The sequence below is a fragment of the Chelonia mydas genome, chromosome 10, assembly GCF_015237465.2.
Source record: "Chelonia mydas isolate rCheMyd1 chromosome 10, rCheMyd1.pri.v2, whole genome shotgun sequence".
NCBI classification, from domain to species: domain Eukaryota; kingdom Metazoa; phylum Chordata; order Testudines; family Cheloniidae; genus Chelonia; species Chelonia mydas.
The window spans coordinates 39,192,060-39,334,711 of record NC_051250.2 but is presented as its reverse complement, the minus strand read 5'-3'; the positions used below and the strand labels follow the sequence as shown (position 1 = coordinate 39,334,711).

The following is a 142,652-nucleotide window of genomic DNA, read 5'->3' as shown; positions in this document are numbered from 1 at the left end:
GTTTCGAAGCCTAAACATTTCACAGAAGTGTATTGATTGCAATAATTTTCAGGTAGATTGAGGTTGAGAGAGAGAATTCTGATTACTTCTTAACAGAGACACCCCAAATAAAATGGTACCTTTTCAGTCTGCATGTGAACAATTCACTTTCACTTTCACAGGAGTGTTTGTAAGGGGCTCTCTCATTTCAATGAGAAATAAAAATCGTGTCTAAACCATCCTCTGTCTAGGATGGTTCCTTCACCACCCACATGCAGACCATTATTCATTCTAGTTCCCCCTCTGAAGTTTCTTACGGGGCACAGGCCAACACATCTCACTTCCTTCCTGTTGTATGCTGGTGATGCAGTATATTCCCCATCAAACTGACAGAAAATCCAGAGGCTAGACATCTAGAGGTGAGCGGAGACAAACACACCCTGTCTGTGCCCAAGCAGTGGTGCTGTTCTCAAGACGGATAAGATTTCATCAGAACACTGGATAACACAGCACTGGAGCCCCTGGCAGTCCAGAATCTATCTGCCTAAAGGATGGCCTTTAGTGCCCTCACCATATATCCACATCCTTACAGAAAGAGGACAGCTACTCTAGCTTACTGGAGGTAAGTAGCCCTATAATACACCAAAACAAGTGAGAGACTCATAAAAAGAAAGTGAGCATGTGTTAGTGAACAGTTCCCTATAGGAAACAATCCAGCAATAGCAGGGGACTGGACTAGATGACCTAATAGAAAAGACCTCTCTCTAATTTAGACACAGTAAGTCTGATTTACTTAAAGGGAATAATTAGCATAACCATTTACAGCTGCCACCTCTCACTAGTTATAGGATTAATGGTTTTACTTTTTACATTCTGGGCAGACTGGGATGATCTAGACACCATTCCATTACAACCCAGAGAATTACTGATTTCTCCTGACTCTTGCAGCTTTTTTGAATTCTACTAAATTGCACGATACATCATGAGAGAGCAACATTCCTAAGACTGAATACCTGAGCATTTTGCCATTTATTATGCTCTAAGCCTAGTTATTTCCTTAAGCATCATGTGATCAAAGGTTGACTACAAAGCCTTCTTGTAAGGCTAAAATCCAAACAAACCTTGAATCCAACACAACTATCAAGCAATTAGATGGATTGTGGTATTCAACATTCTGAAAGGCACACTATAAACTGATCAGTTTATCTGTCTTCCTAACTTAACGAGAGCAAGGGGAAACTCACAGTAGTAGTAAGTTAAAAGGAAATTAAAGAAAAACATTCTAACAGTGTAGAAACAGCCCATAAAATTGACTCCCCTTCAAGAAGCCATCAACACAAATAATGTAGACTTTTTTTAAGGGCTGGAAAGTTTTATTACTGTGATAGCATTCATAGCAAGGCAAGCTAAGATTATAATGAAATATACTTCAGCATGCATTTTATTGCCTGAGGGTCAGGAAAGAATGTTCTCTGCTCCATATACAGAGCACGCTGTTGGAGAGATTTAATCTGATTTTAATTTGTTTGTTTGTTTTCTGTACACCCTTGTCTTGCTTTGAAGATTAGGACTGGTCCAAAAAGATTGCAAAGTTTTTTCTTATGTTTGCCACAAAAGATTGTTGCTGGTTTTTGGACCAGTTTTTTATAGAATGGCCAAACTTTGTCAAGTTCCAGATTTTTGAAAGTGTTGTGCAGTTTTAACTCAGTTATGTTGAAGAGCCAGAAGTTGGCCAGTGCTAGAAGCAGAATATAAACAAGAAGTGGCCAACAAGTCCCATGAGCCAGTCTTTTGAGGTTAAAAAAATATATAAGATCAAAATATTGCTTTCAATTACATATGTGCAACTCCACTTTCTATACTAGGGCCCCTATCTGCAAACTCTTACACACTTTGCTCTAGCACCATGAGTAGTTACACTGAAATCAATATAAAGTTAAGCATGTGTGTAAATGCTTGTAGGATAATGGCCGAGATAGTACTCATGTAAAGGATAGCAGAATACCCCTTTGAACACAAAGGGATATTTGTGCAACACAAAGGGAATAAGAGGCCTGTTGCGGTGAAGTGAACACATATTTTTGGTACATTACCACCATGAAACTAGACACTTTTTAAAAAAGTATTGAAAGTCACTTTTTTTTAAAAAGTATTTGTATAATGAAAATTAAAAACTTTTCTTTATTTAAATTGTGACTATTTTTAGCTGTTTGATCTTAACCTTTCATTGAATGTATCATATAAATAATAAAAGGGTTTTGTTTTGTTTTTTTTTTCCTCCCCCGCTCCTGCTGGTAATAGCTCACCTTACCTGATCAGTCTCGTTACAGTGTGTTTGGTAAAACCCATTGTTTCATGTTCTCTGTGTATATAAAATCTCCCTACTGTATTTTCCACTGCATGCATCCAATGAAGTGAGCTGTAGCTCATGAAAGCTTATGCTCAAATAAATCTGTTAGTCTCTAAGGTGCCACAAGTACTCCTCTTCTTTTTGTGGATACAGACTAACACGGCTGCTACTCTGAAACCTGTCATATAAATAATGTGACGTGTTAAATGATGATATTTTAGAATTGCTCTCCAAAAAGCGAGAGGAACATTCATAAGAATAAAATGGCCTTTTCTTCTTCTTCTTCTTCTTCATCTGAACAGTCTCATTGACACTAATTAAAGCCACAAAAATTCCTGGTTTAAGAACTGTTCACCGTTGGAATTCTACTGTTGCCCAACAATTAGCTGCAGTAAGGTAAGATTACAAACAGCTCTTCTCCCTCAAACTCCAGCTGATTAATGGAGGCAACATAAAAGCTAATGTAAATGCTAATCAAACACAATGCGGGGAGGGGGCAGTATTGGGGTCAGATAGGACATGGCCCCTCATCTGATCCACTGTGGTCTTATAGTTTGTATGAAACAGCCTTACCTGCAAGGTGCTGCCACATTCATGGAGCCCAGCTGCAAAGGTCACCATGTTCTCTGCAGCATTAAGGGACGCGACCAGGCTAAGACTCAGGTTAGCAGCTTTGATCAGTTGCTCCGTCGCAAACAGACCCCAGTGCACAGTGATCACCATCTGAGCCTTCTCACACTGCACCGTGACAGGCTGCAACCAAGACACAGCCCTGAGCTAGGAAGCATCAACCTGAGCCCAGGGGTAGGGCTGGGCAAGAGAGGACACATGGGCTTCTCTGCGAGGGGGCTCAGGCCTGGGGGTGGGTCTCCAGATGGCTGAGTCATTCTTAGAGAAATCCCAGGGATTGTAACAGGCCACCCCACCGACTGCCAAGCACAGCAGAGCAAAGCCTAGGCTGTGTCCCATCCTGCCGGCCTATCGCAAACCCAGCCTGGAGGGAAACTGCTGCTTTGGGGCCCTTTATCCCCTGACCTAAAACCAGCTCCCCATTGCCCAGGTAATTAACACCCTTCCCGAGACTGCAGGCAGCTGGCGCCCAGTCACAGCCACTGCCCTGCCCCGGGGCAGGGAAATAATTAATGAAAATGTGTGCCTCCTGGCAGTTAGTGCCCTCCAGCCTTTGGGAAGTTCCTGGAGGGATCTAGACAATTAGTGGTGAAAGTCTCCAATTTGGACAATAAATATGATGCGTGCATAGAGTTAATAGTCCCTTCCCTGACTACCTAATCCAGGCCAACATTTAGGGCATTGCTACATTGTGGAATAATATGTGTTCTTAACAGAGAAGGCCATGTTTTTGGATGAATAATTTGTGTGCCAGTACATGCAAATTCCATTGATTCACATCTATGTGTGAATTTAAGATCAATTTCCTGACTAGTTTTGGCCAAAATATTGGGGGAGGCTTCTGTGCTATTTCCAAATGTCCAGAGAAGGAGGAGCTGCAGTGTCCTTTATACCCTCTATTCCACTGGTGAGAGGACTCACCTGGTATGTGGACGGTTAATTCTAGATATGGAAAGGGGATTTGAACTTGGGTCGCCTACTTTGAAAGAAAGTGCCCCAATCACTGGGCTCTTCCCCTGTTAATCTTTGCTGTTGAAGCTCTTCCACTGTTCATAAATACTTGACTAGTCATTGGGCCAGAGCGTAAATGGAAGACTGGTTCTCCAGCCTCGTGATTAGGGCAATCCTTTGGAATGAGATAAGCTCTGTTCACATCCTTCAGTATCCAGAAACCAGAATAAAGGGTCCCCATTATTTGCGAGGGGGATCAGCCCTGGGGGGTGGGTCTCCAGGTGGCTGAGTCACTCCTAGAGAAATCCTAGGGCCCAGTTACACCCACTGCCCAGATCCGGGAGCAGGGAAATAAAGAATGGGAATTTGCGCCACCTGTGGTCAGTTCCCTCTTTTACAAGAGTAAGTTCCTTGCACGCAGGAGGGGGTTCTAGTGACAAAAAACTATGTTACAGCAGAGTTATGTTGTTTGGCGGTCTGTCATCCCAGGCAGAGTGTTGAGTTAAGCAAAACTCAAATTTCTGAAGACCAGGAAATGCACAACTTTCTGCAATGCCCCAATATGCCTTTACTCTGCCAACCCCACAGTTGCTGAAATGTACAAGCTCTTCACCTCCCTTTATAAACCCATTCACTCTCAAACACAGACAACTTTCAGCAAGCAACAAGAGGTATTACATCTTTACTGCTCAGATGTACAAGCGTTTGGACTAGTAACATCAACAGCGGGGTGTTCACCAAAGGCAGTGGTGTTGGCACATTTCCTCAAACTACCCAGGCAAGCATAAAGTGGCTGCAAAGAAACCCTCTCATGGTATTTTTTTTTTATTGGTACGTAAAGCTAAGATTTTGTCATGATTATTTTTAGTAAAATAAATGTGGACAGGTCATGGGCAACAAACAAAAATTCATGGGAGCCCGTGATCTGTCTGTGATTTTACTAAAAATAACCAGGGGGCAGGGTTAGGTGGAGTGGGGACTGAAAGGCCAAGCCCCCGGCTCTAGCAGCCACAACCACAGTGGGATGAGCAGCCCTGGCTCCAGAGCTGGCTGCAGCTGCGGGCCAGGGGCACACAGCCTCAGCCCCAGCTGGCGGGGGCAGGGGGTGTGCATGGCCCTGGGAAGCCACAAGGGGGGGCACATGGCCCCAGCCGCAGCCCCCAGCAGAAGCCACAGGCTTTGAACATGTCCTTATACCACTCTCAATTTGGATCCCCAATGATTTAAGAGGTGACATGCACAGGGGCAGCTCTACCAATTTTGCCGCCCCAAGCAGTCACCGCCGAATTGCCGTTGCGGGACACGGACTGCTGCCCCATTCTAAATGCCGCCCCAAGCACCTGCTTAGAAAGCTGGTGCCTGGAGCCAATCCTGGACATGCACTACCTTGGGTAAAACTGGACCAACTGAGGCCATTTTGAACCCACATCACATCAATTGTTTGATCTCTAGCTCTGCACAACAACAAAACCCCTAAAAACCTTTTGGATTTTTTCTTGGGGGAGGGGAGGAGGGAGGGCTAATATCTACACAATCCATATCTCAAATGACCCCAAATTTGGGTCACCAACCCTACCATGGATCCCCCCCAGTCACAGCAAATTTCAAAGTAATCTGACCAAGTGTGTCGATTTTATAAGGTCAACCTTAGAACAGAAGTCGTGACACAACCCTTACTATTGTGGGGCTGCCAAGCCACTGTTATTAGATTCAAGTCTCTAATGTGGATTATAAATGTCACCTATGTGTGTTTTTCAGCAGTCCTTTAATAGATCCATGGGTTCCCAGGCCAGAACAGACACCTGTGGTCATCCTGTCAGATCTCTGCAAGAAAGTCCTGAATGAATTCCTGTTTGAACTAAAGTACATGATTTAGGAAACTGTCCCATTTTGATTTTTAAATGGCCAGTGATGGAGAATCTAAAGCCCAGGCCAGGTGTGGATGTAGGTAATCACTGCATACAGCTGGGATACCAGGCAGCACAGCTTGTTAGTCAGTGGCCAGAGAGAACTCCAGGACCTTCAGGGTTATCAGCTTGGGCACCCAAACATTGAGGGCCACAAGCCTCAAGCTCTCTGTGCTTTACCTATCTCTGAAATGGAGATACATATACTCACCAGCTTCAGGAAATGTTCGGAGCACTATGGCTCAGGAGGATCTGTATGCATTCAAAATGATATTACCTGTATCTTTCCAGTGTTACTTATCTAGTGAGATATTGGAGGGTAAAGAGCTGGCTGTGAATCACTGGGCTCCAAGGGGTGAGGCATTGGTCTGGGATGCAGCAGACCAGGGTTTTCACTCTGTTTCTGATAACAACTGGCTCTGTGAGGCATGCAATAAGATGTTTACAAACTGTCCTATCTATATAATACTGATAATTATTAGACATGACTATTTCACTTCACTCTTTTATAGTACAGGTTAAATAAACATCCTACTTAATTTGCAAGATCTAATGGGATCACAGTCCAATGAGTTACGGTTTGGTCATAGAACAGAGTTTACAATGGGGACCCTGGCCCAGATCATCAAAGGTATTTAGGCACCTAACTTTCATTAATTTCAATGGGAGTTAGGCACTGAAATACCTTAGGGTTATTCTTAACCCTTCTTACCCCTTGTCCATCCATGGTAACAATAACCATTTTCAGCACTTCACACATCAAGGTGCTTTCTCAACTAACTAATCACTGACTTTTGAAATTTCTCATGTTTGTTTTTCACTCTTTGTTTGTCAATCCTAAAAATACTTCAAATATCAGTCTGAATCTTACCATCTCTCCCAGCTGTTCTGGTGACCAGCCTGTGAGACAATGCAGGTTTGTCTTTTACCTCTGCATTTTGAATGAAGCTGAAATTCACTCTGCTGTTTATATTTAACAAAAACATTACTTCCATTTATGATTCTCACATCACACCCATATTCTTCACAGAAATATGCTTATGATATGAATATGGCATAACTAAGTTGTATTTGATGCAAGATGGGTCTTGTGAGATATCATTGGAAAGGTTATGATTTACCAAATATGATTATCCTATTTGTATGCATGTATCATTGCTGTCTCTGAAGTTAGGAATATAAAATCTGTATCAATTGCAAAAGTGTTTGCATCTGGGAAACACCCACCAGACAGTAGGCAATCAGCCAGAATGGGCCATTAGGAAGAACAATAAGACTTTGAAGATACTAACCTCCCGCCTTCCTGAGAAGCTTCCTGGGTTGCTGCTTTGACACTACAGAGTCAGATGATCATGTCACCTGGTACTAGATCCCCATCTTGGGCTTTCAGTGTTTTTCTATTAAGAGGGGGTGGGGGATTCAGACTGGGAAACAAAAAATTCCCACCATATGTAAATTCAATTTAAGGCTGGACAGTGAGTTAATCATGGTCGCCAGTTCTTCATGGAATCCCTGCCCAGGATGGCTGCTGGAAACACAGAGGATTCCCTTCTGACTCTGCTTCCTAGTTACAAAGCAGGAATGAAATTACCTCTTACCATAGGGAAAATTCATAAGCTAAAACAAAAGATAAACTAATGCATTTCCTTGCCCTTACTTACAATTTTTGTAATCTTATATGGATCATTTCAGGTATGTTTTCAGGAGATGTTTTACCTGCCTGGTCTCTCTCTCCGTCCAGAGAGGGAACAAACAAAGAGAGCCCAAACAATCCCCCCCCCACCCCAGATTTGAAAGTATCTTCTTTCTTTATTGGTCCTTTTGGTCAGGTGCCAACCAGGTTATTTGAGCTTCTTAACCCCTTACAGGTAAATATTCAGTACAGCTACCCAGGAGGGATTTTATGCTACCCTTATCTGTATATATATGACAGTATTAAATCTAGTTGGCAAGTTTTGTTTAATTTTTTAAGTAATCTGCTTTGTTCTGTTTGCTATCCCTTTTAATCACTTAAAAATTACCTTTTGCAGTTAATAAACTTATTTTTGTTTATTCCAAAACCCAGTGTGTGCAATTCATAACTGGGAGGAGGGGGTGTGTGGCAAAAAGCTGCGCATATCTCCCTCCACCTTGAGGGAAGGGGCAATTTTTATGAACTTGCACTGTACAGATCGCTCTATACAGCGTAAGACAATATTATTTTGGGTTTACACCCGAAAGGAGGTGTGCACGTGAGTGCTGGGTAAATCCCTGAGCTGAATTCTCCCACACAGAGCTGATTTCAGTCTCTGTCTGCAGTTGGGTGTTGCGATGGGTTGGGTCACAGAAACCCCCTTGGGGCTGCCAACTGATGTGCCAAGACTACTTCTGCCCCTGCTTTCCCTGCCAGCTTGGGACTCCAGAGCCCTGCCTGGATGTGCCAGACATGCTTGCTGGCCACAAACACAGACCCAGGTCTGAACCACGTCCCGCAAACTGCAAGCTTAACTGAAAGCAGCTTAAGAAGAGTTCCTGTCTTTAACACTCAGATGCCCAACTCCCAATGGGATCCAAACCCCAAATAAATCTGTTTTATCCTGTATAAAGCTTATACAGGGTAAACTCATAAATTGTTCCCCGATGAAGTGAGCTGTAGCTCACAAAAGCTTATGCGCAAATAAATTTGTTAGTCTCTAAGGTGCCACAAGTACTCCTTTTCTTTTTGCGGATACAGACTAACACGGCTGCTACTCTGAAAACTGATAGAGAGGTATGCACAGCTGTTTGCCCCCCTCCCAGATATTAATATATACTCTGGGTTAATTAATAAGTAAAAAGTGATTTTATTAAATACAGAAACTAGGATTTAAGTGCTTCCAAGTAGTAGCAGACAGAACAAAGTGAATTACCAAGCAAAATAGAATAGAACAGACAAGTCTATGCCTAATACAGTAAGAAAACTGAATACAGATAAAACCTCACCCTCAGAGGTATTCCAGTAAGCTTCCTTTTACAGACTAGTCTCCTTCTAGTCTGGGTCCAGCAATCACTCACACCCCCTGTAGTTACTGTCCTTTGTTCCAGTTTCTTTCAGGTATCCTTTGGGGGTGGAGATATTATCTTTTGAGCCAGCTGAAGACAAAATGGAGGGGTCTCCCATGGTCTTAAATAGACTTTATCTTGTGGGTGGAGACCCCCTCCTCTCTCCTATGCAAAGTCCAGCTCCAAGATGGAGTTTTGGAGTCACCTGGGCAAGTCGCATGTCCATGCATGACTCAGTTTTTACTGGCAGCAGCCATTGACCACATGCTATCTTGAATGTCTCCAGGAAGTCTTCTTATGTGGATTGGAGCCTTCCAAGATCCATTGTTAATTAAGTGTTTCTTGATTGGGCACTTAATTTGCACATTGCTTTCTCAAGAAGCTGACCAAATGCTTTACTAAGGCTACTTAAAAATCAAGCAAGTACACAGCCAATATTCATAACTTCAAATACAAAAATGATACATGCATACAAATAGGATGAATAGATTCAGTAGATCATAACCTTTACAGAGCTATGTTATATGGCATATGTAGCATAAAACATATATGTCATATATACATTCATAAGCATATTTCCATAAAGCCTTATGGGGTGCACCGTCACAGGTGTGGCCTTACCTGTGTGTGTATTAGAGAAGGCTTGAGGGCCTGGCACAGCAAGGACAGGGTCAGGAAGCCCACAGGCAGGTGGAACGGATGGGCTCAGTGGGACCCCAGCACATCAGGTGGCACTCTGGAGGGCGGATCCAACCCATCACAGTGATAGTAAAAGCCACTTTCCCATTCTGAATTTTGCTCTAGCCAACTCCACAAGACCCTCATCTCTGCACCCTCCCATCCTCTGCTTACCTAGGATGAGCCGCTGCCCTTTCCCATATCCTCAACACTGTTGGTGAGAAAGACTTCTCCTCTGCAGCTGCCTTCATGTGGAACAACTTTCTCATGTCTTTCCACCTCACTGACTCTCCATCGTTCTTCAAATCCCAACTGAAGAGGTTCCTTTCTCCCTGACCTTTCTTCTCACCTTCCGCTAACATTTATTATTTGCTTCTGCAGCCATTATTACTTAGGTCTCTGTAGAGTCATATATTCCAAGGCCAGAAAGGACCACTGTGATCATCTAGTCTGACCTCCATAGAACACAGGCCATAGACCTGCTGTAGGTCTTTGGACACAGCTTATGTCCAAGAAGCTATACAAGACAAAGACGTGTAGGGCCAGACTCACCCTTACAGGGCAGAAGGTACAATTTACATAGCCCTGTATGCCCAGCAGACACTCCAGCCTAGGAAGGGCAGTAGAGTACTGTCAGCAGCCGCCTCTGGAGAATGTGATGGGGAAGCCATCTTCGAAATCCATCCAGAGGCTCTAAGGTGCCACAAGTACTCCTTTTCTTCTTATTGTGAACCAGTGTCCCACTTGACTGGCCTGATCCCAACCCTTCTCAGCAGACCCTGGCCACTTTCTTGCTTCAGGCCTCCTTAGGGCTGCAGATAGCTTACCCTACTACACCCTCCTGCCCTTCCAATCCCAAACAGAGTTTTTTAGCTGCTGGGAGCCTGCGGTTACTGGGAGCTAGGGTTTTGCTGATGAGCAGTGATGCAGCCCTGGTGTACCCTCTCAGCCTGAGCCAGACTCCGTGAGGCAGGGCCCATACTTCCCCTGGTGTTCAGCCATAGCACTGCTGTACTGCATTTCGCTGACCCCGTGACACCTGCCACTGAGGCGGTCTAGTGCAAATGCCACAGGCCAGTTCTGGCAGAGCCCTAGAGGGAATTAACCTAATTAAACGTTCAGAAGCCCACTGAAATGAACGGGGAGTCTTTCCATTGACTTCAGTGGGCTTTGGCTCATATACCTCTCTGCTCTGACTGGACAGGGAAGGGGCTAAATGCTGAATGGGGATCCCCTGAGGAAGGCTAATGGGATGTTCCATTATCCCAGCAAACAGTGTCACTCCCACCCAGAAATCCAGACCAAAGTCACCCATTTTGTAGTGAAACGAAACACAACAGCCGGAGGTAAAACAAAACAGGGATGTGTCTCTGCTTGCCCATCTGAGTCGCCCCCCCCCCGCCCCCATGGATTGGACCAGTCCACCTGCCTGGGGCCTGGGCCCCATGGTGACTCTCTCATACATGTTCAGAGACAATTCAGCATAGTTTGGAGGGAGTTGGAGGGGGGCAAGGCAGGGAGACACAGGGTTGCCATTATTCAGCCTAACCCAAACCCAAACAATATAGACCAGATCCTCTGGCTCCTTCATGCTGCCAGCCTAATCACAAAACTGCCAATGGCTGGGAATGCCCTGGGCCTGGTGAAATCCCTAGCTGGTACAGAGCTGGCTTGGCTAGTGCTTTGCCACCCTCAAGCTAAGTAAGCAAGCAAAGAAGCAAGGATAATGCAGCCCAAGACGTGCTCTCTTGATCTGACAAGCATGGTTTTGAGTCGGTTATTTATGATCTTTCTTAAGGAAAATGCTTTGCAGGAAATTTTGTAAAAATACCAGTCTTTCTTTGCAACAAGTGCCCTTGCTGTAATGCTGGGCTGTTAGCCTTTGTAGAGAAACAGCTGTGTTTTACGTATGGTGTACAGATTCCTGAGGTGGAAATACAGATTGCTCTCCACTCTTTGCCAATCTCCCTTCCCCTCGTGACTGCAACACAGTGGCTTCTGTTCTCCTTCTCACAATGGGTGCTGCATCCCCCACCTTCCTTTGACAACAAAGCCCTTTTTAGTGCACGCTTGGATCACTGCTGCTGAAATGAGAAGACAGGCACGGCTGGTGCTGTGGATGTCTCGGGAGCCTCCTCAGCTTTTGGTCTTCTTATCTCACTGCTAGACACAGCACTGGCATGGCTGGTTAGTGGTTCCCTGGTTTATTCCAGGAGGAAAGGCCCTCTTCAGTGCACACCTTCAGGCTTTTCGGGTGGAGGGCGCTTCTGAATCTGTCTGATTGCTCACAGCTGAAATGAGAAGAAGCTGTATTCATACAGCACCTGGCACAGCAATTCCTGGGTCCATGCATGGGGTGCCGAGGTGCTACTGAAATATAAATACTGTAAAAAGTAATTACTATCACAGAGCAGATTGGAGAATCCCATCAATTCTCTGTGTAACTGATTAAACTGGGCGTGAGAAGCGTCACCTGTCTGTTACACATAAAGCACTGTCTGTCCAATGTCACTTATTCTACTAGAATTCAGAGACATTTCAGGCTAGTGCTTGCTAGACAACAGTCTGCCACCTGCTGGATAAGCAGGTGACTGTAGCGCTCTAGCTTTCCAGACTGCTCAAGAGGGGAGGCACACTGAAGATTTGGAGAGAGCTTGGCAACTGCTTTTCTATGTTGATGATCCATGAAGAAGGAGAGTCAGCTGTTTCAGAGCAAGCCCCATCTTTGTGTCTACATTCTGAGAAACAGGAGAGTGCCCCTATGGTGGTGGTGTAACCAGGAGACCCGGTTCAGAGAAAAGGCACATCAATTGCGAGACCAAATAAAATCAAATAAAAAAAAGGAAAGTAAATCAGTTCTCTAATTATGATATAGAAGGGCTTTAGGCCCTAATCAGACCAAGCACTTATCCACAAGCTTAATTTTAAGCACATAAGTAGTCCCTATGAATTGGGACTACACATATGCTTAAAGTTAAGCACATGCTTAAGTACGTTGCTAGATCAGGGCCTAAAAGCAAGTAAAAATCTACAGAAGGGAAAGAAATGTAAAGACGGACTTTTTCAGACTCCAGAGAGAGGCATAACATTAAGACAGAAGCTGCAATTAAGACATGACACAAGTAGATTAGGTATCAGAAAGGATATTTCCTCCTCGAGCCATTAGAGAAAGGAATATTCAAGTGAAAGCAGAAGTGAAGAACCATACCAAATTTAAGGAAAAAAGAGACCATCTTTTAGAATTCAATATTCTACCTTGTTTCCGTGTTGTTCAATCTCACAAAGCCCTTGTTCAAATTCATCAATATTTTCAAAAAAAGTACTAGATGTCCCTGGGCCTTATCCATAAAAATGTGAATGCATGAGGCTCTCTCTCCCCTTTCTTTTTGCTGTAACAAATGGAGCTAAAGAAAAAGAAATCAACCTTAATGCTGAGCCTGGCACCAATAGCTTGGGAGAAGCTATCACCTCTCCACAATGCTCACCAAAAGCAAGTAAGGCCCTCAAAAGTCTTTAGGTCTCCCACTGATTTCAATGGGAGTTAGGCTCCTAAAATACCTGTGAGTAACTGGGCCTAAAAGACTTCCATTGTCATCAATGGGCTATGGATCAGACCCTAACATCCAGCAACAGAGTAGTGATGGAAACCCTGGTTCTTCAGCTCTGAAACACAGCCATGGAATAACCTTATATCAACATTAGAAACAACCTCATGTTCTTTATCAGATATAATTAGCCAGTAAGGGGCCTGATCCTGCTGCCTCTGAAATCTATGGCAAAGAACAAACTTCCCATTTTCATAATGAGAGCAATTTGGGCCGATAACTCCCACTGAAATCAGGATCTGGCCCCAAAACCGTGTGCAACAAAAATCATTTAGAACATTCCTTAATCATAAGCAATGTTTACCTTCAGCTACAGCCAACATATGAGCCTGCAAGGAAATGTAGCTACATATAAAGTTTGAATACCAGCTTGTTATTCTATCTGTGGTACCAAGCTGGTCCCCCATTACTGGTGTAGTCTTTCATGTCCTCAATGGACAGGGAAGTGCTGTTACCCTCATTTTACAGATGGGGAACTGATGCACACAGGGACTAAGGGTCTTGTCTAAGGCCATACAGAAAGTCTGCAGTAGAGGAGGGAACTGAATGCAGCTCTCCCAAGTTCTAGGCAAGGACCCTAACCACTGGACCATCCTTCTTCTCACTGAGTTGCACAGAGACAAAGCAATATTAAACTGTAGCAACCTACATTGAACATAGGGAGGCACACAGGTTACAGGAGGAAAGAGTTTGGAGGAGACACCAGCAAGTCAGTCTGTGTGCACATGGCAAGAAGGCTAGATGCAGTGGCAGCACCTCTGTCAATAGTTCTCTTCCTAAAGAGCCAGTTTAGTTTTACAAGCATAGCGCCTTTCCCCGGCACATGAAACAGACAAAAGTCAATATGTCAGAGCAGGGTAATTTTTAAATGATCTGTAATCACAAACAGTGTGATGAATTTCCCACTAACTGCACACAAATGTTCTTGTTAGCCTTTTGAGCAAATCTGGTGGCTTTCAAAGCAAATTTCCAGGCCAGAATTATAAGTGGTGAGTTCCAATAGGCCTTTATAATGGAAACTGGTTGCAAACGGCACTAACGCTGCCCTATGACAATACTTACTGGCAGCCTCAGTCTGTCTGCAGTGTTTCCAAGCATCCCTGGCAAAGCCAAGGGGATTCATGGGTTCAATGATGAACAGAGACAATGGGTCCCTTTAACTCTACATTCCTCACACAGGACTGAAGCCCTCACAGAGGATGTCACCAAAAAGCTCACATCTTCTGATCACAGGACTAAAATCCTCTGCTTGGGTGAAATTCACTCCTTTGCAGAGGGTCAGCACAACACCAGTGCATCATCTAAGTTCCAGGTAAAATAGGCCTTACATGAGACTTAAGAGGTCCTCACATTAGTGAATTTCAGTCTAAGTGCAGCACTTACGGATTCTGATGAGTTTCAACAAGGACAAGTGCAGAGTCCTGCATTTAGGATGGAAGAATCCCTTGCACCGCTACAGACTAGGGACCGAATGGCTAGGCAGCAGTTCTGCAGAAAAAGCCCTACGGGTTACAGTGGACGAGAAGCTGGATATGAGTCAACAGTGTGCCCTTGTTGCCAAGAAGGTTAACGGCATTTTGGACTGAATAAGTAGGGGCATTGCCAGCAGAACGAGGGATGTGATCATTCCCCTCTATTCGACATTGGTGAGGCCTCATCTGGAGTACCGTGTCCAGTTTTGGGCCCCACACTACAAGAAGGATGTGAAAAAATTGGAAAGCATCCAGCGGAGGGCAACAAAAATGATTAGGGGACTGGAACACATGACTTATGAGGAGAGGCTGAGGGAACTGGGATTGTTTAGCCTGCAGAAGGGAAGAATGAGGAGGGATTTGATAGCTGCTTTCAACTAGCTGAAAGGGGGTCCAAAGAGGATGGATCTAGACTGTTCTCAGTGGTAGCAGATGACAGAACAAGGAGTAATGGTCTCACGTTGCGGAGGGGGGGAGGGGGGGCGGTGTTTAGGTTGGATATTAGGAAAAACTTTTTCACTAGGAGGGTGGTGAAACACTGGAATGCGTTACCTAGGGAGGTGGTTGAATCCCCTTCCTTAGAAGTTTTTAAGGTCAGGCTTGACAAAGCCCTGGCTGGGATGATTTAGTTGGGATTGGTCCTGCTCTGGGTAGGGGGTTGGACTAGATGACCTCCAGAGGTCCCTTCCAACTCTGATATTCTATGATTCTATGATCTTGTAGAAAAACATCCAATCTTGATTTAAAAATTGTCAGTGACAGAGAATCCACCACACCCTTAGGTAAATTGTTCCAAAAGTTAATTACTCACACCATGAAAAATTTATACCTTATATCCAGTCAGAATTTATCTACCTTCAATTTCTAGCCTTTGGATTGTGTTATATCTTTCTCTGCTACATTGAATTTCCTCTCATCCTGAAACACATTGCATAAACTGAACTTTCTGCTGGAAATGTGGATGTTACAGTTAGAAATTAGTTCTTTCAGCTATCACTAGCCTTATTCTAATCTGATTATATATATATAGACATGCTATATTAACAGCAGCAGAAGAAATAGACCACAACTGTCTCATCAGAATTCCCTCCCTGAATATTTTAGAATCATGCATTCATTTTAGCTCCTTTAGTGTCTCTGAAGCAAGGGGACATGGCCTTCTTCCGAGACTGGTGGGAAGGAAACCACCGGTGGGCTGGGCCAGGCAAGCCACGCCTGCCCTGCCAGAAGCAGAGGGGCAGGACAGTAAGTATAAAAGGTGGGCCCTGCAACTCAGTTGCATAGGTGCTGATTCCACAGGTGCTTTGGGGCTGGAGCACCCACGGGGAAAAATTAGTGGTGGAGATGAAGAGCTCAGAAGATTCAGACAGATATTTCTTGCAGTCTAATGAGTTTCCCTGGGATTTCATAGGGATTAAAGCACCCAAGAAGGAATCCAAACCTCTTCCAAAAAGGAAACAGAACCATATAATGAATTAATAACACTTCACTTCATATTCCACTGATACTTTATCATTTGTATTTTTCTACAGACTGAGTTACTCTGAGTTTCCCCTCTATCCTAGAAGTCATTTGAATAGGAGCATTATATATTGAGATTGTGACGTTGCACTCTGTATGTTTTATGGAAATATGTAACTGGAATATGCTTTATGCAAAAGTTCTCTTGTAAGGTATCATAACAAAGGTTATAACCTACTGAATATATTCCTCCTATTTGTTTGCACGTATCATTCTTGTATCTGAAGCTAGAAATATGAAGTATAACTCTGAGGTCCTATTGTAATTATGCAAAATATGGGCCATTAATGGTGGTTTAATATCTTGATGGCTCCCATTGACTAGGACAATTTGTTGTAAATGTTTTATTTACCTGCAAACCTTCCTGTGTACTTGTGGGCCAACCCAGGAAGAATGGAGACTAGGGGTCTTACAGTGACATGTAGATACTGGAATCCATCTTAATCCTTGTACTTTTCCATTGATGAGGTGGGGGTGGGGACAAGCACACACAAAAGATTCCCAGCTTGTGCCAAAGCTATAAAAGGGGGAGGAGCAGGACAAAGGGGGCTGCTAGTCATGAGAAAACACCTGCTTACCACCTGAGATGTCTGCTGGAACTAACAAGGACTGTACCGGGGAAAGGATTAGGCCGAGACTCGGAAGGAGTCTAGTCTATGAAAGAAGCTTATTGGAACATCTTTGAGGGTGAGATATTAGCTGTAATCAGTTTCTTAATGTATTAGGTTTAGACTTGCGAGTTTTGTTTTATTTTGCTTGGTGACTTACTTTGTTCTGTTTGTTATTACTTGAAACCACTTAAATTCTACTTTTTATACTTAATAAAATTACTTTTGTTTATTAATAAACCCAGAGTAAGTGATTAATACCCGGGGGAGCAAACAGCTGTGCATATCTCTCTATCTTTGATATAGAGGGCGAACAATTTATGAATTTACCCTGTATAAGCTTTATACAGAGTAAAACAGATTTATTTGGGGTTTGGATCCCATTGGGAGCTGGGTGTCTGGGTGCTGGGGACATGTAGCCTGCTGAGCTGTTTTTAGTTAAAGTCTGCAGCTTTGGGGGTTGGCCCAGACTCTGGATCTGTGTTGCAGCAGGCTAGTGTGTCTGGCTCAACAAGGAGTCCCAAGGAGTTCTGGAGTCCCAAGCTGGCAGGGAAAATGGGCTCAGAGGTAATTTCAGCACATCAGGTGACAGTCCCAAGGGGATCTCTGTGACCGAACCAATCACAGAGATCTTTGGCTTCATTGTTTTAATGGTGAAGAACAAAATACAGTAAATCAAATATGAGTGTCAGTATATTCTGCATGCTTGGGGATGTTGGTATGAATGAGAGAATAAGCTTTGTTTGACTTCTACAGGACATGGTATTTGCCAACCCTGATCAGGCCACTGGTCTACCCAGTCCAGTAGCCCATCACCAACAGTGACCTATGGGATAATGTGGCCCCCACGGAAAGTGTCCTCCTAACTGCCAATGGCTAGAGGCTGATATAGAAGCACAAAGAGGTGAAGTTACTTGGCTGCATTTGATCTCAGGTGGTGCTTCGAGGTGCTACTGTAATACAAATAGCACATAATAATAATAACATGGGCAGAGTTATTGCTGAGCAGGGTATTCCTTGAGCTTTGCCATGCAGTGGCATTTTCAACCAGTCTGGAGCTGGCATTTTACAGAGATTATCATGTGTGCAGATCAGGCACAGTGGGGGCCTGTAACACACATTCACCAGTGGGTTACATAGTCACAGACTCTTCTCAAGGCAGTAGGAGAAATTAGTAAAAAAACAAAAACAAACTGTAAAGCCAAGGTGAACTGAGCTGACATCCACAGGGCAAATACCACAGTATGTTACCCAAATGAGCTGATGACATTCAATAAAATGTTTTTAGAGTGAGAGTCCCTAGTATTGTCTACAGCTGTCTGGCTGGAGAGTAATCTAGAGAGAGATCTAGAGGTCCAAAGATTTATTTAGATAGCAATCTAGACACCTATCTGGACATTTATGGGATCATCCTTCTATCCTCTGGCTACAATTAGTGAGAAGGAACTAGAGATAGAGATGTTTGAGGTATTTTTAAGAGAGATCACCTGAACTGGAATTGGTTTTTTGGGAATTTCTTGCCTAAGAAAGCTCCCCTAAACTACAAGCGACAGTGCCTCCTTAGCAGAAGACAGATATGCCAGAATGCTGGGTTCTGATGGTCTGATGAAGAAACAATGCTACACAAGGGTAACCCTTTGCACCAAGGGGCTGTGATTGGGGGCTAGTTGCAGGAGTCAGTAAATATGGACTTCCAGGTTTTATATCTAAGTGCTCTGGTAATCTATGGCTACCTACACAGAGCCCAGCTAAACTGCACACAGCCAACAAAACAGTTCCTTACACATGGATTATTATGGCATTAAACTGCACTCGTGCTGGATTTCAGGGACATTACATAGGGGTTCTCAGGACAAATTTTTTGGTGGCCTCAGAGTATGGCCACCAACTCTTGCTGGTGGCCGCACTGACAATTTTTCCTAAAATACTTAATTAGCTTAGGAAAAATAAATATGCACATATACATGACCAAATCATTATAATTTATATATTGCTAGCTAGTAAGTCTGTTGTGAAAAGTGATATTAACAAACATACAAGTATCACTTTTCACAGCAGATTTACTCAGCCCGGGCAAGCCTGGAGACAAATTAAGCCCTGGATGGGGGGCCAGGGGAGGCAGCAGGTGGCCAGAGCCCAAAGCCCTGCAGCCAGAGCTTGAAGGGGGAGCGATAGCTCAGTGGTTTGAGCTTTGGCCTGCTAAACCCAGGGTTGTGAGTTCAACCCTTGAGGGGGCCATTTAGGGATGTGGGGCAAAAATTGGGGATTGGTCCTGCTTTGAGCAGGGGGTTGGACTAGATGACCTCCTGAGCTCCCTTCCAGCCCTGATATTCTATGATTCTATGAAGCCTGCTGCTGCCCAGTTGAAGCCTGAGCCCCATTGCCCCTGGGAAGCGGGGGAACTGACTGGCTGCCTGCTCCTCCAGCGTTGTGCCCCAGGTGTCTTCAGGGGGGGACAGGGCCAACCCCTGCTGGTGGCCCCAGCAACCAACACCAAGGCGGTGCATCCAGGAGCACAAGGGAGGAGGAGGAGGAGCCAGTACTTCCTCTCCCCCGCCCCCCCGTCACAGCCCAGAAGGCTGTAGCCACAGGAAAAGTCCTTGGTGGCTGCTTGCCAGTGGCTGCATTTGAGAAACGCTGCCGTAGGAGCTCATTCTTCACTCCTCCCCCATTCCTGCAAACACTTATGCATGTGCTTAACATTATTCCCATGCACAGTTCCAATACCCTCAAGAGTTTGGTGGATCATGACCTAAGTCACAACCCTACTGTACTTTCCTGCCCACCCAATCCTCTGGTTGGGCATGAGAAGCAGATCGAGATGATGACAGGTGGTTTAGAAGTAATTGGCTTAATCAAGAAGTAATGGGCTTAATCTGCAGCAAGGGAGATTTAGGTTAGATATTAGGGAAACCTTTCTACCTATAAGGGTTAGTTAAACTCTGGAACAGGCTCCCAAGGGAGGTTGTGGAATCCCTATCATTGGAGCCTTTTAAGTACAGGTTGGATAAACCCCTGTCAGAGACACTCTAAGTTTATTTGGTCCTGCCTCAGCACAAGGGGCTGGACTGGATGCCCTCTCCAGGTCCCTTCCAGCCTCACATTTCTATGACTACCAGAGCCTGTAAGCAGAGCTGGCTTTGCCTGCCTGCTGATCCCATGACTGCATTCCTGCACGGACTTCCCCCCTCTCTGGGGTTTTCACTTCTCTGACCAGTCCCCTATTTTTCTCCGTTTCAAGCCCTGACCTCTCCCATTTCCCTGCCCTTTCCCCAAACATGCCAGGCTCTGCTATACAGCCACTGAATTGCAGTGTGGTCATGGCTCAGGCAAGATGCCTGCGTATGTATGCAGGGGGGCAGGTGGGATTCTATGTGGGTGGCTAGCTGCTATTTTTAGCATGCTAACTCAAGCATCAGCATGTGTCTGTCTATCCTTGCTGGGAAGTGCCTGCCCAGCTGCTGTGCAGACTTAGCCACTATCTTTGCCCATGAGGACTGGATGAGACTTCATCTGGGGAATCCACTACAGTTGTTTTGCAATTGGTTTCTGCCTTTGCCCTGAACATTACTTAGAGTGACAGCCCAGGGTGTTCCCAGCGAAGTGGGTTTGAAGCAGCTTGGTTGGTGATTCTCAGCCATTGGTAATCACTTTGTTGTGGGCGTTGTGTGGAGGAGGGTAACTGTCAATGGGATGATCATTAGGGAGCGTGTAATGTTACTGTGCTCAGCTGAAAGTCAAGAGTTCCCCTCCACACCATGATGATGGTCTGCCTTGGTGTGTGAGACTCATTGTACTTTTTGCAAAGAATCTCAGGTTATTTGCAGATTCAAAACATCACGAGCTGGGGTTGCCAAGGTGGTGCTGCCAAACAGGACCGTCCTTATCCATATGCAAAGTACGCAGTTGTGTAGGGCACCAGGAAATTTGAGGCACCAAATTTCCTGGTGCCCTATGCAGCTGTGTGCTGCTCCAGCCCCTGCCCCGCCTCCTCCCGCCCCTGCTCCACCCCAGCCCCGCCCTCACTCCACCCCTTCCCATGAGCTAGGCCCCTGAGGACTGCAGCAGGGGTTGGGCGTGCCCTGCAGTCACCGAGCGGCGGGACATGGAGCAACCCGGCCCCAGCCTGCTCCGCACCACTAGCTCCCACCCATGCCGCCGATGAGTGCTGGGGGGCGGTTCCACTCTCCCCCCAAGTCCCAGGGCTGGGAGCCAGGGGAGCAGAGTGCAGTGGGTTGGGGCCAGATCACTCCACTTCCCGCTGCCACATAAGTGCGGGGTCGGGCCCGCCCTGCACTCACCAGGCAGCAGGAAGTGGAGCGACCCAGCCCCAACCCACTCCACTCCGCCGGCTCGTGCTGCGGGCTGGTTTCCCTCCTGTCCCCCCACGCAAGCTTGGTTTCCCTCCTGCCCTTATGGAGGCCTGGGCCCCCCGCCCCACCCATGGGGGGCTGCATAGGGCACCAAAATGGCTAGGGACGGCCCTGCTGCAAAATAACTACTGGTGTCACTAGGAATGGGCCCAAGGGCTGCATTTAGGTCTGTATCTGGAGCCAACTTTCTCCTACATCCAGATCTGGGATTTGGCTTGTCCCCTGTTTGAAGATATTTCCAGCAACATACGGGATAATGCCTGTTCATTGTATTCATTCATTAAGGGCAAGGTGGAGACACGAAGCTGAGATTGGCTTTCAGATCAGCTTGGTTTTCCTCCATTTTTATGACTGAATTTGATGTGCAGTTTTTGACTATATGTCCTGCTCTCATAGCCCCTGTCCATGTGCACCAGTACCCTGATGGTTTTGTGTGCATGTGGCAAGCAGAGAGTAGGTGCACATGATTTACCCCAATACCCAAGATAGGGTCCTTCGCAAGAGGATATTAAGGAAGTGTGATCAGCATGGGTCAAGACAGAACAACTTCGGATTCATATCAAATTATGAATTTTATTTCTTACTTACATGATTACATACAGGTGCCTGGCCCTTTACAAACACCAATGACAATGGATTCCCTGTCCCAAGGAATTTACAATCTACATTGAAAAGTAGCAGGAAATGCACAGGGTAAGTAGGAAAACACATCCAGATCCTCCAGGGTATTTAAGCTCCTACCTTGCATGAAATCAATGGGAGTTAGGTGCCATATCTTTGAGGATCTAGGCCACACTTATAGAGTGGAGCAAAGACATTTCATTTTATTATAATTAAAATTCCCCTTGCCCCGTGTGCTGCTGCCACAATCATAGACATGTTTCAGAGTAGCAGCCGTGTTTCTGTATTCACACGTAATAGACATGTAAGGCTGGAAGGGACTGTGAAAAGTCATCAAGTCCAGCCCCCTGAATCAATCACAGAGGCAATTCTTGTGCATATAATTGTATAAAAGTTGCTTACTCTACAGGCTGATGGTGATAATAAATACAAGGAAGTACTGGCTGGATAGACAGAGTCCTCCCTCTGGTCACGTAGGTCCAGATCCTCAAAGGTATTTAGGTACCTGACTCTCAATAGGAGTTATGTGCCTACACACTTCTGAGTATCTGGTCCATACACCAAACAGAAACAAGTCTATGTGAGGAAATGGATACATCAGGTAACACAGGTCTTGTCTGCACTAGGAAAATTAGGTCCCATAACTACTGGTGCAGCTCCAATCATGGCAGCACTGGTGGAAACCACGTATGGTCAGATTGCAGTGTTATTACTACCATGAGTCCTGCTCAGAGTAGCACCCTTAACTCTGCACCTTTGGGGGGGTTTAATGCTTGAGGGACTTTAACTCTAACATTCCTGACAGGCAGTATGTCCTCAAGCCACTGATATGGCTCTGCAACCCTGATTTCGGTCTATCTTGGGTACTTATTTGTTTCCATAGGACATAACCACCGCCTCCTAACACTCCAGTGAGACAGGGCGAGACTATTTTCCCCAATGCCCAGTGTTAGGGGGCTTATTCCTTCACCCACTTACTTCCCTGGTCCTTCTCGCATGAACAGAGAGCAACAATACCCAAAGTCCAAAGGTGCAAACAATTCCATGTTTATTGGGGTGAACTTCCAGCAAGCATGATTCCAGCTTCCTTCCTTAGTGTCCCTCTTCCCAGCTCTGACACCACAGAACCTTACCTGTGTCCCTGTTCCCATTCCTGCCCTTAGCCAAACATGATTCCAGTTTCCCCACCCCCATTTCCTGTTTCCATTTCCCCCCCTTCACTTCCTTATTGACTGCAGACTATATAGTAAAACTTGAGTTCTGCTTTACTATACCTTAACCAATCATTTTCCTGAAATTTAACTAACCAATCCTAACATATTGTAACATGATTATGTAACCAATTATATCCCACCACCTTAATTAGTTTACACCCAGCAAAACTATTTATACAGCAGACAGGAACAATCACAGAACCAGACAGAGATTATGCAGAAAAACAATAGCAAAGTGGGAACTATAATGACAAAACAATACAGAAGTGAGGATTTCACATCCCAGCTATTGAAAAGTGAGTTCTTGCCAGACAGGATGCTATCAAACTAAGTTTCCTTTTACATTTTCTAAGCACTTCCCTTTCTCTGGAGGCGATAGGCATTATCAGGACAGGATTGTATTCCTAACAGCCCAATAGCACCTTATTTCAATGTGACTAGGTTGGAATGTGAGGATGTGACCGGTCGCTTCCCAGCTTATGGCTGCCTCTGTTGCTTAGCCAAAGGCCTTAGCCTAAGAACAGGGCCTCAGACTGTCACAGTAAGAGAAGGACCTTACACCAGCAGACAGTGATTTTGATTCTTTCTTTTATACCTCTATAACTAGCCAAGTGATAAGAATACACCTAAATTCTTAGAGTATAGGCCTCTACAGACAGGCCTGAATAGGACGTAACCACCGCCTCCTAACACTCCAGTGAGGCAGGGCGAGACTATTTTCCCCAATGCACAGATGGGAAACTAAGGCAGAGAGTGGCTACACGACTTGCCCCAGGTCACACAGGAGGTCTGTGGTGGAGCAGGGACTTGAACCCATGTCTCCAAAGTCCTAGGGTAGTGCCCTAAGCACTTCAGCTTAACAAAGTTTTGTATATGAAATAAATACAAAGGGGGGGAGAGAGAGTCCCCTGCCCCCCAGAACACCTGATCCAAGCAACCCAGAAATTCATAGTTCAGATCTAGATGTGAGCTTTGCAACAGGCCCTGCTCTAGATAATGGGCCAAACTGAAGACGGTGAATCTGAACTTCTTGAATTCTGGTGGAGTCTGGACCTCAGAGCTGAATGTTGCTGCTCAGCCTCATGCCTGAGGTGCCATGCACAGATATATTTGTCTGAGCTGTAGATGTACTTCAGCAGTCTGGCTCACTCTTTATTGCTCGTGGCAGTTCATTTGCTGCTGCTGCTTGGTGCCCAGCTGATGGCTGTGGGCTTTGGAAATGGGCTTTGATCTTACTTAGCTTTCGGATTTTCTTCTCAGAGCTCTGCAGCCGAGAATTGAAGAACCTGCAGAACTTCTGCAGCCCTTTCTCAGGGTCCCTCAGGTATAAGGTGTGGAGCTTGGAAAGGCTCATGTTGTGCATGGACAGCATCCGCACCGAAGGCTTAGTGAGAAGTTTCTCATTCAGCAATGGCTGAAGGGAAGCATAACATTCCAGATTAGAGCAGGTGAGCACAGGCCTCGGGTCCTCCACTGGATCAATCTCCAGAACTGTGCACAGATCCCTTAGGGCCTTTGCGTTCTCCAGGGGGCTGTTATCACTGAGCTGCCGCCAAATGTAAGTGTTGGCCAGGTTCTTCAGTTTGTAACTCCCAGCCTTGGGGATCTTCTCTTTAATCAGGGGCAAGATGTCCAGGAAACCAAAGACAGCTGCACTAAACTCCTCTTTCTTGCTAATGAGATCCAGGGATTGAAAAAGGATAGGAAGGGCTGGTGACCAGAGGTCATACCCTGCTAAGATGGGTTTGTGGACAGAGCAGAGGTAGTGGAATAAAGTCTTCACACCAATCTCACAGACGCCGCCTTTTGAGATCAAGCCAGGCAAAGATTTCAGAGGCTGAATCAAGATGGTAAAGTTCTTTTCTCCATCCACCAGAGCCAGCTGAAGGATTTTATTCGCTGCTGGGAGTGAAAGACAGAATTAGTCGAGGGAAACTAGAACATTGAGTGAGCTCCTCACCTGGTGTAATTATGGACTTCAGTGGAGCTACAACGATTAACAGCAACTGGGGATCTGGCCCATTCCAATTCTCCTCATAGTCTTCCCCAAGCAGGTCATCAGTGTCTGACATCCAAGTATAGCTTGCCACATCAGGGATGCTTCAACTAATCCTTCCCATTTACAGTATCAACTGCTATCTCTGTAGCACCATGTTCCTGGGAAAGGGGAAAGGTGTCTCTCTGACGCTGCTATGATGGGGCATCTGAGGTGCTTGAAAAGCAGGTGCTTCCTCCCTTGAATGTGTCACTTCTGAAAGGGAATGGCTGCTCCAGAAAGTCCTGTGACCATTAATCTAGAGTCCTGAATGACCACGTGGAAGGTGCACTGGGCACTAGCCGCTGACCATCCTTACATAAAAATATTCATGTCCTCATGGACTTGGTGCTCCTCCCAATGGCAGAGCTGCCTCATCATGCTGTGGGGAGCATACTGCACCCTAATGGGGACATGGCAGATTGTACTTTCCCCAGCACGACCAGGAAGCCCCATGACATCTGGCCTACCCCTCACTCCCCCCTGATAGGACTGTTGCTAAGCGCAGTGATCTCACCCCAATGATTTGCAGACAGGGATTCACATTTGCCTTTAAAACAGAAATTCTCAGGATCTTACTCAAGAACTTGAGGTCAAAGAAGAGCAGTGATGCTTGTCTCGTGTTGAGCTCCCTCAGGCTGCCAGCAGGAAAGGCCAGGAGGTCTCCCTTGCTGCTCTCACAACTGACGCTGTTGATGTCGTCTGGCAGACTAGAGTCCTGGGGAAGGAAATGGTGACTTGTTCTCAAAAGCTCCTAAAGATGCCAGAGCATCAGCTCTGGAAACTCACGACCTCTAGTTCCCCCAGGATGGGCTGAGGCATTGCAAACTCACTGAGGCTCTGTCTTCGCTGCAGAGATCATTCAGGTGATTGGCACCTGGGGCTGAGCTCCTGGGTTAGCCTAGCCTGGATGTGAGCAGAAAAGCCTTGCCCAGGTTACTGTGTCCTCATGGCTGCTGTGCTCCCCTGTGTGTGTCCTTAGAGCTGTGGCACCCCTCTGCTGGTTCTTAACACAGCAGTGAGCTAAGCTGCTCTATGATTCTTCCCAGATAATTGGGGGAGACCTCCTTTATCCTTCTGGCCACAAGGGGATTGTGGGAAGGCAGTGGAGGACTATCAGCACTGTAGTGGTTTAGCTGCATCCTCACTGCAAAGCAGGTGGGTTACCCACCTCAGTGAAAGCAGGGCTCTAACACTCCCCCCACCCACCCCAAGCTGGGCAAGCTAACTTGGGTGTAAAGCACTGCTAAACTCAGTAGGGGGGTTTTGCGTATGGACAGGATAGGGGTTGGAGCAACACCAAGGGAAGAGCCCAGGTTAACTCTGCAGGGAAGACAAACCCTTAAGTGCTTTGGTAAATCCATTAGGTGCCTCTCTGCATCATTAGGTGCTTAAATATCTCTGCCAATCTGGTCGGGGCATCAAATCTCGTTTGAAAATCAGCCTAAATGCTGAGTGCCCTACACCACATATACAGACAGTGTCTGGTATGTTCCAGCTGAGACAGGTCATACTGGAGGTTGTTCTCAATCTCCCAGCATCTACCCTGGGAGCTCTGATGCCATAGGTGCTCTTGGGCAGTATGCCACACTCACTGTTGACTCTTCATCGCTGTCATCCCCTTCAGAGCTGTCCAAACAAACCGTGGGATCATCTGCAACAGACGAAAAGGCACGTCAGACCCCTGAAGGTGTCTGAGTGTGCCAGGGACCACAGGGGTGTATGTGCGAGACTAGGGATTGGTGTGTGATAGGTGACCTTCCTTTTTCACATGGTGCACAGTTGGCCTGTGGAACTCACTGCCATAGGAGATCATTGAAACCAAGATCTTAGCGAGATTCAAAAGAAAGACTGAATATTTATATGGATTTTAATTTTGCTGCTTCTAACTACCCTGACTGTCCCCTTGTTCTTGTATTATGAGAATGGGTGAATAGCAGCCCCCATCTACTTTCTCCATCCCATGCATGATTATGTATGTCTGTGTCACATCCCCTCTCATTCATCTCCTCTCTAAGGTGAGGAGTCCCAGTCTTTTCAATCTCTCTTTCTATGGAAGGTTTTCCTTACAGATAGCAAGGAAAGAGGGGTGCAGAAGGCCAGGCTACCAGAATCTGAACAAACACCCAAGTTGGGGGATTGATTTTGCTCTCTTTTAAACAGGGTTTTCTGATGGTTACATGGGGGTAACTGAGAAAGGAAGCTGGCACTTGGTGTGCATCGAGATGCACACATTGCCTGGAGAAAGAGAAGAAAGGGAGCAATTCTGCACCAAGCAACAGTCCCTCAATATTCACACCCGGTATATGTCAAAATTCTCTGGTGGAGAGAGTGGAAAAACACAGGGCTAATAACAATCATTAAAACAAAAAATTGTGTGAGATTTTCTTAAGGAAAATTAGGCATCAATGGAAGTTGTGCACCTAACTTCTTTAGGTACCCTGGAAATTTCCGCTCCTAGCTAGCAACTTGAATTCATAGTTTAAGGAGAGAAGGAACCATTAGATTAACTAGTCTGACCTTCTGTATAACACAGGCCAGGCAGTTTCTCCCAGTTACCCCTTCTTCCACTGTAGGACCCAGCTCGAGTTAGGTACGGAGTACCCCGAGGTCAAGGGAGGCACTTGCCCAGTGCAAGTTTGCCTTTTCATTTGTTAGTTTTAGGTCTCTGTGATCTGCAACTGGTAGCCGCAGCCTCAGAGTCTGGTGCATGCTGGGGCATCAGGGCAGAACCAATCAGCTGTGGAATATATGAAGATACATGTGGAATCAGCTGTATGATAATGCCGTGTGTCACTGTGCCATGTCAGGCATTCAGCACATAACCCTAGGCTTGTGTCTGTGTGTGTCCAGGGCTGCATGTGTTTGTGTAGCGATGAGGGAGTTTCTGTGGCCTACTCTGGCCTATTAAAGAAAAAAAAAGTCTGCAGGTCACCATTACATTACATCCTGTCAAGCATTTATGGGGCTTTCCTGGGGCTAATACAACACAGTGTAGAAACATGAATGGAATTAAATCCAGTGCAGTTAAAAGGGAATAGGATCAGCAGATATATACAACTCATTTGGTTCTGTGAATAAGATCTTGAACAAGATCATAAAGTGACCATCCCTTTAGGAAATCTGTAGGAAATCAGAGAAGATACTTTTCTAACTGTCCACCAGATGTACCTCTCATAGACTCAGACTTTAAGGTCAGAAGGGACCATCAATGGTCATCTAGTCTGACCTCTTGCGAATTGCAAGCCACAGAACCTCACCCACCCACTCCTGTAATAGACCCCTAACCTTTCGCTGAGTTACTGAAGTCCCCAAATCATGATTTAAAAACTTCAAGTTACAGAGAATCCACTATTTACACAAGTTTAAACCTGCAAGTGACTGTGCCCCAGGCTGCAGAGGAAGGCAAAAAACCCACAGGGTCTCGGACAATCTGATCTGGGGGAAAATTCCTTCCTGACCCCAAATATGGTGATCAGTTAGACCCTGACCATGTCAGCAAGACCCACCAGGCAGATACCTGGGAAAGAATTCTCAGTAGTAACTCAGAGCCCTCCCCATCTAGTGTCCTATCACCAGCCATTGGAGATATTTTCTGCTAGCAGTCACATATCAGTTACATGCCATTGTAGGCAGTCCCAATATACAATCCTCTTCATAAACTTATCAAGCTCAGTCTTGAAGCCAGTTAGGTTTTTTGCCCCTACTGTTCCCTTGGAAAGCTGTTCCAAAACTTCATTCCTTTTATGATTAGAAACCTTCATCTAATTTCAAGCCTAAACTTATTGTTGGCCAGTTTATATCCATTTGTTCTTGTGCCCACATTGGCCCTTAACTTAAATAACTCCTCTCCCTCCCTGGTATTTATCCCTATTGATGTATTTATCTCCCCTCCACCTTCTTTTGGTTAGGTTAAACAAGACAAGCTCTTTGAGTCTCCTCTCATAAGGTGGGTTTTCCATTCCTTGGTTCATCCTAGTAGCCCCTCCCTGCACTTGTTCCAGTCTGAATTCATCTTTCTTAAACCTGGGAGACCAGAATTGCACACAATACTCCAGATAAGGTCTCACAGGACCCACATTTATTTCAGGAATCTCTTTGTTGATTCACTGATGTAAATGGTCAAAGTGATCATCTCTGCCTACCTGGCTCACATGGTTCATAGATGTTATTTTCCAGCAAGTCAGCTACTTTGGCTGCACTGAAGCTGTCAGTCACACATGAAGAGTTGCTTGCTGTTGAGGAGCTGGTCCCCGGTTGTTCCAGCAAATTCTGTTGGTGCTTCCTTGCTGATTGCTCCCATTTGCCTGCATCAGCTTCAGTCTTGATCACCTTCGCAGGGGCCTCGGTTTGGACTCCTTTCCTCTTCAACAACGAAGGGGCCTAAACAATGAAAACAGATCCTCGACAGCTCATCGTTTTCTGCTTGGGAATATGTTTGAAAGAGTCTTTGGAGATGGTGCGGCTCTAGGTTCCTTAATGTGGAGGCTAGACGTATGCATTTTACACAATTTGGGACACATAATAGGAAAGGCCCTGACATATCATAACAATGGGTGATGGATGGACAGACAGCAGTGGATGTTCTCAGTTCTTGGAGATGACCCCAGAAACATGGAAAATGGGTGGCTCCTTCTGCTTCCACCCGCCAGTGGATGGAGAAGGGAGCAGCACCCAAGTCATAGTCAATGACAGTATCATTATTTTTTTCTCTTTGGGGAAAAAAAACCCAAGGTAATTCAGTGCAAATAACTTTGTTACTTAAAACTGAAGTTGGCAATTTAAACCCTCACATCAGGAAATGACATAAGGAGAACTTACATCTGCTTACTCACTCTGTCTCTGTTCTCAGCAAGTCACTTCATTCTCCCAGCACCCCAAATACATTTCCCATTCCCCCATCCCCTTAAATAGTTTGTGAGCCCGTTAGTGACCCTTACTTTCTTCTGTGCTTCTGAAGCCACCAAGACCCTGTCAAAACAGCGGTCTACATACGTAGGGAGGCTGTGCATGTAAGAGATGTCTAGTAAACATGCTCATTTGGAGCCACTGTACCCATGTGCTTCCTTTATATTACCTATATTGAGTAAAGAGACAAAGACACAACAAAATCCCCTTGCCAAGTATCAGTTAGGGAACTGTTTATATACACCTGTACATCCCGAGCATTTGCTAACATTAGAATCTGGAATATTTATATGGCCTGTGTTTTGATGCCTCAAGGTTCAATGTCTTTCCTATACCCTATCATGTAAGGTGGCAGGGTTAGGGGTGGCATGGGAAGGGCAAGAAGGACAGTGAGGGCTAGGCTCTGCAGCCCTTCCTAATGTTGGTGAGTTCTTACTCACATCAGCAGTCCCACTGGCGATAATGCTACTGATCTCCTTTGAGATCTACTGATGAAAAGTGCTAGATAAGTCTGACAGGGTGTATCAACCCCACGCTGGCGAGGCGAGGGTTAACAATCTGTTTTGGGCCCAAGAGGCCATGCCCCCTCGCCCTTGTTGGGCATGCTCCCAGTAGAGAGAATGTTCAAAAAGGAGCAGCACAACACAGTCTTGGCTTACTGAGGAGGAGAGCAGTTATGTGCTGCAGTCTCCTCCCAGGAAGCCGCCAGGACTCCCAGCCGCCGGGTCCAAGCCTCCTAGTCAGTCGGCCATGGGAACTAAAGGGGATGACTTCCTGTTACCAGTGGAGGAGCTGCTCCAGATGGACCAGTGCAATCACGAGAGATACCCCACGTCCGACCCCAAAGATGATGCTGGAGGAAATAAGATGAGGGCAGGAAGTGACCCAGGGTATGAGTGTGGAGATATTGGGCCTGAGCTCTGTGCTAGGCTACCTGGTTTTAAAAGGCCCTGGGTCAGAACATGGAGGAGTAGGGTAGGCCCTCGTTCCCCTACCCTCCCGACTCTCACCACAGGGCGATAACGCCACGAGGCAAAGCGGCCCCTTGGACTCTCATCAAAGGGCAATAATGCCTCGAGGCAAAGTGGCCCCTTGGACGGTCACCACAGGGTGATAATGCCACGAGGAAAAATGAGTTCTTGCACTCTCACCACAGGGTCATAAAGCCGTAAGGTGTACTGGACCCTTGGACTCTCACTGTGGGGCGATAATGCCACAAGGCGAAGTGGACCCTTGGATTCCCACCACAGGCAATATCTCCGCAAGGTGAAGTGGCCTCTTAGTATCTCACCACGGGGCAATAACACCATGAGGCGAAGCAGTGCCTAGGACCCCTGCTGTTGGGTGTTATATCCCGGAGCGTCACCATTGGATGGTGCTGTCGGCCTGGTTCATGCAATCAATCCCCTGAGAAGAAGAGCTAGGGATTATTATTTTTATTGGCTCACGTGTCCACCAATATGGATGTGTGATCGAACCTTGAGGCAGGAGAAAGGGAGGGATAGCTCAGTGGTATGAGCATTGCCCTGCTAAACCCAGGGTTGTGAGTTCAATCCTTGAGGGGGCCATTTAGGGATCTGGGGCAAAAATTGGGGATTGGTCCTGCCTTTGAGCAAGGGGTTGGACTAGATGACCTCCTGACGTCCCTTTCAACCCTGATATTCTATGATTCTATGAAAGGGATGGAATTGAGGGAACAATAGGACCTTAGATTAAAATTGATGTATTAAAAACAACACGGGGCAAGAGGAACATGTATATCAATCAGCCCTCCATTCCAGCCAATGATCCTGAAAACTGAGCGTGGATTCCTGCCACAGGTACAGGGAATGCTGCATGTGCTGATCCCCAACTCTGACAGAACAAGCACAAAACTGTCTTACCTTGCTGGAATTATCTATGGATCTAGCTGGGGCAGCTTCTAGAAAGAACAAAAAAGAATGAGTTAAGTAACAGGCCAAACCACCATCGGTATGCATGGGAACAGCAGTGCTGGCTAATAACAAAACCTAGCTTTAATATAGCATTTTTCAGTAGTACATCTCAAAGAGCTTTGCAAAAGAAGTGTCATTCTCCCTGTTTTAAAGATGGAGAAACTGAGGCACAGAGTGGCAATGTGATTTGCTTAAGATCACCCAGCAGGCCAGGGGTAGGGCCAGTAATAGAGCTCAGGTCTCTTGAATCCTAGTCCAGTGTTCTATCTACTAGGCAAAGCTGCCTCCCAAAATTGCTGATAGGAGCCCCTGCAGAATGCAGGCAGAGAGCAACTAATGTGCACAACCCATTCTCAGAAAGCTGCCAAGGGCAGGACACAAATTCATGGCATACTGAAGCTGCACAGGGTGAATGGCCATGGCATATCAGCTGCCATTATTCAAAAGCCCTAGCAAGCGTCCTACATGCCTGAACATGTGCTGCCACTTTGACTGAGTCAGCTGGCACCACTTAATCCACTTGCCTCACACAGCCACTCCCTGGACCAAGCAGCCAGTGCACACTGGCAGAGCAGCCTACTCACCGCTCACAAGGCCCAGCTAACACACTGCAGGATTGGGGCTGCACACGGGACCCGGGACAGGCAGGCAGAAAGAACATACACCCTCATGCACTCACACACAGAGGGAGACAGCAGGCGAGCATGTACTAGGGAACTCATGAGAGAGGAATAGGTGGGGCTAGGTGTAAGGGAAGGGGGAACTTCCCCATCAGGCAGTGAGGGCCCTGAGGTGAAGGAGCCATATGGCCCCTCTCTCAAGGCCATAAGAGGCTGCTGAGGACACAAAGGAGGAGAGGAGGAGGAGTGGAGGGTGAAGGGGAACCCAGAAGTTCAGTGGTCAGAAGCTGATGGTGCATAAACCCAGCCTAGAGATAAGGGGCAGATTTTAACAGGGAGGGTAACTGACCATTGGAAGAACTTACCAAGGGAGACGGTGGATTCTCACCCCATGAAGTCTTTACACTGAGACTGGATGGATGTCTGTCTAAAACATACACTCCAGCTCAACCATAAGCTATGGGCTGGCTGCAGGACCCTGGGTGGGTTTGATAAAGAAAAGAACCAGAAAACAACCCTATAATCATGTAAAGCTAGGCTTCTGTCTTTTTTCTATGCTTATCTGTCCTTTCCCTATGTTTATGGGTAGAAAGAATTTGAACTATGTGTAACCTGTACTCCCCGTTTGGGGAAAGAATTCCTTATACAGATGGACCTCCATGTTCATACCTCAGGACTCAGACCAACAGGGGTTGACCGGTTTGAACTGGAAGAGATATCACAAAGTATGTTGAACCAAGCTATAAAAGCTCTACCTTGTTGTTTGTTCTGGGCTTCGCCATATTCCTCTGTGTAGGAATTGGTGAGCCCTTCAGCTGTCGTACTTGCTAGCATTAAAGTGCCTCATTTTATCTAAGAGTCCTGACTCTGTGTTTGTTTGGCTAATACAGAAGTCCAGGGAAGGCTACCCTCCCAACCCTAGACGGGAGGGAAACCCTTTTTCCCTAACAGGTTCTCTGGCCTGTGTTATACAGGCAGGTCCGACTAGATGACCATAATGGTCCCCCAGCTTTAAAACCTATTGATGGATGCAGAGACAGACCTACAATTCAATCCAGCAGGACTTCACTGGCCTTCCAGACTATACAAGGGCGACAGACAGACAGAGCCACAGGAACCTGTCAGGGGTAGTTGCTGCATGCTGTGCAGACACATAATGAGAAACAGTCCTGGTCTGAACAGCTTCCAGCCTGACTAGAGGATCCACCAGGACGAGGCTGCCCACTGGGTTTGGGGGTTGACCTGCTGTGTCCATCTGTCACTCCTGCCCCAGGGGCTGGTGGCTGTATGTGCTAGGCCTTGGCTGCCACCTCTCTCCTAGGGTCAGGAACGGTTATTTCCCTCACGGCTTTTTGATGAGATGACGATTCTGATTCCTGCAGTAATGTAGGGAGAGGTCTTGCTCCCGCTCCCTCGTAACTTGGATACTGGCATGGAAGCTGATTCCAGAAGAACACTGAGATGATGTCATTGTTAGTACTAGTGTTATGCAGAGGCCCCATGATGCCAGGTGCTGTACAAACACATGGTGAATGACCGTCTCTGCCCCAAACGACTGACAAAGGCAGTGCTGTTATCCCCTGTGTACTGAGGGGGAATTGAGGCACAGAGAGATTGGATACACTGCCCAGGCTTGCCCAGAGAGAACTGAGCCCAGGTCACCTTAGTCTTCCTTATACACAAGGCCACCCTTTCTCCTCAGTGACACACGCTTTTCAGGGACATAAAGGGAAAGGAAACATGCAGCTTCCAACTCTGGCAATTATCAAAGCACCAGGAAATCGAGAGGACCAGCAAGAGGAACATTAATACTTCTTCTTTTTGGAAACTGCTGTAGTCAGGCCCTGGCGTCCGCGCTTGTGTCGCTTGCCTCTGCCATGATCCATCGATGTGCCGGTTCCTGTCCAGGCCCCCTCTCCTGTCCCAGCCCTCTCTCCTGCCTGTTTGCAGGAGCAAACAGGCTGGGGTTGCACAGGTAGCTTGGTGGAGGAGGTAGATGCCTGGGGAGGAGGGAAGATGGAGTGGTTGCTGGAGCAATGGACAATGGGTGCTGCTGGAAGCAGGGAGACACTGCCCTCCGGGGTGTCAGGAAGGAACAGGTCCAGCAGGTCCAAGGGCAGTGATGGCACGGACAAGCCCATGGTCTCAGGGAGGGGTGGGCTCCCTGAGCCGGGAGGGGCTGGAGGAGGCTGCTGCATGGCTTGCCACCAGCTAGTGGTATCCTGCAGAAAGGGAATCAAGGCCGAGGTGAGGGTGTGGAGGGAGCGGGAGATGGATGTGATCCCACGCAACATAGACAGCAGGTGCCTGTTTGTCCTTTTCTGTCCTTTCAGGATGCTGCTGCCTAACACCAGGAGACTGTCTGCCTGGCTCACACTGGCCCTGGGCCGGGCCGCTAAATCCCCATGCTCTGAGGCCAGAGGGCCCCATATCCCCCCACGGACACTTGGGATTTCCACCTCAGCATTTGTGAGCTGCCTGGAGGTGGTCTCCTCCTCCCCCTTCCTTCGCACCTGGGCTAGTGGAGTGGTCGGTAGTATTGGAGAGCCATCACCTTGGTTAGCTGGACAGACATCTCCTCCTTCATCCTCAGGTGGGTGGGGCTCAGCCTGGGAGCTGGGGGGACACGTGGGGTCCTCATGGGAGAGCAACCCTTCATTGTCATTGGCAGGGAGGTGTCTCTGCTGGTGGGAAGCCTCTGGAGGATGCAGAGGCTCAAGGCTGAGCGTCACAGTGCTCTCGTCCTCCGACGGGGGGGCCCGTTGGGGAGCAGAGGTACCTGTGGGAGGGGGACATAGGAGGGTGAATCAGGAGCTGAAGGGCCGCCTGCTCCATGGGACCAGTGACCAATTCAATAGAGCGGATTGTAGGTTTCATGGGCGCCTGCTTGCTCAGGTGGTAGCACTGTGGATGGGGGAGGAGAGTATAGAATCATAGAATCATAGAATATCAGGGTTGGAAGGGACCCCAGAAGGTCATCTAGTCCAACCCCCTGCTCAAAGCAGGACCAAGTCCCAGTTAAATCATCCCAGCCAGGGCTTTGTCAAGCCTGACCTTAAAAACCTCTAAGGAAGGAGATTCTACCACCTCCCTAGGTAACGCATTCCAGTGTTTCACCACCCTCTTAGTGAAAAAGTTTTTCCTAATATCCAATCTAAACCTCCCCCATTGCAACTTGAGACCATTACTCCTCGTTCTGTCATCTGCTACCATTGAGAACAGTCTAGAGCCATCCTCTTTGGAACCCCCTTTCAGGTAGTTGAAAGCAGCTATCAAATCCCCCCTCATTCTTCTCTTCTGCAGACTAAACAATCCCAGCTCCCTCAGCCTCTCCTCATAAGTCATGTGCTCTAGACCCCTAATCATTTTTGTTGCCCTTCGCTGGACTCTCTCCAATTTATCCACATCCTTCTTGTAGTGTGGGGCCCAAAACTGGACACAGTACTCCAGATGAGGCCTCACCAGTGTCGAATAGAGGGGAACGATCACGTCCCTCAATCTGCTCGCTATGCCCCTACTTATACATCCCAAAATGCCATTGGCCTTCTTGGCAACAAGGGCACACTGCTGACTCATATCCAGCTTCTCGTCCACTGTCACCCCTAGGTCCTTTTCCGCAGAACTGCTGCCTAGCCATTCGGTCCCTAGTCTGTAGCGGTGCATTGGATTCTTCCATCCTAAGTGCAGGACCCTGCACTTATCCTTATTGAACCTCATCAGATTTCTTTTGGCCCAATCCTCCAATTTGTCTAGGTCCTTCTGTATCCTATCCCTCCCCTCCAGCGTATCTACCACTCCTCCCAGTTTAGTATCATCCGCAAATTTGCTGAGAGTGCAATCCACACCATCCTCCAGATCATTTATGAAGATATTGAACAAAACCGGCCCCAGGACCGACCCCTGGGGCACTCCACTTGACACCGGCTGTCAACTAGACATGGAGCCATTGATCACTACCCGTTGAGCCCGACAATCTAGCCAGCTTTCTACCCACCTTATAGTAGATGGGGTGGAGATTCCTACCTGGAAACCCCAGCCATCTGGGGCAGTCTCCTTCCAGATGGTAACAGCAGGGGTCTTCTGAGGACCTCCTTGAAATGCCTGCCCCCAGCTCTGTGCCCCAGACCCCCAAGAGGAAGGATGAACAGAGTTGCAGGCTATGCCAGCAGTGCCCAATCTCCCAATGCCCATCGTGGTGTCTCAAAGCATGCCCTACAGCAAAGCCGCATCCTGGGCGTGGACATTGAGCCCCTGTGCCCCCGACCAGCTAGCCCACAACGAACCATCACGCATGCCACATTTGTTGCAGTGATGCTGCATGTCTGCCTCAGAACTAGTGCCATCTGCTGCATGGCTATGCTGCTTCTTTCAGACTGCGAGGCCAGTGTCTAATTGTTGATGCTGCTGCTCATGGGGGTCGAGACAGCAGTGCATGGCTCCCATGCAGAGCGTGATACATGACAGTGCATGTAATCAAGCCCAGTTGTTCCTTTACACCAGGGTCCCCCACTGTGCTGTCTGCCTACGTATGTTTCATCCCTATCTGCCTCCCTTCCTGCCCAACAAAGCGGGTGGGTCTCTCCCCCCCAATACACTCCTCTTTCATCATATGGTGAGATGGCTATGTCCAGTGGCATCCCTGCTACTGCCCATCCCCCAGGTGGCTACCACTTCCTGACCAGACTGCCCCTTTTTGAGCACTTGTGACTGCTGTTATCTTGACAAACAAACTGGGATTGAACCAGGAACCACCAGAGCTAAAAGCATAAGTTCACTAACTGGAGCTGTAACAGACATAAATTCTGTGCACTGGACATAGACAGAGGCTTTGTCACACCCACCTACCAGTGGCTTACACACACTCCCCTGGAGGGGGGCCAAGACCCATCCCTAATGGGCAGTGCTCAGTGTGTATTTTCAGAAGCCCTTATACAGCCAGACTGATGTCTTGAAAACTGGCATCACATTCAGTGCAGCCAAAGGAGAGCTCTCATGCCTGGAAATTCTGGCCTTAGCCCTTATTTTTGCTTAGCAAGTCATTCCAGAACCAGCAGTGTCTTTGCCATTCATCAATACTCACCGAAGAGTCTGGACAAACACATTTCAGATCACGGATTGTTCACCACTGTTTCACTTTGACTAGTCACCGTTCATGATTCTTGCCGTATGATTTGTCACCTAAGCCTTTTCACTCCCTGATTGGATAACTGAGTATACCAAGTAAGGAACTTCCCTCTTTCCAGCACCGTTTTTCAGATAACAATTCATTAGAGTGGAAGTTCAGGGCCGTCAAGCATCCAGCTATTTTTCAGATGCTCACAGATAATGTGCCCTCACCAGCCAGTGAACGCAGCTTGACGTTTGGGTTAAAGAAAATATTGGCAAATCCTTTCTTTTACCAGTCAGCCTATTCTAGTGAATGACCATGGTAAGCAGATAACGTTGATGGTGTGGGGAAACTGTGGGTGATCACTAGAGTTGTCAAGCGATTAAAAAAGTTAATTGTGATTAACCGCATGATTAAAAAAATTAATCGTGATTAATTGCGCAGTTAAACAATAATAGAATACCATTTATTTAAATATTTTGGATGTTTTCTACATTTTCAAATATATTGATTTCAATTACAACACAGAATACAAAGTGTATAGTGCTCACTTTATATTTATTTTTATTACAAATATGTGCACTGTAAAAAAACAAAAGAAATAGTATTTTGCAATTCCCCCATTACAAGTACTGTAGTGCAATCTCTTCATCATGAAAGTTGAACTTACAAATGTAGAATTATGTACACAAAAATAACTGCATTCAAAAATCATAGAATCATAGAATATCAGGGTTGGAAGGGACCTCAGGAGGTCATCTAGTCCAACCCCCTGCTCAAAGCAGGACCAATCCCCAATCAAATCATCCCAGCCAAGGCTTTGTCAAGCCTGACCTTAAAAACTTCTAAGGAAGGAGATTCTACCACCTCCCTAGGTAACGCATTCCAGTGTTTCACCACCCTCTTAGTGAAAAAGTTTTTCCTAATATCCAACATAAACTTCCCCCACTGCAACTTGAGACCATTACTCCTTGTCCTGTCCTCTTCTACCACTGAGAATAGTCTAGAACCATCCTCTCTGGAACCACCTCTCAGGTAGTTGAAAGCAGCTATCAAATCCCCCCTCATTCTTCTCTTCCGCAGACTAAACAATCCCAGTTCCCTCAGCCTCTCTTCATAAGTCATGTGTTCCAGACCCCTAATCATTTTTGTTGCCCTTCGCTGGACTCTCTCCAATTTATCCACGTCCTTCTTGTAGTGTGGGGCCCAAAACTGGACACAGTACTCCAGATGAGGCCTCACCAATGTCGAACAGAGGGGAACGATCACGTCCCTCGATCTGCTCGCTATGCCCCTACTTATACATCCCAAAATGCCATTGGCCTTCTTGGCAACAAGGGCACACTGCTGACTCATATCCAGCTTCTCATCCACTGTAACCCCTAGGTCCTTTTCCGCAGAACTGCTGCCTAGCCATTCGGTCCCTAGTCTGTAGCTGTGCATTGGGTTCTTCCATTCTAAGTGCAGGACCCTGCACTTATCCTTACTGAACCGCATCAGGTTTCTTTTGGCCCAATCCTCCAATTTGTCTAGGTCCCTCTGTATCCTATCCCTGCTCTCCAGCGTATCTACCACTCCTCCCAGTTTAGTATCATCTGCAAATTTGCAGAGAGTGCAATCCACACCATCCTCCAGATCATTTATGAAGATATTGAACAAAACCGGCCCCAGGACCGACCCCTTGTTTGTCTGAGTGGACTTGTAGGCTGTAACGTTTTATTACGTTACAGCCTACAAGTCCACTCAGACAAACAAGTTAGGTTACAATTTGCAGGAGATAATGCTGCCCGCTTCTTGTTTACAATGTCACCTGAAAGTGAGAACAGGCGTTCTCATGGCACTGTTGTAGCTGGTGTCGCAAAATATTTACGTGCCAGGTGTGCTAAAGATTCATATGTCTCTTCATGCTTCAACACCATTCCAGAGGCCATGCGTCCATGCTGATAATGGGTTCTGCTCAATAATGATCCAAATCAGAGTGGAACAATGCATGTTCATTTTCATCATCTAAGTCAGATGCCACCAGCAGAAGGTTGATTTTTCTTTTTTGGTATTTTGGGTTCTGTAGGTTCCACATCTGAGTGTTGTTCTTTTAAGACTTACAGAATCATAGAATCTCAGGGTTGGAAGGGACCTCAGGAGGTCATCTAGTCCAATCCCCTGCTCAAAGCAGAACCAATCCCCAATTTTTGCCCCAGATCCCTAAATGGCCCCCTAAGGGATTGAACTCACAACCCTGGGTTTAGCAGGCCAATGCTCAAACCACTGAGCTATCCCTCCCCCCAAAAGCATGCTCCACACCTCATCCCTTTCCGATTTTAGATGGCCCTTCAGATTCTTAAACCTTGGGTCGAGTGCTATAGCTATTTTTAGAAATCTCACATTGGTACCTTCTTTGCATTTTGTCAAATGTGCAGTGAAAGTGTTCTTAAAACGAACATGTGCTGGGTCATAATCCGAGATTGCTATAACATGAAATATATGGCAGAATGGGGGTAAAACGGAATAGGAGACATATAATTCTCCCCCAAGGAGTTCAGTCACAAATTTAATTAACGCATTTTTTTTTCACAAGCATCATCAGAATGGAAGCATGTCCTCTGGAATGGTGACCGAAGCATGAAGGGGCATATGAATGTTTAGCATATTTGGAACGTAAATACCTTGCAACACCGGCTACAAAAGTGCCATGCGAACGCCTTTTCTCACTTTCAGGTAACATTATAAATCAGAAGCAGGCAGCAGTATCTCTCATAAATGTAAACAAACTTGTTTGTCTTAGCGATTTGCTGAACAAGAAGTAGGACTGAGTGGACTTGTAGGCTCTAAAGTTTTACATTGTTTTGCTTTTGAGTGCAGTTATGTAACAAAAGAAAAATCTACATTTGTAAATTACACTTCACGATAAAGATATTGCATTACAGTACTTGTATGAGGTGAGCTGAAAAAATACTATTTCTTTTATCATTTTTACAGTGAAAATATTTGTAATAAAAATAATATAAAGTGAGCACTATACACTGTATTCTGTATTGTAAAATAAATGAATATATTTGAAAGTGTAGAAAAACATGCAAAAATATTTAATAAATTTCAATTGGTATTCTACTGTTTAACAGTGCAATTAATGAAGATTAATTTTTTTAAATCACAATTAATTTTTTCTGTGTTAATCATGTGAGTTAACTGTGATTAATTGCCAGCCCTAGTGATCACTAATTCATAGGCCAGAAGAGACCATGATGATCATCTAGTCTGGTCACCTGCATAACACAGGCCAGGGCATTTCCCAGACAGGCTCTAGAATTGATGCTCATCTTCTATTTTGTCTCACCTGTACACACACCACCCCTGAGGCAATATTTTCCATCCTCACTCTTCAGACTGACCCAACTTGCAACACTAAAAGAGCAATCAAAAGCTCCATTATGCAGTCACACATGAAAGGGTCACCAGCCCCACTCTATCCCATGCTGGCGGCAGCCAGAGATAATGATGGTACCATGTCTACAACCACCGCCTCAGAGACATGTCAAGTTTGTGAAAGTGTCTTACCTCTGTCCCCAGTCACTCTTTCAAACAGAGCCTGGAGTCTGGCTTTACACTTGGCAAAGCCTTCAGCCTGGACACTGACTCCCACAGCCAGGGGCTGCAGCTTCCTGAGCTCCTCCAGTGACCCCTTAATGAAGGGGTGCAGGTCCATCACCTCCTGGTCTGATGCATAGAGATGCATCTTCTCCACTAGCTGCTCACTGGCCCCCATCCTTTTGAGCACGGCTTCTGTCTGCTGCAGCTTCCCCTCCAGCTCCTTGTTCCCCAGGTGGTGCTGCCTCTCTGCCATCTCCAGCAGCTCCTGCTCCTTCTCTCTGATCAGCTGAACCATCTGCTTGACTCTCTTTCGGATCAGCTCCTGGGTTTCTGTCATCACTTGGTCCAGGTGGTCAGCTTTGCTCTTCAGGTTACTATAGGCATCTTGGAAGATTTCCTCCTTCTTCTTCAGCTCTTCACTCATGCTCCCCAACTCCTGCTGCCTCTGCTGAATTTCCACCTTGATATCACAGTGCTTGCCCATGTGCCGGCTGTCCAGCAGAGCACAGATGCAGCAGATAGGTTTTTGGCACTCTCTGCAGTAGATGCTATTGATGAAAATACAATTTAGAACAGTCATTTAGATGACTCTTACCCCATTCTGCTGGTGGCCTTATCACACCCTTCCCATAGCCAGTCCTCCTTTGCCTAAGGGGAGTATGGGAAAGTGGCCAACGATATCGAAGAGTAGAGCCATTACACCCGGCAGTGAGTGACGTGGGATGTCTGGCTGTGCTGGGTTTCAATTAACTGTTCAGTTATAGGCCTTCATTTCTTCCCTCCTTATACTGCTCCCTGCTGGGGAGTTCAGATCATTCCCCAGGTAGAGCAACCCTTCTCTTCCCACAATGCACTCCTCCAGCAATATCCTTGACTAGGACAGAGCCTGCCTGATTCCCAGCCACCTCTCCCTCCTATGACTGACTGAACAGCTCTGCGCTGACATTCTCATTCCTCCCTCCAGCTTCCTCTTTGCCAATCTGCATCTGCCTGCTAAAGAAAATGGGCCAGATCCCAGTTGGGGTAAATCACTGCAGTTAAAGAGATGAGGCCCATTGATGTCAGCTGGCCCAATATGATTTATCACCCAACAGTGCCTGCCACAGGGTGGTGGGCCCCTTTAAATGATGCAGATCCAGTGCCCCTTTGCTAGAACAGGTACTCCCAGCTTGGCCAGCTAAGAGGGCAGGGCAGCAGCTGGGGCTGTGAAGAGCCAGGCTGTCAGGAGGGAAGGGGGAGTAGTAGCAGAGCGAGTTCCCTGGAGGGGAGGCAGTGGGAACCTGCTAGGGAATGGGAGCCTCCGGGGCAAGAGCCCTGAGAGATGGTGTTCAGCTAAGAGCAGACAGAAGAATCCTGCAACAGGCCCTGAAGCAGGAAGGACTGAACGAGGCATGGGGCTGGGAGCTGGAGCCCAGGCTGGGCTGAGGAACTGTTTTGGTGGTTTGCCTACATGTGAAAAAGAAAGCTGGACCTGGAAAGAGACTCTGGGTGCAACTGCATGGAAAACAGATCAGGTTGTGAACATTACCTCAGCATCTGGTTCGCATGGGTTGGATTGGGACAGGACAAGTTACTGAGCTTCCTGGAACCACCAAGGAACTCCCTGGCAGATCCCACCTTGAGATCCCTCACCGCCTTGGCCTCATGGCTCTCTCGCTTTAGATACCTCTGATGGGTCTCAAAGCACTTGACACAAAGGAACTCCTCACAGTCAGAGCACCAGAACTCTCCCTCTTGCCCACAGTTGTCACAGACCAGGTCACAGCCTTTGACGATCTTCTGGTAGGTGCTCAGCTTGGCCTGCAGATTGGCAAAGAGCAGGTTGTCCTGGTCTGGGATCCCACTGGCTTGTGGGATGGGAGCATGGCAGATGGGGCACTGGCCAACAGGCTTGTTCTCTTCCAGGCAGTTGGAGCACAAGGTATGAAGGCAGGACAGGAGCTTAGGATTTCTGGGTTCTTTCCGGCATCCCTGGCAGAGCAGGAACTGGAATTCTTCCTCCATTGCCTTTGGAAAGGAGAGAGATTGAGGCCCAGGGTTACTAATGCTGTACAGCTCTGTTCTGCAGCCCAGCAAGGGAGGCAACACATGCTGTATGCAGGCAACTTGATGGGCCAAGTCCTGAACCCCATTAAGAGTGCTTTCCCATTGCTGCTCTGGTGGCACAGAGCAAGTCGCATGCTATTAGGGGTGTGACCCCATGCCACCCCCTATCCCAGGCTCAGCATAGGGGTCATGGCATGGAGGAAACAGAGGAAAAGCACCTTTCACTGTCTCAGCTGGGTATCATCCCAAGAAACCCCTCTCACCCCTACATCTGTCTCTCCCCCCCCCTCACCCCCTGCCCCCCCAAGCTGTCTCTCTTCTGGCAGGGCTAAGAGGGAGTACTGCTCAGTGACTCTGGGCTGAAGCTCCCTCCCCCATTGGTAGATGCATCTACTCAGCCTTGTTCCATCTCTCTAAGGTACTTATTGCACCCGTTATCACAATTCCTCACAACCATTGAGGCACTCACACTTACAATGGTGAGGTGGGGATCAGTTATGCCCATTCTACAGATGGAAAACTGTGGCACAGATCCTCAAATAGGCTCTGAACTCCCCCTAGAATCAATGGGAGTTAGGCACCTCCCTACGTTTGAGGATCTGGGCCTGAGTGACTTGCCAAGGTCACATGGGGAACCTGTGGGAGACACCAGGAATAGAGACCCGGAATAGAACTCAAGTCTCCTGATACACAGGCTAGCACTCAAACCACTGGGCTACCCTGCCTCTCCAGAAGGGCATGCTGAAAAAGCAGCCCATAAAAGTCCCAGGCGGAGCTAGGTAACTGGCAGCCATCCTCAGTGGCAAGCAGGAGATTCCACCGAGCTGTGAGACCCTCCCCACTGTCAGTTGTCTCTCACTTCCCGTTCCCCCTTTGATGCCCTGTTCCCCCTTTGCCCAGCCACTTCCCCTGCTGCATGGTCACTGTCATCATGCTAACGTCCCATGTGCGCTGGACACAGCAGCACCTGCCATGGGGAGGTGGGAGATCCTCAGGCATCTCCTGGACTCCTACACATCTTGCTGCTCCTCATTTTCCTTTTGCATGTATCAGAATGCCTCAATCACTAAACACCCGAGCCAGTCCCTCAGGAAAAACATCCGGCCATCGCAATAAGCTCACCTGTGTCTGCAGGCTGCCTGGGCTCCCCTGGGACGAGAGAGCCATAGTCCATGGAGGCCCTGCCTCTATCAGAACTGTATCTGTGGGATCTGGACACTCCTCTGCTGAGTAATTGCTTCAGCAGGTTCTGGCTGGTAAGTTTCGATTTCTGAGAAGGGAAAATAACCTCTCTTCCTGTTTCTGGCCTGTAATGAGTCCCTTTCCCTGTGCAGCCGCCTCCTGCCCTGCCCTCTGGTGATCATTTGCTGCTTTGACACATTATTTATCTTGCCAGGGCAGGAGAGAAATTCTGAGAACACCTGGCCCTCTCAGGGAAATAATGTGCCTGAGGCCATGCATGTTGGGTCTGGATCAAGGCCTGAGCTTCCCAAAGCTCTAGGGTGCATAGATCAGCATTTGCGGTTGAGCCTCTCAGAAAAGACTGTAACTTACAGTTAAGGGGCCTAATTCACTGCCCCACTTCTGCTCCAGGCCCCCATTGGCAGACAGGGGAGGTGCTGCTGGGCAAGCTGCCTGCAGCCCTCACTCCTTGCATGGCTGCGAGTGGGCAGGGACAGCTGCTAATGCGGACTGATTCCACTACACCCGATTGCAGCACCCCCCTGCAGCAGCCCCCAAGGGGCCACTGCACCAGATGATCAGACGGCAGCAGTGTTCCAGTCACACCCCAACATGTCTTCTCTGCAGGTGGGGCAGGGTGGGAGGGGCTTGAAGGAGGTGGGATAGAACAAGCTAAGCCCCTATGTGCAGTTGGAATGATACAAAGGGGCTGATGTGTTTTCCATGACACTGTTTATTTCTGTGGCATCTTTGGACCCCTTCTGTTTCTGCTTCATCTCCTGTGACTCATAAGCACCATAGAAGAGATCACCTAAGATGCAAACATCCATCATCATTTCATGGCTGCTAGCAGGGACACTGAAGATGTGTGACAAGGGGCAGGCGCTGAGGCCCACCCACTGATGGGTTCAATCACAGTGTAAAATGCATGGGATTCACCACACAATAACAGCTGTGCTGGGTGCCTAATGCTGCCATGGGTGCCAATGAAATCCTCACCTCCCCTTAGCACATGGCTCAGGAGCAAAGCTAGGTCTTTTGTCTCACTGGGCCAGATTCCTGATCTGTTACACCAATGTTACCACACCAGCTCTGTCGACATTTGTGGGTTACTCCTGATTAACACTGGCATATCTTGGCCCAAGGGGCGGGCGGGGAATAAATCCCTTACTCTATTGCAGTTTTGCTTTCAGCCACAGTGGGGGACCAGCCTGTTATTTAAAAGAAATCTAAAGCTTGTTTCAGGACAGGATGGTTATTTACAGAGAGCGGGACCAGCAGAAGGGATTATAGGAGATCAGGCCCGAAAGCACCAGTAAACAGCTCCTTGTTTATTGCAGCTGTGTAATTAATTGTTGTGGGCCAAAGTGCACCTTCCTTATATAGCAAAACTCCTAATCAAGGCACTGGGCACTTTGCTTGACTAAGGATTATAGAGTTTGCCCCTGATGGTTTTGTGCTGCTCAAAGATTGGTGCTTAAGGCAACAATCAGGTTCCTGGCTAGGGAACCTGCCAGCCCTGCCCAGGATATACTCACACCATAGACTAGAGCAAGACATGCTCTATAGGAGTGGTGAGTGTGTTTCCTTTGTTGCTTTTGCCTCACCCCTGGCTGTGACACTGGTATGGAACCAGGGGGCTTATACCTGTGTCAGCTGCCAGCTGAGTGTTCTGCTGCAGGCCTAGCTTGCTCTTGAGGATGTCTCAGAGTTGCATGGTAGGACAAGTCCTCATCTTCCTGTATCTTTTAAAAGGATTTGGTGCCAGGAAAATGGACTCATCTATCCTTGGTGTACAGCACATTAATTATTAATAAACATTTCTACTGTATAAGTGCCCAGAGGTTAACCACGCTGGGCCCCATCATCCTAGACCCTACAATCTCAAAGCACATGCAGAGGCAGGGATCAGCACCTCAGAAGATGTACCTGGCAGATCCCCTCTGTTGACTTCCCTGAAGTTATGCTGATTCACAGCAGCTGATGAGCTGGCCCCTGGCCTCCAGAACTCTTTGTAGTCTCCATATTTTCAAGCCGAACATTTATTTCACATCACAGGAAACAACAAAAAACAAATGATTGTTCCCCTGAGAAAGTGTGCAGAGAGAGAGTGGGGATCCCCCCCTTCCAGCATGCTGCATGAGCTCTGCAACGCATCCTGACAGACAGCAGAGCTAGAGAAATTTAAAGCTGCAGTACACCAAAGTTACGTAGCTACAGATACCACAAAAAGTGTTCATTAGCAATCCCTAGCGCTCATGTAGCGCATTTCACCCATAGATCTCAAAGCACTTCACAAAGGAGGGCAGTATCACTATCCCTATTTTACAGATGGGAAAACTGGGGCAGAGAGGCAAAGTGATTTGCCCAAGGACACCTGCAAGTCAGTGGCAGAGCCAGAAGTAAAACCCAGATCTCCTGAGTCCCAGCCCAGTGCTTTATCCTCTTAATGTATACAAATGATCAGACCACTACAGTCAGATAGCTAGTTACATGTAACATGTTTATTGTAGATGAAGAATTAATACAGAGGAACTTACAAAATAAAGATATGTACATATACACACCGACATATATAGCTAATCAAAAGTATGCAAATCACTTTGAAGCACAAATTAGACCAACCACTGAATTCTAACCACTTGTGCATGGAAGTTCAAGAACTTCTAGGGATCCTTAGTCTAGGACATTCCCGAAAACTCCTTCTCTCATCCCTCCTCTATGAATTCTGTGGCCCAAAGTTTGAGAAATGCCTTTGTTTTCACAGGCACAATTTTTCACTTGCAAATCGTGGGTGCAAAAATCAGCACAGAACAGGGCTTGTCTATGTGGAAGTTACTACATGGCAAGCCAGGGTGTGAATCTATGCACATTCTGGGACTTTTAATGTGCTGTAGCAGTGTCCACACAGGGATGCTGCACTGTGGCAAGCTAATGTGCTGTAGAGTCACACCTTGCCATGCCTTGCAGTAATGTTCCATGTGGACAAGACCCAAACATCCCTTTGCACCAACAAATCAAGTCATTAGATGACTAGCTGCAGTGCTGGAGCACTGTAATTCCACCTCTCCTGCTGGAAGGGAGTGGTTTATTTTTTGTTGACAGGAACCCAATGCCACTCAATGAGATTCACCTGACAGGGCAAGATGCCCAGCAAGATGGATGGGATTTTAAGGGTTTAGTTGCCCAAATGTCCCCATTCAGGGGAAATGTGTCAGGATTCCGTCCCCACTCTGAACTCTAAAGTACAGATGTAGGGACACGCATGAAAGACCCCCCTAAGCTTATTTCTACCAGCTTAGGTTAAAACTTCCCCAAGGCACAAGTGATTTAACAAAGAATCAGGGAAATGACCACTTGGAGTTCCTATTCCCCCAAAATATCCCCCTGAGTCCTTACACCCCCTTTCCTAGGGAGGCTTGAGAATAATATCCTAACCAATTAGTTACAAAGTGATCATAGACCCAAACCCCTGGGTCTTAGGACAATAGAGAAATCAGTCAGGTTCTTAAAAGAAGGATTTTATTTTAAAAAAAGGTAAAAATCACCTCTGTAAAATCAGGATGGAAAATAACTTTACAGGGTAACAAAAGATTCAAAAACACAGCAAAACTTACTCTAGGCTTAGTTTCAAAGTTACAAAAAACAGGAAAAAACTTCCCTCCAGCAAAGGAAAAATTCACAAGCAAAACAAAAGATAATCGAACACGCCTTGCCTGGCTTTTACTTACAATTTTTGTGGCTTTTACTTACAATTTTTGTAACATGAGAGACATTTAGGATGGTTTATAGGAGAAGGAGTTTTCTGACCTCATGCTTCTCTGCTGCCCAAGAAAACACACAAAACAAAGCCTTCCCCCGGCCCAAGATTTGAAAGTATCGTCTTTCCCCATTGGTCCTTTTGGTCAGGTGCCAACAAAGTTATCTGAGCTTCTTAACCCCTTACAGGTAAGGAGGAATTCTAAGTTACCCTTAACTGTATGGTTATGACAACATGAAACTCTTGTAGACTTCAATTAGGGAGTAACACAAATTCCAATTGGCGGGGTGGGAGTGGGAGGTTCTGTATTAACATGTGCACCCACAAAAACAAAAGCGTGGGTTGAAACCCAGCTGTGCATCAAGCCTTTCACCTGATGTTTTTCCTCTTCTTGAGCTGAGTCATAGATTGTAAGCCCAGAAGAGACCATTAGACCTCCTGCATAGCACAGGCCAGAGAATTCACCTAGGTACGCCTGTGCTGATCCCAACAATTTGTGCTTGGCTAAGCCACATCTTCCAGGAAGGCTTCCAGGCTTGTTCTGATGGTACTGAGACCTGCAGAATCCACCACTTCCCTTCGGAAGTTTGCTTAGGCCTGACCCATTGGTACCCAACCTCCACCATCAGAGCTTTGTGCCAAGCGGATTTTCATAGAATCATAGAATCTCAGGATTGGAAGGGACCTCAGGAAGTCATCTAGTCCAACCCCCTGCTCAAAGCAGGGCCAATCCCCAATTTTTGCCCCAGATCCCTAAATGGCCCCCTCAAGGGTTGAACTCACAACCCTGGGTTTAGCATTGTTGGGTTCTCAGTGTGGCCTCTCGCACTATCATTCTGCACTCCCCCAGGGCACTCGTATTTGGAGGGTGTGACACTCTACAGCCCAGGGGAGCGTCCTGTAACCCACATATTAATCACTTTGTATATAATTGTGATATTGCATATAAAGCATGCCATGTAAGGTAGCATGGGAAAAGTTATGATCTGCTGAAACCCACTGTTCCATCTAAATATATATATATATATATATATATATATAATTGGTGCATATGAAGTTATGAGAATTGTGTTTTATGGTTGTCACTAAAATATGCTGTGGGTTTGGGAAGCACCCAGATACTAGCTCTCCAGAGACAATAACTAGGGGGATAACCAATGCCCAGGTGAGTGTTGAACAACCATCAACCACCATTGTCCAGCAAGGGAGCTACAATGCAATGACTCACCTGTATAAGGCCATACCAGTGGAATTGCTTAACCTTGCCAAGTGGTGACTCAGCAATGCCCACCAGACATGCCTGGACTTGTGTTCTCCAAGCACATGGACTAAGGGCATAAAACAGAACACAGCCACATGCTTGGCCTTTTCTTTTCCCCCCACCTATGCCGCAAGCAGCAAGGATGTTCAGAAGACTGAAGACTCCAACAGAGGAGACTGGCCCAGGTTTCAAGGGTGAAACCTGTGTACTATGAACTGCAATATCCAGTGGGGTGAGAAAAACTGCTTAATCTAGATGTTTCCCAGTCTAATAGGATTGAGAGTTTAGGCTGTGTGCTTATATTTTCTTTTCTTTTGGTAACGAACTCTGACTTTTTGCTTATCCCTTAAAATATATCTTTTGTAGTCAATAAACTTCTTTTACTGTTTATCTTTACCAGTGAATTTGCTTGAAGTGTTTGGTAAATCTGCTCAGGTTTGCAAAGGCTGGTGTATATCCACTTTCCATTGATGAAGTGGCAAACCAATTAATAAACTTGCACAGCTCGTCTTCAGCAGTGCAAGATGGTATATTCCTGAGGTACAGTGCTGGGAGCTGGGGGGATTTGGCTGGTGCCTTTCTCTGCAATTCATGAATGGCTCTGGGAGCATTCATGCAATTTAGCTGGGTGTGGGGCTCCACATGTGGTTGTGCTGAGTGATCACAGCGCCTGGAGGGGTTTGCTGCTTGTCATTAGCAAAGCATTGTGAGAGACACACCAGGCTGGAGAGTTAAGGGGGTACAGCGGTCCCACAGTCCCAGGCTGCACCCCAGGGATCCCGTCACAGAGGGGATTTGTCTTCTTTCTCCTCTGTGCAATGATCAATATCCCCAGTGCATGAAACAGAGAATAGAAAAGCTTGAGTCCTCACTCCCTTCACAATTAGATGGTTCTCCTGCCAGACTCTTCAATTCTCCTGCTTTCTCACACACGCACACATGCATGTGCGCATGCACACACACATTCTCTCTCTATCTACGTTGTTTCATTGCCTTGAAGAGCTCCTCTAGTTTCAGGGCAACGCTCAGGTCACCCTTGACACGCAACCTCCCGCTCATGTAGGCACTCAGAGGGTGAAGTTCACCTGAGAAGAAAGCCTGCAGGTCATTTTCTGTCATCTCCAGAATCACATCAGGGTTGCACTCAGGGTTCCCATGGCCAATTCGCCCACTGCTTGCAGGGCACGGATATATGGGAGGGAGAGAGAGAGGGGGGATCAGTACCAGGGTTTCACATCTAACACCTTGGGGAAGCCAGAGGCCCTTTGTGGTTGTTTTGTTTAATGAAGTGAATTTAGCATTGGTGAAAGGAGACAATCCCCTCCCTCCAGCAGCAGGGCAAGCTTCTCCCTACAGTGCTCCAGCAGCATCCCAGATGGGAAGGGATATCCTCCTCCACGCCCTCTCTGCTGAAGGCACCAATAAAGGTGCCAGTTAATGTCTAGGATGCTGGTGGGTTACTGAGCAACGTGGCTGCCCGTCAGCTAGGAAGTGGAGATCACCCAGACAATGTGCTTTAGGCCAAGCTGCCATTGGAGGGGAGCATCTTCCTGCCACCTTGGGCTAGAGGTGGACAACAACCAGCAATCCCACACCACAGTAATTGCTCATTATGCAGATGGGCAGGAGACATATTTCTGTTTGTAAAATTTTCCATCTAAATGGTTTTTTTGAAGGAATATTGGGTTTTTGCTCTCCACAGAGAACTGACTTTTTGTTGAACCACCAAATGCCGAAAAACTGGAACATTTTCAGCTGCAAAACCAAAATACTTCTATTTGGAAATGCTGCCGCAGTGCCTGATAGGAGTTGTAGTTTGGGCGCTTCATGCTCCTATTCTTCCTGTGCCAGCCAGGCTGGACTTCATCTCCCATGATGCACCATAGCCATGCAAGGCATGGTCATGGAACAGTGTAGTATCATCGGAAATGTAAAGCTATGTGCCATCCCTGTGCACCCTTTTGTGGCTGGATGTGACACTGCAGGTTAGCCCTACCTTATATTCCCCAGTTGGTGTCAAAATGTTCCCCATAAAGGATCTGAACAAGTGCAAGCCAAAAAACAAGCTAATCAGAGTAAATTTGCCTCCTTTAATAAGCTCTCACCTCAGACCCTGGCTCACAACTCCTCAGCTAAAAGTCCTCACAGCAAGGTGTCAGGACCAGGCAGCTCCTACTGGGCCTGAGTACTCTCCAGGCTGATTGATGGGTTCTGCTAGGGGTGCCTGAAGAGAGTCAGTGGGCCTGTTTTTAAGCTCAGCAGCAGGTCGCTGGCTGCTCAGTGCTGGGCCCGCAGCTGTGACGGTTTGTGCTCCAGCCCATGTCCCCTTCCTGGCTCCTGACTCGGGCTCTGACCTTTTGCCCCCTCAGCCCAGTTGTAACCACTGAGCTGGACTGCCAGTGCCCAGGCCCCTGACACAAAGTCTCTGAGCCTGGTCAGGTTCATCTTCTGGAGCCTAGGAGAGAGAGATATCACCACTCCTTGCAACCTGGATTCCTTCTAGTCCCATGTCCTGCTCAGCGTCCTGTTTCTGTTTAGACAGCAGAGCAGGGAGCCTCCTTGATTATACCCAGGCGGTTGTGAGTTCTGGCTGACCCATGCGATGCTACACGCCTTAGTAGAGAACGAATCCTACCAGGAGCCTGTGTTAGAGAGGGGACTGGGGTTGGTGATATCACCTCCCTGCCAAACTACAACTCCCAAGTAGCACCATTTCAGAACCAAAATATTTCAATTATTCACTGAAAAGTTGAATTTTTCCATGGAATTCCCCCCCACCCCACATTTTCCAACCAACTCTACTAATGAGTTCAGCTCTGTGTGTGGGGAATAAAGACCATGCACATGCCTGCACCCACACACAACACAGCTCAAAGTCCTCACCCACCAAAGTGCCTCCCAAACACAGGGAGAATAAATGGCAGTGACCTGCAGTGAGATCTATGAAGTAGGTTCTCCGCGCACCACTCGGAAGTATGATGTTGAGCTGGTAGGAAGCTCTGACTGAGCCAACCAAGAACTCAGACAAGAACAGCTCCAGAGCTGACAGCAACTCCTCAGGGCTAGGTTTCTTCCTGCTGCTGCTGCTACTGGTGGTGGTGATGGTAGGAGCTGGTTGTTCTCCCTCATTCACTGTCACCACGCTGTCTGCTGGGGACAAAGGTGTCAAGAATGGTTTGGGGGCACCAGGCTGATTGAGATGAAGTTAGCTGTCAGCACAGGAGTGGCAGGGAACCACAAGCCACTGTCCAGTAAAGCTCTGATGAGCGGTTAGAAAGGAGTCCCCTAGTCCTTCCTGTCCATCCAACCTCTATCAGCCACATGTTTAGCACACGAACCCGCATCGTATCTGGGTATTATATTAACCCACTACAACATAAAAACAGAGAAAAGAGGTATTGTGAGTCCTGTTCTGAGAGTTAGGATGATCCAGTGGTTAGGGTACTAGTCTGGGACTAAGAAGACCCAGCTTCAATCCCCTGCTTTGCCACTAGTTCCTGTGTGAGTTTGGGCAAGTCCCTTAACCTGTCTGTGCCTCTGTATACTGGAGATAATAGCACTGCCCTACCTCTCAGGGGGGCTGTGCAGCTAAATACAATAGATTGTGAGGTGCCCATATACTAGGGCAAGGGTCTGAGAAGTACCTAAATATACAGTCCTTATTTAATCTCTTCTTCCTGTCCTGGTGACCATGAAAGAGAGATTTGGCAACACTCACTGCACACCAGCATCCAAGATACCAATTATCTCCCTCCTCTCACAATGGGAGGTTGCCACGACTCTCAGCTGCTGCTCTATGGTCACTTCTGGCAAAACTTTGCCACCAGAGACATGGTCTGTCCCACTGGGGATCTGAGAGACAGATTCATCCATTGATGCCTATAGACATCCTGGCTGTTTAAAAGCCAAGCAAAGACTTCTTGTTTTGTCCCCCTGAGGATAAAAGCAGAGCACGTAGCAGGCGTGGGTGAGGAAGGTGTAGCCAGGCTGGTTACCTGTCTCAGGACTAGCTGCTGCTGCCATTGCCACGCTGTTGCTAAAGAAGTGAGTAGCCAGCTGCTGAATGGTGTTATGTAGCCCTTCAAACCCAAGGATCGGAGGTGTCATGGTCAGAGGTGCAGACAGACTCTCTTGGGAGGGTTGCAGCACTGCCTCTAAAATCAGCTCAACCTGATCCACTTCCAGGCCCCAGGACTTGGTCATGTCGTTGATTTCAAGCTAAAAGACAATTGGCAAAGCAAAAACCAAAAACATCCCAGTCAGATCTGGGTAAGTGCAAAGCAACAGACTATAATGGAGCATGGAAAGGACCCCTTCCACTCTGAGCTCTGGCTGAGCAGGCTGCATGGAAATAGAGAGGCCCCCAGAGCATGCTCCATTCCCTCCTTGTAGTCCTGAGGTTGTCCTCTGTGTATCCGCCTTATCCCCCTTACACCTGGAAGCCCCTCGCTTGGTTCCCCCTGAGGCATTCTGCCTGCCTCTCCCCTGTGCAGGTGTAAGGACCCCAGACTGCCCCATAGGGGCTGCATCTCCACCCTATCCTCCTGCACACTCCAACACACCTCTGGCTCTGAGACACAGTAAAACCTTGAGAGTCCACATAGTCTCTTGGGGGCAGATTCAGGGTGAAGCAGCTATAGTTTCCCTCCTTGGTCATTATTTCCATGTGTTACATAACTAGAGAATTAGGGATCCAGGTTCTTGTTTCACATGAAAGGTGTCCTGCAGCTGGTGAGGCACAGACTGCAATGGGGTGCTGCACTGCCCATGTCACAGCGCAGGAGCAGGGCCCAAGGTCATAAGCAAACTCTCACCAGGAGCTGGTCCCCAAACTGCAGCTTCTCCGTCTGGATCTCCCTCAGGTTCTTCTTCAGCAGGGTCGTGTTCATGGCATTTTGGGCCATCATTCGGGTGGCTGCATTCAGATCCTTCACCATCATGACAGACAGCACAGGATCCCACACCCGGAACTGGATATCAGCCCCCATGGAAATCATGGCTCCATCCTTGGTGGTCAGCTGTGAACAGAAGCTTTAGCAAGAAGGGTCCAGATCCTCCAAGCTATTGATTCAATGGAAGTTAGGTGCCCACATACCTTGGAAGATCTGGACTGCTATCCCCCAAACTCTGATTCCTGACTAGTGAGACTTCCCTGATTCATTTAAACAGGCAAAACAAAACGTAGGAAAATCCCACAAAAACCCCACAAACCTTCCTCCACAAATCTCAAACCAAACCTTATTTATAGAATTACAAAAACCCAAACAAATTAACTCCTTCTCCTTCATTTCATGCATCATGGCTAGGGCCCTACAAAATTCACAGCCTTGAAAGACGCGTCACGGACCATGAAATCTGGTCTCCCGCCGTGAAGTCTGGTCTTTTGTGTGCTTTTATCCTATATTTTACAGATTTCAAGGGGAGACCAGCATTTCTTAAACTGGGGGGTCCTGACACAAAATGGAGTTGCAGGGGGGTTACAAGGTTATTTTAGGGGGGTCCCAATATTACCACCCTTACTTCTGCACTGCCTTGAGAGCTGGGCAGATGGAGAGCTGCAGCTGTTGGCCAGGTGCCCAGCTCTGAAGGCAGTGCCCTGCGAGCAGAAGCACAGAAGTAAGGATGGCAATACCATACCATGCCCTCCTTTCTTCTGCGCTGCTGCCTGCAGAGCTGGGCGGCTGGAGAATGGCCACTGTTGACTGAGGGACCAGCTCTGCAGGCAGCAGCACAGAAGTAAGGGTGGCAATACCATACCATGCCATCCTTACTTCTGCGCTGCTGCTGGCGACAGCTCTGCCTTCAGAGCTGGGCTTCCAGCCAGCAGCCACCACTCTCCAGCTGCCCAGCTCTGAAGGCAGCACCATCACCAGCAGTAGCATAGAAGTAAGGGTAGCAGTACTGCAAGCCCCCCTACAATAATCTTCTGACCTCTCCCCCGCCCCCCCCCAGCACTCAGAACTCCTTTTTGGGTCAGGACCCCAACAATTACAACACCGAGAAATTTCAGATTTAAATAGCTGAAATCATGAAATTTATGATTTTTAAAATCCTATGACTGTGAAATTGACCAGAATGGACCGTGAATTTGGTAGGGCCCTACTGATGGCACTTCTTGGTCCTTCTGCAACCAGATGCCAGCGCAACCAAGAGACTGTGCTAAGGGCTCCTTTTGTGTAGTTTCCACCCCAAGCAGACACTGGAAGTGCTCAAGATTTCACCAGGCAACCTGTCAGTGTGAGCCTTCTGGATGAATTTTGCTGCTTTGGGTGAGTATCTGAATCAACTTTAAGGTGCTTGTCCAGACTCTATGCCGTCACAGGATCACCCAGCACCAATGAGGGGGGCAAGTTCTACCCCCTCCCTCACCCTGTGTCTGTCTTGTCTATCTAGATTGTAAGATCGCAGATGCAGGGGCCATCTAGTACTCTGTGGTTGTCCTGTTCTTGTACAATGGGGCCCCATTCTTGGCTGGCCCTTAGGCACTGTCATAAAGAACATGATTATTATTATTGATATAAGCAGGGTCTAAATGAATTCTTCCCTGACAGCTAGCTGGGAGCGGGAGAGACTTTAGGTGTGTTCATGTAAATACAATTTGCTCCTACTCTGCTTAGATATCCAGCAGATAGAGTGGTGTGTTGCTCAAAGTAATCAACTTTGGCTGGTGTTGGGTTACAAATCATTTTAGTACTGAATGCAGGGGTAGTGAAATGCTGTTACCAATGTTGTCATTACTGTATGAATAAAGGGGAGCAGAACTGTGCTTAACCTGTCCCAAATGAGGCGGTCACCCTCAGCTAAAAGGACCTTGTTAAGCCAGGGCTCAAATGCCAGAGCCCTGTGACAGTAAGTGGAGTGGGGACAGGTGTTGTAGCCAGGAGGTGTGAACCCTTCCCAAGAGTCCTCCCCAGAGTGGTTTAACCTGTTCTTCTGTACTGTTAAAAGAAAGAGCTAAACAGGCTTCATTAGGAGCCTCTTTGTTATTTTAAAGGCTCAATCAGAGCTGAAATCAGTTATGGTGGGACTGTGTTCAGCACAGAGCTGAAAATTACTAAGAGACTGATGTGCAGAGGTCACAGCAGAGAAGCAGGTGGCAACAGAAGGTGACTGATAGCCGGCTGGTGAACAAGTGGCTGGTGAGGCAGTGAGCAGAACAAGTGGCTGGTGGGACAGCCAGTGGAGAAGAACCATGGCTGGTGGGGTGGCCAGCCAAAGCAAGTGCTCAGATGGTGGAGCAAACATGGTGCTTTCTTCCCCAGGTGGGAACTGAACTCACACAGATGCACCTCTGAACTCTGGGTCTTCTCTGACCAAGGACAGCCACTGTGAGTGGGGTATGGTGGGGGAGCAGAGAAGGGCACAGAAAATGAACTTTTGGTTGTAGAACTCAAGAACATGAGGTGGAAGACAATGCCCCACGCACACTGGGGTGGGTGTCCTGCTCACAGTTTTATGATTATGAATCCCGCTTGTGCCATTTTCCCTAATTAATGTCGGGTGACTTCCCTCCTTTCATTGACACTCAAACTCTGTGCTTGTGAGTGGGGAAGTAATGCGTCTCAGGTGCGCCCAGGGTGGTGTGTAATTTTCCCAGGTTACGGGGTGGGAGCTCAAGCCGGTTCTGTGTTGCATCGATGGAAAGGAAACCCTAGATATTGAATCCGGCCCTGTTTGCTGCTGGTTCCACGTGGCAGAAGGGTTACATTAATAACATCATCTCAATTTCAGATATCACAGATTTGCAACTAATATTTTTTGTCAATGAGATATCTGTCTACATTTGTCTTTTATCCATGGCTCAACCCCCCTCTCCCCCGCCCGCCCAAGGTTGGGCTGGTCTAAATCACAGCCAAATTCTACAAGAGTAGTGATTGTGGGTGCCTACCTGGAGATACCTGAAAAGGACCTGATTTTCACAGGTGGATGCTCAGCACTTTTGGAAAAGCAGGTGTCACTTACCTTGGACACCCACAAATTCAGGCACCCAGAACCACTGGTTGCTTTTGAAAATCTTGGCTCAGCATACCGCATGGAAGGCTGCGCGGAAGGAAAACCCTGGCCTGCGATCTCATGATATTTGGCCTCAGTTCATCCAAAAGGTTTGTGAATCTGTACTACAGTTTTGCAACTGGAATGAAAGCCCAAAGCATGCAAGATTCAGCATGTGGCTTTCATTAGGAAGGTTTGCAAAGGTCTCTACCCTGATCTCTTCAAGAGGGTTGCAATGGATGACCAGGCTCATCAGAGAAGCTGTCACATCGCATAGCAAATCGCATAGAATCGTAGAAATGGATGTAGCTCACCTTACCTGGTGGCACATTAAAGGCTCTTGTCCTCAAGTCTACTCGTTGCCAGTGATCTATGAACGGCAACAGCAGGATCATGCCTGGCCCCTGGGGGGCTCGGATCCGGCCCAAGCAGAATACAATCATTCGCTCGTAAGCAGGGACTATCTGGAAAGGAAACATTTAAACCAAATAGAAATAAGGAGGAAAAATACACACTGGGCACTTTAAAAAAAGTTCTTTTTTCTGTCTCTACAATGCCTGGGCTTAATGCACAGTGCTCCCTCTAGTGGTTGGCTTGGCAAACATAAGAGCCCCACACAGCTAATGGAGCTCATCCTTTTGCACCAACAGTAAGGGTTTGTGCTTCTGGTGTGGAGCTCGTGGGATCAGTCCCCAAGGACAACCATGGGCTCTGCTGCATCTGGCCATGATTCATTATATTCATATCAACTGAGATAAAATGAAAAACTACTGAGATCTCTGTAAGTCATTTGGCTCCACCTGTGAGGTATACCCTTCTCTGGCAGGTGACCCCAGATGTTTGGTTGTAAACTCAATACTCAGTAAGCTGAGCAGAATCCATGGCCAGATGATGCAAGCTACAGGCAAGCTGAGCTCCTCCAACTCCCACTGGAGTCAACAGGAGTCAAGGGTACATGGCACCTCTCATGGGGCTGAGGCACATGACTTATGAGGAGCGGCTGAGGGAACTGGGATTGTTTAGTCTGCGGAAGAGAAGAATGAGGGGGGATTTGATAGCTGCTTTCAACTACCTGAAAGGGGGTTCCAAAGATGATGGATCTAGACTGTTCTCAGTGGTAGCAGATGACAGAACAAGGAGTAATGGTCTCAAGTTGCAGTGGGGGCGGTTTACGTTGGACATTAGGAAAAACTTTTTCACAAGGAGGGTGGTGAAACACTGGAATGGGTTACCTAGGGAGGTGGTGGAATCTCTTTCCTTAGAAGTTTTCAAGGTCAGGCTTGACAAAGCCCTGGCTGGGATAATTTAGTTGGGGATTGGCCCTGCTTTGAGCAGGGGGTTGGACTAGATGACCTCCTGAGGTCCCTTCCAACCCTGATATTCTATGATTCTATGATCAGGGGATCCCCAACTTTGAGATGCCACAGGCTGCACTGGCAACTTTCCAGTAACCTTCAGCTGCATTTACCCTGAATATACATTTACACAAATTTTAATAGTAGAAAATAAGACACTCCGCCTTTCCAGTCCCCCAGGAGAGCCTCTTGCTCTCACACCTGGACCATTGCACCAGTGGCAGCCTTTGCGCTACAGGAACTACTGATGTTACACTCGCTATGGACTAGCAGGTGGGTTGGCTCTAGTCTGGAGAGCTGGGTCTCACTGGCAGCGCAAAGGGAATGGCCTAAGGTGAAGATAATGCTGCCGCTCCAGTCACTTGGCTTTTATGCCATAGGTGCCCACTAGAGAGGCTGCAGCAGTACACAATGCATTGACCATGCAGCTACTTAAGGACACTCCAAGCAGCGAAAAGGGCATCGTTGCCTTTCCCCAGACTCTCCCCCTCCCACCACCACCTGTATTTAGGAGTAAGGACCAGGCATTATTTCCCACTTACTTTCAAGACAAACCATGCGGAGATGGGGAAGGTGATGACCATCATCAGGAAGGCCAAAGACGTTACAATCCCATGGCAAATCCAAGACAACCAGCCCTGGGAGGAACCTGTAGGAGAGAAAGAGAGGGTCAGGGAATGAATTTGGAGAGAGCAGCAGCTCCCCCGATCCCTCAGCATCACCCATAGCTTGGTCTCAGGCCCATGGCCTTTCCCTTGTTTCAAGACACACCTGCAGCAAACCACAGAAAGCAATGGGATCTTGTAGGCAACTCATGGATCCACCCAACGACTGTAGTCACAAATCTGTGCCCCGGTGTCCTTCAGCAGCATTGCCCTTGAGGGGAACGCCATAAGCTGCAAGCCACCCCAGAGACAGAAGGGGCTGCCTCAACCTCATTCTGCTCTGTTACACCAGCCTCAATCCACTGAAGTCAGTGCAGCGATTCCAGATTAACACCAGCACAACACTGTACAGCGTTTGTCCTGGGGTCTCTTGCTCATGATCACTAAATGTTCATACACCTAACAGCATTCACGGAAGGCCACAGGAGATGATCCCCAGCCTGGACTCCCCCAGTCTGCCTCCATCTTGGACTCTTCCAACCCCTGAATCCCCAAATGACACATCCATAGGGCCTTATTCTGCTCTGCCCAGCACAAGCCAGGAGTAACACCAGGGCAGCCGTGGAGCTGCACCCTGCGTAAGGCTGGTTTGAGGGAGAGGCCAGTGTTTGCAGGGGCTATAACCACCAAGGTGAATGGTGATGCTTGGGCCAGCAGAGAAGGAAACCTTGCTCCCCTGTCCTGTACTCACCTTTCGTATGCGGGATCTGGCCCCATGGGTCTTGCACATGCCCAAAGGAAAATAAGCTCTTCTGAGATCCATAGAATCCAATGCTGGATTGCTGGAAATGGTCAAAGTCCCCCAGTGGAAGAGCTTGATATCCCAACCGGCTGAACATGATCCAGTTTACCTCCTAAACCTTTGCAATAATCTCTCCACTCCTTCCCATTCCTTACCCTGCTGGCAAAATGGCTGGTGGGAGTCCCCAGGGCAGCATTCAGTTCCTTGTGCCTCAGACTGAACAAACAATTAGCCCACTCCCCACAAACATCAACATCCAATTAGCTCAAAGCACGGCCATACAGTCCTGCTTGATTCTTTGAATCTTGCAAGTGAGTGCCATTCTTACCTGCAGGTTAATGTAAAAATTCCTGCACACCCAAGCTGTTTAGCAGCAGGGGAAAAAAGATACCAAGAACACTTCAAGATGTTGCAAAAAAACGAAACAAGTATTTACAAGCGACTCTGAATCTGAGAAATCCAGCTCCTTCATGCGGCCCTTGCAGACTGGAGGGGTAACAGAATACAGTCTTTGCTTGCTTGCTTTCTAAACTCAGACACAGCTTTTGTAGCTAGCCAGCAGGGCTTCTGGGTGATTGCAAAGCCCCATCAGCACCATAAATAAAGACAAAACACCTGACAGTCAAATGCCAAACAGCAGCACCGTAGCTTTTCCATAACAGGCCAAGGGAAATTCTTAAGCCTTAGATCAGAAATCATTGCTAATCCAAGGTGAGCCATCACAGAGCAACATTAAGGGCTCGCTCCCTACTACCCTGATCCAATCCCCTCCCCTCCCCTGGATGCTAGGAGAAAATCCTTCCCAGGCTGGAGCAAGGAGTGTCTCCATCTATTTTGTGTCTCCTCTGCAACCCCAGCGGATCCCTTTCTAGCCCTTGCTAGTGGGTCTGGTGTGTCTCCTTCCAGGCAGGGATGCTGGCGCAGTAGCACTTCCTGGTATTCTATGTCATGTGGGCACTGAGAACAGTACTGGCTGCAGAGCAGGGGAGGAGGAAGGTTTTCTTCCTAATGAGGTTTGCTTCATCAGCTGCAGAACAGCTCCATCTGCCATGGGGAGGATTCCCTTCGACCTCCCCAGAGGTAGCAGCAGGATGGCATCTCTCTAGGAGCTCCCCTCTCGCTGTGCTGCGGGGACCCCTTCCGAAGGCTGCCATTGATCATCCCCCGGGGTCACCCATGCCCCCCTTGACCGTGGCTGACCCTCCACCCATCTCCTGTTTCCTCAAACGGCCCTATGGGGAGAGACTCCAGCCCCAGGTTCTCAGGCCAGCACTGGTTAGAGGCAGCAGCCGCTCCTCAGCTGTCACTCTCTGCTTTTCCGTGGGGCGAGGAGGCTGGTGGGGAGCTGTGCCATGGGAGAGAATCAGGGAGTTTCTGTAGCATGGAGGGAGGGGAGGAGTTGCACTGACAGAGGGTCCTGATTGGACGGTCAGGTGGAGGCTGGCTCTGACTCTGGGATCAATATAAACCACACAACAAAAACACTAACCCAGGAACCTATCCTTGCAACAAAGCCCGTTGCCAACTGTGTCCACATATCTCCTCAGGGGACACCATCATAGGGCCTAATCACATCACCCACACTATCAGAGGCTCATTCACCTGCACATCTACCAATGTGATATATGCCATCATGTGCCAGCAATGCCCCTCTGCCACGTACATTGGCCAAACCGGACAGTCTTTACGCAAAAGAATAAATGGACACAAATCAGACGTCAAGAATTATAACATTATACCATTCAAAAACCAGTCGGAGAACACTTCAATCTCTCTGGTCACTCGATTACAGACCTAAAAGTCGCAATATTACATCAAAAAAACTTCAAAACCAGACTCCAACGAGAGACTGCTGAATTGGAATTAATTTGCAAACTGGACACCATTAAATTAGGCTTGAATAAAGACTGGGAGTGGATGTGTCATTACACAAAGTAAAACAATTTCCCCATGTTTATTTTCCCCCCCTATTGTTCCTCACATGTTCTTGTCAACTGCTGGAAATGGCCCATCTTGATTATCACAACAAAAGGGGTTGTTTTTTTGTTTTTTTTCTCTCCTGCTGGTAATAGCTCACTTTAACTGATCACTCTCATTATAGTGTGTATGGTAACACCCATTGTTTCATGTTCTCTGTGTATATAAAATCGTCCTACTGTATTTTCCACTGCATGCATCCGATGAAGTGGGCTGTAGCCCACGAAAGCTTATGCTCAAATAAATTTGTTAGTCTCTAAGGTGCCACAAGTACTCCTGTTCTTTTTTTAGAAGAGCCAATGTATCACACATTTCTCCCCACCTTTGTCTAGCTACATTATAAACTCTTTGTTGCAGACTTTCTCTTTTTATGTGTATGTCCAGCACCTACCACCTGGGAACCCTGATCTTAGTTGGGGTCTCTAGGCACTAAACAACAATTGTAATATTAAATAATGTAGAAGTATATGTGTTAATGCATGCTAGATGTGTACACATGAATACATGTGTGTATCTGCATGTCGGTGTGGGTGTCAGTTTCTACAGATTTATTTATATAGGTGTCTGGACAGGTGTGTATTTCTGTGGTTGTGCTCTATGGATTTGTATTTGGGCTTCAGGAGTGGGCCTTTAATGGACCCATTGCAGCTGTGATAATGTGTGGTCCTAATTCCACAGATAAAATTACAATAACTTTAGTGAACATAAAACATGGAGCTGGTTACAAAAAATGGGAAAAAGAATCATGAAAACCTTTGTGAAATTTCATTTTTTTAAAAAATTACCCTTTTTAACACCATTAAATTAGGCTTCAATAAAATAATGAATAATGCTGCCAGCTCTAGCATCCTGTAACAAATAAAACCAGAACTTAGCATAATACATCTGTCAAAACAATAAATATGCCTGTTTGGGCCTTGCAGTGAAAATGAGCATGTGAGAGAGGGTGGGTGAGAGCAAGCGATGGAGGGAGGGGAATGGAGTGAACGGCGGACGGAGTGAACGGGTGATGGGGCCTCAGGAAGGGGCAGGGTGGGACCTCAGGGAAGGGGCGGGGCAGTGGGCAGGGCAAGGGCGTTCGGTTTTCTGGAATTAGAAAGTTGGCAACCCTATGTGGGGTTTGCCTTAATACAGGCAGTGGTGCCCACAGAGATGCCATGGATTGGCTGTCCTTAAGAGTGAGATTTACAGCCTCTAAGAGTAAGACTTTCCAGGGATATGTCAGGTCATTGCTTAGTACAGGGACTCTCCTTTTTGCTCCTTGGTGACATCCAATAGTCCTGGCTTTTAATCCAACCAGCACTTAATAACTTTTTTAAATGTACACTGCTTAATATTGCATCTGAAACACTTCAATTTCCTAGCTCATACTAAAGTCTAGGGCAGGTAAGAATTCTTGCAATGCAAACCAGTGGGTTTTAACAATTATTTGCTGGTTGGAATGAAAATGTAGATGGTTGGAGATCCCAGAGGACATGAATTTGTCCAGTGTGGCTTAACTTTTGAACTGTATTTTGCAGAACCCGCAAACTTTCAATCAAGTCCCCCTTGTTTTTTGGGCAAACTCATTTTCTTGACTGTCAAACACCCCTCCTCCTGCAAGGTCTTCTCTCAAGGTGGGCCTGTAGTCTCCATAGTTACCACAGTAGGCAAGCTTGGAAAGCAGTTTTGCAAGCACCAGGCCCAGTGCCTGAGGGCCTGGATGTATTGTTTTTTATTGTAGTGCCTGAGTAAAAATATGATCTATTTACTCAAAATGAGTACGATATGCTTAGGAATGTATGTGGGAAAGAGATATCATGTTAATGAGTGAGGCTCATACCCAATGTGAGTGAGAGCATGTCTGTGCCCAGCATCCCCAGCACATGGGATGGAGATTCAAGTGATTGAGCACAGCAGGACACGAGACAAATGCAGACTCCTGGCATCCCCCCAGCTGAGGAAGGGACCCTGATGCGGGACAGCGATCCGTTCTCATTGCCACACATGGAGCTGCCCGGCAAGGATGGGCACAGGTAGAGTTACATATTTCGAGTTCCAAAATAGAGGCCACTGCCAGGGGAAGAGGGAGAGGGAACTGGAGGGGTGTGTGTGTACTGGGAGGGAGGTATTTGGGGGGTGCATGTGCAGTGGGAGGGGATATTTGGGGGTACTGGACGGGGTTCCTGCAGTCTCACTCTCAAGATGGGGGTCAGCTGGCGCATGCCCAGGACGCAGCGCCAGCCCATCAGCGCCTCCTTGCAGGCCTCTCCTCGGGGTGAAGAGCCGGGGTCTGGCCCTGTCACCCCTCTTGGCCAGGCTCTGAGGCCCTACGTCAGGGAAGGCAGCCCAGCTGAGAGGCAATGGCATCTCCGTTTACCTGGCAGGCCAGGCTGGGGCAGGTTATATGCTCAGTACAACATAGGCAGCAAATTCTGACAAGGAGAAGTTTATGCTGCTGGCAGCTGCAGCTGTATGGGAGGGACCAATCGGGGCATGGAGACAGCTCTTTCTGAGCTGCAAGGTCTGCTCTGAAAGGAAAAATCCCAGACATTTCCTCCTATTTGAAAAATCCTCCTGGACACAGATGGGCAGATCAAAAAAAAAAAGAGATCGTGTCCAGGAAAACCTAGATGTATGCTAAACGTAGGCACAGGCAAGTCAGGGCCTTGCAGACCTCACTGCACCCAGTGGTCGGTACCATCCCGGCTTCATTAGGAATGAGCCTGCTGTGCACTGAGCATGTTGGCATCCCAGGCAGGGCCAAGGCACAAGCCTGGCCCCCTGCATGCTGCAGGCTGAGACAGGCAGCCTGCAAACGGAGAACTTGGTCTGTTCAGGCTCTGCAGCTAGCTGCTCCCTTCCCCCAACACTAGGCTGTGCTGCCTTCCTTGGCAGCAGTGGAAACTTCCTGCAGCTCCTCCTCCCTGCAGGTCACACAGAGAAAATGAAACTAGCTGTGGCTCTTCTGCTTTGCAGGAAGCTCCTTGTTACTCTCCCTTGGCCGGTTACTCTCCCTTGGCCACAGCGGCAGCTAGACCGTCCCCAGAGCCGTGGCCGGAGCTGGCTGTGCATCCGCTCTCAATGCAGGTATTTTATCTTTCACTCGTCTTTGGGTGATAGTGTACCATTTGTTTCCCAGCTACACAGAAGGGGTGGAGGGATTCCTGCATGAGACAAACCCCAGCTCCCCACTTTTTGGAGACCATTTCTGGGAGAGACTCACTTTGTGGGGCACACTCTGCTCCAGATGGGATGGCGCAACAGCCATCAGCATTGTGGCACAGCCTCAGTACGTCAGCGTCCTGTGACACCGTTGTGCCATGATGCGAAAGGGCAAAATGCTGTGGTTTCATGCACCCCTGCATTTCTGGAGGGTCCCGTTAACTTCCTTCACATGAGGCAGGCAGGCTGTGAATTTGGGGCTATCCCAGAAATATTGAGGAGGCTGGATCTAGTGCCCAGAATAGGACCATGGAATTAGCTCTCAGAGCTGGCATCCTACTTGTGCATGTTCCTCTATTCCCTCTCTGCTTCCCTCCCCATGTGATATCCCAAAGGCCCAACCTGACAAAGTTGTATTGCAATTGACTTCAGCGGGAACTGGCTGCTAGATTTTTCAACAACCACAAGCTGAAATGGGTCTCAAAAGCAGCACACACCTCTGAAAACAAGCCCACACAACACCCCCTAAGGGTGTACTCCACCCACGGGGCGACCCACATCCCTAGGCTAATATTCCCACCGGGGAGGGGCTGCAGTTTGCTCTGCAAACTTGCTGACAAGGAACGGAGACTAATTTTTTGTAACTACAGCTTTGCCAAGGCTGGAGCTTCACCCCATCTCCCACCCATCCGCACTCCAGTGTAAAATCCTTTTTGTTGCACTTGTTGCTGTGTCTGTTCTATATTAGTTCGTATGCTGCTCTCATGGCTATAGTATCTGAGTGCCTTTCAGCAGTTCATTGAGTGACTAAGGCGTGTCATGTGGTGTTTGACGCTAACGCCACCCCTCCAACAGATCTTGGTGGAGAGACTCACACGTGGCATGACAGTATGCTCGTGCTGAGAGGTAGCATCACAGCCCTACCTGGACTGGGATTCCTTTCTGCCAGGAGAGGTGGCTCTCCTCCATCTCTTACCACTAAGGGATGATTGGAGTCTTCCTCCAAACTTTGTCCAGGGCACAAAGAGTCAAGCCTCTGCTTTAAAAGCTGGTGACTAGTTGGCAGACACAATGGGGAAGAGGGGTGAGATGGTTTTGTGGTTACAGCTGGGGAGTTGTGAGATCTCTGCATATTATCCCCTGGGTGGCTTGGGCGAGTCACTGAACCACGCTGTGTCTCAGTTGCCCATATGCAAAATTGGGATAATAATATTTCCCTGCCTCCCAGGACTGGATAAAATAATCTTTCCATGGTGAGGTTTTATACTAGAGCAGTGGAGAGAATGTAGACACCCAGGAGAGATAGGCATGCAGCCCTGCTGCATGCAATGTCACTGTGAACTGTGTTCTGTAATAAGCCAGTTCGCATGATGTTGAGGGCCATGAATTTGCAATATGTAGGCACAAACATATGAGTGCCATATTCAGAGGCAGGATCCTGCAGCCTCCAGTAGGGGGCCTCTAGGCCTAGTCCACCCCATCACACAGGCCATATACCACACCTCACAACACTTCATAGTTCCCTTTGTTCCCCTTCACCCTTCCTCAAAACACAGAAACAAGGGGAAATTGAAAGGTGGCAAATTTAAAATGGATAGAAGGGATTTTAAAAAAATACAGTACATGGTTAGCTTGTAATATTATTACTGTTATATAGAGACATCTCTTCCCCCCCCAACCCCCATCACTCACTGGGGCTCATAGCAGAGCAGCACAGCATTGGTGACCCCCTGGGTCTCTCTCTCCCAAAGGTGATGGAGGAAGAATTTCAGTTCCTGCTCTGCCAGGGGTGCCAGAAAGAACCCAGGAATCCCAAGCTCCTGTCCTGCCTTCACACTTTGTGCACCGACTGCCTGGAAGAGAACAAGCCCGTTGGCCAGTGCCCCATCTGCCAGGCTCCCATCCCACAAGCCAGCGGGATCCCAGACCAGGACAACCTGCTCTTTGCCAATCTGCAGGCCAAGCTGAGCACCTACCAGAAGATTGTCAGCAGCAGCGACTTGGTCTGTGACCGCTGCAGAGATCTGGCTGAGTTTTGGTGCTCTGAGTGTGAGGAGTTCTTTTGCATCAGATGCTTTGAGGCCCACCAGTGGTTCTCAAAGAAGAAAAGCCACGAAACCAGGAAGGTGAGGGAGCTGAAGGCAGAATCTGCCAAACAGTTTCTGGAGGGAGCAAGAAAGTCCAGAATCCTCTTCTGTTCCAATCCCACCCACAATGACCAGAACTACATTACAAGGTAAGAACATCAACCTTCTATGATTTATTCCCATACAGTTGTGAGCACATTGGAAAAGGATATTGGGAGGGAGGGTCTGTGGTGAAGGCCAGGCCTGGGAGTCTAGGGAACTTAGGACCCTTTCTTCCTGCACCAAGATATGAGAGTAACTCCCATTGACTTCCGCAGGAGCTACTTGAGTCATGTAGCAAGAATATGGCCCTTCGGTTCTGTTCCCAGCTCTTCCACTGACCCACTATGTGACCTTGGGCAAGTCACAGCTGTGATGGGTTGGACCCCTCTTCTGGATGTACCGGGGTTTCACTGAGCCCCACCTGCTCCACCAACCTGGATTCCCTCTCCCTGTTTTGCTGAATTAGGCTCTCCAGCCCCTTGCAGCACACACACAGAGGTAGGGCCACACCCAGATGCAAACACAAACTGAAGCCAGCTCTGTGTGAGAGGATTCACCCAGCACTCACTTGCACACCCCTTTTGGGGAATAAACCCAAAATAATATTGTCTTGTGCTGTATAGAAAGATCTGCACAGCACAAACTCATAAAAATTTGCCCTCTCCTTCAATGTGAAGAGAGATATGAACAACTTCTTCCCCCCTCAGTTAGAAATTGCACAAACTGGGTTTAATAATAAACAAAACAAATTTATTAACTGTAAAAGGCAGATTTTAAGTGATTATAAGGGATAACAAACAGAACAAAGCAGATTACTGAGCAAATAAAACAAAATATGCATACTAAGCATAAGATCTTAAAGAGAGTGGTTTCAAAAAGTAATTTCTCACTCTAAATGTTATTTTAGGTGTGAAAGTAGAATGAATTATATTGAAATTATAATTCATTAAAGAAATGCTGCTTGAAGGGTTTGTTGAAATATAGTTGTCAGGAAGAGAAACATTAAGGAGTGTGAGACAATGGGTCCTCAAACTAATTAACTTAGAGCTCCTATTGAGCTAGGAGATTGGTAAACGTTAGTATGCAAAGGTAAGTTGCCGAGTTTCTGTATCTTAGAGTTCCAGTCATTTCTTCTTACAGACTGGACCCCTGTCACAGTCTGGACTCGCCCCTGCCTTTCCCCTCAGGTTGGTTCCTTTGTCCCTTCTGGTACTTTCAGCAGTCCTTCTTCTTGGGTAGGCAATGGAGGAGTCCAGATCAACCTGCTCCCCAGCCCTTAAAAAGGATTTACCTAAGGCAGGAATCCTTTGTTTGATCCCCATCCCCCTACAGTGGAAAAGTACCAGCTGTGTCCAAAGGGGTATTTTTCATCAGGTGAGATTATCACCTGACCTTGTAGTGTCAATACAGCATCCCAGGAAGCACCTCAGGAAGGTGGGAGATTTGTATCTTCAGAGTTCTATTGTCCTTCTTAAATGGGTCATTCAGGAGGATTGCCTACTGTTTGGCAGGCGTTCCTCCAAAGTACACACGCAGATGTAATTGTTACATAGTCAATATTCCTAACTTTAGATACAGAAATGATACATGCATACAAATTAGATAATCACATTCAGTAAATCATAACCTTTCCAATGATATCTTACATGAGCCATCTTGCATAAAGTATATCTTAGTTATGCCATATTCACATCATAACCATATTTCTATGCAGAATATAGGGTGTACTGTCACAACAGCCTCTTCCTGTGCCTCAGTTTCCCCATCTGTAAAATGAGGCCAGCTCTTTTTCAAGTGGCCTCTGCACATTCCCACCCTTGTTTCATGGTGTCAGCAGATCACGACAGGGGTCAGGCTGGAATTCGCATCCCCCTGCACCTCAAACAATGCCCTAGGGCTGCTCTTCTGCAGGGACTGAACCCGGGACTTCAGCATCTAAATTCATGAGCCCTTATTGCTTGAATTAAAAGACCAGGCTCTTTAGTTTGGAGGCAAGAGGAGACTCAAACTTCTATGTGTGGTGCAGTAATGCGGGGGACAAAGCATGGGTCACACACTCCGTTGAACAATCGGCCAGGTACATCTTGGGATTTCCCTCTCACACACCATCTGACACTGTGCATGTTGACCACTGCTGAAGGCACTGGCTTGACGAACTCTCTGGGCTAGTATGGGAAAGCCTCTATTCCTAAAGATCCTTCGTAGAGTCTTACAAACTCCTTACGCATGTGTCACATGGAAAGGCATATAACCATAGGCAGTGGGTACAGTAGGCCAGGAGGGGCTAAGCCTCCCCGGTGCAGCCACCACTGATCCTGCGGCCAGAAGCCTGGGCCATGGTGGCTCCACCTCTTCCCCTACATGCTGGGAGTAGGCTTCCATGGGAAGAGTTTGCTTATTTATTATGTGCCATGCAGGTTCCCAGGCAGCTGAGGAGCCGGTACCTGCTACTCAGCTTCCTGGGTCCCTGGGACTCCCTAGGGAGATTACTGATGAACCCAGGAAGCTGAGTAGCAGATATCACCTCCTCAGCTGCCCAGGAATAAAAGCTCGTATAAAAGCTCAGCGTTTTCTGCCTTGGTGCTCCTCTCCAGCACTCTCCAACCCCCTCTCTGGAGGTCCCTTCTGCCGCTCGCTGGTTCCTCCTCTCCACTCGGCCCCCGACCGCCGGTCCCTTCTCCCCTCCCGCTTGGCCTCCAATGGGAGGAGGGATGCGGTGGGTGACGATGGGGGGTTGTGTGGGAAGAGGGGGGAAGGGATGTGGTGAGGGTCAGTGGGGGGAGGAGAGGAGGGATGCACATGGGGAGGGGGAGAGAGGAGGGACCAGTGAGCGGAGGTGGGGGGGCAAGTGGGGACAGGAGGAAGAGGGACCAGCGAGCAGTGGCTGTGGGGCTGAGCGGGGAGGAGGGGGGAAGGAGAAGCATACGGTGAGTAGGGAGGGGACCAATGGTGGGAGGAGGGACCAGTGAACAGCAGCAGGGCGGGCTGAGAGGGAGGAGGAGGGACTGGTAAGCAGCGGCAAGGGGACTGAGCGGAAAGGGAGGAGGGACTGGTGAGCAGCAGTGGGGGCCCAAGGGGCAAGGAGGAGGGGGGATGGAGAGGAGGGACACCTGTGGCAGGGAGGGGGCTGAGCAGAGGAGGAGGTGGGCGTAACAAGGAGTTTGCTTGTCCTTGCAACAAATCAGCCAGAGACCTCTTCTGAGTACAATTATTTTATTTTATTTTTATTTTATTCACGGTGTCAACTCCCACCACCTTCTATTTACAGACCTCTGCAAACTAGCAACCTGGGGGAAAGCTAGCTTCTCCAGCCAGCAGTGATGCACAGTCCTTGGCTCCTCCCTTGCCTGCCTACCTGCAAGCCCTATATAGCCCCCTGGCTAATGAGGCCCGCAGGTGCTTCCCTTCTAGCAATTAAGCGTGGCATACTCCGCCAGCCCCAATTAATACTTCTTAATTGGAGCTAGGCTAACAGAGGGCTGGCCCAGGACCTCCTGGCCAGCACCCTGTTACAGTGGGCCTGGGGCAGAGTGGGGTGAAGTGGGGTGGGGCCACTGGCAGAAGAGGCAGGACAGGGAGCTAGCCTCCCCGAGGGGAAGCTTCACCAACCAATCATGCATATAATACACATGTATCATAATCTATTGCTGCCTGTACCAATCACTAATTCATAGATTCATAGATATTAAGGTCAGAAGGGACCATTATGATCAGTCCGACCTCTTGCACAACGCAGGCCACAGAATCTCACCCACTCACTCCTGCGAAAAACCTCTCACCTATGTCTGAGCTACTGAAGTCCTCAAATCATGGTTTAAAGACTTCAAGGAGCAGAGAATCCTCCAGCAAGTGACCCGTACCCCATGCTACAGAGGAAAGTGAAAAACCTCCAGGGCCTCTTCCAATCTGCCCTGGAGGAAAATTCCTTCCCGACCCCAAATATGGCGATCAGCTGAACCCTGAGCATGTGGGCAAGATTCACCAGCCAGATACCCAGGAAAGAATTTTCTGTAGTAACTCAGATCCCACCCCATCCAACATCCCATCACAGGCCATTGGGCCTGTTTACTATGAATATTTAAAGATCAATTAATTGCCAAAATCATGTTATCCCATCATACCATCTTCTCCATAAACTTATCGAGTCTAATCTAAAAGCCAGATAGGTCTTTTGCCCCCACTGCTTCCCTTGGAAGGCTATTCCAAAACTTCAGTCCTCTGATGGTTAGAATCATTCGTCTGATTTCAAGTTTAAACTTCCCAATGACCAGTTTATATCCATTTGTTCTTGTGTCCACATTGGTACTGAGCTTAAATAATTCCTCTCCCTCTCCGGTATTTATCCCTCTGATATATTTATAGAGAGCAATCATATCTCCCCTCAACCTTCTTTTAGTTAGGCTAAACAAGCCAAGCTCCTTGAATCTCCTTTCATAAGACAGGTTTTCCATTCCTCGGATCATTCTAGTAGCCCTTCTCTGTACCTGTTCCAGTTTGAATTCATCCTTCTTAAACATGGGAGACCAGAACTGTACACAGTATTCCAGGTGAGGTCTCACCAGTGCCTTGTATAATGGTACTAAAACCTCCTTATCTCTACTGGAAATACCTCGCCTGATGCATCCCAAGACCGCATTAGCTTTTTTCACGGCCATATCACATTGGCGGCTCATAGTCATCCTATGATCAACCAATACTCCAAGGTCCTTCTTCTCCTCCGTTACTTCTAATTGATGCGTCCCCAGCTTATAACTAAAATTCTTGTTATTAATCCCTAAATGCATAACCTTACACTTCTCACTATTAAATTTCATCCTATTACTATTACTCCAGTTTACAAGGTCATCCAAATCTTCCTGTATGATATCCCGGTCTCTCTCTAAATTGGCAATACCTCCCAGTTTTGTATCATCCCACTTTTATTAGCACACTCCCACTTTTTGTGCCGAGGTCAGTAATAAAAAGATTAAATAAAACCTTTCAGTAGGACCCGCTGTAGTCTCCCCGTTAACCAATTCCTTATCCACTTTTCAACTTTCATATTGATCCCCATCTTTTCCAATTTAACTAATAATTCCCCATGTGGCACGGTATCAAACGCCTTACTGAAATCTAGGTAAATTAGATCCACTGCGTTTCCTTTGTCTAAAAAATCTGTTACTTTCTCAAAGAAGGAGATCAGGTTGGTTTGGCATGATCTACCTTTTGTAAAACCATGTTGTATTTTGTCTCATTTACTATTGACCTCAATGTCCTTAACTACTTTCTCCTTCAAATTTTTTTCCAAGAGCTTGCATACTACAGATGTCAAACTAACAGGCCTGTAGTTACCTGGATCACTTTTTTTTCCTTTCTTAAAAATAGGAACTATGTTAGCAATTCTCCAATCATACGGTACAACCCCTGAGTTTACAGATTCATTAAAAATTCTTGCTAATGGGCTTGCAATTTCATGTGCCAATTCCTTTAATATTCTTGGATGAAGATTATCTGGGCCCCCCGATTTAGTCCCATTGAGCTGTTTGAGTTTCGCTTCTACCTCAGATATGGTAATTAAATTCCTGGTTCTCTTAGAGGACAATGGTTTGATTATTCCTCCCGTCTACCCAGCCCTGTTTCTTTAGTTGCCTGTAGATTTTAAATCATGCTTTGGGGTGGGATTAATGGGAATGCCATCAAACTGAAAAGTGACGGGCATGAAAAGAAACAAGACTGGGCGGGAGGAGAGAGAATCGCATGTCACATTTCTCTGCATGTCTCAGATTTGCTCAAGCTCTCGGTGTCTGTATCCCACACCCCATGGTCTTAAACTCAGAATGGGCCAGATTCAGATCCAATTTCCACCATTATAAATGCAGAATCACTTCATTGTCACTGATGGGTTACACTTGGCTTTATACCACTGTAACGGAGTCCAGAATCTGGCCCGGTGAGATTACTGCAAATGAGAAGCATGTGTTGCACAGACATGCTGGATACTCTGTCTTGCTTACTCACTGGGTGCAGCTGCACCAACGACTGCCAGCAACGGTGCAGCTGAATCAGTGCTAAGATATTAGAGTAGATGGGACTCAGGCATTTTCACCACCAGGTCATGGAAATCTGCTCAGCATAATCTGCATGGTGAAAGTAGTGACTGAGCCCTGGGTATGCTGCAGCTAACACCATTAGTACCATTCCTGCAGCTGCACCAGTATGTCCTTGCAAGGAGGGCTGGTCCAGTGTTTAGGGGACTAGGCTAGGACCTATGAGATTGGGGGGGTCAAATCCCTGCTTTACCACAGACTGTGTGTGACCTTGGACAAGTCTCTTAGCCTTTCTGTGCCTTGGCTGTTAATTTAGTTGGTACCTACAAGCAGTTGAGTGGGAGAAGAAATGGAATCAGAGCAGCAGGCATATCCCATTTCTCATCAAGAGCGAATTGCCAACTTCTACAAACAGTTCCTAATGAATCACTCTGTAGATTCCAGCCTCTGGGTGGCTATGCTGGGCTGCAGCTTTTCTCCATTTATCTCCTCTTTGGAGACTGTCCCTCTCCTGGACTCCCTGAAAAACAGAAGGCATCATACTCAGCTGATGTAAATCACCATGGCTCCATTGATTTCAGCACAACCATTCCCATTAACACCAGCTGAGGAGGATCTGTCCTAGAGAATCTCTAAGGAATTCCCCAGAATGGGAAGGGAATTTCCACAGGATGCAGCTATTATCCCATTACGTCGCTGCCCTTTTTCTCTATATGCCAGTAGGGAATGCTTTTGTTAGAGATATGCCAATGGCCAAATATTTGAATCAACCCCCATAAGTCTGGCTGCCTGTGGGAAACTTTGGAGATCTTATTTCTCCTTCTCTTCCTCTACTCCACTTTTCCACTACACCTCTCATCACAATAGTATTGGGTGGGAAATGGTTTCCCATCCCACTAAAATCTTTGAGAGTTCAAAACTTTTCCCACATCCTGAATCGGGACAAAAAGTCAAAATCTCAATGATTTTTCTAAAGCAAAAGGTTTCTGTTTGTATAAATCAAAACATTTTGCTTCGGTTTTGACCTTTTTTTTTCTTTTTATAAAGCTCTCCCTTTTTTTGACTGCAGTTAGCTTAAATTTCTTTTTTTTTAAATTGTTTTGGACCAGAAAACCAGAATTTTTCACTTTGAAAATGTTGAAACTAACCCTTTTGAAACATTGCTTGACATTTTGTCGAGTCATGAAATTCGTTGACACTGATCCTGTTTGTGAATGGTTTCACTGGGGACTAATTGACATTTTTCGGTGAAAAAAATGTTTATTTGAAAAAATCCCCACCAGCTCTAATCACGAGGCTCAGGATGTGGCTACAACCAAAGGCCTTGCCCCAGCCCCAACTGTAGGCCAAGCAGTGGGTTGTAGAGAAGAAGGGACTTCTTAGGATGCATTCAAATTAAGCTGTATTGTGCTTGCATCGGTAGTATCTACTGCAGAGGATGTTTCAAGCCTCTCTGTTGTTCCTGTGCGCTCCTGGATAGTGAGCACTCAAAACTCTACTGCAACATCCAGACGGAAATCGAGCGGCGGCAGGAGGAGCTGGGGAGCCTGAGCGAAGAGCTGAAGAGGAAGAAGGCCCACTTTGAAGATGTCTATAAAAGCCTGAAGGGCAAAGCTGACCACTTGGACCGGGTGAGGACTGAAAACCAGGAGCTGATCCAAAAGAGCATCCAACACATGGTGAAGTTGATCCAAGAGAAGGAGCAGGAGCTGCTGGAGATGGTGGAAAGACAGCACCGCCTGGGGAATGAGGACCTAGAGGGGAAGCTGAAGCAGATGGAAGCTGTGCTCAAAAGGATGGGGGCCAGTGAGCAGCTAGTGGAGAAGATGCATCTCTATGCATCAGACCAGGAAGTGATGGACATGCACCCCTTCATCAAAGGATCCTTAGAGGAGCTCATGAAGCTGCAGCCTCTGGCAGTGGGTGCCAGTGTCCAGGCTGGAGACTTCGCCGAGTGTAAAGCCAAACTCCAGGCTCTGTTTGAAAGAGTGACTGGGGAGAGAGGTAAGATGCTTTCACAGATCTGTGTGGCTCCTGCTGGAGTGAGATGGGGTAGTGCTTGGCGGGATGGGGGCATGGCTGCATGATGCCATGTCTGATGTCCTCAATGTAGCACCTGCCCTGCCTTTCTAATTACTATACCTCGAAAATGGGGCAAACTATTTTCCCTCTTGCAAAATGCTGCCTGTGAAATCTGAGGAAGATGTTACACTTTGGGGCAGCTACGTTAAAACCCACAAAATATCAGCATCTCTCAAATGTCCAGGAATTCTTTCCCTCTTTGCATAATTGGCCCTCATTCAGCTAACAGTGCTCTAACTTTCAGGTGGTGGGAGGTGATGTGAAATGGGCCAGTTCAGCCTCGGTCCCATTCCCCTGATTCCCCATCGCCCCATGCCATGGGTCCATCATTCCCACCAATGCGAAGTGTGTGGCAATAGCTCCCTTTCTGATTCCCTAGCCTTTTGCACCTATTGGTGTAAAGGATGACCTGAGGTACAGGACAATGGAGAATCCAGCCTGTGCTCTCCAGTTTTGGGATTGCAGTCCATAGCACTCTGATGAGACTGGGCCTGCCCGTCAACTAGCTGGATGTTTTAAGTGCTAGGAGTTGCCCCTTCAGAATTGGAAGCTGTTTCCCAAAAGCAGAGCCTCAGTGTCTCAAAGGACTCAGCACTACCTCCTCCAGTTGAGGCCATTCCCACATCACTGCAGGCCAGGTGGCAACTCTGTGCTCTGTCCGAAAGCAGAAGGCCAGATTCACCCCTGGTGTAACTCCATTGCAGTCAGTTCCACTAGCAATGAGGTTGGTCCAACGGTAGCATCACTCAGCGGTCTCTGCCTCATCTCCCCATGCAAATATGAAGATAGTTAGGCTGGATTTTATGACGTGCTGGTTTCACTGCTGTGGTTCTGCTTGCTGGACTCCCGGCAAAGATAGCAGGCACCTACGTCCCTGGCTCATCCAGAACCTAGCAGTCGGGCTTCTGATGAGGGATTGAGAATCAGAATGAGAAGCAAGCCAGATCTTACTATTACAGGCCCTCCGCCCAGGCCACCCCCAACTCAGCTGCTTGCAGGGCATGGGGACACTCTGCCAACACTGTAACCACGAATCTGGGAGTATTTTCACTGCCTCTGAGAACAGCTTCACCCAGCTCAATCTTTCTCCTTCATAGATGCTGCCTCCTGCGCTGCCCGAGTAGCTCCAATGACTGAGGTATCTTCACCTAAGGACTTGGTGAGAGGAGCTATTTGCATTTGCCCTTATCAAAGGGGTAGGGGAGGGCTCCTGCCATGCCAAGGGCTAGTGGAGATGCTGATTCTGTAGTTTCTCCCACCTGCCATACTGGCCAAATTTACATGCGTGATGGGGGGTAAGGAGTGCTGAGCAGGACAAGGAGTGTGCGGGGGACCCAATTCTTCATTGATAGGAGCGTGGCTGCCACGACCCTCCCACCAAGCACTAGCAGGGAAAAGGCCGAAGGAGGGGAGCATGGCACCTCATTGTGTTGAAGCCCGTGGGTGAGATTCTGTCCAGACACCTAATAACAGAGATCCCCCAGGGACCTTCACCACCATGCAGTTCTACTCCATGACATTCTTCTCTCTTTGTCCCCATCTCCCACACTAGGGGACAGGTCTGTTTCATGCCGCTCCCTTCATCTGGAACAGCCCCCACTTTTGCCCACATTCAGAGACCTTTCCCTCTTTTCTACAACATAGAATAATAGAATATCAGGGTTGGAAGGGACCTGAGGAGGTCATCTAGTCCAACCCCCTGCTCAAAGCAGGACACATCCCTTCTTCCCACCCTGTTCTGTCACCACACCCCATTCGCTGGCCAGCTGCTGCTCTGCCTGCTCCTCCTCTCAGTGGTTGATCTCTGTAACGGGGTCACACACCCCTTACTGAGCCTGAGCAGAAGGGAGAGAAGAGCCTTTCCTGCTTACAGGCAATCATCTAGATTACACCCCTGCATAGCTGCCAGAACTGCCAACCCTGGAAACAGGCAGCCACACCTGTGACCAACAGAGAAAACGACCCGGTATAACAAGGAGAGAACAGCCGTGGTGGCACTTTTTTGGTCCTCTTACTGTTTTGTTGTTGTTGTTGATTTGGGGTCTACATTTATTTTGAACCTCTCTTATGGTGTTTTAAAATAGTATCCATGCAGCTTACAGGCATTTCACTCTTGTGACTGTTCCTTAAAAGGCAACAACAACAAAATAATAAGAAGACCAAAAAAGTGCCACCACGGCTAAACAACCGAGTACAAAATGCGGTAAAAGCTAAATTGGACAGGCCCAAAAAGAAATTGAAGAGTAACTAGCAAAAGACACAAAAACTAATAGCAAAAAAATTCTTAAGTACATCAGAAGCAGGAAGGCTGCCAAACAATCAGCAGGGCCACTGAATGATTGAGGGGCTACAGGAGCACTCAAGGAAGTCAAGCCCCTTGTGGAGAAGCTAAATGAATTCTTTGCACCAGACTTCACTGCAAAGGATGTGGCCTCCCACACCTGAGCCATTCTTTTTAGATTACCCAAATCTGGGACAGTTCCTCAGATTGGTGTCAGTAGAGGAGGCTTTGGAACAGATTTTTAAATTTAACAGTAATAAGTCACCAGGATCTGATGGTAATCACTCAAGAGTTCTGAAGGAACTCAGACATGAAATTGTAGAATTTCTAACTGTGGTATGTAACCTAATGCTTAAATCAGCCTCTGTACCAGATTACTGGAGGATTGCTAATGTAACACTGATTTTTCTTTTAAAGGCTCCAGAGGCGATCCTTGCAAATAGAGGCCTTGTCTACACTTGCAAGTTACAGCACAGTAAAGCAGCTTTCTGCAGTGTAACTCCCGAGGTGTACACATTGCCAAACCACTTAGTGCACAGAAACTCCTCAGTTGCAGCGCTGCAAAAAAACCACCTCGATGAGGCTGTGTCTACACTGCCACTTTCAGCGCTAAAACTTCAGTCGTTCGGGGTGTGAAAAAACACCGCCCTGAGCGACAAAAGTTTTAGTGCTGAAAAGTGCCAGTATAGACAGCGGTTTATTGCCGGGAGCCATGTTCAGGGTGGGGTTTTTTTTATCAACGGGGAGAGCTCTCTCCCCGGCGATAAAGTGTGTCTACACTGCTCATGTCACAGCACTGCCGCGGCATCGTGAGCAGTGTATACCTACCCTGAGAGTCCTAAGCACAGAGGCTCCAGCGTTGTATTGGCAGTGTAAACACATTACAGTGCAGAAAGAAATCAATTGGCCTCCAGAAGTGTCCTGTAATCCCTCAAGTGGCTGCTCTGCTCATTGTTTTGAACTCTGCTGCTCTGGAGACATGTGCCCCTCCCCTTTCAAAGCTCTGTTTCTGACAACCCTTGCATTCTGAGCTGATCTGCTCTGGGACACAAAGCAAACCGCTGATGTGGAATGCTTCTGCTGTTGAACACAGAGCTGAGAGAGACAGACAGATTGTTGTGCAGAGAGCTGGGGAGGAAGGCGGGGGCTGATGGCAGGGGGTCCCCCTCTCCCTGCCTCAGAACTGGTTGCTTCCTGCTGCTGTCTGAACTTACAAGACAGCAAGCTGACACACTCTGTCCCCCAAAGCATAGTCTCTCCCCCTGTCCATACACACACACTCCCGTCACACACTCTGCCACCCCACACCCCACTTCAGTTGAAAAGCAGCTGGCAATGTAGTAAGATGCCCATGGAACAATGGGATTGGGAAACCTGCATCATGCAATGCTGTGCCTGCCCATGAAGCATTGCGAACCCTTCCCAAAGCACCCTGCAGCCAGTTGTACAGTGGGATAGCTACCATGGTGCGCTGCTCTCTTTGTTGTTGCAAGAGCTGCTAATGTGGATGCGCTCCACCGTCACAAGGAACACAGTGTGGACATGCAACAATAGTTAATTCCAATGCTTTAATAAAAGTGTTGTTCTTTAATAAAATTTCTTGTTGCACAGAAATTTGCCAGTGTAGACATACTCACAGGCTTGTAAGCCTAACTTCAGTACCAAGCAAACTGGCTAAAACTATAGTAAAGAAGAGAATTATACATGAACACAATATGTTGAGAAGAGTCAACCTGGCTTTTGTAAAGGGAAATCATGCCTCACCATTATTAGAATTCCTTGAGTGTGTCAACAAGCATGTGGACAAAGGTAATCTAGCTGATATAGTGTACTTGGACTTTCAGAAAGCCTTGGACAAAGTCCCAGACCTCAGTCTCTTAAGAAAAGTAAAGAGTCATGGGATAAGAGGGAAAGTCCTCTCATGGATCAGCAACTGGTTAAATGAGACAACAAAGGGTAGGACTAAATGGTCAGTTTCAGGAGAGAGGTACATAGTGGGGGTTCCCCCAAGGATCTGTACTAGGACTAATGCTGTTCAACATATTTATAAATGATCCGGAAAAAGGGGTAAGCAGTGAAGTGGCAAAGTTTTCAGACAATTCAAAATTACTCAAGACAGTTAAATCCAAAGCTGAATGTGAAGTTACAAAGGGATCTCACAAAGCTGAGTGACTGGGCAACAAAATGGCAGATGAAATTCAATGTTGATTAATGCAAATTATTGTACACTGGAAAACATTGTCCCAACTGTACATACAAAATATGGGGACCTAAATTAGCAGTTACCACTCAAGAAAAAGATCTTGGGGTCATTCCCCAGATCTTGGGGAAAACATTTGCTCAACGTGCAGCAGCAGTCAAAAAAGCTAACAGACTGTTAGGAACCATTAGGAGAGGGATAGATGATAAAGACAGAAAATATCATAATGCCACTACATAAATCCATCTTACTTGGAATACTGCATGAAGATCTGGTCACCCATCTCAAAACATGATTAAGAGGTATGGAACAGCTTCCGTATGAGGAGAGATTAAAAAGACTGGGAGTGGTCGCCTTAGAAAAGAGATGATTAAGGAGGGATATGATCGAGGACTATAAAATCATAAATGGTGTGGAGAAAGTGAATAAGGAAATGTTATTTACTCTTTCACATAACACAGGAACATTAACAGGCACCAGGTTTAAAACAAACATAAGGAAGTACTTCTTCACACAATGCTCAATCAACCTGTACAACATGTTGCCAGGAGATGTTGTGAAGGCCACAAGTATAATGGGATTCAAAAAAGAATTAGATGAGTTCAAGGGCGATAACTCCATCAATGGCTGTTAGCCAAGATGATCAGGGATGCAATCCCATGCTCGGGATGTCCCTGGCCTCTGACTGCCAGAAGTTGGGAGTGGATGACAGGGGTGGATCGCTTGATAATTGTCCTGTTCTATTCAGTCCCTTTGGAGCATCTAGCACCAGCCACTGTCAGACGGTAGGATACTAGGTGAGGTGGACCATTGGTCTCACCCACTCAGGCCATTCTTATGTTCTTATTCCCTAAGCTGTTTCCCAGACTCCTGTCCTGTGATCCTCTTCCTCTGGAGGTCCAACTAGCTGGGCTGCATCCCACCAGGCCCCTGCACTCAGTGGTTCCTCAGCCTCTCTGGCAGCACCTTCTCCCTTTCTCTCTCCCCAGCTGTAGCAGGCCACCAATCAGCCCAAGCTGAGGAAGCAGCTCCTCAAGGTCTTTGGATCTGGCCCCTGTGATATCCAGATTAGAAGAACTCTGAGAAGCTGACTTCACATACGCACTAGCCCTTATCAGCCCGAATGCCAAGGGCTCCTTTTAATTGCTCCTTTGTGCTTTCTCCAGCCAGGGGAGTTCACTCAGCTTAGGACTCAAGAGCAGCACCCGGTTCCCATGCTTACTGGCAACATCCAGGAGGCGCACCTGGGCATGGTAAGTTTCCTGCTGATTATGGAACATTGCGCTCTGGCTTGCAGATGACCCTCCATCCCCGATCGGGACCTGAGCTCAGCGGGGAGGAGCCCAGCGGCCAGCAGAACAATTGGACCAAAAGGTACAGCAGATGGCTGGGCTGTAGTGAAAAGTTGTCAGAGCTATGCTGATTCACACCAGCACGTTGTATCTATTTGATTGCCTCCATGCCTTCTTGCCTGTAATCTCTTCGGGGCAGGGATTGTGTCTCCCTAAGTCAATGCCCAGCATAAGGGAGCCTGTCCCTGGTATGATGGAGGTATTTTTCTCTTCCCTGGAGCGTATTGGGGTCTCTGCCCCTTATGCCACCTGCTGGAGGCATCCCCCAGGGCCCCTCCAAAAATTGGACAAACCCGGCACTTCTGTTGGTCTCTGCAGGGCAGGGTGGGGTGCAAGTGGGGTGGAGGAAGCTCACCCGACTGCCTCCTGCCCAGAGTCTGTCCTGTGGGTCAGAGAGGCTGGCACTCGGGCCCCAGATTCACTACAGCGCTTCGTAAAGAGCACAGGGAAGAGGAGGGAGTGTCACTGGTTGTAGCGCAGCAGCTTCTAGGTCCCAGGCATGGCCCAGGAGCCCATTGTGCTATGCAGGCGCTGTACAAACGCAGCACAGAGACATGGCCACTGCTCCAAAGAGCTCACGCTCAGTACTCTGACCATGTAGGGCTAGGCTGCCCTTCGGACTCACCCTGAGCTAGTGGTCACGGGTGCAGCTTACTGCCCCAGCAGTACCCCTGGGGCGTCACGGTCCCTCCCGTAGCCCTCTCTACTGCGGGGGTTTGGTGAGGATCTCATTTATCGCAGCCCTGAGAAAGGTGCAGTTTGCCTCCCCCATTGCCCTGGGCACCCAGCCAGCGCCAACTGGGGCATGGGGGAGTGGGGGGAAGGAGGCTTATAGTTCCACCCACTCCGCCCACCCCCTGCAGACAGCATATGGCATCCGGAGCCCAGATCCAGGCTCCAGGGAGCTGGGTGACAGAGCAGAGGCCTCACTTCCCAATCACAGTCCAGCACTTTATAGTTTACCCTGGACCTTTTGAGCAGTAATTGGATTTTAAAGAGTCCCCCACAGCTGGGCTGGGTGTTCAGAGGACCGAGCAAACCTCTGGCCTAGGACACTGTCAGCCTGCCCCACAACGCTTCCTGGACGGGTACCCATCCCCATACTGCTTAGGGGCTCTTCTCTCTCCCCAGGCCTCCCCAGGGAAGAGGAAACCAGGCCAAGCTGAAAAGGCCGTCCAGACACCTCTCAAGGTGCTAAAGCTTGAATCTCAGCCCAAGATGCTGGAGAGAAACCCCAGCAAGTGCGACCAGGGCTTGCTAGACTTGGACCTGCAGCCTGGACCCAGCACCTCAACACCCAGCAGAAACTGTGGAGGGGCTCCTGCAGCGAGGAGAGCTGTGCTCTCTCAGGAGCTGGGAAACGCCCACTCTGAGCCCGGAGATCAAGGTAGGAAGAGTGAAGTGGGAGCCTTGTTGGGAGATCACCGTGGGGCATCTTGAAAGGGAAGCTTGGGCCAAAGCAGCTAGACATCACCACGAGAAGGGTCCTGAATGGAACGTAAGGATTATGAAGCAGAGGTCATGGCCTCACCCTCCACATTTCTGGCTTTGTAATTTGCACCTTCCATGCTTATGTAAACAGCAAGGCAAAGGCAGTACAGCCTAGTGGATAGGGCACGGGCCTGGGACCCAGATAGGGTTGCCAACATTGTAGTTCAAAACAAACATTTGGGACTGTTTTCTTAGCACCCCCATCTCACCTCTCCTCCTCCTATTATTTATTATTATCAATGAAGAAGAAGAAGCAGGGATCCTAGAAATCTGTTTGCCAGGGAAAAACATGGAATTCATGTTTTTATAAAAAGAACGAGGAGTACTTGTGGCACCTTAGAGACTAACAAATTTATTTGAGCATAAGCTTTCGTGGGCTAAAACCCACTTCATCGGATGCATGCAGTGGAAAATACAGTAGGAAGCTATATATATACAGAGAACATGAGAAAATGGGTGTTGCCATACCAACTCTAACGAGACTCATCAATTAAGGTGGGCTATCAGCAGGAGAAAAAAACTTTTGTAGTGATAATCAGGATGGCCCATTTCAAACAGTTGACAAGAAGGTGTGAGTAACAGTAGGGGGAAATTAGCATGGAGAAATAGTTTTTAGTTTGTGTAACGACTCATCCACTCCCAGTCTTTATTCAAGCCTAATTTAATGGTGTCCAGTTTGCAAATTAATTCCAGTTCTGCAGTTTCTCATTGGAGTCTGTTTTTGAAGTTTTTTTGTTGAATAATTGCAACTTTTAGGTCTGTAATTGATTGTCCAATTATTCAACAAAAAAACTTCAAAAACAGACTCCAACGAGAAACTGCAAAGCTGGAATTAATTTGCAAACTGGACACCATTTAACTAGGCTTGAATAAAGACTGGGAGTGGATGGGTCGTTACACAAACTAAAAACTATTTCCCCATGCTAATTTTTTGCCTACTGTTACTCATACCTTCTTGTCAACTGTTTGAAATGGGCCATCCTGATTATCACTACAAAAGTTTTTACTCTCCTGCTGATAATAGCCCACCTTAACTGATGAGTCTCGTTAGAGTTGGTATGGCAACACCCATTTTTTCATGTTCTCTGTATATATATAGCTTCCTACTGTATTTTCCACTGCATGCATCTGATAAAGTGGGCTTTAGTGCATGAAAGCTTATGCTCAAGTAAATTTGTTAGTCTCTAAGGTGCCACAAGCACTCCTCGTTCTTTTTGCTGATACAGACTAACACGGCTACCACTCTGAAACCTGTGTTTTTATAGAGAATCTTTAGTTTTTACATTTTGTGAAAAAATAAGAACATGTGCAGTGGAACCCCGATTCTCTGATCTAATTGGGACCAGCGACAGATCAGATAATTAAAAATTCAGATAATCAGGAGACCGGGCGGAGCTCCGGCTGTCAGCCCCGGGCGGCAGGGTTCAGGCTGCTAGCTGAAAAATTGTAAATAGATCAATCAAACATTGTGTTCAATGGATACCTGTCTATACTGTGGCTAGGGAAACTACAGTTCAGTGTTTCCTTTTAATAGTGGAAAAAACCAGATTTTTATGTTTTTTATCAGAGAATTCTTTTTGGGGGGGCGTTATAATGGAAAACTAGGATCTCTGATACTAAGCAGCACTCACCTCCATTCACCAAGGGTATTTCTTCTGCTTTTTGCAGCACTTAGCAACTCCTGTCCTTGTTGTACAGAGATGAAAAAATATGGGATGTTCCTTGTAATAAGGGACTATTGGTCACCCTAAACCAAGGATATCTGGCATCAGTTCCCAGCTCTGTCCCTCAGCTCTGGGTGACCTTAGCGAAGCTGTCACCCCTCTCTGTGCCTCAGTTTCCCCAGTTGTAAAATTGGGATATAGATACTGACCTCCCTTGTAAGGCACTTTGAGAGTGAAAGGGGAAAAGCGCTGTGTAGCTGACCACCTCCAGGACCTTGCAGGGTTGAGTCCCAATTGCCCAGAGTTCACATTGGGATGGTGAGCAAAGCTGACCTACATCTCCTGCTTTCTGTGTCCTACCCCTGGTGCTCCTGCAGCCGTGTCTCCCACCCAGCCCTCTGTGTTAGAGCACCCTGAGCTACACCTGCCTGTAACACCCACAAGGCACCAGGACCCAGATCCCCAAAGTGACTTAGGCACCTAACTTCCATTGAAATCAATGGGAGTTAGGCCGCCTGAAGATCTGGGCCTCAACTGCTAGGTCAGTGAAGCCAGGCTGTTCTGACCATACCCCTTTGGGTGCCCCTGCCTCTCCACTATGGCAGGCAGCATGGAGGTGGTATGAGAGAGAGGTCCTATATCAGCAAGTACCACACAGGGGTCGGGGGGAACCTTCTTGGGGCCGCTTAGCAGGCTTGTGAGGCCACAGAGCTTGGCAAGGCAGGTTCAGGCACAGTGCAGCCAGGGATCAAGCCCTACCAGTCTAAAATGCAGCCACAGCCTTGCCCAGATAGTACTGGACCCTTCCCCAGCCCTCCAAGCCAGATCAGTCCCAGCTGGCAAACAGACAGGGATTGCAGCGGGGACATCTGGTGGATACTTTTAAAAATGCAGCCTCCCATGTTGTTTTCCATAGTGAAGTCCTTACAAGCGGAGCTGAGAGATACAGCTGCTGATCCAGCAAATCCCTTCATTTGAGTCCTGGGTGTTTAAATTTAAGGTCTTTGCTAGATCAGGGCCATAGGCCAAAGGAGAGACCTGTTTTCAGAGGTGAACCAACCCCCTCTGGGTGAACAGGCTGGTGAGGCAGAAAGATACAAGAAGGCTTTTTCCAGCTAGGAGGAGTTTCAGAGGAGAATACTCTTGCACCACCCCTGCGCAGAGAGCCAATCAATGGCCCACAAGCAGAGGGAATGGTGAGGGGAGGAGAAAAAATGCAATGTCCATCAGAGAGGATGGACCATATCCATGGAGGGAGGCAACTTCCCACTGGATCCTGGAATGCAGGGGAGCTGGCAGAGGAGCTGGAGAAGGCAGTGATGGGGCCACACTTCCAGGGTAGGCATGAGGAGGCAGGTAACAGGCCCTGGGAGAGAAGTGGCATCCATGGAGCCAGATGAGGAAACAGGCTAGCAGCAGGAGGCGGTTTCAGTGTTGTCGTTGGCTGAGACATGCACACCCCATCACACTTTAGTACTTCCACACATACCCAGCCATCACGTAACATTGCCTGGCCGGCCTGCAGGGGCCTGAATAGGCTGTAGTGACATGTGCTTAGCCAGGACTCCTTATCCCAGGATAAAGGGTTGGGTTCCCTAATTGTCACGGCAGCCCAATGAAAATCAAATGAGTTAGAGCTTCAACATGTAAAACCAAATGTCCACTGATGGAGCCTTTACAGTCATTGTAGAGCAGTTGGCTTCTCAACCTCTTTCATGGCATGACGCCATGTTACAGCAAAAAAGTTCAGAGACCACCACCCCCCTTCCAAGAATTTTGGGACCTTTCCCATGTAGCCATAAAGAGAAGTCCCACCCACCACATCCCCAAACTGTTCATGAGCCCCTTGCTAAGGATCTGGACCACAGGTAGAGAATCCATGATCTATAGCAACATCTAGGAACCTGGATTTTCCTGGGTCCACGTACAGACAAACAGGGAACTGTTCCAAAATGAGCGACTGAAAATAATGAGGAGTTGAAAGGGTTGACTGGGGAGGAGATGGGAAAGGCTAAGTTCAGTGTGGCTAGACAGTGATGCAGAGAGATACAACCACACAGCCTCAACACCCAGGGAAGGAAGAGAGGAAGGGCAGCAGAAGGTCTCAGGAGTGGAACTAGGAGTAAGGGAGGAAAATAAGAAAGTAAGGAATAGAAATGCCTGGCTGATTGGAGGCTATGATGCTGGAAATGATTCCCTGAAGCACTGGACTTCTTGTAGCAGATCAGGGCGGGAGGGCAGCACAGAGGTGAAAAGTATTTCAGCTGGGGTGAACAGGAAAATTGGCACATGCAGCAGCGAAGGAAACTGCCTCTCTGGAAAAGCTCTCGCTGCTACACCCTAGCCAGTGGAGGGGGCTCTAATTCAACACTCATCAACCAGCCCGCTATGTGGCCCTTATATGTGTGGCTGGGGAGGGACCCACGTTGCTTTGCCAGTTTTTCCTCTGTCCTGTACCCTTTCGCGCTGTGCCTGTTCAAACTAGCACTTGACTCCCTGTCTTCTGTTTGCAGAAGACTCCAGCATCGTGATAAGCAGTTCCGAAGATACGGACGAAGACACGGTGGTGAGTGAAATAAGAGCCCAGCATCCACTGTAACTGGGATACAATATGGATTGTGCCAAAATGCTGCGAGTTGCTGCCACTCACGCTGCCTCTTGTAAGATCAACGGCAGTGAATGCAAACACAAGCACACTATGGTTGGAACATTCAGCCACCTGCCTTAGCATTGCAATTCTCCCCACTTGTTTCAGTGCAGATTCTGAGACCATGCATTAAAGGTCTGGCATGTCCTAAGGATCCACATTAATCTGCCAGTCACATACCTTTCCAAATTCCTAGATGTGGGCAAGAAAACCTCTCCTTAGTTGGATGAGAATCATCAGGCAGGTATAAGTTTAACCTTCTCCTCCAGGACTCTTTCTGAACAAGTAACCCACATTATCTGTTGGCTCCTCTCCCCATAACTCGGTCAGATTCCAGCAGAAGGAATGTTCTGGGACATTTCCAAACATTCTTCCACCACCCTGACGTTTGTTCAGAAAAGAGTTCTCATCATCTGCTTGCTCGCTCTCTTCTCCTTCAGCGACTCTATGCCATTTCTCAATGCACCACAATGGGTTGAGCTCTTGCTTCTGTAATAGCAAGAATAGGTTTCTGATTGCTTAAGAGCCCTTCCAAAATGAAGCCAATTGTGGATTTTCCCCCAGCTGTTGTTCCCAGTGATCTACACCCCCTTCTCTCTTTCCCAGATAGACACATGCCTCCCCTTCACCAGTTGCATTATGTGTTTGACATATCCACTTCCTGCTCCTAGACAGTGTTGCCTAGTGGATAGGGTACGGGACTAAGACTCAGGAGACATAGGTTCTATTCCTGGCTCTGCCACTGGCCTGTTGTGTGTTCTTGGGCAAGTCACTTCAGCTCTCTGTGCCTCAGTTTCCCCACCCATAAAATGGGAATAACACTACTGCCTCCTTTGCAAAGCAGTCTACAGATGATCACGCTACCTGAGAGCTGGGTATGGTTATTCTGCAATGCCTCTCTCAGGTGACTGGTATCAGAGACTGATCTGAGTAGAAGTAGACGGCTGCTGACTGTACATCAAGTCACAGGCAACCACGGTTGCGACTGACCCAAGCACAATGCCCTAGGCTGAGGGATATAGAAATAGATCGCTAAATGCCAGCCAAAGAAAACAAAATCAGACAAATCTGTCTCTGCTGTAACCTCCCCTGAAGCCCAGAGAGCCACACAGGTAATATTTGGTCCAAGGTGTCATCCTGTCTCAAACATGCCCTCTTTACTGACTTCACCTCTGAGCATGGAACAAGCAATGTAAGTCCCCTCTCCCTTCCCAGCATGGGCAGCCCTCACCCCCGTGCTTTGGTGATCTCCAGCTGTTGGCAAACCCCCTCTGGACCCATATCCCTTAGCCCAATTGCTGCAACTCCAACGTGGTAAGCCAAGTGGCTCCACCAGGGGCCGGATTTGCCACTGTGTCTTGTAATGTCACTCACACCTGTGCAAAGTGGGCGTGAACCAATACCATTCGGATCTGCTCCGCTCACGCTGCCTAGGTGCAATTGACTATCCAGGGTGCAGGGCAGCAGGGAACCTGGACCCACATGTATCATGAATGCCGCTGTAACTGTCTGAGGCGTTTTATCTTGCAGGGAATGTGCCAGCAAGTACTTTGAAATGGTCTCACGTCACATGTAAATACAGCTTTGCAGCTGGCGCTGCAGAAGTGGCACTGTCAAGTCAATCTTTGTGAATGTCCCCCTCTCTCAGGGAGTTCATTTCCTCCTTTGTGGGTGTTTTCTTTTCCTGGTTTGTAAGAAAATAAGTGACCAGCGCTTAATTAGAGATGGCCCCAAAAAAGTTAAGATCTGGATTCAGGTCCAAACTTTGCATCTTTCCTGAGATTTCCAAAGAAGTCTAAGGGAACTGCTAAATCTCCTAGTAAAAATCCCAGCTCTTTTGCACATTTCTATACTTAATGTTTCCAGTTTTGTCCAGTCCAGAAATTCTGCCCAGTTGGTATTTTTTCTGGAACTCAAGCACCTTCCTACATCATTCTCGTTGAGATGTTCTGATATTATTCTTTATTGATGACACTAGTACAAAAATTAAATAGGAGGAAGTATGCTTTATAGAATTTTGCAGTATGATCCCGAACTAGTTTCTTCAAGCTTAAATTGGATAGCAGTACTGTGGTACACTACAGAATGAAATGTATAAAAATCATTTTTTATAATTGGTGCTGGAAGCACGTGACCTAGTTAAGATTGATTTCCAGCTTGCTCTTTCAGAGGCTCATAATTTACACAGACAAATGTAGGCTTCAATTTTATGTTTTTGTCTCAGTCAAAAGAGGAATTGTTTGAGCCACTTCATTTGAGCTGTTTGTGAGTTATTGGAGAGTGGGAGAGTGGGTGAACAATAATTCCTATTAGTCTCCATCAGAAAGTGCTCTCAGATGACTCAATATGACTAAAATGTAGAGGGTCTAATTCTTCTCTCACTTCTGTCACTTTTACATTGGTTTCAGTGCACTCACTCTTGAGTTACACCAGAGTAGGTGAGAGGAGAATTTGGCCCAGGAACGTCAAACTTGTCTTGTTTTTAGATCTCACTAAGATTTAAAACCACAGGCTATGTTTGTAGGCAGTCAGTTCATATGGTTTGAAGTTTGGAATGTTAGAAGTCAGCAGTTTTGTGTGTCGCCATTAGAACTTTCCTGTTTTTTTACTCGTTTTAAGGATGACTTTGTCAACGATGCCACCATTGTCCATGACACGCCGCACTGTCAGAGTCAAAAGACAAGTATCTCCGATTGAAGGAACTTACCCATTCTGCTCAAGAAATAGGCAGAGCTTTTAAGATCTTCAGACCAAATAGCTTCATATCAAGCAACTTACAAGATCAGTTAAGGATAACTGAATTAAGGATGTTATATTTAAGGATATTTTAATTAATGACTCTAGGGGCTGAAGCCTGTGGAATTTATAAGCCTCACAGAGAAGAGAATTTTTAGCTTAGGCCAAAGATAAAGCAATATGGCAGATTGTCTGTTCCAAACTGAGTTGGCCCAGATCAAGGGAAAAGTTAGGGTATGACTCAAGCAATTGAAATCAGTGGGAGTCTTTGCATTGCCTTCCTTGGGCTTTGGATCCACCCTTGGAGCTTTGATGCATGGAAACATTAGCAAATGAGGTTTTATGTAGTTTGTTTGTTACTGTTGGATCAGCATTAGCAATTATCTAGGGCCTATAAAAATGGGGACCATCTTTGATGCATGGGACAGGATAAGGTGTTCAGTGTGTAGAAATTTTAATAGTAGTTATGTAGACAAAATGTCACGTAACACTTTGAAAAGGTACCACCCGCCCCCTACTTTGAAAACAATATTAAAAATCCACAGGATTCACGATATATTTAACCACATGACAAATCCTAGTGGCAGATATCCTTATAAATAAAGAAGTAGTTGAATTGATGGGGTGGGAAGGGACCTGTTTTCAGTGGAAGGGGTTAGATATAAAATTGGGATGGGACCATGATTTTGGGGAATGTAACGTGGAGGTGCTTTTGTATGGGATAATAATACAGGAATGTAAGTCACTCTTGTTACCCTCAATAAAACTATTTCCAAACTAAAAGCAACCCACTGCCATCTTTCTTACCCGTTTTCTTTGCAATTTCTCTTTCCTTCTTCCAGTAGTGAATTGAGCCTAAATGGGAACTGGATCCAATCCAACCAAGAGACTTATGCTCATGCCATTCCTTCTTCCAATGCTGCCTCCTGCACCCCTGTCCCTCTGGTAAACCCTAATGCCTTCTGGCATTTTCTCCCACAGGCAGCATGGTCTGGAGGAACAAGCATGGAGTTTGGAGTCATAGGGGACTGGCTTCCAATCCTGGCTCTGCCACTGATTCACTGTGTGGCCTTGGGTGACTCACTTCACCTTTCATTCGTGTTTCCCCACCTGTCAAATGGGGATGATGATACAGGGCTGCTGGGAGGATTAATTAGGGTAGTGTCTGTTCAATGCTTTGAACACACCTCCCAGGCCGGGTGTCTGCGTCCATGAATCCTCCTTTCATCTGTCCTTCATCATGGCTTCAGTAGGTCAGAGTGCTTTGACTCGACATGGAAGTCATTGAGCACTGTTGCTCAGAGACCGCTCCCACCGCACTCCTGGCTAAGAACATCCAGGAGCACGTTATACTTTTCAAAGGATTCAGACACCTGACTCCCTCAGACTCCTTTGGAAATCCCATCTACCACATGTAGAGTGAATTGGGACAATTATTAATCTAGCTGCCCCCTTTGCCTTGTAAAGAGCTGCTGTATGGCTGTATTGATGGGGGCCCCATAATGGGTATCTCCATGAGATGCCGATGTTAGCATGGAAAGGAAGAAGCAAGCAGCCTAAAGGACCAGGCACATGGGCAAAGGCTCAGGTGGCCACTACCCCGAGTCAGTTGACGCCACCAACAGCAGTGAAAGGGGTAGCAGATGTAAGAGAACAGCAGAGCAAACCCAAGCCACGCATAAGGATAAGCCTGCTCAAATAAATGGCACTCATCTCACCCTTTAAGCAGCTGGTGAAGGACTCCAACAGATGCCCTCTAGGGGAGATCTACCACCAAGGATCCTCCACAGGGAAAGTCCTGTCTCCAGCCCCATCCAGACTGAACCTAGGGACGAGGAATAGTTCTGCCTCCCATGAATAGTAACTGATGGGCAGAGACTGAGTTCAAGAGTACTCACAAGTTTAGAGTCTTCTTTGAGTGGTGGTTCCTATATGTATTCCAAATGTCGGTGTACATGCATGCCATGCGCCGGAGCTGGAAGGTTTTCCTAGCAGTGTCCATTGACCCGCACGTCATCTTGTGCTCCCAGCTGAGGCTATATTATGCTGAATGAGTCAACGCTGCACCAGTTCCCTCTTACTGCCGCATGTATGGAGTCAGACCCCCTCCTCCTCTGGGATCTCAGTTTTTGACTAAGAGAGCACTTTCGACTGTTGTATATAGTAGTTGTTTGTTGTTTGCTTGTATAGCATGGTAAGTACACATAGTAGTTAGTGTAGTTAATTAGAGATTGTTTACCCTGCTCATGGTACGTTTTCCCTCCCCCAGGTACTATGCCCCAAGTTCCAGGGTTTAAAAACTGTGCTTTGTGCTCCCGCTTGTTCTCGGTGAGCGACGAGCACCAGCGTTACCTTTACTGACGTGGGGAGGCTCATATCGCAACTTGTTGCAAGATCTCTAAGTCCTTCCTGCCACGGACTTGGGAAGCACAGGAACTTCACCTAAGAAAGTTGCTTATGGAGGAGGCCATGAGACCGCAGGCACACTCTGATTCAGAGCTGTCACTGCAGCGCCCATCACCAGCGGTGAGTGCTCCTCCCAGCACTTCCCATGCCGCCGATCTGACAGTACTGACGGTCAAGGGCGAGCCGAGACATGAGGGTAAAAAGCATTCTCATGGGCATCTGAGCAAGTCCCTATTGAGGGCCACCTCCAAGCATAGCGTTCCCTTCCCGAACCAACCAGGTTGGGTGAGGAGTCATGTACCAGCACCGACGCACCAGTGCTAAGCTTCCCTGTACTGAGAGTGAAATAAAGCACAAGAAGGATCCGGTGGTACTGCTGGTCGTCCCAGCATCTGCCTGCCCTGACCGGGCTTCAGCTCGCGCACTGTCCATCCACCAACTGCCTTCGCACCTATCGGTCCAACCATCTCCATGAACACCACCTCGGTTCTCCAGTGCTTCCAGAGACATCCCCTGGACTCCTAGCCGTTTGGAGCCTCTTCTCCCCACGGAGCAACTGGAGCTGCCCTACCTGTCTTCTCCACTGCTTGCCTGCAAGCTACCCATGCCAGTGAATGAACAGGGTCCTACTGACTCCCCTTCCTCTCTATGGCCCCAGATGACCAAAGGCAATATCAGGTCCTGTTACAGCAGGTAGCTGCGGATCTGGGCGTACCGTTAGAGGAGATCCAGGATCAGCACCATCAACTGCAGGACCTCCTCCAACCACAGGGACTGTCATGGCTAGCACTGCCCATTAAAGATGCTATCCTTCAGTCCACATGGGCAGTGTGGCACACCCCGGCTTCCTGTACCCCCACACCAAAATGTGTGACGTGCTAGTGCTTGGTACCAACTAAGGGGACAGACTTTCTCTTCTCCCACCCATCCCCCAGCTCTCTGGTTATGCATGCAGTGATGGAACAGGTGTGCCAGCACACACAAGTCCAGCCCTCCAGACTGGGCGGCCAAGCGCCTCAACCTTTTGGGGAAAAAGGACTACTTGGCAGCTTTGCAATGCCAAATTGCAAATTACCAGGTTCTGCTGGCTAAGTATGATTTCAACAACAATGCTGCACTAGCAAGAACCAACAGTTTAATGCCCTGGTGGAAGAGAGGTGCCTGGTGGCCAAAGTGGACCTCCAACTGGCAGTCAATGCCACGGGCAGGTCTTTGTGCTCTCTTGCCATGGGTGTTGTCATGTGACAAGACTCCTGGCTGCAGTCCTCTGGCTTTCCTCAGGAGGTCCAAACCTCCCTTTTGACGAGGACAGGTTGTTCTCTGACAAAACAGACTAGTCCCTTCGCTCGCTGAAGTACTCTAGCAACTTTGCGCTCCATGGGGATCTATACCCCACCCCTCCAACGCAAACAGCAGCACCAACCATTCCACCCTCAGCCATATGCACCCTACCGGCCTGGTATCAGCGGCACCCCCCTCAAATCCATTGTGACATGGGCCTTCCTTCCAGCAGACCACTTTGCGATGTTGACAGCCATAGTTGTGGACTTACACTGCAACCCTCGCACCACAGTCTGCCATTTCCTCTCCCTCCGCTGGCACATGGCAGTCTGCACCTACGTGACACCACATTTATGTCTGTACATGCGTTGCTTCCAAATGTGACTCCTTTCCATTTACAGACCCTACAAGGGACCAGTTGGATGCCAAAATCATTTTCTCAAAGACAGTTCTGGCCTCCCTCACCTGGTGGACTGACGCTTCCAAGGTCCTGGTCTGTACCCCCTTCACCCCTTCATCCAGCGCCATGAGATGATCCAAGCCATGTACATCCCAGACACCCAACATTTCCTAGCCGACATGCTCAGTGGGACTCTCTACCTCAACCATGAGTGGGAATTACACAATCCCACTCTCTGTTCCATCTTCCGCACGTGGGGCACCCCACTCTGGGACCTCTTTGCCACTCATGACAACCGCGAGTTACCCCTCTATGGTTCCAGGTGAGCCAATCGGGGACGACTCACAGGGTGATGCTCTTCTCCTACTCTGGATGGGCAATCTCTGCTATGCCTTTTCCCCCCATTCCGCTCCTCCCACAAGTCCTCCGCAAGATTTGCCGGGACCGTGCCACCATCATTCTCATGCCGCCATTCTGGCCCAATCAGTTCTGATTCACAGACCTCCTCAGCCTCTCCATGTGTAAACTTACTCCACCTCCGACTGCTCCTGGACCTCCTCACACAAGATGGGGACAGAGTCCAGTTTCCCAGTCTGGGCTCTCTTCACCTCACGGCCTAGTTTTTGGATGGGGCTCAAGAGTAGACATAAGAACATAAGAACGGTCATACTGGGTCAGACCAAGGACAAGGCATGCTCCTCTCTGCTGAGACACATCCTTAACCAGAGCAGGAGGGTATGCCCCTGGACCTATTCAGCCGCATAGCCAGGTGGAGGGAACAGGGGGAGCGATCCAAAAAAAAGGCACTACCCGCTGTGGCACTTTTACTCACCCAGCGGCGCTCCAGCAGCAGGCCCTCACTCGCTCCGGGTGTCTTCGGCACTGAAGGTCCCGCCGCTGAGGTGCCACCGAAGACCCGGAGCGAGTGAAGGTCCCGTCGCCGAAGACCTGGAGCGCCGCAGGGTGAGTAAAAGCGCCGCAGCAGGTGGCGCCTTTTTTTTGGATCGCTCCCCCTGTTCCCTCAACAGGAGAAAATTTAAAAGGCGCCAAGACATTGACAAGGCGCCACTTGTGCTCAGTGGGGGAGCGGCCGCTGCCCCGCTCCCCCCCTAGCTACGCTACTGGACCTACTAATAAGATAAATGTAAATGCTTCACCTCATGTCCTCCCGACCATCACCATCAGCTGAGACCAATACTCATACTTATCATCCTCAATTATCTCCTCGAACTCTAAATGTAGGGCCTTTCCCTCAGCTCTGTATGGGTCCACCTGGCCACACTTAATGCCTTTCCCCCCCTGTGGATGGCAGCTTGGTGTTCACGCACCCTACCACCATTCATTTCATAAAAGGTGTCCTCAACAGTTTCCTGACAGTACTTAAGCCCACGCCCCTGTGGACCTTGCCCTTCTTCTATCTGCCCTCACGAAGCCGCTCTTCAAGCCAATGGCGACATGTTCCCTCTCCCATGTCTCCATGAAAGCAATATTCCTAGTGGCTATTACCTCGGCTAGATGGGTCAGCGAACTAGCAACCATGATTGCTGACCCCCCCTTACACAGTATTTCACAAGGATACGATTTCCTGACAGCTGCATGCTAAGTTCCTCCCACAGTTGGTTTTGGAGTTCCACCTCAATCAGTCTGTTCACCTCCTTGTCTTCCATCCCAAACCAACATACTGCCACCTGACAGAGTTATGGTGTACTCTACACAAGCACAAGCAACCACATCTGCCTACCTGATGGATGTCTCCTGGCAAGTCACATGTTGAGCAGCAACATGGTGCTCCATGCACACATTCACATCCCATTACGCCATTGCCCAAGGGGGGGCTGATGATGCGTCAGTGGGATGCGCCATACTACACACTGCACTGCCTCTTGCATCCTCACACCCCTCTCCACACTGATCACTGCTCAGTACTTACTCAGGTTTGGAATAAATATTGGGACCATCACTCAAAGAAGAGGAGACTACTTACCTGTAACTGGAGGGTCTTCAAGATGTGTGCCATCCATCCCCTCAGCTGTGGACTGCACTACTCAGCGATAAGAGTGTCACTGGAGTGGCACAATCCACATGGCCTAATATAGCCTCAGCTGGGGAGTACAAGACGACGCACGATGCACGTGCCTATCAACGGACACTGCTAGGAAAGCCTTCCGGCGTATGGCGGGCATGCACACCCATGTTTGGAATACAAATAGGGACCACATATCTCAAGGAACCTCCAGTTACAGGTAAGTAAATTCCTCTTATGACTGTGTCCTGAATCTTCTGGTTTACACCAGTGTAAATCAAGAGTAACTCTACCCCTATCAGCGGGGTTACGTCAATGTAACAGTAGTGTCAGAGGAAAAGCTAAGACCTAGAATTGTTCCCTTTAGTGTGCGGGCTTGCAATAGAATCCAGGTGTGCTGTGAATTCTCTATCTAGAGACAACTGGCCTCGCATACAGTGTGCAGTTCACAGACTACTTGGTCTCAATCTCTGTCTTGGTCATTTGGTGATTCCCTCCCCCTTAACTCCCCTGCCCAAAATTATCAAGTGTGTTGGTTTGGAAACAAGGGAACTGGACAACCAAGTCAACGCCCCAACTCGAACACGATCCAATGGCTGGAAGTTGAAGTTGTCTAAGTTCCATTTTCAAAAGTGACTTCATCACGCAGCCCAGATCCTCACAGATATTTTGGCACCTAACTCTCATTGATTTCAATGGCAGGCACCTAAATATTGTGGGGGACCTGGATTTAGGAGCCTATATCCCATTAACAATCAGTTGGGTTTAGGTTCTTAAGCCACTTTTGTAGATGAAATTTATGCTCCTGAGTCACATAGGCACTTCACGAAATTTTACCCAAGAACTTCACAGCTCGGGGCTATCTCTGTGTGTTACTGCTCAGTAACAATGTGCAGATGTGCTTGGCTGGGCTGTAGCAGCAGTTAATAGCAAGAGAGTTTCCCTGAGTGGTTTTTCGTTCCTGAGCACACTGGGGATACTCTGGCACTGACGGGAAATGTGACTGGTAGGGGAGAGGGGCCAGCTGCTGTGTTTTTATGCAAGGCCTCCTCCATATCCTGTCCGGTAGGGAGCTGAGTTCATGCTCCGTCACTGAGCAAACAGTCTGCTCCACTAGTTGAAAAATGCCACAGCAGAAGCCACAATTTCCAGTGAGCCCTCAAATTTGGCAGGAGAATTCCAATCTCACAGAAGCCCCCCGATTCCAATTCAAATTCAGTCAGCAGCAGCCACCATGGCAGTAATGCGGAGCACATTTCAACTTCATAGCACTGCACATATAGTACCTAAGTAACCCTCCCAGCAGCCCTGAGACATAGGCACAATTATGGCCTAGGAACTAGAACCAGAGCCATAACTGGGCATTTTAGCGCCTGGGGCGAGCAAGCATATTTGTGACCTCTACCAATTTTTTCCACGCACAAGTGACAGGGGTTGTGGTGCGGGGCACACAGGGTTGTTACCCCGAAAATAGAATTTGGGTTCCCTGAGATGACTAATCTGTTCTCATTAGATTTTAGGTCTCCAGGATGGCTAAGGAAAAATCTTAGAGGGCATGGATACAGCCCTCCGATAAATGAGTGACACAAGCCATGTTTTAAACAAGGTGCCCTTTATTCCTCCTAACAAGCTAAAGATCACCCTTTCTTGATGTTAACACCTCTTATAGATGTTATAAACCCAATCCTTGGCACAAATCCCTTATTGATATTATAAGACACAAATCCCTTCCAACAAGTTAAAGAGCACCCCAAACCATATTGCTTTACAGTACAAAGTGATGCTAAGTGATGCACTCTGCTTTTGGTCATCAGTTGTTCACAGATCACTGATAGCAGTTTTTAAATATATTTTTAGGTCCTACATATATAAATTTCTTTTACAATTACCACACACAGATAGATCTTTATAAACCCATGCACACACATATACACTAACACTATACTATACCAGAACTAGAACTTTGTCTGACAAACTTACTCCGCTGCACTGTCTTGCACGCTCTCTCTCTGCCTCTTCTCCTGAGGTCTCTGCTTCTTATCTCTCTCTCTCTGTGCACTCCAGTGGCAAGGTAGTGCTCCCTCTGCTGCTCTCCTCTCTCTGCCAGCTTTCTCAGCTATCAGCTCTCAACTCCCACCAGCTGTCAATCCAACTCAACTGACACACTGACCTTTATACCATTCTGTCAGGGAAGTTTCTGTACACTTCTGCTCATATCTTCCTGTCAGATCTTTCTTGGACGCATGCCAGCTGTCAACATTCTAAACTGTCAGTTCTATTTTTAGCCTGCGATCATTATTTACCTGACAGTGGTATGATCTTCTGCTGTTTTTAGCATTGTTGTTCACCACCTTTTCCCCGCCAGTTTGGTTTTCCCACCAATTCTGTTTTTCGTGCTCTGTGACCTGCAGCTTCTAACGATGAAGTGACTCTTGCTTATTCAAAATGAAATCCAGGAATATAAAATGGAGTCTGGGAACCCCCCCAAATAAAGTGACCAGGTGTCCGCTTTTTGACTGGAATACAACGTCAAAAAAGGACCCTGGCAGCTCCGGTCATAACTGCCGACAGGGCAGTTAAAAGTCCGGTTGGCAGTGCTGCAGGGCTAAGGCAGGCTAGTCCCCACCTGTCCTGGCTCTGCGCTCCCTACCCCCACCCCGAGCACTGGTTCCGCACTCCCATTGGCCAGGAACCATGGCCCATGGGAACTCCGGGAGCGGTGCCTGTGGGCGAGAGCAGTGCGCAGAGCCACCTGCCATACCTCCGCCTAGGAGCTGGACCTGCTACTGGCCGCTTACGGGGTGCAGCATGGTCCACGGTGCCAGGACAGGGAGGAAGCCTGCCTTACCCCCCAGCTGTGCCACTGACTGGGAGCAGCTGGAGGTAACCCAGTGCCCCAACCCCCTGTCCCAGCCCTGAGTTCCCCCCAAACCCAGAGCCTCCTCCTGCACACGAAAGCCCTCCTCCCTGCCCCACCCCAGAGCCTGCACCCCCAGACGGAGCCCTCACCCCCCCGCACTCCAACCCCCTGCCCCATACCAGAGCCCCCTCCCACATCCTGAACCCCTCCACCCCACCCCCCAGCCTGGAGCCCCCTCCTGCATCCCAAACCCCTCATCTCCGGCCCTACTATCAGGCATATGCTCCCGAGATTTTTGCTACCCTGCCCCCCAATGCAGATAGGCTGGGTGGCACACTAAGGAGAGCCAGGGGCTGTAGATGGCACTTTCTCCCTAACCCTGGTGCATGGGGCTGGCCCACCAAAGCCTTGCCACCCAGGGCTTTACATGTCACCTCTGTTTCTGCCCCATTTTTCTGCCTCCACCTGGGTGGCTGCCCCTTTCGCCCTGCCTTGGTTACGGCTCTGGCTAGAACGCTGGACTGGAATTTAGACTCATAGATTTGAAGGCCAGAAAGGACCATCGTGATCATTTGGATATGATATCTGGATATGAGTCAACAGTGTGCCCTTGTTGCCAAGAAGGCTAATGGCATTTTGGGGTGTATAAGTAGGAGCATTGCCAGCAGATCGAGGGACGTGATCGTTCCCCTCTATTTGGCACTGGTGAGGCCATACCTGGAGTATTGTGTCCAGTTTTGGTCCCCCCACGACAAGGAGGATGTGGAAAAATTGGAAAGACTAGATGACCTCCTGAGGTCCCTTCCCTGATATTCTATGGTTCTATGATTTAGTCTGACTTCCTGCACGTTGCAGGTCACAGAACCTCACCCACCCACTCCTGTAATATACCCCGAACCTCTGTCTGAGCTACTGAAGTCCTCAAATCATGATTTAAAGACTTCAAGCTACAGAGACTCTGCCATTTGCACTAGTTTAAACCTGCAAGTGACTGCATGCTGCAGAGGAAGGTCAAAAACTTCAGAGCCTCTGCCAATGTGACTTCGGGTGGGGGGAAGTCCTTCCTGACCCCATATGGCAGACAGTTGGACCCTAAGCATGTGTGTGTGGCCCACCAGCCAGACAGCTGGGAATGAATTTGCTGTAGTAACTCAGAGCTCTCCCCATCTACTGTCCCATCAGCATCCATTGGGGATATTTATTACTAGCTGTCGTTGATGGGCCACATGCCATTGTAGGCAGTCTCCTTATACCATGCCCTCCATAAACTTATCAAGCTCAGGCTTGAAACCAGTTAGGTTTTTTGCCCCCACAGCTCCCCTTGGAAGGCTGTTCCAGAACTTCACTCCTCTGATCATTAGAAACCTTGATCTAATTTCAAGCCTAAACTTCCTGATGGCCAGTTAATATCCATTTGTTTTTATGCCAACATTGGCCCTCACCTTAAATAACGCCTCTCCTTCCCTAGTATTTATCCATTTGATGTATTTATAGAGAGCATTCACATCTCCCCTTGTGAGAGCTGGGTTCTGTTTATGGCTCTGCCATTGGCCAGTTGCATGACATTGGGCACATCACATCTCTCTGTGCCTCAGTTTCCCCTTCTGTAGAAGAGTGTTGCTGATGACACTATATAGAGAGCAGAAGATCTCAATGGTCAGTATCAGTGTCCCCATTGTACAGACGGGAGGGAAGTGGTTTGCCCAGTGTCACCTTGCAGGCCCATGGCAGAACCAGGAATTGAACCCACATTTCCTGCAGCCCAATAGAGTGCAGGTGGGAAAACGGAGACACAGCAAGGAGCAGCGGTTGTATCCCAGCGTAAACAAGGTACCAGTGTCAGAACCTAAATAGGAACTCGAGAGCTCTGTGTTGGACCCCTGGCCCACACCTCTGTCTAGATATGACGCAACAAGGGCTAGTTTGCTGTGGGCAGTCCATGGCACAAACTCTGGGATCTTTCATATGCAGGTTACCTTCTGTGAAAAAGTGGAAGCAGAACAACTGATTTCTCATTCCAGGGGAGCGGCAGCAAGACCTAGCCTCTCAACTGCTGGGAATAGAAAGGAAAAGTCAGCACAGTGCTTTTGACCTTGGGTAACTCCATTGATTATGGACTTCCTTCTGATTTAAACGAGAGCAGAGCATACAATGTGTTCCTAGCCCTGGCATACAATGTGTTCCTAGTATGCAAAGGAGAGAAAAGAATTGTTTCAAGGGGTATAAACTTGCATGAATGCAATGAAACTGAGCAGAAGATGATGTAAGCTGGACAGCAGGCAGTATTTCTGTAGTCTATTGGAAAAGGGTAGTGTCCCTTTAAATAGCTGGTGAGCCCTCCAGTGGCATTCACCATGTTCTAAAAGCCACCAGAGTCCAACCAGCCCGCCATGTGGAGTGTAGCCCTGCCTATTAGGGTATATTTAGTAACCACAATTATTTGGGACCTGACTCAGCAGGGTGGTTTTTGCAGATTGTGTTTACAAGACACAACAATTTCCTAAGCTGCAGATCTATTAAACTCCAGAGTAGTCTCCCAAGCAGAATGGCAGACATGCAGGCACATCTGGAATGGAAAAAGGATTGGAGACTGTCACATAGGAATCAGAGTAACAGCCGTGTTAGTCTGTATTCGCAAAAAGAAAAGGAGTACTTGTGGCACCTTAGAGACTAACCAATTTATTTGAGCATAACCAATTTATTTATTATTAACCAATGCTCAAATAAATTGGTTAGTCTCTAAGGTGCCACAAGTACTCCTTTTCTTTTTGTCACATAGGAAGCAACCCTGCATTTGTCCAAGGAGTACAGAGCCTTACAGTGCTTAGTCTGAGTGCTTCATAAATACCAAGGGGGTGAGAGAGACAGAGAGAGAGGAGAAATTATCCGATGAAGTGAGCTGTAGCTCACGAAAGCTCATGCTCAAATAAATTGGTTAGTCTCTAAGGTGCCACAAGTACTCCTTTTCTTTTTTCAGAAATGTCTCAACATTCTGCCCCAAACGTTTCAAATTTTGCAGAAAACCAAGAAAAAACAATAAAGCATGGAGAAAATTTTCACAAAATCTGTGCCCCCATTTTTCAACCAACTGCAGAGTAGGTCAACATATTTCACGTCAGGTGAGATTTCAAAATTATGAGGTGCCTGTGAAAACCTGGAGTAAAAGAATATGAAAAGGAAGTGTCATCCATTCCCATCCCCTTTTTTGTTTTTCATCTGGCTCCCACAGCATTAGATATGGGCATTGAGAGATCAGACAAGACCATGGAACAAGACTTTTCTACCTCCTCCTTCTCCTTTCCCTTTGGGGAGGGGAGCGGCCCCAAGCTCACACCACTGTCAAGGTGGTTACCTAGACAGGTGTTAGAGCGCAGACTTCAAACTCGGCCACTCCTCTACCCACCGGCTCGGCCACCTTTGCCCAGCCTCCTTTTCCACCTCTCAGCACATGCACAGGGCTCTCTCCTAGTGCAGGTGAACCCGGCTGATTCTTGGCACTATTGGGAGCATGGTGCATTCTCTTTGGTTTTCTGTTGCAGCTCTCCAGCATGCTAGAGGGCAGCAAGGACTCCTCCTCATACCTGCCATTCGAATGGGAAAGCAGCGTGCCAGGCTCTGGGGTCGTGGCCAGCACTGGCTTTGGGGGAAGCACGCTGGTGTTCTTCGACATGAAGGTCAACAAAGACAGTGAGTCTGCTTTGCTCATTGAGAATCTCTATTAGCAGATAACCTGCATGGTATAGGCAGGGGTTAGGAGCTTCCATAGCAGCTCCTGCTCCTGCCCGGCTATTAAGCAATCCAGAGCAGATCTTTCTCCTGGAGTTCCTACAAACTCCAAGGCCGGTTCAGGTTAGACATGTGCAGTCATACAGGGCTTCACACAAATCAGCGCCAAGCACCAAATCCTGAGGCTTTCATTCTGTGGCTAGGCCCAGGTCCACTCCCCCTTTGTTTATCCTTCTACCCATGATATTTCTATAGTGCCAATCACTATGGGGACAAGGTGCTTTACAGAGCAACCCAATGACTACTGTAATGACCCTAGCTGAGTCTTCACTGAACCTGAGCTGTATAGCTCCAAAGCACAGGTCCCTGCCATTTGCACTAAAGGACTAACTCCATTAGCAGGAGGCAGCAGCAGGGCTGATATCCTCTTATATTTGCCAGCCACTATAGGGACACAGAAGCACACTTTGCTAGTGTGTTACATCAGGTGAATAAATAATTGGAATCTAAGCCTTCTCTGATCAGGATCTCGCTTAGCTCTATGCACAAGCATTCTCATCTGCTTGGAAAGGAGACAGCAGGATGGACTAGCTGGGAACCCCCTCCCCCAACGCTGCCTTTACACTCAGGCATCACTTATAGAATGCAAAGATCTCCAGCTAGTAGGCAGGGGGTCCCTACAATACCAGAGTTTGACAAGAACTAAGAGATCACTTGGCCCTCTGACCCCTTTTTCTCAGCTCCCCATATCCCAGTTCTCTCTGCATTACCAATGCTGTATGATGTCTCAAAAGTTCCTGATTCTGCCATTTTCCTACTCCAGCACAGATGATCACTCAGCTGGCTGCAGTGAATGGAGAAAACAGCTTTAAGGCTGTGATACAAATCCCAGAGTCTGTGCTCGGTTTGATTTCCCAAGGTGTCTCCCTTGAGACAGGGCTAGAGAACTTTCTCTGCTACCTCCGCTCTGTTCCCAAGCCCATCTTAGTTGTATATAACTTCTGGACGTCGGAGCTCACTGTTCTCTTTAAAGCCTTGGATTCTTTTGCCAAGAAATGGGACTTCTGCACAAGTGTCTGTGGTTACCTGGATACCATGCCCTTGATTAAGGAAAAGATTCCCATGTTTGGTCTTTATAAAATGAAGAACCTGGTGAGAACATACCTGCAGAAGCCACTGAACGACAGCAGCGCTCTGGCATCGGCGAAGGCCCTAAGGGATCTGTGTAAACTTCTGGAGATCCACACAGATTTAAATCCGAGGCCTGCACTCTCTCATTGCAACCTGGAATCTTACACTTCCCTTCAGCCTTTGTTGCAGGAGAAATTGCTCACCAGGTCTGCTGCAAAGACTCTGGCAATGCGCAGTATGGTCCTCTGTGAACTGCAGGAGTCATAGCAGTAGATAGGGCTGCCAGTGACTTCAGGTCTCTCCATGATCAGCCTGAAGGTTTGAATGATAAGTTATATTATTATTACGTGCTGCTGCTGACGGTCGACCTGCTTCTGCTGGTGCCGTCAATTGCCAGTGTATCTGTGCTTTGGATAATCGAGCTCTGTATTTCCGATGGACACCTGGGAGGAAGCTGCTAAACAGCTCTCCCTTTTCCTAGCAAGAGTGCAACAAGCTGCAGCGTGAGGCCGTTACTGAGCTACCTCTCTTTAGGTGCTTTTAGCTTGTCAGTCACCAGACTGTCCCAGTGCTCTATCTGTCATGTATGATTAAACTACTTTTAAAACTAAGAGAGTCTCTAAGGTGTTCCTGGTTGGAATCTAACCCACGTCACAACTGTAGAGAGGCCTATTTGCTACACACGCCTTTGGAATTCTGGCTTCTTGCCCTAAACATGACTCTCTGAAATTAACAAGCATCTGATAAGAGATTTACTATCCCAAGTTAGGTTTTTCTAGTGTCTGTCCTGCTCCACAAGTCAGACTCTGCTCAGTTACAGAGGTATAAATCCTGATCAGTTCCACTAAAGATCTATGCAGTTATTGAATTCCTCTGATACAAACAAGAGCAGAATGTGGGCCACACTCACTTGCTTAAAGAGGAAGGATGGTGTGTGTGGAGGCATTGCATGGGGACTCAGGAGACCAGGCTTCAGTTCCTGATTCAGCCACAGACTGTCTGTATGACCTTGGGAAAGTCGTTTGATCTCGCAAATCCCCAGCTGTGAAATGGGGAATAATGAGCTGTCCTCTCTCTGTCGTGACTATTTAGACTGGAAGCTCTTTGGGGCAGAGGCTGTCTCAGTGTGTATGTACAGCACCCAGTATAATGGGGCCTGCGTCTCAGTTAGAGCCTCTAGGCACTACCTTAATGCAAATCATACTGCTCTCTAACAAAAAGCTACTTTCTTTTTGTGTGGGTGGTATAGTGGTGAGCATAGCTGCCTTCCAAGCCGCTGACCTGGATTCGTTTCTCAGCCAACACAATGATGGCTTTGGATGATTTAGTTGGGGATTCGGGTGATTTAGTTGGGCATTGGTCCTGCTTTGGGCAGGGGGTTGGATGAGATGACCTCCTGAGGTCCCTTCCAACCCTGATATTCTATGATTGAAAAGGACAGGAAGCTAGGCAGGATGGTCTGCAGGACTGCAGTCAGGAATCCTCTTCCTGGGAGAATATAGCACTGTAAGGAGATCACATCCAGCAGGAATCTTACAGCAGCGCAGGACAGTGAGGTACCCTGGAGGAGTGTTTTCATCCTAGCCACCATTCAGCCCCACTGGCCAGTTTGATCGCTAACAAGTTGGTCGGGAGTTTAGTGCTCCAAGGGGAATTCCAGTTGACAGCGTCACAGAGATTCCAGTCACGGTAGTCACAGACAAGAGGAAGTCGCTAACCACACCAGAGTTAGCATGTGAAGAAGTCACTGTCCTGTGGCCTTAGTATCAAGGAGATCACAACCTGGCCAACTTGCTCATTGCACAAGTCTTGCTGGAGTCCAGGCCTGCCCCCTTCCTATCCCTAATGCCATTGGGGGCAGCCTATCCCGGATGGAACTATGGGGCCCAACCCTGCCCCTTATGATGCCAATGGCCCCAGTCCTACTCCAGAACCAGCAGTCTTTGCTATTCATCAGTAGTCACTGAAGAGTCTGGACAAAGACATTTCAGATCATGGATTGTTCACCAACGCTTCATGTTGACTGGTCACTGTTAATGATTCCTGCTGTATGATTTGTCGCCTAAACCATATGCTCTCATTTGCACTCCCTGAGTAGACAACTGAAACTAGTAAAATACCAAGTAAGGAACTGCCGTCTTTCCAGCACTGTTTTTCAGACACCACAATTCATTAGAGTGGAAAGTTCAGGGCCATCAGGATTCACAAACATTTTCACAGACACAGTTTTTCACATCCTCACAGTCAACAAACCCAGCTTGGCTGTCAGGAGGGACGGGGGAGCAGGAGCAGAGTGAGTTCCCTGGAGGGGAGGCAGTGGGAACCTGCTGGGGAACAGGAGCCTCTGGAGTGAGAGTGCTGGGAGGTGGTGCTCACCTAAGAGCGGACAGAAGAATCCTGCAGCAGGCCCTGAAGCAGGAAGGACTGAAGGGGGCTGGGAGCTGCAGCCCAGGCTGGGCTGAGGAACTGTTTTGGTGTTTTGCCTACATGTGAAAAAGACAGCTGAGCCTAGAAAGAGATTCTGGATGCAACTGCATAGAAAACAGATCAGGTTGTGAACATTACCTCAGCATCTGGTTTGTGTGGGTTGGATTGGCACAGGGCAAGTTACTGAGCTTCCTGGAACCATCAAGAAACATCCTGGCAGATCCCACCTTGAGATCCTTCACCACCTTGGCTTCATGGCTCTCTCACTTTAGATACCTCTGGTGGGTCTCAAACCACTTGATGCAAGGGCACTTCTCACAATCAGAGCACCAGAACTCTCCCCCTTGCCCACAGTTGTCACAGACCAGGTCACTACCTTTGACAGTTATCTGGTAGGTGCTCAGCTTGGCCTGCAGATTGGCGAAGAGCAGGTTGTGCTGGTCTGGGATCCCACTGGCTTGTGGGATGGGAGTGTGGCAGATGGTGCACTGGCCCATGGGCTTGTTCACTTCCAGACAGTTGGTGCACAAGGTGTGAAGGCAGAACAGGAGCTTGTGATTTCTGGGTTCTTTCTGGCATCCCTGGCAGAGCAGAAAATGGAATTCTTCCTCCATTGCCTTTGGGAACGAGAGAGAGACCATGGAACTCCCCCTCACCTGCATTTTCAGCCAACTCTACTAATGAGCAGCTCTATGTGTAGGGTCAGCGATGCCTGGGAGGGGCAAGAAGGGTCACATGCCCCTCCCCAGATTTCGGGTGGGGGCAGGGGGGACACATTCAGCACAGAACAGCAGTGGTGAAAGGAGCAGAATGTGGGGCAGCCGACAGTTCCTCTGGCATGGCTGTACTGCCCCCAGCCCTTCCACGCAGCTGTGTCTCCTGGCTGGGGTCTGTACAGCCCCACTAGAGGACAGGGCTGGGGCGGGGCTGCGGGCAGTACTGGTACAGCTGCACCGGAGGAGCTGCTGGTTTGGGGCTGCCGCTCCCAGGAGCCAGTGCCACTCACCGGCAGCTGCTCCGGTGCAGCTGTACCAGTACAGCCCCCAGCCCCATCCTCCGGTGGGGTGTACAGACCCAGCCAGGTGACACAAACCGGTATCTGGCACAACGGGAGGACAGACTCCCCCCTCCCCCAGGTAACCTGGGATGGGGAGGGCATGGGGAGAGTGCGGGGGCCCAGGGCTGGGGACAGGGTGGAATCATGAGGGGCGGTCATGTGGGGAGGTCACATACCGCCCTTTAGCTGGTGCCCGCCATTTAGTCCCTCCCATGAGTCACCTATCCCACCAAAGTGCCCCCCAAACACGGGGAGAATAAATGGCAGTGACTTGCAGTGAGATCTATGAAGTAGGTGCTCCAGGCACCACTCGGAAGTATGATGTTGAGCTGGTAGGAAGCTCTGACTGAGCCAACCAAGAACTCAGACAAGAACAGCTCCAGAGCTGACAGCAACTCCTCAGGGCTAGGTTTCTTCCTGCTGCTGCTGCTACTGGTGGTGGTGATGGTAGGAGCTGGTTGTTCTCCCTCATTCACTGTCACCACGCTGTCTGCTGGGGACAAAGGTGTCAAGAATGGTTTGGGGGCACCAGGCTGATTGAGATGAAGTTAGCTGTCAGCACAGGAGTGGCAGGGAACCACAAGCCACTGTCCAGTAAAGCTCTGATGAGCGGTTAGAAAGGAGTCCCCTAGTCCTTCCTGTCCATCCATCCTCTATTGGCCACCTGTATAGTATGCGAACCCCCATTGTATCTGGGTATTATATTAACCTGCTACAACATAAAAACAGAGAAGAGAGGTATTGTGAGTCCTGTCCTGAGAGTTGGGATGATCCAGTGGTTAGGGTACTAGTCTGGGACTTTGAAGACTCAGGTTCAGTCTCCTACTCTGCCAGAGGTTTCCTGTGTGACCTTGGACAAGTCCCTTAACCTGTCTGTGCCTCTGTATACTGGGTATAAGAGCACTGCCCTACCTCCGAGGAGGGCTGTGAGGCTAAATACAATAGAGATTGTGAGGTGCCCGTATACTAGTGGGAGAGTCTGAGAAGTACCTAAAATAGACAGTCCTCATTTAATCTCTTCTTCCTGTCCTGGTGACCATGAAAGAGAGATTTGGCAACACTCACTGCACAGCAGCATCAGAGATAACAGTTATCTCCCTCTGCTCACAGTCTCAGCTGCCACTCTGAGTTCACTGCTGGCAACAGACGAGCTGCTGCTGGGAAAGGGCAGGCATTCTCTGGGAAGAGGGAGGAGTGTTGGAGGCTGCAGAGATGCACAGGTTGCAGTCGCTCCCAGGGAGGAGGGTTTGGAGCTGGTACACCCAGGGCCAGGAGGGGAACCAGGGTGGTAGGTAGCAGTACCGGGAAAGAGCAGTGAGGGCTGGGGAGAGGACAGCCCAGAGCAGAGCACGGGCCAGGTACCCCTACCGGCCACTGAGGGAGTGGCCCCTGCGGCAGTGAATGGGAAGACTGCCTGGGGCTGCTGAAGGACAGACTTTGATATACCCCAGAAGTGGGGAACACTGAGCAACACAGCTGGAGGGCTGACTCACAAAGAGGATGCTGTAGTTCCTGGGACGGAAAGGAGCTACGGACTGAGAGACGACATGTGCCCACAGGAAGGGACGTTGGTTTTGAGCGCTAATTCCCAGAGTGATCAGGAAGAGGCACCAGACAAGTGGAGAACGGTGCACCCTGTGACACCCTTCCATGGCATGGGGCCAGGGATCCAGCATCGGGGTGGGGCTATGGGGGGGGGGGGGGTTGCCTTAATACAGGCAGTGCACAGCACATGGGGCGGAGGTTCCAGTGATTGAGCGCAGCAGGACACCGAGCAAATGCAGACTCCTGGCATCCCCGGGTGGATGGAGGGATTGTCTCAGCTGCTGCATGAGCTCTCGTGGAGGGAAGGCCACTTGGCCTGGTGCCCCGGGGCACGTCCCCCTGCAGGGCTGCCAGCCATCTCATGTGATGCCCCTGCCACACCTGCTCTCAACTGCGTCTCGCTGCCAGCTGAGCTGCAGGGATCGCTCCACTGTGTCTCTTGCCCATGGTCAGTCAGCAGAGCAGCACTGGGCAGAGAGGCCCATGACCTCCACTCCTGCTGCTCCCGTGCTGGGTTGGCCCAATGGGGAACAGCCACGGGGAGAGGGACCGAGGGTGGGGGGTGGCGGCGGCTGTAGCCAGCTGCTTCAGTGCCCCCTTACGCTAGCTTTTCAGGGAGAGAGCCTGGGGTGCTGGGGGAGAGGGGGGTGCAGAGACTGAGGTGGGGCAGAATGGGGGTCAGGGTCTGTAATGGACAGGGACAGAATGAGGAGAATAATGGGAAGCAGGGACTGCTCCAGGATTTCCTACCCCCCCAGCTGATTTCTCCTCCCCTGCCCCCAGCAATCGTCCCACCCCCTCGGAATGCCCCATGCTCTTCCCAGCCCTGTCTCTCAATTGCCCCATTCCCCCAGTCTCTCAATCCCTGCCCCGTGCTCCCCCGACATGGGGGCGGGGGGGCAGACCCTGATAGGGCACAGCGATCCGTTCTCATTGCTACACCTGGGGCTGCCTGGCAAAGGCGTGGAGAGGATGGGCAGGGGGCACATCAGGGCCTTGCAGACCTCACTGCATCCAGCGGCTGGTACCATTCTGGCTCCATTAGGGACCAGCCTCCTTCTCATTGAACACATTGGCATCCCGGGCACCAGCCTGGCCACCTACATGCTCCAGCTGCTGGTTTGGGGCATGCTGCTCCAGCTCCTCCCCAGGGCCCCGCCCCTACTCCCCTCAAGATTGCAGCCAGGTCCGACCCTGCGCTCACCCCGTGGTAAGTAGAGCGACCAAGCCCCAGGCTGCTCCGCTCCCTTGGCTCCCAGCCGCGCCGCCGGCGAGTGCTGGGGGGCGGTTCCCCCCTCCCCTGGGTGCCACCATGGAGTGTGGAAGCTGGCCACTTCCTGCGGGAAGTGGAGTGATCCGGCCCCAGCTCCCCTGGCTCCCAGCTGCACCGTTGGCGAGTGCTGGGGGGTGGTTCCCCCCCTCCCCCCAAGCCTGGGAACCCTGGGAGCGGAGCAGGCTGGGGCAGGGTCACTCCACTTCCCACAAGGAGGGGCCAGCCCTCATACCCCACGGAGGCCTGGGGCCAGGCCTCGCCCCGCTCCCGCCCGCGGAGGCCTGGGGCCAGGCCTCGCCCCCCCCCCCCCCGCTCCCGCCCGCGGAGGCCTGGGGCCAGGCCTCGCCCCCCCCCCCCGCTCCCGCCCGCGGAGGCCTGGGGCCAGGCCTCGCCCCCCCCCCCCCCCGCTCCCCCCCGCTCCCGCCCGCGGAGGCCTGGGGCCAGGCCTCGCCCCCCCCCCCCCCCCGCTCCCGCCCGCGGAGGCCTGGGGCCAGGCCTCGCCCCCCCCCCCCCCCCCCGCTCCCGCCCGCGGAGGCCTGGGGCCAGGCCTCGCCCCCCCCCCCCCCCCGCTCCCGCCCGCGGAGGCCTGGGGCCAGGCCTCGCCCCCCCCCCCCCCCCCCGCTCCCGCCCGCGGAGGCCTGGGGCCAGGCCTCGCCCCCCCCCCCGCCCCCGCCCGCGGAGGCCTGGGGCCAGGCCTCGCCCCCCCCCCCGCCCCCGCCCCCGCCCGCGGAGGCCTGGGGCCAGGCCTCGCCCCCCCCCCCCCGCCCCCGCCCGCGGAGGCCTGGGGCCAGGCCTCGCCCCCCCCCCCCCCCGCTCCCGCCCGCGGAGGCCTGGGGCCAGGCCTCGCCCCCCCCCCCCCCCGCTCCCGCCCGCGGAGGCCTGGGGCCAGGCCTCGCCCCCCCCCCCCCCCCGCCCCCGCCCGCGGAGGCCTGGGGCCAGGCCTCGCCCCCCCCCCCCCCCCGCCCCCGCCCGCGGAGGCCTGGGGCCAGGCCTCGCCCCCCCCCCCCCCCGCCCCCGCCCGCGGAGGCCTGGGGCCAGGCCTCGCCCCCCCCCCCCCCCCCGCTCCCGCCCGCGGAGGCCTGGGGCCAGGCCTCGCCCCCCCCCCCCCCGCTCCCGCCCGCGGAGGCCTGGGGCCAGGCCTCGCCCCCCCCCCCCCCCGCCCCCGCCCGCGGAGGCCTGGGGCCAGGCCTCGCCCCCCCCCCCCCCGCCCCCGCCCGCGGAGGCCTGGGGCCAGGCCTCGCCCCCCCCCGCCCCCGCCCGCGGAGGCCTGGGGCCAGGCCTCGCCCCCCCCCCCCCCCCGCCCCCGCCCGCGGAGGCCGGGGGCCAGGCCGCGCCCCCCCCCCCCCCCCCCCGCTCCCGCCCGCGGAGGCCTGGGGCCAGGCCTCGCCCCCCCCCCCCCCCCCCCCCGCTCCCGCCCGCGGAGGCCTGGGGCCAGGCCTCGCCCTCCCCCCACTCCCGCCCGCGGAGGCCTGGGGCCAGGCCTCGCCCCCCCCCCCGCCCCCGCCCCCGCCCGCGGAGGCCTGGGGCCAGGCCTCGCCCCCCCCCCGCCCCCGCCCCCGCCCGCGGAGGCCTGGGGCCAGGCCTCGCCCCCCCCCCCCCCCGCCCCCGCCCGCGGAGGCCTGGGGCCAGGCCTCGCCCCCCCCCCCCCCGCCCCCGCCCGCGGAGGCCTGGGGCCAGGCCTCGCCCCCCCCCCCCCCCCGCCCCCGCCCGCGGAGGCCTGGGGCCAGGCCTCGCCCCCCCCGCTCCCGCCCGCGGAGGCCTGGGGCCAGGCCTCGCCCTCCCCCCACTCCCGCCCGCGGAGGCCTGGGGCCAGGCCTCGCCCTCCCCCCACTCCCGCCCGCGGAGGCCTGGGGCCAGGCCTCGCCCTCCCCCCACTCCCGCCCGCGGAGGCCTGGGGCCAGGCCTCGCCCTCCCCCCACTCCCGCCCGCGGAGGCCTGGGGCCAGGCCTCGCCCCCCCCCCCCCCGCTCCCCCCCGCTCCCGCCCGCGGAGGCCTGGGGCCAGGCCTCGCCCCCCCCCCCCCCCCGCTCCCGCCCGCGGAGGCCTGGGGCCAGGCCTCGCCCCCCCCCCCCCCCCGCCCCCGCCCGCGGAGGCCTGGGGCCAGGCCTCGCCCCCCCCCCCCCCGCCCCCGCCCGCGGAGGCCTGGGGCCAGGCCTCGCCCCCCCCCGCCCCCGCCCGCGGAGGCCTGGGGCCAGGCCTCGCCCCCCCCCCCCCGCCCCCGCCCGCGGAGGCCTGGGGCCAGGCCTCGCCCCCCCCCCCCCCCCCCCGCCCCCCCCCGCGGAGGCCTGGGGCCAGGCCCCGCCCCCCCCCCCCCCCCCCCCCCCCGCTCCCGCCCGCGGAGGCCTGGGGCCAGGCCTCGCCCTCCCCCCACTCCCGCCCGCGGAGGCCTGGGGCCAGGCCTCGCCCCCCCCCCCGCCCCCGCCCCCGCCCGCGGAGGCCTGGGGCCAGGCCTCGCCCCCCCCCCCGCCCCCGCCCCCGCCCGCGGAGGCCTGGGGCCAGGCCTCGCCCCCCCCCCCCCCCCGCCCCCGCCCGCGGAGGCCTGGGGCCAGGCCTCGCCCCCCCCCCCCCCCCCCGCTCCCGCCCGCGGAGGCCTGGGGCCAGGCCTCGCCCCCCCCCCCCCCCGCTCCCGCCCGCGGAGGCCTGGGGCCAGGCCTCGCCCTCCCCCCACTCCCGCCCGCGGAGGCCTGGGGCCAGGCCTCGCCCCCCCCCCCGCCCCCGCCCCCGCCCGCGGAGGCCTGGGGCCAGGCCTCGCCCCCCCCCCCCCCCCGCCCCCGCCCGCGGAGGCCTGGGGCCAGGCCTCGCCCCCCCCCCCCCCCCCGCCCCCGCCCGCGGAGGCCTGGGGCCAGGCCTCGCCCCCCCCCCCCCCGCCCCCGCCCGCGGAGGCCTGGGGCCAGGCCTCGCCCCTCCGCCGCGAGCCTGGGCAGCTCCACCCCCCCCCGCGGAGGCCTGGGGCCAGGCCTCGCCCTCCCCCCACTCCCGCCCGCGGAGGCCTGGGGCCAGGCCTCGCCCTCCCCCCACTCCCGCCCGCGGAGGCCTGGGGCCAGGCCTCGCCCTCCCCCCACTCCCGCCCGCGGAGGCCTGGGGCCAGGCCTCGCCCTCCCCCCCCTCCCGCCCGCGGAGGCCTGGGGCCAGGCCTCGCCCTCCCCCCCCGCTCCCGCCCACGGCCAGGCCTCGCCCCCTCCCGCTCCCGCCGCTCCCGCCGGCGGCCAGGCCTCGCCCCCCGCCCCCGCTCCCGCCCCCGCAGGCCTTGGGCCAGCCCTCGCCCCCCCCGCTCCCGCCCGCGGAGGCCTGGGGCCAGCTCTCGCCCGCTCCCGCCCGCGGAGGCCTGGGGCCAGCCCTCGCCCCCCCCCCCCCCCCCCGCTCCCGCCCGCGGAGGCCTGGAGCCAGCCCTCGCCCGCTCCCGCCCGCGGAGGCCTGGGGCCAGCCCTCGCCCCCCCCCGCCCCCACTCCCGCCGCGGAGGCCTGGGGCCAGCCCTCGCCCCCCCCGCTCCCGCCCGCGGAGGCCTGGGGCCAGCCCTCGCCCCCCCCCGCCCCCGCTGGTGGAGGCCTGGGGCCAGCCCTCGCCCACCCCCCCGCCGCTCCCGCCCACGGAGGCCTGGGGCCAGACCTCGCCCGCTCCCTCCCGCGGAGGCCTGGGGCTGCGCAGGGCACCAAGATAGCTAGGGATGGCCCTGTCTGACACTCTGGCCCCATGTGTCTCCAAAGGCGCTGCCTAGAAGCTGAGCAGTGCAGGGTGCCGATCCCTGCTGGCAGTGCCAGCAAACACCAAGGTGCTGCCTCCTCTCTCCCGGGCACACACACACCCCATCTCTGCCCAAGACACTATAATGGCCGCAAAAAATCTGGTGGCCGCATGCGGCCATAGTGGCCACATTTGAGAAACACTGAACTAGACCGTCCTCAGAGCCGTGGCAGGAGCTGGCTGTGCATCCGCTCTCAATGCAGGTATTTTATCTTTCGCTTGTCTTTAGGTGATATCATGCCATTTGTTTCCCAGGAAGCCAACCTGCCAGCTATACAGAAGGGATGGGGGGATTCCTGCATGAGACAACTCCATCCCCCGCCTTTTTTGGAGAGTATTTCAGGAGGAGACCCGCTTTGGTCTCCCACACAGTACTCCAGACTGGATGGTGCAACAGCCATCAGCATCATGGCAGCAGAATACTACCCTCCAAAATCTTCCATCTCATCCATCCTTTTTGTAGGCTTTAGTTTGAATCCAGAGTCTATAGGTCTTGCTGTGTCACGCTCCCTCTGGGTTCGGTGTGATTGATCACCCGTCAATTGCAGACATGACTTTCAGCTTAGGACCTGGCTTTGATGTTTCTTCAATTGTACTTTCGTTCTTTTCTTTTGAGGGTGGACTCCTCTTACTTTGTCAGAACAGTTGTCTGCATCTTCAGCCGTTGGGTGTTTATACCACTTTATTTCATCAGGACAGGCTGGGGCTGGAGGTTGATTCCATCATCCAAACATACCTCATTCACACATCTGAATTAATTTAATAAGATTACAGCAGGGTTTTGCAAAAATGAAGGTTGCAGCAAGCTTTTACAAAATGGAGTGAGCATTTTAAAATGGAGTGTGGGACAAGTTAAAATGGAGTTTGAGTTACAGTATGAACAAGTGTAAGGAATGGCAAACAGTGAACAGAAGTTACCATATAGACAAGTATAATGTATGACAGACAGTGAGCAGAAGTTACAATGTTGTAACAGTGCAAGTTTCAGCGATTTAAGCAGCAATTGGATTGAAAGTGAAACTCAATTAGCCAGTTATTGGGGTGACCAGTTTTATGAATGAATGTTGTTTCATTCATAAAACTTTGCTTATGAAGTTATATTAATAAAGTGAACAATTAAAAACAATTTCATTGATCAGTTTTACACAGCCACCCATCCCACTGGGGCTAATAGTCCCAGCATTGGAGGGGGTGCAGTTTGCTTAAGGTAGCAACATCATAGACTCCCAAAGCACCTGAACAAATCCAACAAAAACAAGTATGTTGCTGCTTAAATAGCTAGGCCAAATCAATCAGTGAAATTCACGCTTTTTTTTTTTTTTTTTAAGTGAATGGGATGACCATTCATGTGCCTCTGCTCACTTTTTAAAACAAGCATTGCAGTCCATTGGCTGGCAGGCAGAAGTGAGGGAGGGGTTAGAGAATGGAGGTGTGTGTGTGTGTGATGCTCTGTACCTTAGGAGAACACCCAGCAGCCCCATGTTCATCCTTGTAAAATGACTGTGTAGTATCTAATGCAAAGTTTGTCGTGTCGGGTGTCTTCGGAAGGCTCATGATGCACTGAGCGTTGTTGTTGTTACAGTAATGTTACGGGTTATAATTTCATGTATATAGTTATGAGGCTGAAAATGTGTCTTCATGGCTTAAAATAAGCTGAGGCAAAAACTGTCCAAGAGCAGAGGGGCAGTTCACACCTCATCAGGGCATGTATGGGACAAACCCAGCCCAGCCTCACAGGAACAAAGGATGCTGGCCTAGGCAGCAACAAAAGGATCTGTTGGACTCTCCAGTGAGTCACCCCCCTTCCTTTGGTCAGTTTGGGACTGCGATTAGGTAATGCTCACCTGACTCTGAAGTGGGGAGGGGGACAGATACAAAGCCAAGAGGGAAGAAACAACATGATAAAAGGGAGAGACATTTGCCATGATCTTCCTTTCTCTTCCACCTCCATCTCCAGACAACACCACCAAGTGACTGAAGTGCTGATCAAAGGGGAGAGCCTGGCTGAAGGGCAACCAGCCAGCCTGTGGTGAGAAGCATCTAAGTTTGTAAGGGCACTGAAAGTGATAAGATCAGCTTAGAATTCATTTTGCTTGACCAAATGTAGTTTTGGTCAAGCAAAACTCTGTTATTCTGTGATTCTATGAAATCTGATGTGTTATGTTTTGACTTATAATCACTTAAAATGTATATAGTTAATAAATCATAGAATCATCGAATATCAGGGTTGGAAGGGACCTCAGGAGATCATCTAGTCCAACCCCCTGCTCACAGCAGGACCAAGCCCCAATTAAATCATCCCAGCTAGGACTTTGTCAAGCCTGACCTTAAAAACTTCTAAGGAAAGAGATTCCACCACCTCCCTAGGTAACACATTCCAGTGCTTCACCACCCTCCTAGTGAAAATGTTTTTCCTATCATCCAACCTAAACCTCCCCCACTGCAACTTGAGACCATTACTCCTTGTTCTATCATCTGCTACCACTGAGAACAGTCTAGATCCATCCTCTTAGGAACCCCCCTTCAGGTAGTTGAAAGCAGCTATCAAATCCCTCCTCATTTTTCTCTTCTGCAGACTAAACATAGAATCATAGACTTTAAGGTCAGAAGGGACCATTATGATCATCTAGTCTGACCTCCTGTGCAACGCAGGCCACAGAATCTCACCCACCCACTCCTGTAACAAACCCCTAACTTATGTCTGAGCTATTGAAGTCCTCAAACCGTGGTTTAAAGACTTGAAGGTGCAGAGAATCCTCCAGCAAGTAACCCGTGCCCCATGCTACAGAGGAAGGCGAAAAACCCCAGGGCCTCTTCCAATCTGCCCTGGGGGAAAATTCCTTCCCGACCCCAACTATGGCAATCAGCTAAACCCTGAGCATGTGGGCAAGACTCACCAGCCAGACACCCAGGAAAGAATTCTCTGTTGTAACTCAGATCCCACCCCATCTAACATCCCATCAAAGGCCATTGGGTATATCTACCATTAGTAGTGGAAGATGAATTAATTGCCAAAATTAGGCTATCCCATCATATCATATCCTCCATAAACTTATCTTTGTCTTGAAGCTTTGTCTTGAAGCCAGATATGTCTTTTGCCCCCACTGCTTCCCTTGGAAGGCTGTTCCAGAACTTCACTCCTCTGATGGTTAGAAACCTTCGTCTAATTTCCAGTCTAAACTTCCTGATGGCCAGTTTATATCCATTTGTTCTTGTGTCCACATTGGTACTGAACTTAAATAATTCTTCTCCCTCCATGGTATTTATCCCTCTGATATATTTATAGATAGCAATCATATCAAACATATTCTAAACAATCCCAGTTCCCTCAGCCCCTCCTCCTAAGTCATGTGCTCCAGACCCCTAATCATTTTGTTGCCCTCCGTTGGACTCTCTCCAATTTTTCCACATCCTTCTTGTGGTGTGGGGCCCAAAACTGGACACAGTACTCCAGATGAGGCCTCACCAATGTCGAATAGAGGGGAACGATCACGTCCCTCGATCTGCTCGCTATGCCCCATCTTATACAGCCCAAAATGCCATTGGGCTTCTTGGGAAGAAGGGCACACTGTTGACTCATATCCAGCTTCTCGTCCACTGTAACCCCTAGGTCCTTTTCTGCAGAAATGCTGCCTAGCCACTCGGTCCCTAGTCGTTAGCAGTGCATGGGATTCTTCTGTCCTCTGCACTTGTCCTTGTTGAACGTCATCAGATTTCTTTTGGCCCAATCCTCTAATTTGTCTAGGGCCCTCTGTATCCTATCCCTACCCTCCAGCGTATCTACCACTCCTCCCAGTTTAGTGTCATCTGCAGACTTGCTGAGGGTGCAGTCCATGCCATCCTCCAGATCATTAACGAAGATATTGAACAAAACCGGCCCCAGGACCGACCCTTGCGGCACTCCGCTTGATACCAGCTGCCAATTAGACATGGAGCCCTTAATCACTACCTGTTGAGCCCGACGATCTAGCCAGCTTTCTATCCACCTTATAGTCCACATATAGAATAAACAAATCTGTTTGTTTCTTCTACCTGAGGCAGTGCGTTTGGTTTGAAGCATGTCAGAAACTCTCCTTGGTGTACATATCAATTTCTTTGTTAAATTGACAAACTCATATAAGCTTGCAGTGTCCAGCAGGCATAACTGGACACTGCAAAATGGAGGTTCCTAGGGTTGTGTCTGGGACCGGAGATATTGGCTAGTGTCATTCAGTTGCATAATCCAAGCGGCATCTTACATGCCAGAGGCTTTGCGTGAACAGCCCAGGAGTGGGGGTTCTCACAGCAGAGCAGGGTAAGGCTGGCTCCCAGAGTCAAGGATTGGAGTGACCTAACATATCACTGGTCCAGATAACACCACAGGGGAATGTCACAGGGGGGCAAGAATATGGTTGAAGCATAAAAAGCAGAAGAGCCAGGGAAAAAACAACCTATTTAGAATGAAGCAAAAAACCCACAGTCTGCAACTTGGTTAAAAAAACCCACAAGGCTTAAAAATTGTAAGCTCAAGTTTTCTCTTTTCCCCATGCCACCATGGCAATGTCAGCTAGCAGTGGCTTCCGTGCACTGGATCAGGGAGGGGTGTCACACACCCAGCACCCTGCATAGGAAAAAGGAGCCCCCCACTCCAGTTCTGCAAATCTGCTGACACAGAACAGAGACTAACTTTTTGTAACTACAGCTTTGCCAAGGCTGGAGCTCCACCCCTATCTCCCACCCATCCGCACCCCAGTGTAAAATGCTTGTTGTTGCACTTGTTGCTGGATCTGTTCTATATTAGTTCTTATGCTGAGCTCATGGCCATAGTCTCTGAGCGCCTTTCAGCTGTGCATTAAGTGACTAACTTATGTCATGTGGTGTTTGATGCTAATTCTGCCCCTCCAACAGGTCTTAGTGCAGAGGCGGAGAGACTCACACATGGCATGACAGTATGCTCGTGCTGAGAGGTAGCATCACAGCCCTACCTGGACTGGGATTCCTTTCTGCCAGGAGAGGTGGCTCTCCTCCATCTCTTAACACAAAAGGATGATTGGAGTCCTCCTCCAAACTTGGTCCAGGGCACACAGAGTCCAGCCCCTGCTTTAATAGCTGGTGATTAGTTGGCAGACACAGTGGACAAGAGGGCTGAAATGGTCGCCTTGTGGTTACAGTCTCTTAGAAGACAATGGTTTGATTATTCCTCCCTATTTCTTTGGTTGCCTTTTAAAGCATGCTTTGGGGTGGGATTAATTGGGATGCCATCAAACTGAAAAATGATGGGCATGAAAAGAAACAAGACTGGGCAGGAGGAGAGATACTCTCACATCACACTTCTGTGCCTGTCTCAGATTTGCAACCATTACTCAGGCCCTCGGTGTCTGTATCCCAGACTCCATGGTCTTAAACTCAGAATGGGCCAGAATTGGATCCAGTTTGCACCATTATAAATGCAGAATGACTTCATTGTCACTGATGGCTTACACTTGGCTTTATACCACTGTAACGGAGATTGAATCTGGCCCGGTGAGATTACTGCAAAAGAGAAGCATGTGTTGCACACACATGCTGGATACTCTGTCTCGCTTACTCACTGGGTGCAGCTGCGCCAACAACTGCCAGCAACGGTGCAGCTGAATCAGTGCTAAGATATTAGGACAGATGGGACTCAGGCATGGAAATCTGCTCAGCATAACCTGCATGGTGAAAGTAGTGACTGAGCCCTGGGTATGCTGCAGCTGACACCATTAGTACCATTCCTGCAGCTGCACCAGTATGTCCTTGCAAGGAGGGCTGGTCCAGTGCTTACGGGACTGGGCTAGGGTCTGGGAGACTGCGGAGAGGGTGTCAAATCCCTGCTTTACCAAAGACACTGTGTGACCTTGGGCAAGTCCTTCCTTTCTGTGCCTTGGCTGTTAATTTTGTTGGTATCTTCAAGCAGTTGAGTGACGGGAAAAATGGAATCAAGAGGCAGGGACATCCCATTTCTCATAAAGAGGGAATTGCCAACTTCTACAAACATTTCCTAATGAATCACCTTGTAGATTCCAGCCTTTGGGTGACCGTGCTCGGCTGCAGCTCTTCTCCATTTATCTACTCTTTGGAGACTCCCTCTTCTGGACTACCTGAAAAACAGGAGGCCTCATCCTCAGGTGGCGTAAATCAGCATGGCTCCACTGATTTCAGCACAACTATTCCCATTAATATCAACTGAGAAGGATCAGTCCCAGAGAATCTCTAAGGAATTCTCCAGAATGGGAAGGGAAGTTCCACAGGATATAGCTGTTATTCCATTATGTCCCTACCCTTTTTCTTTATGTGCCAGCAGGGAATGCTTTTGTTAGGGATATGCCAATGGCCAAATATTTGAATCAGCCCCCCAAAAATCTGGCTGCCTGTGGGAAACTTTGGAGATCTTATTTCTCCTTCTCTTCCTCTCCTGCACTTTCCCCCTCCCCCTTACCCCCACACTCCTCAACACAACAGAGTTGAGTGGGAAGTCATTTTCCCATCCTGCAAAAATTTTGAGAATTCAAAATGTTTTCCACATCCTGAATCGGGACAAAAAGTCAAAATCTCAGTGATTTTTCCAAATCAAAAAAGGTTTCTGTTTGTGTAAATCAAAACATTTTGTTTCGGTTTTGACCTTTTTCTTCTTTTTATAAAGCTCTCCCTTTTTTGTATAATTAGCTGAAGTGTATTTTAAAAATTATTTTGGACCAGAAAATCATAATTTTCAGTTTTAAAGTGTTGAAACTAACCCTTTTGAAACATTCCTTGACATTTTTTCGAGTCAGGAAATTCGTCAACACCGGTCATGTGTGCAAACGGTTTCACTTGGAACTAACTGGGTTTTTTTTTTGGTGGAAAAAAAAATGTTTAATTGAAAAGTTCCCAACCGGCTCTAATCACGAGGCTCAGGATGTGGCTACAACCAAAGGCCTTTCCCAGCCCCAACTGTAGCCTATGCAGTGTGTTGTGGAGAAGAAGGGACTTCTTGGGATACATTCTAATTAAACTGTATTGTGTTTGCATCGGCAGTATCTACTGCAGAGGATGTTTAAAGTCTCTCTTCTGTTCCTCCGCACTCCTGGATAGTGAGCACTCAAAACTCTATTAAAACTCTACAAAACTCTACTCTCCTGCAACATCCAGACGGAAATTGAGCAGCGGCAGGAGGAGCTGGGGAGCCTGAACAAAGAGCTGACGAGGAAGAAGGCCCACTTTGAAGATGTCTGTAAAAGCCTCAAGGATAAAGCTGACCACATGGACCAGGTGAGGAATGAAACCAAGGAGCTGATCCAAAAGAGAGTCGAGCACATGGTGTGGCTGATCCGAGAGAAGGAGAAGGAGCTGCTGGCGATGGTGAAGGGGCAGCACCACCTGGGGAACGAGGACCTGGAGGGAAGCTGAAGCAGATGGAAGCCGTGCTCAAAAGGATGGGGGCTGTTAAGGGCTTATTCCTTCACCCACTTACTTCCCTGGTCCTTCTCGCATGAACAGAGAGCAACAATACCCGAAGTCCAAAGGGTGCAAACAATTTGATGTTTATTGGGGTGAACTTCCAGCAAGCATGATTCCAGTTTCCTTCCTCAGTGTCCCCCTTCCCAGCTCTGACACCACAGAGCCTTACCTGTGTCCCTGTTCCCATTCCCCCCCCTTAGCAAAACATGATTCCAATTTCCCCACCCCAATTCCCTGTTCGCATTCTCACCCCGCCCCTTACTTCCTGATTAACTCCAGACTATATAGTAAAACTTGAGTTCTGCTTAGCTATACCTTAACCAATCATTTTACTGAAATGTAACTAACCAATCCTAACATATTGTAACATGATTATTTAACCAATTATATCCCACCACCTTAATTAGTTTACACCCAACAAAATTAATTATACAGCAGACAGAAACAATCACAGAATCAGACAGAGATTATACAGACAAACAATAGGGAATGGGGACTACAGTGATAGAGCAACAAAGAAATGAGGATTTCACATCCCAGCTATTGATAAGTGAGTTCTTGCCAGACAGGATGCTATCAAACTAAGTTTCCTTTTACATCTTCTAGGCACTTCCCTTTCTCTGGAGGTGATAGGAATACAATCCTGTACTGATAATGCCTAACAGCCCAATAGTACCTTATTTCAATGTGACTAGTTTGGAATGTAAGAATGTGACCATACGGTTCCCAGCTTCTGCTGTTTAGCCAAGATCTTAGCCTAAGAACAGGGCCTCAGATTGTCACTGTAAGAGAAGGCCCGTAAACAGGCAGACTATGATTTTGATTCTTTTTTTTATACCTCTATAACTAGCTAAGTGATAAGAATACACCTAAATTCTTAAAGTACAGGCCTTTGCAGACAGGCCTGAATATCTATATCCTAAGAGGGGCCAGTGAGCAGCTAGTGGAGAAGATGCATCTCTACGCATCAGACCAGGAAGTGATGGACATGCACCCCTTCATCAAGGGGTCCTTAGAGAAGCTAATGAAGCTGCAGCCTCTGGTGATGGGAGCCAGTGTCCAGTCTGGAGCCTTTGCTGAGTATAAAGCCAAACTCCAGGCTCTGTTTGAAAGAGTGACTGGGGAGAGAGGTAAGACACTTTCACATACCTGACCTGTGTGGCTCCTCCTGGAGTAAGATGGGGTAGTGCTGGCTGGGATGGGGGCATGGCTGCACGATGCTATGTCTGACTGACATGCTAGATGGCCTTCAATGTACCACCTGCCCTGCCTTGCTAATTACTATACCTTGAAATCTGGGAGTATTTTCACTGCCTCTGAGAACAGCGTCACCCAGCTCAATCTTTCTCCTTTGTAGATGCTACCTCCTGCACTGCCCCAGCAGCTCCAGTGACTGAGGTGTCTTCAGCTAAAGACTCAGTGAGAGGAGCTGTCATAAATATAAAGGGAAGGGTAAACACCTTTAAATCCCTCCTGGCCAGAGGAAAAACCCTTTCACCTGTAAAGGGTTAAGAAGCTAAGACAACCTTGCTGGCACCTGACCAAAAGGACCAATGAGGAGACAAGATACTTTCAAAGCTGGAGGGGCGGCGGGAAACAAAGGGCTCTCTCTGTCTGTGTTGCTTTTGCCGGGACCAGAGCAGGAATGCAGGTCAGAACTCCTGTAAAGAGTTAATAAGCAGTCTGGTTAGATATGCGTTAGATTCTGTTTTGTTTAAATGGCTGATAAAATAAGTTGTGCTGAATGGAATGTATATTCTTGTTTTTGTGTCTTTTTGTAACTTAAGGTTTTGCCTAGAGGGATTCTCTATGTTTTGAATCTGATTACCCTGTAAGGTATTTACCATCCTGATTTTACAGAGGTGATTCTTTTACTTTTTCTTTAATTAAAATTCTTCTTTTAAGAACCTAATTGCTTTTTCATTGTTCTTAAGATCCACCTATGCAAATTGGTGAGGATTTTTATCAAGCCTTCCCCAGGAAAGGGGGTGTAGGGCTTGGGGGGAAAGACGTTTCCAAGTAGGTTCTTTCTCTGTTATATTTGTTAGACGCTTGGTGGTGGCAGCAATAAAGTCCAGGGACAAAAGGTAAAATAGTTTGTACCTTGGGGAAGTTTTAACCTAAGCTGGTAAAAATAAGCTTAGGGGGGTTTTCATGCAGATCCCCACATCTGTACCCTAGAGTTCAGAGTGGGGAAGGAACCTTGACAGGAGCTATTTGCATTTGCCCTTATCAAAGGGGTAGGGGAGGGCTCCTGTCATGCCAAGGGCTGGGGGATGCGCTGATTCTGTAGGTGCTCCCGCCTGCGGCACTGGCTGAGTTTACATGCATGATGGGGGGTAAGGAGTGCTGAGCAGGACAAGGAATGTGGCGGGGGACCCGATTCTGTATTGATGGGAGTGTGGATGCCACGTCCCTCCCACCAAGCGCTAGCAGGGGAAAGGCCAAAGGAGGGGAGCATGGCACCTCATTGTGTTGAAGGCCATCGGCGAGATTCTCCACCGCCCTGCCCCTCATGCATTCATTGCACCATGAGTCCAAAACATAGTAGAGACAAGTGACACTGGTGTAAATACTGCACAAGGGACGGGGCAATGGAGAATCCACCCCCCTGTCTGCACATACATGTCCATTTCTCCTCCCTTTGGGTACCCTTGACTCTTGTGAGAAAGCTAACAGGAGATTCATTCCCACTGGGTGCAGAGCTAGGGCTCAACCGCACATGCCCTCTCAAGGAGCCATCATTGCCCTGTGTTGTCCCAGTCTGGCTTGCATAGGCCTTGCACAGGCCTTGCACATGCTGCAAGTCCCTGTGGAGGGACTGGTGGGATCAGGGCCTATGTGGTTTGGGATGAGGCTTGCTTATACGGGCCATCAGAAAAGGTGGGATCGCCAAGCCCGGCCCACATCCTGCTGACACTGATAGAGTCTAAACTCCTCCCTGAAGGCCCTGTTTGCCAGGCATTTGCCTTTGTTGTTCCTGCTGGCTCAGCCCCTCTGGAAGTAGGAACAATGGCAGCAATAGTGCAGGCACAGGGTCTGTGTTCACCAGCATTTTGGCTGCTAGCAGAGTACAGAGAACACAATGGTAATGCTATAGGATTTGGGACTGTCCCCTGCACTGGCACAGCTACCAGCACAACCACTAGTGGAATTGTTGTTTGTATCACAGGGGCGGCCAAGGGCCCCAGCCAGGATCAGGGCCCCATTGTGCTAGGTGCTGTCCAGACACCTAATAACAGAGATCCCCCAGGGACCTTCACCACCATGCAGTTCTACTCCATGATATTCTCTTTGTCCCCGTCTCCCATTCTTGGGGACAGGTCAGTTTCATGCCACTCCCTTCATCTGGAAGAGCCCCCCCTTCTGCCCACATTCAGAGACCTCTCCCTCTTTTCTACCACATCCCTTCTTCCCATGCCATTCTGTCACCACACCCCATTCGCTGGCCAGCCACTGCTCTGCCTGCTCCACCTCTCAGTAGTTGGTCTCTGTAATGGGGTCACACAGGCAGAAGGGAGAGAAGAATCTTTCCTGCTTAGAGGCAATCAGCTTGATCACACACCTGCGTAGCTTCCAGAACTGCCAACCATGGAGACTGGCAGCCACATCTGTGACCAACAGAGAAAATGACCCAGTATAAGGAGGAGAGGGAGAAGGAGGCAGAAAGGTCTGAGATAGCCAAGGGGCTATGGACCCACACCAGGCAGCCTCTGAGAAAGCAGTCAGGAGCCAGAAAGAGAGTGCCAAGTCAGAACCAACCGGGAGCCTGGCTTCACCCTCTCACATGAAGAGGCAAGAAGCCCTGATGTCTCCTTTCAGAGACGCTCAAGAGGGTAAAGGATCTCCCACAGGGTCTGTACCCTTGGTGCTGTCAGCGCTGAGAGCAGGCAACTCTGACCGCCCCTGCACTTCACAAGCAACTCTCACAGGGCTCAAAAGCAGGGACCCGACTTCCCGCAGCGGGAAGCTCTCCTCGGCACTGGTTCCCCCAGCACCGACAATTGACCCGGTGCCGACAACATGTTCCACCCTGGTGTCAACAAGAATGTCCGCACCAAGCCTGCCTGCCGCCCCCGGAGCAGATTCAGACCCCCTGGGGGGCTCTCACAAATGGCTCTCAGCTCCTGCAAAAGTGAAACTAAAATCACTCTGGCTGCTGCTCACACCTCATGGTCTGCAGCACACCAGCCTAGGGAGCAGCAACAATTCCTGCATCAGCAGGATATCTCTGTGGCCCCTAAGCCTGACTCTCCGCTCCTAGACACGGAGCACTCACTGTTTGAACAGCAGCTCTCACCACCTGACCTGGATACTTTCACTGATAATGAGAACAGCACACAGCAGCAGGCAGAGTTCTCCCTGCCTGAGTGTTCCCCTCCACCGGAGCCATACATACCCGAAGACATGGGGCATCATAAGAATCAGCCTCAGTTTCCCTACTTTGTCCCCCAGTGACCAGGACTCAACTTTTTCCTACCCGATGCCCTGGCCTCAGTGGTACCCGTGGTTGGCTCCTGCCACCGCTCCTCCTTGCGCCCCTTCTACTGGACCGCAAGATTGTACTACGCCTATATCCCCAGCTCTATCAAAATCTAGCGCTCCTGAACCCCCTCCTGAAGACATGGGATATGAACCCTTCCTGGTTTTACCAGCTCCTGCCTCACCATCAGCCACAGAAGTTGCCCTCATGCCTCCACCTCCACAAAACGTGGACAACTTTAAGCAATTCCAAGAACTTTTTAAGAGAATGGCACTCAGCCAGGACATCCCTTTGGAGGAAGTCCAGGAGACACAACATAGGCTTCTTAAAATCTTCCAACCCTCTGCACCTTCAAAGATAGCACTACCAATAAATGAAGCTCTCCTAGAACCAGCTGGTACTCTCTGGCAGACCCCTGCCTCCATTCCACCAACATGCAAGAAAGCTGAACATAAATACTACATGTCCGCAAGGGCCGTCGATTTCTTATTTTCCCACCCACAACCCAATTCTGTTGTGGTGGATGCAGCGACCTAGAGAACAAAACAGCCACATTACCGGCCCACTCCGCAGGACAAGGACCTCAAACGGTTTGACCTCCTGCACCGCAAGGTTTATACCTCTTCTACTCTACAATTTAGAATTAGATTTGCACCCTCCTTGCAAGCTATGACCATGACAACTATAACAAGCTCTTTGATTTGCTTCCCATATGCTGGAGGACAGGAGAGTGGACTTCAAGTGAGTCCTCGTCGAAGGTCAGTTGGTGTCTAGGATGGCACTACAAGCGTCCATGGACATGGCTGATTCAGCAGCCTGCACCACTGCAGTGGTGATGTGCCGCTCTTCCTGGCTCTCAGCATCCGGTATCTCCAAAGATTTGCAGTCCAAAGTGGAAGATCTCCCCTTTGACAAAGATAAACACTGTTTTGTTTTTTTAAAAAAAACAGTGAAGTCCTTCACACTATGAAAGACTCTAGAGCCACTTTGCGCACATTGGGCATATACCCATCCATCCGCAGGAGACCACAGTATCAACCTTATCAGAGGCCCAGTGCACAACAATATCACCGACCCCAGTCCAGACTCTATGACGCTGGGAAAAACCGCAACAGACCTCGTAGGCACAGGCAAAACCAGGTGCAACCAACTACTTTCCACCATCGGGTAACAAACAATTTTGAAGTGCTGCTCGGGGTCTGCACCACCATCCCTTGACTCCGCTGCCTATTTGCCCATTTGGCTACCGCCTCCAGGCTTTCCACCATGTCTGGCAACAGATCACGCAGGACCGCTGGGTCCTGGAAATAGCTCAGTCAGAGCTCCATCCCTTTCCTACCTTCCCTGCCCACCCTTTTCCCTTCCCCGTCCCTCTTCGGGACCCCTCTCACAAGCACCTTCTCTGCGTGGAGGTGGCTCATCTTCTTCACCTAGGTGCAGTCGAACATGTACCGACACAACATCGGGGAAAAGGATTCTACTCCCACTACTTTCTAACCCAAAAGAAAGGTGGGGGTTGGAGACCTATGCCGACTGAACAAGTTCGTACATGTACAAAAATTCAAGATGGTCACATTGGACACAAATAATACCTGCGCTGGAATAAGGGCACTGGTTCACAGCCCTCACCCTACAAGACGCCTGTTTCCATATATCCATTCATCCAACCCAGCAGACGTAGTTTCTGCATAACACTGACTCTGCCACTGAATGTATTGGCTTCCTTACATTGGTGGACAAAACCAGAGAACCTGTGCACAGGTGTTCCCTTCCATCCACTCTCCCCAGTACTTATGCTGTCCACGGATGCTTCCCAGATAGATTGCGGAGCTCACTTAGGCGACCACAAGGCACATGGCCGCTGGTCCCTATCAGAGACACGTCTGCACATCAATCTCCTAGAACTCAGAGCCGTCAGGCAGGGAGGAGCACAGTCTCACTCCCTATGCACAGCAGCCATGGAATTGGTGCATACAACACCACATAAAAGTCACTGCTTCCTACCTGCCCGCGTGTTACAACACTACCGCCGACACACTCAGCAGACACTTCTCTGAGGAACACGAATATTGCGACAGCTCTCCTCCCACTGGGGCACTCCATTGATAGACCTGTTTGCCACTCCTCAAAACTGCAAATGCCATCTATTTTGCTCCAGAGCGGGACTCAGAAATGCATCTCTAGGGGATGCGTTCCTCATTCCATGGAACAACTTCCTCATGTACGCTTTTCCACCGATTCCACTCTTATGTAGGGTTCTACGCAACATCACAGAGAACAAGGCCCGAGTCATACTTATTGCCCCAGCCTGGCCCAAGCAGACATGGAATCCTTACCTGCTACACAGGTCCATCTGTCCTCCCCGGGCTCTCCACGACAGACCAGATCTCCTCTCCCAGAACTGCTGTCGGCTTCTTCATCCGCAGCTCTGGAAACTCCATCTGACGGCTTGGTTCCTTCATGGTTTCAATCCCACAAATTAGCCTGCTTGGAACAGGTCCAACACGTCCTCCTGCACAGTAGAAGGGACTCCACTCCTAAGACTTCCCTGCAAAAGTGGAAACGCTTCTCCATCTGGTGCTTCCACAGATGCCTAATACTCCAGACTGAAACCCTCCCTGACATCTTAGACTATCTTTTCGAACTAAAACAGGACGGGCTTTCTCTCAGTTCTATCAGAGTACACCTCGCGGCCCTTACCACCTTCCATGACAGTCTGGATGGCTATTCACTTTCCCCCACCCCACCATGAAATGCTTCCTCACGGGCCTGCAAAATCTCTACCCTGAGATTCATTCACCAGTAGCCTCCTGGAGTCTCAACCTAGTTCTCCGCGCTCTTATGCAACCCCCTTTCGAGTCCCTGGCCACCTCATCCCTGCTCCACATGTCCATGAAAGTGGCTTTCTTGGTTGCCATAATGTCAACAAGAAGGGTTGGTGAAATAAGCGCCCTGATGGCCTACCCTCCCTACACCATTTTCTCTAAACACAAGCTTACTAGACGAACCTGCTCCAAATTCCTCCCCAAGGTGGTGTCTACCTTCCACCTTAACCAGTCAATACACTTACCTGTATTCCATCCCAAGCCTCACACGACTCCACAGGAAACTGCATTACATACCCTCGATGTCCGACAGGCTCTTGCATTATATCTTGACAGAATGAAACAATTTTGTGAATCCCCTAGGCTATTTGTTTCTACAACCAAGAGATCAAAGGGTGATGCTATCTCTAAGCAAAGACGCTCCAAGTGGATCTTGGTCTGCATCAGATCCTGCTATCAGACCCAGATTGTTCAACCACCAGAGGAGGATGTTAGGACTCATTTTACTAGAGCAATGTCAACATCCATTGCCTTCCTGCACAACGTACCTGTTACAGACATATGCAAGGCGGCCACGTGGACATCTGACCACACATTTGCCAAACATTATGCTATCACACGAGATACCACGGCAGACATCATAGTTGGCCATATGGTACTGTCTACCGTTGTCCCTCACACATCTCCAAAATCCCACCAACCATAGTGGGTACTGCTTCACATTCACCTAAAGTGGAGCACGCACAGGGACAGCACTTGAAGAAGAAGAGAAAGTTACTCACCTTGCAGTAACTGAGGTTCTTCGAGATGTGTGTCCCTGTGGGTGCTCCACTCCTGCTCTCCTCCCCTCTACTTTGGAGTACTAGTATGATTTCTCCATGGTAGAGAAGGAACAGAGGAGGGTGCAGGACGCAAGCACTCAGGAAGATTCCAATGAGACGGGACATACCAACTGAGCGTGTGCATCCTGACGAGGCACTGCTACCGAAGATCTCCAATCAACGGCACTGGGACACACTGTCACCTGGAGCGGAGCACCCACAGGGGGACATCTTGAAGAACCTCAGTTACTGCAAGGTGAGTAACTGTCTCTTTCCCCTTTCTGTGCCTCAGTTTCCCCATCTGTAAAATGGCGATAATGCTCCTGACCTCCTCTGTAAAGAGCTTTGAGATCTATTGATGAAAAGCATCACATAGGAGCTAGGTATTCTAATGCTATTGACTTCAATGGGGCCAGAATATCACCCATAGGATTAAGGCCTGCAGAGACCATTAGATCATCTCATCTGACCTCCTGCATAGCCTAAGACAGAGCATTCCACCCCATGATCATGACTTGTGCTTCTCTTCGTGTAATTGAGGCAAGGGCAAGTTGGGACCTGTGCCAGCCTGTTATTCCCGACCCCTCCAGGGCTGCTTGCAGCAGCATGCGCCCACCCCCTCCCAGTTGAACAGGTACAAAGGCATATCTGCCCCCTTGGTTCAGCCAATCACCATTTAGCCCTGTGCCTGGTAGTTTCTCACTATGACTCTAGCCAAGTCTATAGTGGTCGCTCCCCTATAGGGATGGTGAAACGTCTAGTGATGCAGGATGAAGGCGAGTCAAACAATCAGCGGGGACAAGGGATGATCGAGGGACTACAGGAGCACTCAAGGAAGTCAAGCCCCTTGTGGAGAAGCTAAATGAATTCTTTGCATCAGACTTCAATGCAAAGGATGTGACCTCACACACAGCAGCATTCTTTTTAGATTACCAATCTGAGGAACTGTTCCAGATTTGGATATTGGAGGTGTCTTTGGAACAAATTTTTTAATTTACCAGTAATAAATCACTGGGATCAGATGGTAATCACTCAACAGTTCTGAAGGAACTCAGATATGAAATTGTGGAACTTCTAACTGTGGTATGTAACCTAATGCTTAAATCAGCCTCTGTACCAGATTACTGGAGGATTGCTAATGTAACACTGATTTTTTTTTTTAAAAGGGTCCAGAGGCGATCCTAGCAATTACAGGCTTGTAAGCCTAACTTCAGTACCAGGCAAACTGAAACTATAGTAAAGCAGAGAATTATCAGACACATAGAATCATAGAATATTAGGGTTGGAAGAGACCTCAGGAGGTCCTCTACTCCAATCCTCTGCTCAAAGCGGAACCAACCCCAACTAAATCATCCCAGCCAAAAACCTCTAAGGATGGAGATTCCACCACCTCCCTAGATAACCCATTCCAGTAACCCATTCCAGTGCTTCACCACCCTCCTAGTGAAATAGTGTTTCCTAATATCCAATCTAGACCTCCCCCACTGCAACTTGAAACCATTGCTTCTTGTTCTGTCATCTGCCACCACTGAGAACAGCCTAGCTCCATCCTCTTTGGAACCCCCCTTCAGGTAGTTGAAGGCTGCTATCAAATCCCCCCTCACTCTTCTGTTCTGCAGACTAAATGACCCCAGTTCCCTCAGCCTCTCCTCATAAGTCGTGTGCCCCGGCCCCCTAATCATTTTCATTGCTCTCCACTGAACTCTCTCCAATTTGTCCACATCCCTTGTGTAGTGGGAGGACCAAAATTGGACACAATACTCCAGGTATGGCCTCACCAGTGCCGAATAGAGGGGAATAATCACTTCCCTCGATTTGCTGGCAATGCTCCTACTAATACAGCCCAATATGCTGTTGGCCTTCTTGGCAACGAGGGCACACTGCTGACTCATATCCAGCTTCTCATCCACTATAATCCCCAGGTCCTTTTCTGTAGAACTGCTGCTTAGTCAGTCGGTCCCCAGCCTGTTGTGGTGCATGGGATTCTTCCTTCCTAAGTACAGGACTCTGCACTTGTCCTTGTTGAACCTCATCAGATTTCTTTTGGCCCAATCCTCCAATTTGTCTTGGTCACTCTGGACCCTATCCCTACCCTCCAGTGTATCTACCTCTCCCCCTATCTTAGTGTCATCTGCGGACTTGCTGAGGGTGCAATTAATCCCATCACCCAGATCATTTATAAAGATGTTGAACGAAACCAGCCTCAAGACCTACCCCTGGGGCACTCTGCTTGATACCGCCTGCCAACTAGACAACGAGCCGTTGGTCACTACCTGTTGAGCCCGACAATCTAGTCAGCTTTCTGTCCACCTTACAGTCCATTCATCCAATCCATACTTTAACTTGCTGGCAAGAATATTGTGGGAGACCGTATCAAAAGCTTTGCTAAAGTCAAGATATATCACATCCACTGCTTTCCCCATATCCACGGAGCCAGTTGTCTCGTCATAGAAGGCAATCAGGTTGGTCAGGCATGACTTGTCCTTGGTGAATCCATGTTGACTGTTCCTGCTCACCTTCCTCTCCTCCAAGTGCTTCAAAATGGATTCCTTGAGGACCTGCTCCATGATTTTTCCAGGGACTGAGGTGAGACTGACTGGCCTGTAGTTCCCTGGGTTCTCTTTCTTCCCTTTTTTAAATATGGGCACTATATTTGCCTTTTTCCAATTGTCTGGAACCTCCCCGATCATCCTGAATTTTCAGAGATAATGGCCAATGGCTCTGCAGTCACATCAGCCAACTCCCTCAGCACCCTTGGATGCATTGGATCTGGACTCATGGACTTGTGCACATCCAGTTTTTCTAAATCGTCCTTAACCTGTTCTTTCACCACTGAGAGCTGCTCAGCTCCTCCCCGTACTGTGTTGCCCAGTCTGGGAGCTGAGCTTGTCTGTGAAGACCAAGGCAAGTACTTCAGCTTTTTCCACATCATCTGTCACTATGTTGCCGCCCCCATTCAGTAAGGCTTTCACACTTTCCCTGAGCTTCTTCTTGTTGCTAACATACCTGTAGAAACCCTTCTTGTTACCCTTCACATACATGAACACATATGTCAACCTGGAATGTAAAGGGAAATCATACCTCACCATTATTAGAATTCCTTGAGTGTGCCAACAAGCATGTGGACAAAGGTAATCTAGCTGATATAGTGTACTTGGACTTTCAGAAAGCCTTGGACAAAGTCCCAGACCTAAGTCTCTTAAGAAAAGTAAACAGTCATGGGATAAGAGGGAAAGTCCTCTCATGGATCAGCAACTGGTTAAATGAGACAACAAAGGGTAGACTAAATGGTCAGTTTCAGGGGAGAGGTACATAGTGGGAGTTCCCCCAAGGATCTGTACTAGGACTAATGCTGTTCAACATATTTATAAATGATCTGGAAAAAGGGGTAAGCAGTGAAGTGGCAAAATTTTCAGACAATACAAAATTACTCAAGACAGTTAAATCCAAAGCTGACTGTGAAGTTACAAAGGGGTCTCACAAAGCTGGGTGACTGGGCAACAAAATGGCAGATGAAATTCAATGTTGATTAATGCAAAGTATTGTACATTGGAAAACATTGTCCCAACTGTACATACAAAATATGGGGACCTAAATTAGCAGTTTCCACTCAAGAAAGAGATCTTGGGGTCATTCCCCAGATCTTGGGGAAAACATTTGCTCAATGTGCAGCAGCAGTCAAAAAAGCTAACAGGCTGTTAGGAACCATTAGGAAAGGGATAGATAAGACAGAAAATATCATAATGCGACTACATAAATCCATCTTGCTTGGAATACTGCATGAAGATCTGGTCACCCATCTCAAAACAAGATTAAGAGGTATGGAACAGCTTCCGTATGAGGAGAGATTAAAAAGACTGGGAGTGGTCGCCTTAGAAAAGAGACGACTAAAGCGGGATATGATCGAGGGCTATAAAATCATGAATGGTGTGGAGAAAGTGAATAAGGAAATGTTACTCTTTCACATAACATAAGAACCTGGGGTCACCCAATGAGATTAACAGGCAGCAGGTTTAACTCAGCTCAGGACTCGAGAGCAACACCCGGTTCCCATGCTTACTGGCAACATCCAGGAGGCGCACCTGGGCATGGTAAGTTTCCTGCTGATTATGGAACATTGCGTTCTGGCTGACCTATGAACCTCCCTCCCTGATCGGGACCTGAGCTCAGGGGGAGGAGCCCAGTGGTCGGCAGAGCAATTGGACCAAAAGGTACAGCAGATGGCTGGGAGAAAAGTCAGAGCTATGCTGATTCACACCAGCACGTTGTATCTATTTGATTGCCTCCCTGTAAGACTCTGCCTTCTTGGCCTGTAATCTCTTCGGGGCAGGGATTGTGTCTCCCTAAATCAATGCCCAGCATAAGGGAACCTGCCCCTGGTATGATGGAGGTATTTTTCTCCTCCCTGGCGGTTATCAGGGTCTCTGCCCCTTATGCCACCTGCTGGAGGCATCCCCCAGGACCCTGTTAAGCAAGAGTTAAAATTCAGTTATCAGCTGAAACAAAAACCCACGTAACTAACAAGCAGGAACACCGGAAGCCCAAGGACACTGACAACTGTAAACACTTGATAAACGTATATGGTCAAATGTCCGCCCAGTAACTCGGCTCTTAGAACAGAACAAACCCTCCCTTCACAGCCCTCCGGATATCTGTAAACACTCACTCCCACCCCACCCATTCGCCTTAAGGTAGTCATGAATAATTGATGTAATCAAAACAGTTTGATGCTTATGTTCTGTTCCTGTCACTGTCATGTTAAGTGCATTCTCTGTCTCTAAAACAATGTTTGTCTCTGTAAGAAAAAGATAAATGCAAATGAAGTGATAAAAGAAAGGTATATAATTGGTCACTGTAACCCAGAGGTGGGCAAACTCCGGCCCACGGGCCCGTCCTGCCCAGCTCCTGGCCCGGGATGCTAGCCCCCGGCCCCTCCCCCACTGTCCCTCCTCCCCCGTAGCGACACCGCCGCACGGGCAGCGCTCTGGGCAGCGGGGCTGTGCGCTCATGCAGGGCAACTTGACAGCATGTCTGGCTCCGGCACGGCTCCCAAACATGCTGCTCTGAGTGGCATGGTAAGGGGGCCGGGGGTTTGGATGAGGGGCAGGGGGTTCTGGGGGGCAGTCAGGGAGTAGGTGGTAGGGTTCCGGGCGGGGGCGATTAGAGGCAGGGGGTCCCAGGAGAGGGCGGTTGGATAGGGCAGAGGTTCTGGTCGGGGAGGCAGTCAGGGGACGGGGAGTGGCAGGAGGTTAGATAGGGGGTGGAGTCCCATGGGGCGGTTAGGGGTGGGAGTCCTGGGGACAAGGAGTGGGTGGGGGCCAGGCTTTTTGGGGAGGCACAGCCTTCCCTACCTGGCCCTCCATACAGTTTCGCACCCCGATGTGGCCCTCGGGCCAAAAAGTTTGCCCACCCCTGCTGTAATCCCACACCTTTGAAGCTGTTTGTCAGTCTTCCTGGTATCATAAATAAATCCCCTTCAGTATTGTCTGTGCCTGCCTGATTCTTGGCGAAAAGAATCTCTTTGCTTCACAGTTTGGCGCAACGAGCAGGGTGTGATCGGGAATCCTCGGAGAGTTTCTCACAACCAGGAATAGAGGTGAGTACCCTTTTACTTACTACCTCTAGCGCACACCTTTGTTTGGGACTCCCTGAGACACCTCTTAACACCCCTTCTTAATATGAACCACATATAGGATGCACAGGCAAGTGGACTGAATGGGACGGTGTTTGTGGCCAAGGTTTTTGGGGTGCAGGGATCGCTGGAGGTGAAGGCTGCACTGCCAGGGTTTTTGGGGTGCAGGGATCGCTGGAGGTGAAGGCTGCACTGCCAGGGTTTTTGGGGTGCAGGGATCACTGGAGGTGAAGGCTGCATCACCAGGTACTGAGCATCAGAGGGTGTGCTGCAGTAGACTGAGTACAAGAATGTGCTCAGTCAGTCTCCCCTGAAGCACCGCTTAAGTGGGTTTCAGGAAGCTGGGATAAAATGTTGTATGAGTTGCCCCAGTATGCATCCACAATAACGTCTATGGGAAGGGGACTCGCTGGCATGCCCCAGGGTGCACCAATGATATCCTCTACAGGAGGGAGACTCATTGACTGGCCTCGGGGAACATCAATGATGCCTTCTATGGGAGGGAGACTCAGATTTTATAAAAGGAAAACATGAAAAGGTTCAAAAGCGATGGCAAAAGATGAATGGAATGAGGGTATGAGTGTGAAAGATAGCATGTTGTGGTGGTCTGGTCAGACAAAAGGAAAGTTAGAGAAAGGAATCGTAATACTGTACTATGAATATGAAAGGAAGTTACGGGAATTGGTAACACTCCAAAACCCTTACATCAGAGCTGAACCAAAAAACAGATTTAAACCACATATTAAGTAAGCTTCAAGCAGAAAACAATACTCTGAAAGCAAAAATAAAAGAAAGCCGCTCCTCTGCACGCTGTATTTCTGCTAGCACACAACAGAAGGGTAATTTTACTGACCCTGATTCAAGCAGAGATACTGATAAAGACCAAAACTAAATTAATTGGAAACACCTTGAAAAACAAATCCAAGATTGGAACCTGACACACACAGGGGAAAATTGGGATAATTGGCCTCCTCCCCCTCCTCCTAACCCAGACTTAAGTGCCAGCACTCCCCTAACCCCTCTCCAAGCAACCACGTGATGGTCAGAGCCAGCAGGTAACAGAAAGACTCAAATCTGGTATTCTGGAAAAAAATAAGTCAGATGATTACCACCTATACATTACATCCCAGGGATCTTCATATCCTAACTAAGGCTAAATGCCTTGACCTTTCATGGGTCAAGAACCCCTCAGAAGAGCACCGGAACAGAACTTAGGCCTCCATCAAATTTGAATCAGAAAGTGATTTGACTCCTGCCTGCACTGATTTTAAGGAAGCCGTCAAAAACGCCTTGGGGAACGGAGCCGGTATTTGGGGACTACTAGTGGGATGCGTACAGGGCAAGGACGAACCTGCTGCTCAATATTGTGAGCAAAAATGGGAAATGTATTCAAGTAATACAGGCATAGCCGATCCAAAGAAAACTAATCAGGTGTTTCTAAAAATGTTAAAGGAAGGTTTTAACTCCCACCAGCAAATAGCCCTTAACTTGGGAGTGAATCCAGGCTCTGATTATGAATCCATCTGTATGTGGGCTTCTGAATGCAAAGTCAGACAAGCTAAAGATATAAAGAGCCAGGCTACTTGTGTTTCTGTGGTAACAGCAAAAAGTAATGTAACCTGTTATAATTGTCATACCCAAAATAACTGCAGGCACAAGGCCCAAAAACCTAGTCAGGGACAGAATCATGGCCAATTGAATCCCCGCAGTACCTCACTGCCCTTTCAATCTGGTCCTGGTCCCGTCCCCACAGCCCCCCCTACCTTAAGTGTTTTGTATGTGGGGAGACTGGACATTGGGCAGCTGGATGCCCAAGCCGAGTAGCTCTGGGCAACTGGCCCCAACCGGTATCTCAACCAGCTGTCAGCCCTTACTCACACCTAAGCAAATAGGAAATGGCCAGGCTTTTAAATTCCATGACCCGCTAGGATCCAGCAGCCCCCCCTTGCTCGTCAGTACTGCTGATGCAGATATAAATCCCTCGAGTATGCATGGGGATTTATGCACAGCATGGATAAGGGGCCAGCCACGCACAATTCTCGTGGACACGGGAACATCTGTTTCCATTACTGACCTCCCCCTCCCCACCACTAAACAATATATTACTATTTCAGGGGTAGGAGGTGCACAACTCACAGCTTATAAAAGCTACCCTGTTCTTTTAGAATCTAATCTATTCTTCTGGACTCAGTCTTTTTATGTAGCTCCAAATGCAGAGGGGGCTATTTTGGGCATGGACGCCGTCTGCAATCTTGCAGCGACTCTTAACCTTGCTCAGAGTACAGTTACCTTTACTGATAAACTTATGCATACTCATACCATTCCTCTCCATAATGATAGATTTCTCTCTTCTGTTGCAGCTGTCAAATCCGTGGCTCTCCCTTGGGATACCTCTAACTCTTTTCAAAAATTATGTTCCAGGTTTCCCTCTGTTTGGGCAGAGAATGAGCTGTCTTGCAGTTTGGTGCCTGCTCATCTCTGCCCAACTATCCAGGTTACCAGTCAACTCCCTCCACCTACCAAGCAATACCCTCTCAAACCTGAGGCCATGGACACAGTAGGTGACATTATTCACTCTTTACTTCAACAAGGCATACTTGTTCCTTGTGGAAGTGCACCCTCTTAAACCCACACATTATTAGTGCACACTTTAATCTTCTTAATCCTGCTACTTTGATGCCGACTACAGGGGAACCTCATCAGTGCCCTCTTTCTGAGGGTACTATTGTTAAGGAGCCAACTGGGTAGCACAACTACCTGCTGCCCTTCTTTTCATGAGGGCAACCCCTAACGCTAGTACAGAAGTTTCACCCTTCAAACTCATTACTGGAATGACTATGTCATTGTGGGAAGGATGTGTAGTCCCGGCTCCCCTCCCCCGATCTCTGACTCTGCATGGGAATATATCAAATGCCTAAATGAAGTCTTGCACCCCCTAAGACTAACGGTCCAAGACTGACAAGAAGCCCAGAGACCCCCACCTGGACGGACGTACAGGAGGGAAATCAGGTTGTTAGGATATAGATATTCAGGCCTGTCTGCAAAGGCGTAGACTCTAAGAATTTCGGTGTATTCTTATCACTTGGCTAGTTCTAGAGGTATAAAAGAAAGAATCAAAATCAATGTCTGCCGGTGTAAGGGCCTTCTCTTACTGTGACAGTCTGAGCCCCTGTTCTTAGGCTAAGGCGTTTGGCTAAGCAGCAGAGGCAGCCATAAGCTGGGAAGTGACCGGTCACATCCTCACATTCCAACCTAGTCACATTGAAATAAGGTGCTATTGGGCTGTTAGGAATACAGTCCTGCCCTGATAGTGCCTATCACCTCCAGAGAAAGGGAAGTGCCTAGAAGATGTAAAAGGAAACTTAGTTTGATAGCATCCTGTCTGGCAAGAACTCACTTATCAATAGCTGGGATGTGAAATCCTCATTTCTGTGTTTGTTCTATCACTGTAGTCCCCATTTCCCCATTGTTTGTCTGGATAATCTCTGTCTGGTTCTGTGATTGTTCCTGTCTGCTGTATAATTAATTTTGTTGGGTGTAAACTAATTAAGGTGGTGGTATATAATTGGTTAAATAATCATGTTACAATATGTTAGGATTGGTTACTTACATATCAGTAAAATGATTGGTTAAGGTATCGCTAAGCAGAACTCAGGTTTTACTAAATAGTCTACAGTCAATCAGGAAGTGAAGGGGGGGAAATGGGAACAGGGAATGGGGGTGGGGAACTGGATTCGTGTTTTGCTAAGGCGGGGAATGGGAACAGGGAAAGGGGGTGGGGAAATTGGAATCATGTTTTGCTAAGGGGGGGGGAATGGGAACAGGGACACAGGTAAGGCTCTGTGGTGTCAGAGCTAGGAAGGGGGACACTAAGGAAGGAAACTGGAATCATGCTTGCTGGAAGTTCACCCCAATAAACATGGAATTGTTTGCACCTTTGGACTTTGGGTATTGTTGCTCTCTGTTCATGCGAGAAGGATCAGGGAAGTAAGTGGGTGAAGGAATAAGCCCCCTAATACAGGTTGTGGTAAGAGCGTACAACCCTGGGGTACTTCAGCCAAAGTACTCCGGCCCATGTATGGTATTGGCCCATACAGACACCTCCGTGAAGGTGCAGGGAATCCCAACTTGGGTTCATAAAACTAGAATTAAAATGTATAAATAAATTCATTTTGTTTCCTCCTAGGTAACAAATGTGGCTCCCCACGTTAATCCTCTTGGTAAATATACCTGATGCAGCCTCCTGTGACCCGCCTTTGGTCAGTGTCACATGAAACACCTGCTTCAAGCTGGCCAGTACGTGCAACTCCCTACAGGAGGCAGCGGCAAATGCGTAAAGAAACCAGACACTTGGCTTACTCCCAGACCAAATTACCTGGGACCTATCATGGTTACAGCGCGCCTCCAAAAACATCCAGGCACCAAGGTCCCAATCCGACTACCACAGCCCGGGAGCAATCTTCAGCTCCCTCCCTGCATCTTACTGGATCTGGACAGTAACTGGGTATTTAGCTTCAGGGGATGTGGGCACACACATATAGGACCCCCAATTTCAGGATGCGAGATCACAGAATGTTGGGAAAAGGACCAAAGGACAGAGTGTCAATTTAAGGATACCCCCTTAGAACAAACGAACTATTCTATTTCCAGGGCCTCAGATGGATCAGTTGAGATTCATAACATTTATGAGGCCGCTAATGGATTGGGAGAGTATAGGTGTGAATGTGTGTGGGAGAGTTGGGCAGTTTTCATTAACCTAACAGTGTCTGTAGATGCGGGATGGACGGATGTTCCTCCTCTGCTGTGGGAACCTGGGATGGAGGGACATTATTGTCAGGAACACTGTGTATACTCAGTTAAATGTTTACATTGTACTGATATACGATGTTATAAGCTGACCACTTGTGGATACTCCCCGCCTACTATCTGTCCGGCACTGTACCCTAGCCCACCGGAGAGCATTATTCAAGTAGGCCCCAAAAAAACACTTTTGCATGATGCCCTTATGGTCTCTGTTCAGGTTAAATACGATTTGTCCAATTTTTTGGCACCCTTGCGAAATGTGTGCTCAGACCACCCCAGCTCCCTGCAATGGCTGCAGGACCAGCTACAGTTTCTAATGCACCAGTATGTTGTTCGGGCCTGCACAGCCAAAAGACAAAAACGTAGCATCTTAAGTGATATTGGAGGATTCTTTGGAAGCACCAATTCTATACTAAATATGCTTAACCTAAACTCTGAAAGGTCATACAATTCTTGGGTCAAATGCCAAACCACCCAAGCCCTTAGACATCCGAACACAGGTTTATCCTATGCTCTGACTGCAATTGATGTAGCAATAGAGGATTTTTACCAAATCATTGAAAAGACCTCAGACGCTATAGTCAACCTGGCCAAGTCACAAGCTAAGGCCATGCTTGTGATATACTAACTTGTGATCTATTTAATATTGCAAGAGAAGACATGCTAGATGTATGCCTGCGTTTCCCCCCTTCCCATACCCTTTCTTCCCCTACCCTTGCCTGCACTGCAAGGGTTTCCACTCAATTGATAGTGGCCTCTTTACTTCCTCCAGACTCATCCTTCTCCTTTAATTTCCTCCTTGCATATCCCTCTGTTATTCCTACTCATGTCTTTCCTTCTTCTTTCCGTTTCAAGTCTATCGATATGTAACTAACAATACGGTGTACAGAGTAGGACTGTCTGGATATCTGGCACCATCCCCCCACAATACCCCACTAATGACAACATCAGACTGCTGCACAGAGACGGATAGCTATATTGTGTGTTCTACTCTCCATCCTTTAACTCTGTCCACTTCTATCCTTGTGGATGTCCTTCCTCTTATAGATACTGAAGCTGCTGTGCAAGTATCCACCACTCAGTGGTGTTTTATCACTGCTGCATCCAACTACATGTACGGACCACTGCAGTGCCAGGCAAACGCTTCCATGTGCCTGTAAATTACTAACTTATTTACCCTAGTTGATGTGCACCTCCCCGGCCGTGTGTTCACTGGAATGACAATGGCTCCTTGGTGGTATAACAACCTATACCTGGACAACACACCAGTTCAACTGGCCAAGGAGCTACTACTCAGAGTGGTCCTGGCTGCTCCTTCTGCGTCTACCACTGTTCATGACAGCACCACTAAAGGCCGCATCAAAGTTCAACTCTCCAGTCAAACCATCACTTGACTGGAAAATCTTGTTCGTAACGCAGCCTACAACCCCCTCTCCTGGTAGACTGTTGTACAAATAGCATGTACTATTGTACTGCCGCTGCTGCTTCTATTTTTGTGTTACTAACCTCTAGTGTCATGTGTGGATATTTCAGACATATGCTTAAAAATCTCACTATGCTTCCTATCTCTGCCCCCTTCCCCCAACTCCCCTCTCCTACCTCCCTTAGGAAATCCTAAGACCAATTATGTATACCAAAGCATTTAAGCATTGACTACATCTCATCTAGGAGTTCGATTTGTCAAACAGGAGGGAACTGTTAGGCAAGAGTTAAAAAATTCAGTTAGCAGCTGAAACAAAAACCCACGTAACTAACAAGCAGGAACACCGGAAGCCCAGTCAAATGTCCGTCCAGGAAGTGGGCTCTTAGAACAGAACAAACCCTCCCTTCACAGGGATATCTATAAACACTCTGGATATCTGTAAACACTCACCCCCACCCCACCCCTTTGCCTTAAGGTAGTCATGAATAATTGATGTAATCAAAACAGTTTGATGCCTATGTTCTGTTCCTGTCACTGTCAGGTTAAGTGTGTTCTTTGTCTCTGAAACAATGTTTGTCTCTGTAAGAATAAGATAAATACAATTCAATTGATAAAAGAAAGGTATATAATTGGTCACTGTAATCCCACACCTTTGAAACTGTTTGTCAGTCTTCCTGGTTCTGTACATAACCCCCCTTCAGTATTTTCTGTGCCTGCCTGATTCTTGGGGAAAAGAATTTCTTTGCTTCACACACACCCCTGGGCCCCTCCAAAAATTGGACAAACCCAGCACTTCTGGTGGTCTCTTCAAGGCAGGGTGGGGTGCAAGTGTGGTGGAGGAAGCTCACCCAACTGCCTCGTGCTCAGAGTTTCTCCTGTGGGCTCGGAGAGGCTGGCACTCGGGCCCCAGATTCACTACAGCGCTCTGTAAAGTTCACAGGACAGAGAAGGGAGTGTCACTGGTTATAGCGCGGCAGTTTCTAGGTCGCAGTTTCTAGGTCCAGGAGCCCATTGTGCTACACAGTCACTGTACAAATGCAGCACAAAGACATGGCCACTGCCCCAAAGAGCTCATACTCAGTATTCTGACCATGTAAGGCTAGGCTGCCCTTCGCACTCACCCTGCGCTAGTGATCGTGGGAATAATGCTACTTCCCTCCTTTGCAAAGCACTCTACAGATGATCGCGCTAGCTGAGAGCTGGGTATGGTTATTCTGCAATGCCTCTCTTAGGTGACTGGTATCAGAGACTGACCTGAATAGAAGTAAATGGCTACTGACTGTACATCAAGTCACAGGCAACCATGGCTACGACTCACCCAAGCACAATACCTTAGGCTGAGGGAGAAATGGATCGCTAAATGTCAGCCAAAGAAAACAAAAGGGGACAAATTCATCCCTGCTGTAACCCCCCCTGAAGCCCTGAGAGCCACACAGCTAATACTTGGTCCAAGGTGTCATCCCACCTCAAACATGCCCTCTTTACTGACTTCACCTCTGAG

At 49.0% G+C, this 142,652-nt stretch overlaps 4 protein-coding genes across 16 annotated transcripts in view; 1 reads left to right on the top strand and 3 right to left on the bottom strand.

Moving 5' to 3' along the window:
• Window positions 1-6,108, bottom strand: part of LOC119563565 (zona pellucida sperm-binding protein 3-like) — a 16,456-nt gene extending 10,348 nt beyond the window's left edge. Inside the window, exon 1 of the mRNA XM_043523288.1 lies at window positions 6,095-6,108. The gene's annotated coding sequence lies outside the window, so the exon portion shown is untranslated. The remainder of the gene's footprint in view (window positions 1-6,094) is intronic.
• Window positions 6,109-21,648: 15,540 nt separating this feature from the next.
• Window positions 21,649-44,521, bottom strand: LOC102947589 (protein PML). Of its 9 annotated transcripts, none has more exons than XM_043523282.1 (10): window positions 44,291-44,468; window positions 42,789-43,129; window positions 41,090-41,670; window positions 34,941-35,206; window positions 34,298-34,427; window positions 31,757-31,794; window positions 29,111-29,348; window positions 26,561-26,619; window positions 25,545-25,683; window positions 21,649-24,832 (listed from the first exon to the last, which is right to left on the bottom strand). In XM_043523282.1, the coding sequence occupies exons 1-10, from the start codon at window positions 44,333-44,335 to the stop codon at window positions 24,063-24,065; spliced, it is 2,607 nt and encodes an 868-aa protein (XP_043379217.1). In that variant the 5' UTR covers window positions 44,336-44,468; the 3' UTR covers window positions 21,649-24,062. The 9 variants fall into 9 exon arrangements, with proteins under 9 accessions (XP_043379217.1, XP_037766142.1, XP_043379215.1 ...); XM_037910214.2 differs by having other exon boundaries at window positions 42,651-43,129; window positions 44,291-44,466; XM_037910215.2 differs by having other exon boundaries at window positions 23,464-24,829; window positions 42,651-43,129; window positions 44,291-44,467.
• A 5,537-nt stretch (window positions 44,522-50,058) lies between these two features.
• STOML1 (stomatin like 1) lies at window positions 50,059-61,160 on the bottom strand. Of its 2 annotated transcripts, XM_037911025.2 has the most exons (8): window positions 60,075-61,160; window positions 59,261-59,367; window positions 57,678-57,827; window positions 54,186-54,389; window positions 53,401-53,589; window positions 52,300-52,561; window positions 52,050-52,053; window positions 50,059-50,542 (listed from the first exon to the last, which is right to left on the bottom strand). In XM_037911025.2, the coding sequence occupies exons 1-8, from the start codon at window positions 60,220-60,222 to the stop codon at window positions 50,344-50,346; spliced, it is 1,263 nt and encodes a 420-aa protein (XP_037766953.1). In that variant the 5' UTR covers window positions 60,223-61,160; the 3' UTR covers window positions 50,059-50,343. The 2 variants fall into 2 exon arrangements, with proteins under 2 accessions (XP_037766953.1, XP_043379224.1); XM_043523289.1 differs by lacking the exon at window positions 52,050-52,053 and having other exon boundaries at window positions 50,059-50,543; window positions 52,297-52,518; window positions 53,355-53,589.
• Window positions 61,161-64,996: 3,836 nt separating this feature from the next.
• Window positions 64,997-141,859, top strand: LOC102944212 (PML nuclear body scaffold). 4 transcript variants are annotated; one of them, XR_006284119.1, is made up of 11 exons: window positions 64,997-65,171; window positions 66,998-67,482; window positions 74,822-75,405; window positions 76,581-76,642; window positions 81,131-81,217; window positions 82,448-82,703; window positions 86,985-87,037; window positions 102,364-102,511; window positions 103,374-109,920; window positions 120,742-120,975; window positions 139,112-141,859. XR_006284119.1 is itself a non-coding variant. In XM_043523314.1 (10 exons), exons 1-10 carry the CDS (start codon window positions 65,166-65,168, stop codon window positions 122,674-122,676), a joined length of 2,040 nt encoding a protein of 679 aa, XP_043379249.1. In that variant the 5' UTR covers window positions 64,998-65,165; the 3' UTR covers window positions 122,677-122,717. The 4 variants fall into 4 exon arrangements, 3 of the variants coding, with proteins under 3 accessions (XP_043379249.1, XP_027678153.1, XP_043379250.1); XM_043523314.1 differs by lacking the exons at window positions 103,374-109,920; window positions 120,742-120,975; window positions 139,112-141,859 and adding exons at window positions 122,091-122,294; window positions 122,522-122,717 and having other exon boundaries at window positions 64,998-65,171; XM_027822352.3 differs by lacking the exons at window positions 120,742-120,975; window positions 139,112-141,859 and having other exon boundaries at window positions 65,000-65,171; window positions 74,825-75,405; window positions 103,374-104,292.
• Window positions 141,860-142,652: the final 793 nt, after the last annotated feature.

Coding starts and splice junctions, on each gene's coding strand:
- LOC102947589 (XM_043523280.1), bottom strand. CDS start 44,335: ATGGCTCTCTCGTCCCAGGGGAGCCCAGGCAGCCTGCAGACACAG. Junction 35,207..41,089: donor AAGAGTGACTGGGGACAGAG/GTAAGACACTTT, acceptor CCCCTCCCACAG/GTACCTCTGCTCCCCAACGG. Junction 24,833..25,544: donor CTTTGACCTCAAGTTCTTGA/GTAAGATCCTGA, acceptor TTTCACTCCCAG/CAGCGAATAAAATCCTTCAG.
- STOML1 (XM_043523289.1), bottom strand. CDS start 60,222: ATGTTCAGCCGGTTGGGATATCAAGCTCTTCCACTGGGGGACTTTGAC. Junction 57,828..59,260: donor CCGCATGGTTTGTCTTGAAA/GTAAGTGGGAAA, acceptor TTTCCTTTCCAG/ATAGTCCCTGCTTACGAGCG. Junction 52,519..53,354: donor TGAGACAGGTAACCAGCCTG/GCTACACCTTCC, acceptor TGTCCCCAGCAG/ACAGCGTGGTGACAGTGAAT.
- LOC102944212 (XM_027822352.3), top strand. Junction 87,038..102,363: donor ATACGGACGAAGACACGGTG/GTGAGTGAAATA, acceptor TTTCTGTTGCAG/CTCTCCAGCATGCTAGAGGG. Junction 102,512..103,373: donor CATGAAGGTCAACAAAGACA/GTGAGTCTGCTT, acceptor TTCCTACTCCAG/CACAGATGATCACTCAGCTG.